This window comes from Lytechinus pictus, chromosome 5 (genome assembly GCF_037042905.1).
Source record: "Lytechinus pictus isolate F3 Inbred chromosome 5, Lp3.0, whole genome shotgun sequence".
NCBI classification, from domain to species: Eukaryota; Metazoa; Echinodermata; class Echinoidea; order Temnopleuroida; family Toxopneustidae; genus Lytechinus; species Lytechinus pictus.
The window spans coordinates 46,454,171-46,583,160 of NC_087249.1; the positions used below are offsets into that span (position 1 = coordinate 46,454,171).

Below are 128,990 nucleotides of genomic sequence, written 5' to 3' on the forward strand. Positions count from 1 at the left end.
TTCTTTTTTTTTTCAAAAGAGAAACTCCTTCACTCTTGCTCTAAATTTATAAATGAATTTTGCTTCCGCGCTGCGCGCGGTTAAATGACAATATTGAAGATCTCCATTGTTTCCCCCACCCTTTCTCTAACTCTGTTTTTCCACCTCAGCTATATGTGTTTCTTGCCAGTTAAAGTTCAAATGTATACATTAGGGCATGGAATTAGAGTAAGGTTAGGCCGAAGTATATGAAGTTATCTTTTTTTAATTGATCGCGCAACTTCTGGTCGGGTCGGTTCCGGGCGGGTAAAATCTTTATATCAATTTCTGCCGTCACCTCCATAAAGTCAACTTCTCCCGCTTTTCAGCTCATTACTAAACAACCATAATTTTGGGGCAAACAGGTTCCTAATTTAAAAAGAGGAAGGTATAAAATTCGTGTCGTATATTAAATAAGAAAGTACAATATTTTTTATCAAATTCTATTAAACCTCATGTCATTTCCCTGCACATTCATCTCCTGTCCTGTTTTGTGCCCTCAGTTTGAAATTTTGAATAACACTTAAGTTTCTTTATAATTCAAAATGAAGCGCTTCAGGATAATTATATCAAGGAAATTAGGCATCCTTTTTATATAATTTCAATAAATCACAGAAGTTTCAACTTTTTGCGCACTATTTTCCTTGTAATGAAGTTCAATAATCTTAGAAAATTAATTGAATTAGAGCCGATGGGGTATTGGAGATATCTGCATTTGATGAAACGTCCGCCCTTTGAAATTTCAGAGTTTCGTTGCTCTGCGCGGGGAGGAATATCTTCCTCCCGGTATATACACTTCTTCTCCTCTGATTTGCGAGTTAAAGATATGCACTGTCGCTACATTGTTTGTAATCAAATCTGATCTTTCCAAGGGAAGTATTCAATAAATGTTTGAGAAAACCCTTTTCTCGGGACCCTTTTCATGGCAAAAAATTGATAAAACGCTTTAGCTTCCGCGCTTCGCGCGGGGTTATTAATTTAATTTCCTCCATTGTATTCCTTTTTTGTGCGTTCACAATCTTTTTTTAAAACAAGGTTCAAATCACAATATAGTCAACTGAATTGGAGCTGATATAGGTACTAGAGACAAGAGAGACGGCTCCTTTTCATTTTAATTTATGAAACACCAAAGCTTCGCGCGGGAGGGGGAAACTCCCCCTGCCTGCACCCACCCCCTAGGGAACGCGCTTCGCGCGCTCTGTAAGTGTTGGCACGCTTCGCGTGCATTTACCGCCCCCTCCAAAATGAAATCCTGGCTACGCGGTTGGGGAGAGGGGGGGCTCTTCAAGAGATGACTTAAGTTTAAGAAATACCAGACAGCATCACATGTCCCTCGGTTGTTCTACATTAGAGGATATCACGGGATGATAGCTGGGGGGATAAAAAGCGGCACAAAAAAAGAGGAATTTTGAATGGTCGATGAAGAGATTGATGTCTGGAAAGACTTTACAGTAAAATGTCAAAACTAATTTTGCTACGTCAGTAGTGCGAGAAATGTTTCCTCATCGTTTGATCCACTGAGATCAGTGGTTTGATCCCATGTCCCTCTATTCGTGATCTGATGCACGTACACATTTTCTTTGGGGTTTATCATTATGGTTGTTTCTGAGAACACCCATCAGAACCCTTTCCTCCCTCGCAACCAATCATGATGTTAAATTATATCGGCGGCGTAGGTAATTGCTTCGCCCGGAAATCAGACTCAACTGAATAAAGTATGTTTTCGTTCTCTTTTACGCTATTCGCGATGCAAAATGTCATTTTGTATATAACTCAAGACATGATTTCTTACTATAATAGTGTCCATGTTGTTAATTAAGATTTCAAAAAGTAATTAGTTACTTGCCTTTGTTCGAGAAGTGGTAAATTTGAATTGCGACTTTCGAGGTCGACCAAGCAGAAATAGGTTTTTATTAATTAGTCGTTATTCCAAGCAAGGTCGTTATTTCCTTACGAGCCAGACGATGTATGCTTGCGGAAGTAAAGTAGCAATGCACTAATGAATATCTTGTTAATCAACTTTTTTATGTAGATTCATGTGGTGATTCGAACACTTTGTCGTGATTTTAATTACTTTAGCCTTCCACCAGTATTACTACCACGGAGATATTACAATTTCCATCACCAACGACCGAACGTTATCCTTAACTAAGCCATTTAATTATTCCACAAGAAGATAAAATGTCAGTTATGGTAACGATTTGAGTTGAAACAAAATATAATAAAGTGATATGATTTGTATATATATATATATAACTCAAAATAGGTGTAAAATGATTCTGGAAGAAAATGGGTACTTGCTAAACAATGAGTAAAATGAGCATTATACTCCTATTCAGATGCCGGGATTTTTTTCCAAGGATAACACTGAATTGTGCATATAACTGTTTTGTGAAAAATAAACGTAACCTTTAATTTGCTTTGTCTTTCTTCTTTTCTTTTTTCTTCTTTTTTATCTAAGTTAATTCAAATCAACATTTTTCTGGGGTGGTTTAAGACGTCATCAGAAACGTGTAAAATTTTCAAATATATCTCTCATGACAAAAAAAATCGCAAAATAATTTTCTTGAATGAATTATGGATAGTGTCATGTCTCCGTTGTGAAATATAATACAGATATACATCAAATATTACTCCACTACAACCTTAATTATTTCTGTCCTGACGACCAAAGAAATGAATTCATTTTACGACACTGTTATTTCACGTAGTAGCCTCTGCGGGTATTTCTGCTTTATTGTGTATTTCATTGCATCGCACTATTTACTGTTTCTTCGTATTTCCTTTAAGCTTCTAAGCAAGCTTCAGGATATAGCAGCAGCCAAGGTGGATACCAGCTTTCTTTTTGTGAATATTCAAACTCAAAGTATGATATCCCGGGAATTATAGAAAGTAACAACTTCAGAAGGAACTCCAGTTGTTCCTGCATCTCAAAAAGATATTGCTTTGCAATGTTTGTAGCTTTCAAGCACTTGGTCAGTCACACAATAAAAAGCGACTACGTATCGAACAAAGCTATATGTGATTAAATCATATTTATATCGCCCTATCTATTGATATGAGTCGCTTTAGGTATATATAGTATGGCTGGGATAGCACACGGCGTCACTATGAATACGGCTGCAGAGATACATGTATATATTATTGAAGAGCTCCTGCGGAGTTGTGTAAGGGAAGAGTGCATCAACTGGACTATTAATATATCTCGTAGGACAATTCACTGATACAAGGTTGAATGAAAAACTTGATCGTTGCCAAGAGCGTGAACGGTCGCACAATGTGTACTCATGTTCGTTTATTATTCACCATGCCCAGGGTGCCCAGTTCAGGCTATGTTCACACCTACCATTTTTTCCTCAATGCCATATGCCAGAACTAATAAGGAACCATATTGAATGTCATGCGATTACACTACTAGAATTCAAAAGTCAAGAGGGAATTCAAGCCAGATGAGCAGCTGTTCGAAAAGTAAAGAACTGATGGATGAAAGTTTGAGGGGAAACGTGTGACAAACAATGAGTAGTTTAGGAATGTTTAAATGTTTTATCATATCTATCATCATTGTCTACGGGGATTTCCTTTGGTGGCGTAGAAGATGTCATAAAGGTAGAGATAACTCTATCATTGGTGCAACTGAACATGCTGAACATTAGGCCAAAAGTTTATAGTTGCTTCTATTTAAAAACACTCGATGCTATCTATGTTGTTATTTATTAACTGCCCTTGGAAGAAGGTACTAAGTTTAAAAAGACAGATACATGACAATGCATTGAAACCATAACAAACATCATATTCTACTGACTTAATTATCTTAGTTTAAAGGCAGCAAAAACTTTCCCGTAGAGTACCGGAAGTGTGACGTCAGTTGCCATGGTGTCATGGCGGACTAGTTCTTAGCAGAGTCGCACATGCCGATCGTCTGTACACATTTTTGCTCGTCTTGAAAATGGAAAATAGGTTGCAAGCGATCATTCCGATATCCGCCATTTTCTCCTATGAGAAACACACGCTTTCATTCCGGGTTCATTTGTTTAGAACCAGGCCGCCATGACACCATGGCAACTGACGTCATCGCTTCGATACTCTATTCCCTGTGCGATTCTTTTCAAACTAGTTAGCCTTTTCCTACTTTATCTCTTTTATCTTCTTTTACAGAAGCTGCAGAATAAATTCATTTATAGCAGTTGTCTATGCTTAGATACTTCTTCAAACTCATTGCTTAATTGGGGGGTTTTGTTTTAGTCGTCTGTTTTTGTGTTCATTTCACGGAACTGGATTGGTGGATTTAAAAGACCTATACTATATTATTAACAATACCTTGTCAGTCGAAAGAGAGATAAAAACGTCAAGCAAAAGTTCGAGATCCATTAATAATCTAGTTCACTTCACAATTTATTCTAAAGAGTCTAAGAGCAATTATTTTTGTTAAAATTTGTCACTAAGGGGTTGTGGCATGTACTTTCAAGGTCAAGTCCCCCCTTAAAAATCTTGATTTTTTTTTTTTACAAGTGCACATGTAGTAGGTCCATGCTCACAGGCATAGTTGCCGCGGCCGGGATCGAACCCCGGACTTTCCATTTATAGTCAGGTGCCTTAGACCACTCTGCCATGGCACCTCCAAAAACTTGATTTGAATCAATAGAGAAAAATCAAACAAGCATAACGCTAAAAATTTCATCAAAATTGGATATGAAATAAGAAAACTACGATAATTAAAATTTCGCTTATTTTTACAAAACCGTATTATGCATAACTAAGTAATATGCAAATAAAAGAGTCGATGATGCCCCTCACTCTCCATTTCTTGTTTTCTTATTGTTTGAACTATACACAACAAAAAAAGTAAGTCCCCCATAAACAAACATCAATAATTTCCGAACCAATGCAAGTTTTTAATATATTTTTACATGAGCGTGTAGGTAATTTTATAAGCTACCCTCTGAGTAAATGTTATGGACGTATTTTACGTCATGCTTCAGTGAGCACCGTCAGAAGGCAAAAATGTTACTTTTCAAAAGTCACAAGCCAAATATCATGACTTTGATTCCATTTTATTGGAACTAATTCCACATTTTCATTATGATAAATAGTCAGAAGGCTTGTAAAAGGTACTTTCTAAAAGACGATAAAACTTTTTGGCAAAATTTCACGGTTGAATAAACACAAGTCCAAATTTGCTATAATTGGAGTTTTTACACATCTCTATCGAGGAAAATGATAAAGTATGATGACAGTTATTTTTGGGAAGAGTATCTTCAACAATATTCATCGTTTCACGGTTCAATGAACATTTATTGAAAACAAAAAATACGACTTTCAAATATCATAGGCAAGTATTGTTTCATTTTGGCAACTGAAAATGACATTTTCTCAACTTTTTCGTTATGTTCATGACCAATTAACATGCTTCAATGATTCAAAGGCGTTTAATTAAACATTCACGCTTGAATGAACATGTGGAATGTGAGTAGCTCTTTTTTACGTTATTGGAAAAATGCAATTTGTGACTATGGATATCTGTCACAAACCTCCTTGCATAGTTCATTTGATTTGATTTGAATGGTTATTGTGGTGTGCGCGCCTTTTGGATAGTGTTACTCTGAAGCCATGTGAAAAGTTTCATGAAATAACTGTTGGCAGAAGTAACAAAAACCGTCCTTGAAACAAACCCTCATTTCATACTTGTTAAAATTTTGACTTCCTCTCTCATAGACTTGTGCACATTATGGGTGCATATGTTTAAGAATAAGTAACCCCTTATTCAATATGGTGAAACTTTTTTTCAAGGCTGTCTTTAGGCAATGTCATTTGGCAGTAATGTTTATCAACCTATGGGCAGAATTCTGTGCAAAAATGAAATCGATTTGTTTATTTATGGATGAGTGAGCACGCATCAAAGTGGGAAATGGGTATTTTCAATGTCACAGACTCATTTTAAAGGGTAATAAAGTGAATATTGGGGGCAAATTCGGTTTCAAATGTGTCTTTATTTGCTGTTGTTTTTATCATCCATCATTTCTATCACCACACACTTTCCTAACTTTTAACATTTTCATGGTTGAGCGAGCACATTCAAAAACTTAGGAATGAATACTCTTTATACTGCATAAATGTATTCTTTTCCTAACAATTTCTAATGATCAGTTTAATCTATGGACAAATCAGTGGTGGATCCAGAATTTTAAAATGGGGAGGGGCCTATAATCGGGAGAACCACCACCATTTTCAAATTTTAACATGATCTAACAAGTTGTAGAGGATACTACCATAAACCCCTATGATGATACGTCACAATACAGGCGCCGCGGAACGGTTTTCAAATTGGGGGGGGGGGCTGACCATGCCAAAAAATCACAATCGTATGGTCATTTTTACATTTTTGTACATGCTTTTGGAAAAAAAGTAGGGCCCCCCCCCCCCCGCTTCTGCGGCCCCTGCAATATTGTGCTCACTCAACCATGAACATACGATATCAACATTGTGTGTGGAGTGGCTAAATGATGGATAATAAAACGGCATTAACACCATAAAATTCACCTAAAACAACTTTTGCCCAACTTTGTATTTGCACAATCTGAAAAACGACTCTTGTGACTTTCAAAAATGGTAATTTTTAATTCAATCTTTAATTACTCATGCATGACTCAACCAATCAATCCCATTTTCCCCCAGGAGTTCCTTAATGAGTGTAGAAAAACACCTACGAAATATCGTATCTCAAAATAATTCCGTTCAAAAGTAACATCAATTTGATTTAGGGGGGACTTACTTTCTTTGTTGTGTATATATAATATTTTTTTCAGATTTGACAATATCGACCAACTTGACTGAACCACAAAGTGTTAAAAGACGGCAATTCCACATGTTCATTAGAAATAAATTAATCTCTAAATTTAAAGGAGCTAATCTGGTGTCTAATGACACTCCTCTCAGTGTGAGATGATGGACTAGTCCTGATGAAGTGAGATTTCGGTCTTTCAAGAGTGGGTTTTCACCTTTTTTGGAGTGAAAGTGTGCAGTTTTTGTCTCGCATGCATAGCAGAGCGAGACTATAGGCGCCGCTTTTCCGACGGCGGCGGCGGCGGCGTCAACAATCAAATCTTAACCTAAGGTTAAGTTTTTGAAATGACATCATAACTTAAAATGTATATGGACCTAGTTCATGAAACTTAGACATAAGGTTAATCAAGTATTACTGAACATCCTGCCCGAGTTTCAGGTCACATGACCAAGGTCAAAGGTCATTTAGGGTCAATGAACTTAGACCATGTTGGGGAAATTATTTTCAAAATCTTAACCGTAGGTTAAGTTTTTGAAATGACATCATAACTTAGAAAGTATATGGACCTAGTTCATGAAACTTGGGCATAAGGTTAATCAAGTATTAGTGAACATCCTGCTCGAGTTTCAGGTCACGTGACCAAGGTCAAAGGTCATTTAGGGTAAATGAACTTTGGTCAAGTTGGGGGTATTTGTTGAATTACTATCATAACTTTGAAAATTTATGGATTAAGTTCATGAAACTTGGACATTAGGTTAATCAAGTACCACTGAATATCCTTTGCGAGTTTCAGGTCACATGACCACGGTCAATGGTCATTTAAGGTCAATGAACTTTGGCTGTGTTGGGGGTATATGTTAAATTACCATCCTAGCTCTGAAAGTTTATGGATCTAGCTCATAAAACTTGGACATAAGAGTAATCAAGTATCACTAAACATCCTGTACGAGTTTCAGGTCACATGACCATGGTCAAAGGTCATTAAAGGTCAATGAACTTCGGCCGTGTTGGGGGTATTTGTTGAATTACCATCCTAACTGTGAAAGTTTATGAATCTAGTTCATAAAACTTGGGATATAAGAGTAATCAAGCATCACTGAACATCCCCTGTGAGTTTCAGGTCACAAAACCAAGTCAAAGGTCAGTTAAGGTCAATAAACTTAGGCCATGTTGGGGTAATTGTTGAAGTGCCATAATAACTTTGAAGGTTTATGGATAGAGTGAATGAAATGTGGACATGGGTGTAGTTGACAGTCTTGAGTCTCCGTTCAAATGTCATTTATGGTCAATGAACGTGGTATTATGTCATTATATGAATGATGTTTTTGTGAATGATTATTTTATAGTAGTTTTCAAAGTTAGCACTGCTGCTATATTAAATTGCGTAATGCAGGCGAGACTGCCAGAGGCGTTCCACTTGTTTTACTCTTTCACTTCAAAAGAGGTGAAAATTCACTCTTGAAAGGCCGAAATCTCACTCCTTCAGGACTGGTCCCTCATTTCACTCTGAGAGGAATGTGATTAGGGACCAGATCAGCTCCTCTGCATTTAGAGAGTAGTGTTCTACATGGCAATGAGAAGAAAATTAATATTCATATTGGATATAATGAAAAGCAAAAGAAATAGTGAGTGGGTGATGTCATCAATCCCCTTATTTGCATACCGACAGGATGTTTTTGTGAAATTAAGCAAAAAATAAATTATCATAATTTTCTTATTTTGCATCCCATTTATATGATATTTTCAGTGTTATCCTTGTTGGATTTTTCACTTTTTATTCAAACCAACTTTTTGTTTGGGTGGAATTCTCCTTTAATAATGTCAAGTAGCCTTTTTCATTGCTTTTATCATGGATTCAATTTGTTATTATGGCACCGTAGATTGAGTGTCATATCATGGCTTCAATTTGTATAATTGTACTGCAGATTGAGTGATATATTTAGATTCTGTCTTTAAATGAATTCAGATACATAGTGTTAAAAAAACTAATTAATCTGATGCATTACAAAAGATCAATGTTGATACTAAGGACGTTCGTGTTGTGCTAAGGATAATGCATCTCTTTCAGGTCTAATACGACTACGACACTTCCATCTCGAATGATGATAAAAGCCTTAAATCACTTTGTAAGGCTTCAAATTTGTTAAATTTCATGTGTAAGGCCTTATCTAACGAAACTAGTGTGTTCTTATGGTATTACTGTAGAAGTTAAGATGGCAAGTGACTACCTCTGACGCCGCAATTGCCTTCCATCCCACGAGACTGCCAAAGGTGATCTCTCAAACCTGTAAAGGTGTGACAAGATCATTGAGAATCTCTTTCTTTAATCTTAAAACCATCTTTAGAGGTGTTTGTATCGGACTCCTTAGATGTGTCTAGTCTATCGTATTAATCTTAATATCATCTTTAGAGAAAGTATCATCCAACCGTTATCTCTTTGACTAATCTGCGTTATCATAGGGAATTGCTATGCACTTTTTTTACCCCAAGGCTGCACCTTTGTGGCACCCCTCTAATGTGTATAGATTATTAGAGTTATCTGTAAAAATCTGTAACCTTCATGACCTTAAAGATCATTTAATATATTGCTGACTTTTCGAAAGAACTTTTGTATCCCGATGCATTTTCCTCTGAATTCAATAGTACTTATATCATCGTATAGCATCGTATGGATGGCGCCGTGATATTTTCGTAGGGGGGGGGGCAAAACGACCATACTGTAGGGTCACATATTTTTTCAATTCAATTCTAGCGGTATATAGTGGCATGGTCCAGACCCCTCTTTGTAATTTTATACATTTCTTAAGCTACGATCATAAAGCTTCGAACGACCGATGCGTTCATACAAATCTCCCTTTTCGAAATTCTGGCGTTCGTAGAGATTCGTAGGTGGGCCAAAGGTTCTAAGAGCCTTCTGAAAAACAACTCTAGACCTTTTAGAAAAACGAAATGATTATCGGTTTAACAAAGTCTCTAGAATTTGCATATTTTTCGTTGAGTTTTTTCTATCGTCAGGCCTACGGTCATATTACAATTTATTTTGTCGCAAGATGTTCGTACATGCAACTCACGAAACTGATGGTGATTTTTTTTTTACCCTATTACTAAGAAAGTATGAATGTTTGTAAGCAAGCAATCAGAGGAACGCCAGCTTAAGGTCCTCTCCGAGGGACCTGGTATTGAGGATTAATGCCTTACCAAAGGGCACTAGCGTACCAAGTGGGAATCGAACCCGGGTCACCGGAATCCGGAACCCCCGCTCTACCGACTGAGCTATCGCGCCTCATCAAAGAAGAAGAAGTCATTCGTAAGATCTTCAAATGACTTCATTTTCCTCTGTGATATACGTGTCATTTGATTGAAAATAAGATGGATTGCATTACAAATAACTGGCAAATGAGGGTGTTGAAGGACTATGGGATAGTCACCCAGACGATAAAGGTGTTTTGATAAGAGCAGAAATGACGAAGAACCTTGCAAAAATTGGATGTGACAAAAATATACATCAAAGAATAAGACAGTCAGGAATCTGGTGAGATAACGTATTTCGTCATGTTTACATAATTACACTATAATGTCGAAATGGCAAGAAATGATACCTCGCAATCTCGTCAAATCGATGGCACTTTAAAGCTTCCGTGTGAAAAAAAATGGGGGTTCTCTAATGCGATTGGCCATTGTACATCAAGAAGGCAGAAGCCATCTTAATCGTGCATTGAGTAATGGTTACTGCTCCCATCTCATTTTAGAGTCACATCAACGAAACTGATTCCTAGCCGACCGATGATGTGCCATTCAAAATAACGTTTTTGTCTCACCTGCATAGCAGAGTGAGACTATAGGCGCCGCTTTTCCGACGGCGGCGGCGACGGCGGCGTCAACACCAAATCTTAACCTGAGGTTAAGTTTTTGAAATGACAGCATAACTTAGAAAGTATATGGACCTAGTTCATGAAAATTGGCCATAAGGTTAATCAAGTATTACTGAACATCCTGCCTGAGTTTCATGTCACATGACCAAGGTCAAAGGTCATTTAGGGTCAATGAACTTAGACCATGTTGGGGGAATCAACATCAAAATCTTAACATAAGGTTAAGTTTTTGAAATGTCATCATAACTTAGAAAATATATGGACCTAGTTCATGAAACTTATACATAAGGTTAATCAAGTATCACTGAACATCCTGCTTGAGTTTCACATCACATGACCAAGGTCAAAGGTCATTTAGGGTCAATGAACTTTGGCCGAATTGGGGGTATCTGTTGAATTACCATCATAACTTTGAAAGTTTATGGATCTGATTCATGAAACTTGGACATAATAGTAATCAAGTATTACTGAACATCCTGTGCATGTTTCAGGTCACATGATCAAGGTCAAAGGTCATTTAGGGTCAATGAACTTTGGCCAAATTGGGGTATTTGTTGAATTGCAGCCATAAATTTGAAAGTGTGTTGGTCTAGTTCATAAAACTTGGACATAATAGTAATCAAGTATCACCGAACATCCTGTGCTAGTTTCAGGTCACATGATCAAGGTCAAAGGTCATGTAAGGTCAAAGAACTTTGGCCACGTTGGGGGTATTTGTTGAATTGCCATCATATCTCTATAAGTGTATTGGTCTAGTTCATAAAACGTGGAAATAAGAGGAACCAAGTATCACTGAACATCTTGTGCGAGTTATAGTAGTTTTCAAAATCAGCACTGCTGCTATATTGAATCGCGTGATGCAGGTGAGACGGCCAGAGGCATTCCACTTGTTATAACTTCGATCGGTCAGGATACGCACAGGTACACCGCAGAAACCCCGGTGTTGAATTAACACAAGCACGAAATCTGACCACGCTAGAGAAGTGCTGAAACGTATGAGGCGCCGAATGTACCAATATTATATAGAACAATTATTTGTTATATAATCATTATTTATTAAATAATAACTATTATTTATATATAATTTACATTTTATTTGTAAATAACTACTATTATATAAAATATCATTTCTAATTATTTATATATAATTCCAAGTAATACTTCATTATTTGTAAATAATAATAGTTCGACATTCCATTATTTATAAATAATGATTATTTGTTTTTCATTATTTATAAATAATGATTATTTGTTTTTCATTATTTATAAATAATGATTATTTGTTTTTCATTATTTATAAATAATGATTATTTGTTTTTCATTATTTATAAATAATGATTATTTGTTTTTCATTATTTATAAATAATGATTATTTGTTTTTCATTATTTACAAATAATGATTATTTGTTTTTCATTATTTATAAATAATGATTATTTGTTTTTCATTATTTATAAATAATTTGTTGAGTTTTCCATTATTTATAAATAATGATTATTTGTTAAATAATGAAAACGTCTACTTCATTATTTATAAATAATTTTTTCGAGTGCACCATTATTCTCATTATTTATAAATAATCATTATTTAATGTTCGAGTTTTCCATTATTTATAAATAAAGATTATTTGTTAAATAATGAAATATCTACTTCATTATTTATAAATAATAATTTTGTTTCAATATCCCATTATTTATAAATAATCATTATTTATAAACAATTTTTACAGTTTGCCATTATATACAAATAATCATTATTTATATACAAATAACCATTATTTATTAAATAATGCCATTATTTATTAAATAATGCCATTATTTATTAAATAATGCCATTATTTATTAAATAATGGAAAACTCGCTATAACATGCAAATGTGGGACCGCCCATGATATGAATATTCATGATGCGATTTCCTTTTTCGTGATTTTTCTTCACAAATTTTTGTCCATTTCCTCTTCATAATGACATTTCTTGAAGCAATTTTCTAGGGATATGGTCTGATTGTAATATTCTTCATTTTCTATATAACTTCGTCTTCGTAGAAATATCAAAAAGTGTAATTTTATACGATTTTTCCTACAGTTCACAATCCCCATAGGCGCGCGTGTACGGTAGGGACAACCGGTGAATCGACGGAGTGCTCTTCATCGAAATACTACGTTGGTTGGTCCCCGGAAGTGGCGGGCGGAATTTAGCCCGAATCCTCGATGGAAGTCGATCAAGTGCATATGAGCTGAGAGAGTGAAATATCAGTGTACTTGTACAGGCCCTTCTACTTTTTATAAATATTTCTTGTTGCTTTTTTTGTTAAGTTAATTTTTCCTGGTGTAGAGATAAGTTTCAGTTCTAATAATGCACTTCAAATACATTTTGGAGTGTCTGTTTGAGGCGTTTGGGGCGATTTCACCCTGGCCCCAAAATGCTCGCAACGACAATACGGGGGCATGATGACCCCTAATTTTTTAAAAACTTATTTTTCTATTGAAAATTATCACAAAATTCACCAAAAGTGTGCACGAAAGCCTTCGTATTTCACTTTTAAAACTCCAAAAAGTGCCCAAATGACAAGCTTGGTCGCTTCGCTGTGTCGCTTTCAACTTGAGAACGTTTACGCGTCTGCTTCCCCCCCCCCCCTCCTCCGAAAGAAATTCTGTATACGGCCATGCTCTAAAGAGCCTGGCACATTGATTTATGTATACTTCATTTTCATTATTTTTATCTCATTATCATCATGGCCTTACGCAGAATTTTTTCCGGGGGGGGGGGGGGGGGCAGGACGCGCGTAAACTTTCTCATAAAAATCTTGAGAAAGCGAAGCGACCAAGCTTGTCATTTGAGCTTGGTCGCGTCGCTGTCTCGCTTTCAAGATTTTTTTGAGAAACTTTACGCGCGTCCTAGCTGCCCCCCCCCCCCCCCCCCCGGTAAAAATTCTGTGTAAGGCCATGATGATAATGTGATAAAAATAATGAAAAGTACATATAAATCAATGTGCCATATGCTCTTTTGAGCATGGCTGTTCACAGAATTTCTTTCGGGGGGTGGGGGCAGACGCGTGTAAACGTTCTCAAGTTGAAAGCGAGACAGCGAAGCGACAAAGCTTGTCATTTGGGCTTGGTCCCGTGGCTGTCTCGCTTTCAAGATTTTTTTGAGAAAGTTTACGCGCGTCATGCTCCGGCCCCGGCCCCCCTGGAAAAAATTCTGCATAAGGCCATGTTGATAATGAGATAAAAATAATGAAAATAAAAGTATACATAAATCAATGTGCCAGGCTCTTTAGAGCATGGCCGTATACAGAATTTCTTTCGGAGGAGGGGGGGGGGGGGAGCAGACGCGTAAACGTTCTCAAGTTGAAAGCGACAAAGCGAAGCGACCAAGCTTGTCATTTGGGCACTTTTCGGAGTTTTAAAAGTGAAATACGAAGGCTTTCGTGCACACTTTTGGTGAATTTTGTGATAATTTTCAATAGAAAAATAAGTTTTTAAAAATTTAGGGGTCATCATGCCCCCGTATTGTCGTTGCGAGCATTTTGGGGCCAGGGTGAAATCGCCCCAAACGCCTCAAACAGACACTCCAAAATGTATTTGAAGTGCATTATTAGAACTGAAACTTATCTCTACACCAGGAAAAATTAACTTAACAAAAAAAGCAACAAGAAATATTTATAAAAAGTAGAAGGGCCTGTACAAGTACACTGATATTTCACTCTCTCAGCTCATATGCACTTGATCGACTTCCATCGAGGATTCGGGCTAAATTCCGCCCGCCACTTCCGGGGACCAACCAACGTAGTATTTCGATGAAGAGCACTCCGTCGATTCACCGGTTGTCCCTACCGTACACGCGCGCCTATGGGGATTGTGAACTGTAGGAGAAATCGTATAAAATTACACTTTTTGATATTTCTACGAAGACGAAGTTATATAGAAAATGAAGAATATTACAATCAGACCATATCCCTAGAAAATTGCTTCAAGAAATGTCATTATGAAGAGGAAATGGACAAAAATTTGTGAAGAAAAATCACGAAAAAGGAAATCGCATCATGAATATTCATATCATGGGCGGTCCCACATTTGCATGTTATAGCGAGTTTTCCATTATTTAATAAATAATGGCATTATTTAATAAATAATGGCATTATTTAATAAATAATGGCATTATTTAATAAATAATGGTTATTTGTATATAAATAATGATTATTTGTATATAATGGCAAACTGTAAAAATTGTTTATAAATAATGATTATTTATAAATAATGGGATATTGAAACAAAATTATTATTTATAAATAATGAAGTAGATATTTCATTATTTAACAAATAATCTTTATTTATAAATAATGGAAAACTCGAACATTAAATAATGATTATTTATAAATAATGAGAATAATGGTGCACTCGAAAAAATTATTTATAAATAATGAAGTAGACGTTTTCATTATTTAACAAATAATCATTATTTATAAATAATGGAAAACTCAACAAATTATTTATAAATAATGAAAAACAAATAATCATTATTTATAAATAATGAAAAACAAATAATCATTATTTGTAAATAATGAAAAACAAATAATCATTATTTATAAATAATGAAAAACAAATAATCATTATTTATAAATAATGAAAAACAAATAATCATTATTTATAAATAATGAAAAACAAATAATCATTATTTATAAATAATGAAAAACAAATAATCATTATTTATAAATAATGAAAAACAAATAATCATTATTTATAAATAATGGAATGTCGAACTATTATTATTTACAAATAATGAAGTATTACTTGGAATTATATATAAATAATTAGAAATGATATTTTATATAATAGTAGTTATTTACAAATAAAATGTAAATTATATATAAATAATAGTTATTATTTAATAAATAATGATTATATAACAAATAATTGTTCTATATAATAATGGTACATTCGGCGCCTCATAGAAACGACACCAGTTGGAATCCCTTGGGGAGGGGGGCAGTCAAATGTATTGCTGTACACACGCGTGGCCAAATTATTTCCAAACACCCCTACACGAGTTTTTCTCTGTGTGCAAAATAACCCCCTAAACAATTTTTTGCGGACTTTATTTACACATTTTGGCCCCTCAACAAGTTGTCGCCAGAATATGACCCCGGGGAAAAAGCTTTCGGAAAAAACATACACTAAACACGTTTGGCTAGTCTTTAAAAAAGCTTTGGAAAAACATACCCTAAATACGTTTGACCCTGCGATTGACCATTGACCAGTCTTTCAAAACTACCCCTTCTTTTGAAAATCGGTGTTTTGGATACCCTTGACGAGTGCACGCGCGGCCCGCGTCCAAAACTGAAAAAACACCCATTTAAACGCGTTTTTTTTTTGGTCACGCGTGTGTACAGCTATAAATTTGACCCCCCCCCCCCCCGGGTTGGAATCAAACAGGGGCCTATTTCATAAAGGTACAGCGTCAGCGTCAAGTCCCAAAACAGCGTCAAATTTAATATTTGACGCTGCAGTGCATTTCATAAAAAGTTGACGCTCCGGGGATATTTTTCATAATGGAAATGATTTTTAAGTTATCGGTTTCAACGTCGAATAACCATTCAGTATTTCAAAATGGATTCAACAATGGCCACGACTTTTTTTTGTTTGAGAAAGTCAGAAACAGAAAAAGAAAGAAAACAATTTATCATTTTTTATGGCCTAGGGCTTTTTTAATTTAGGCCTTAAATTAAACACTTCCACATAATACTATAGATCTACCTTCCTCTATTTTCTCCTACAAGAAAAAAAAATCATCTCCATTTGTCTTTTTTTTTAAGTCTGTCTATAACTTCCCTTTTTTTTCCTTGGCCTGCCCTGGGATGAACTGAAAGATTCGCTGTTTCGGAGGAATTTTTTAACATTTTTTTTTTGGTAGGTAGGACAAAAAAAGTAACAGCATTTCTACTAGAAAGCATTACCTTAATATATTCTTTATTAGCATTATCACAGACATTGCTCTAAATATCTGTTCTCTTGTAAGAGCCCTTTGGGCATGCCTGAGCACAACGTACACAATTCTTAACAATGAAAAACCCTTTACAGTGTCAACTTGACGCTCCCCCATGACCAGCGTCAAATATTTAACCTTATTTGACGCTCCAGTAAAAAGTTGACGCTCCAGTAAAAAGTTTTTTTATGAAATGCGCTGCAGCGTCAAATATTAAATTTGACGCTGCAAGTGAAAATTTGACGCTGTTTTGGGACTTGACGCTGACGCTGTACTTTATGAAACGGGCCCCTGGTTTCCCCCTTGGCATTACTCATTAACCTTTATAGGCACATACAAAGGACTTACTGTCGCAATCTTGTCAAGTCGATGGTACTCACTGTTTATGGGAAATCTGCAATGATGTCCACGATGACACTTATATTTCATATCGCAAATTACTTTGGCATTGACGAGAAGCTTTTAAAGCCAACCAAGTCATAATTTACCACGTTTACGAAGAATGTGACTTGAATACTTTAGGACTCTAAACAAGGGTTTTGACGCGATTTGTCTGGAGGTCAATCGCATAGAATGATTACCAGGGACCCGTTTTATGAAAGCGTCCCAACTCCAGCTCAATGCCATGTTTATGGAAAGCCAAGCTTGGCACTTCGCTGATTGGACGAAATGCAGATGCTAAGGAATGTGCACGAGGAAAGCATATATGTTTTCTTCACAGATAATTATTGACCAGCTTGGCGTTCCATAAAGTTGGCATTGAGCTATGGCGCTTTCATGGAACCGGTCGCTTGCCATGCTGGTACGTCTTCGTGTAACCACGTAGGGTCCATGGTGTAACGGTCCAGGGCCCGTATTCCATAAACGAGATAAGCATGCTTAAGTCAAAAATCTAAGCATTTTGTCTTATTTTCTGTCTAAGATAAAATTCTTAGCCAAAACGCGTATTCCATGAAGAATTGGCTAAGAATTTTGTCTTAGAATTTGGCTAAGAGGTTTTGCGCAACTAAGACAGATATAGGATGAATGGCTAAGTAACTTTTCTTAAAACTGCAGATTCTGTATTTCATAAATACAACATGGCTAAGAATTTAGCCCTAACTTTAAGACAGTTGTGAGCTGTCTTAATTGTTGTAGTTTCAAGGCAATTTCAGCCAACAAAATTTTATAATTTATACCTATATTGCATTTCGAGCTCCTACCTCATTTTTTAAACCGATTTTCATGAAATTTGGAACACACATTAGTCTTAAGGTACGGAGGTGGAAGATTTTTTTTCTTTTTCAGAAATTGTGTTGCCATGGTAACAATATATTATGGCCCAAATTTTGCCGTTTAAAATACTTCATTAGTTTTATACCAATTCTCATGAAAGTTGGCTCACACATTGGATTTGAGGAAAAGATGTGCAAGACACATTTTTGCATGTGTCGGAAAATGTGTTGCCATGGTAACGGTATATTATGGCAAAAATTATGTATAAATCTCGCTGTTCTAACTATTTCTCTAGTTTTTAACCAATTTTCATGAAATGTGGCACAAACATTAGTCTTGATGTGAAAATGTGCAAAACATATTTTATGCCTATATAAAAAAAATTGTGTTGCCATGGTAACAAATAAAATACCAAAAATAAATGAAAATCTTGTGATTGAATTACTTTATCAGTTTTCAACTGGTCTATTCTCCTAAAAATTTGGCATACACATTAGTCTTGAGTTGAAGATGTCTAAGACATATTTTTGCCTGTATCAAAAATCGTGTTGCCATGGTAACAACATATTATTTAACGAAAATAAGGTGAAAATCTTGTAGTTTGAATTCCTTCATCTCTTTTCAACCAATGCTCATGAAATTTGGCACACACATCAGTCTTGAGTTGAAAATGTGCGAGAATGTTTTTGTTTGTATCAGAAATCGTGTTGCCAAGGTAACAACATATCATACGCCAAAATAAGATTAAGACAGTGGTCAATGCTAACTTTTGTTTGGCTACATGTAGCTGTGGGCTTAGTTATCGTTTTTAATTTTAGGGTGGGGGGGGGGGGCCTAGACCTCTAGATCTCAAACTACAGCCCCTAGCTTTAGATGTAAGCCAAAGATCAAGATCCTTCAGTCCTAGAAATAATCAAATGCTATATCCCTAGCTTACTTCCTTTTTCAGGCCTAAAGTTAGATGAATAGATCTAGACTAGCCTACATTTACTATTTTTTAGAACTAGAATCTATATTTTGATAGAGTCTACAAGTCTCTACTCTAGATCTCGACCTATTACTTAGATTGATATAGTTCTACTTTTAGATCTAGATAGGGTCTAACTTTTAGTCTTAGTCATTTAGTCTAGATCTAGGCCAGAGATTCTAGATCAAACAGTAGACTAGTCTGACTAGATCAGCCAACGTTAGGGCTACCGGCTAGGCTAGAAATAGAATCTGGAATGAATAGAAGAAAGCATAGCCATACTAAAAAAGTTAGGCTAGGCCACCTAGATCTTAACTAAATTTTTATATAAATCTAGGCCCCAGTCTAGACTGAGCTGTTGGTCTAGGTTTTACTTTAGGCCTGTTTTGTAGAAACCTAGATCTAAACAAACTCCCCAAAATGTATAAAATAAAACTCCTCCAAACAAACAGATGGACCTAAAAAAGAAGTAGATCTAACTTAGTTAGATCTAACTTTTTACATAGATGTCTAGGTCAGGGTTAGATCTAAGTTTAGGCGTAGTTGGCAAGCAATGCATAGCGATAGGTCTAGCACTGTAGACAGGAATAACCAACGTTTCTGGGGATTTATTTAAAAGTTTCTGACATTTACTGTCATGTCACATTGGTGAGATTAGGGTCTAGGCCAACGTAATGTTAGACTGTCGAGTGTCTTACTCGTAGTTTAGCAGAAAACTCAAAATACAGTCGGAGACTGAAGCTTTTGGTCTAACTCTAACTAAGTCAGATAGTCCTACATGTAAATCTATCCCTGTCCTAAGTAAGGCTAAGCCAGGCTTAGTCCCGAATGTTGTTCTAGGCCTAGACCAATACTATTTAGGTCTAGGCTAGATATATGTACTATATGTAGCTTCAGTCTCAGTTGCTCCACTATGGCATCCCACCGCTTTGTAACAAAGTTACGTTTTGCAGCCTTCATGAAAGTAAAAAAGTCAAAACAATGTTCAATTCTCCTCAAAACAGACGGATATTTTATAGTTCTTGGACCTAGTCTAGATCTAGGCCTAATGTTAGACCCAAGACTAGTCTCAAAAGTTACAAAAGTTTTCCCTTCGGGGCCTAGGTCTACTTAAACTGAAGTTAAAGTAAACTGTCGAGAGGAATATATAGTTTATATTTTGACAAACAAATAACAATACATGAAAAGTAATAAATGGGACTGATACACAAAAAAACTGTGCAAGTCACTCGGTTTGGGATTGAAATGTTTTGGTAATTAGAAAAATATAGATAATTTTAATAAAAAGTTCTTACCATATATGGGTAATAAATGCTCTTCTCTTAGTACAATAGTTGTAATTAGTTTCAATAAAATCCAAAGTTTTAAGAAAAAACAACTTCAGTGACATTTTTGCAAGTTTGTTGCAGTCACCCCTGCAGCAATTTAGTATTGAGAAGGTCGCTGAAGGTCATAGAATTTGAGACCTCGACTTGGCTTAGCCATATCGCCTGACTTGAGACAAATGTCTTAAAGTTTATAGAATATCGTTAGGGAAGATTTCTTAGACAAGCAAAATGCTAAGACAAATTGCTAAGACTTAAGCAAAAAGCTTATCTTGTTTATGGAATACGGGCCCTGATACTCATTACGTAGTTCTTAACTAAGAAGATGGTGTATTATTGTGTACCCCCACTTTGCGACTCCCGTCCGTTGGCTTCGGTAAGACGTCAACATACCCAGGTGTTAAATGGAATCCTGGAATAACTGAAGGCAAATGCCATTCGGACTTGATAGCTCTTACTGCGGTGTAATACTCCTCAGTGAATGATGAAAAGTAGTATCTACCCTCATCATGCGCTGGCAAGACAGTCAGAATCAGATAAATAATTGGGTCCGAATATTTGACTAGTTTTGGATCTCACACTGAATGTTAAAGCTTCTGAGGGGCAATTCTTTCCTTTGAACACTTTACTATGATCTCTTTGTTGAAAAACATGAATAGAAATCAAGTAAGATTTACTTTACTTATGTTCATTTTTTTTCAAAAACAGTATTTTCAAATTGACTTAAAGGACAAGTCCACCCGAACAAAAATATGATTTGAATAAAAAGAGAAAAATCCAACAAGCATAACACTGAAAATTTTATCAAAATCGGATGTAAAATAAGAAAGTTATGACATTTTAAAGTTTCGCTTAATTTCACAAAACAATTATATGCACATCCTGGCTGGTATGCAAATGAGGAGACTATGATGTCATCCACTCAATTTTTCTTTTGTATTTCATTATATGAAATATGAAATATTCAAATTTTCTCCTCATTGTCAAGTGATACAACGATTTATTCCTCACTGAACGTGTAGAATTAGCATTGTTTAATATTATATGGTTCAGTCAAGTTGGTCCTTATTGTCGAATCTATAAATAAATGAAATATTGTATAATTCAAACAATAAAAAACAAAAAAAAAAATAGTGAGTGATAGACATCATCGACCGAGTCACCTAGTTGTGCATATCACTATTTTGTGAAAAAAAGCGAAACTTTTAAATGTCATAACTTTCTTATTTTACATCCGATTTTGAAATTTTCAGCACTATGCTAGTTTGATTTTTCTCTATTTAATCAAGTCAGCATTTTCCTGGGGTGGACTTGACCTTTAAAGGATAATTGAACTGTTTATCGCTTTATGTATACAGATCAGGTTGTCACTCACACCAGAGGATAATCGTAAAAAGGTCTCATAGGACATCATTAGCTGATTGTAATAAGCAATATTGTCATTTCTGTATCCGGGCAACGTAAATCAAGATGGGTTCAGGTGTGATGTATGACCAGTTATTGATAAATTGCTCTGTGCGAGATGAAATATGAAAGCGTGTCCAATCCCGATAGGGGGCCACCGGGGAAGGTGTTTCTATACATGCTAAAGTAGGATAATTTCCTCTTGAACGAGAAAGCCACCCTCTTGCACACTTGGTTTAAATCTTCCCGAATTTTCTCGTGCTGGAATAGGTGCATAAGTGGTATCGTGAAATGAAATCCAAGTATTTTGAATTGTTATCAACAATGATTATTTCCATCCAAGTTGGGATATTATACACGCACCATTACTGAAACGATCTGTGTTGACTGTGTCGTCTTGAGTAAGATATGGATCATTTTAGCATAAATAGCCTACATAATCATAATGCGTGAGTGTTCCTTGGGGTGGAATAAGCTTACTTTCAAATGAAACAAGTATTTGTGTTCTATGTGTGACAAAGCTTCCCCTGATGAGGTCTGCTATGTCTTAATTAGGAGAAACGCCTGCAACCATTAAGCTGTACGAAGCACAGGAATAAAAACGCTTAACACAGTTGTGTTGCTGTTGATTCTTTCCTGCTGGATTTATTACAAGTGTTCACTCGATGAAAAGAAACATGTCACAATACCGTTGTCGAAAATGACAGACTTAGCAGCTCCTATGTCTGCACTCGGCCACGCCCGAGAATCTTCTGCCAAAACTCTTACTTTCCCCTACTTTTATCCTTTTCCAAAATATAAAACAACCGTGTTGGCCATGTGAGAATTTTTCAAAATAAAAATTGTATAAAGAAATACTTAAAGAATTCTGGTTATGTAAAATATATAGAGAGAAATTATTAAGAAAATCCCTTTTCATGTTTTCCCCTTGTCTGGAACTTACACAACCAGACTCTTTTCAGACAGGATCCCTTGACCCTCTGGACATTCGTTTTGAGATGAGAGACCTTTGGGGTCAAGCAAGGGATACCAAGATACAGCAGAAAGTGGAGCCAACATAATGAATGCCAAATGCCATGTGAATAGGGTCATTCTAGCTACTATGGGTAAATTCACATGGAAATTTTAAGACAGGGCATATATTCATTAGTTATTGTTGACATATTACTGAGACATTTATATATCAATGTCACAGACATCCCCATCCTTCTGGAGGTGGGAATTATGGGAGTTTAGGATGAGATATAACTTGTCTCATTATAAACATAGTTCACATCTGAAATTAGGATAAAACAGCGTTACATGTATAATCAAATCAAACCCAGTCTTATTAGTACCACCTACATTACATGACATTTCAAATTATATATATAACAAATGTAATAATCAAGCATGGGATTATGTCCCATATTTACAAATAGTCATCACCAAAGCTAGAGTCTCTCATTATTTGCTGACGAATGTTCAGGAAATGATTGGGTTATTCATTATATTGATCCATTGCACATTCATTTCTTGGTACCTCAGTCCTGTTGGTAGAGTGTAAAAGTCGATCTTCCAGTTCATTTTCCACTCCGTGTTTGTGTATATGCAAGTGTGTGGCCTCACTTAACAAATAACTAGCTCATGGGCACACTATGTAGATTTGGATAGTAATTACTTCATAGAGAAATTGAATCATAATTTATCATAACACAAAACTAATCCTACTTAATGTACAATGTTAATATCATACTACAATCAAGGAGATATCTCCTTGCTACAATACACCTATTTAATTATGTTTAGATACGGGACAATGCATCAGCGGCATTGCCATTTGACTTTCCGCTGCGGTGTTCTACCGTCATCGAGTATGATTGTAGTGCCAAACTCCATCTCATCAGTCTAGCATTTTTGGTTTTGAGCTGTTTTAACCAGCTCAAGGGATCATGATCTGTCTGAACAACAAAATTTCATTTGCATACCAGCCAGGATGTGCATATAACTGTTTTGTGAAATTAAGCGAAACTTTAAAATGTCATAACTTTCTTATTTTACATCCGATTTTGATAAAATTTTCAGTGTTATGCTTGTTGAATTTTTCTCTAATGAAGGCGACAGGGTGATCAATCCCCTGTTCATCCAGTTGGCTGAGCACTGCACCCATAGCCCTATTACTTGCATCCACTTGTACAATAAATGCAGAGTAGTTTGGGCTCCTGAGAATTGGAGCAGAGGTCAATGCCCCCTTTAGTATTTTGAATGCTTCCTCGCATTTCTCGTCCCATCTCACTAATGTTGGTTCTGTTTTCTTGGTTAAGTCAGTGAGTGGAGATGCTATTTTGCTATATTCAGGTATGAATTTGCGATAGTAACCAATCAGTCCCAGAAATACCCTTACATCTGTTTTTGTGGCTGGTCTAGGATATGATACCACAGCTTCAATCTTAGCAGGTTCGGGCCTTACCTTTCCACTTCCAATCACAAAGCCTAAATATAGGACTTCTCTTTCAACAAACTTGCACTTTGATGGTTTGGCTGTTAAGCCTGCCTCACTCAACCTCCTCAACACATCTCTCAAGTGCTCAACATGCTCTTCCCATGTCTCACTAAACACCACTATGTCGTCAATGTATGCCGCCGTATAGGCCTGTGCGCCGCACAGGACCCTGTCCACAAGTCACTGAAAGGTAGCGGGTGCGCCTTTCATTCCAAATGGCATTACAGTAAATTCATAAAGCCCAAAGGGAGTTATGAATGCAGATTTTTTCCGTGCTGCCCCAGTTAATTCGACCTGATGATAGTATCCTTTTGTGAGGTCTAATGTTGACACATATTTTGCATTGCCTAGCCTATCTATTAGTTCCTCTATTTTAGGTATTGGATAGCTGTCGAAAGTCGTTATTTCGTTCAGTTTTCTGTAGTCGACACAGAGACGCATTGATTTGTCCTTCTTAGATATAAGAACAATAGGAGAGGCGTGTGGGGAGTTTGATTCGTGGATTATCCCCATTTCAAGCATTTCATCCAGTTCCCTCTTATCAGAATCCTTAACACTATGAGGAAGAAGGTAAGCTCGCTGACGGACAGGCTTTTCATCATGTTGTAAGATACATGTCCTCCCAGGAATATTACTCAAAGTCCCAGAAAATTCACCTATCAGACCTTTCAGATCGCTAGTCTGCTCTTGGCTTAGATGAGAGGGAAACTCTATTTCTATCTCCTGGTTACCATGGTTACCCTTCTCTGATAATGGAGCCATATCTATGATGGGATCAGTTTCTTCTTCTACTAATCTAGGCTGAGTTCGTTAGCATATTTATATGGAAGACTTGGTGTCGTTTCCTTTACCCCACCTCAACTACATAGTCTACGTCACTCAACTTTTGTACTACCGGGTATGGGCCTTGCCATTTTGCGAGCAGCTTACTGCTGGATGTTGGAAGGAGGATTAACACCTCATTCCCTACCTCAAACGAGCGAGCACGGGCTGCTTTGTCGTACCATTGTTTTTGCCGTGCCTGCGCAGCTGACAATTTTATATGTGCTAACTCGAGATTATTAGCTAAGCCAGTAAGCGCTCTCTCATATTCATAACATATGACAAGATACCATCCCCTTCCTTTATTTCCCCCATCAATGTCTCTCTCAAGACATCAAGTGGTCCCCTAACATGATGACCATAGAGAAGCTCAAAGGGGGAGAAACCGGTTGATTCTTGGGGTACTTCTCTATATGCAAACAGGATATATGGGAGATGTTCATCCCAATCACATTTTCCTTCTCCCATGTATGGTCTAAGCATCCCTTTCAAAGTGGAATTGAATCTTTCTACTAACCCATTGCTTTGGGGATGGTAGGGGCTCGTCCTTATCTTACTTATTCCCAGGCTCTGGCAGACTTGAGTCATGAGCTTTGACATGAAATTTGCTCCCTGGTCAGTGAGTATCTCATGGGGCACTCCTACTCTAGAGAACACCTCTCATCTGCTATCTTGTCTGCATTAGTAGTTCGAAGGGGAATTGCCTCAGGATATCTCGTGGCATAGTCACAAATGACTAGAGTGTACACATTCCCCTTTTTAGTTCTAGGAAGGGGCCCTACGATATCGAGAGCAATTCGCTGGAATGGTTCACCTATCACTGGTACTTGCACCAGAGGAACTTTTCTCCCTTTTCTGCTAGAGGTTTTCTGACAGGGCTCACAAGTTTTTACAAATTCAGACACATCCCGGAATAGTCCAGGCTAGTAATAGTTACGCAGAATCCTATCTTTGGTCTTTTCTACCCATAGATGTCCTGCCATAAGATTATCATGGGCCATACACAAAATTTCTCGCCTGTATTGTTTTGGGACCACTATCTGTCTGAATTCTTGACCACCTTCTTTCTTCCAATAACGACATAGAACTCCCCCATCCCAATAAAAGTGACACCCTTCTTCATCACTTGTAGCGTCAGTGGATAAGGCCTTTTCCCTTACAGATTTGAGTGTATTATCTTCTCGCTGGGCCTTTTCTAATTCCGATTTTGTTAGAGTGAGGAGGCTCAATTTGGGGCTCTCCCTCTCAATATCATCACTACCCCTATTCTCTTCAACTTGCTTAGCCTCCCGTCTCGCCTGCTGCCCCCTCGTAACTACCGTAGCCGGCACCTCATCTAATCATTCAGTTGTGAGCTCGTTACCTAGCAACATGTCAACAGTAAGAGTATCCACTACCCCCACCACAACATCATTAGAGATTGAGTACGGTTCACTTACAATGTGAATGACCGCTAAGGGTACATCTACTTTATTACCTGTCACACCCCTGATTCGAACAGTTCTGCCTACATAAGCTCGCTCATCTACATGCTGTGATCGCACTAACGATTGCGTTGCTCCAGTGTCGCGGAGCAATTTTATTTTCTTACCGTTTACCTTAGCATCACTCATATCAGGCTTATACCTAGGATCTATTTCCTCATCAGCTTGGCATAAATATGCCTTTTCAATACCTCGGTTGGGTGGCCCTGTTCCCTGATTGGTTGGGCGATTAGGGGATATATGTCCCAATCTTCCACACCTATAACATTGCACAGGTTTATCCCTCGCATTTTGTGGTCCTCCCCTGGGCTTCTCCCTTCCAGCCTGGCCTGACATACCACCCACTTGAGAATTATTATTCCCCCTAGTGTCACTTCTGCTGAAACCTCGGTTAGCTATTAAAGCTACGCCGAGTGGAAGTATACTCATCAGCCAGCCCTATTAAATGCCCAAACTCTTTTGCATGGTTATCTAACAACCACAATTTGAGATCAGGTGGGACGTGATCTAGTATGTTTTCTTGTAGGATCATATCTTCCAACTTTCTTACATCTCCTTTAGCTCCTGCCCCCTCTACCCACCTATCAAATGCATCTCGCATCCTTGTGCCATATTCTACAAAGCTCTCATCTGAACGCTTATTTATCCTTCGGAATTCTGTCTATATGCCATAGGCGTCAATTCATACTTAATAAGTATTGCTCTCTTAATAATATCATAATTACCACAATCCTCATCCTCTAATCTAGAATAAGCTTCTCGCGCTTTACCTGTAAGTAGTGGAGCAAGCCTTCCTGCCCACAGCTCTCTTCCCCAGCCATGGAGCTTTGCAACCTTTTCAAAGGTACGCAAAAATGCATCAACATCATCCCCCTCTTTAAGTCTAGGCAGCAATTCTTTTAAATTATCTGGCCTTTGAATATGCACATGTCCCTGCGCAGCATTTTGGGCTATGTGTGCCTCTCGCTCCATTTGTATACGGGCCTTTTCAATATTTTCTTCCTTTTCCAACTCTGCTCGCCTAGTCTCAGCTCTAATCTCAGCTAGACGCATTTCATGTTGCATTCTTTCTCTCTCAACACTCAATCGCATCATTTCTAACTCCTCACTAGTATTTTGAGAACTTATATTCCCTGCCTCTGAACCTGCCATGATATCTACATGTGGTTTCAAAATTTCTATCAATTCAGCTTTATTGAGCCCTTCATGGACTAAACCCAATTCACTGCACTTATCACGCAATTCCGCCACCTTCATTCGTCGCAAGTCACTCATAGTGATTCAATTAACACAATTAAAAGATCCTACTATATTCTCAATCCTATTAAAGGTCCCTAAAAGTAAACTGACCAGGAGAATTCTCCTCTTAAAGCAATTTAACAACCTTAGCTTGCATTCCCGGGGGGGGGCACTTCCATTGACGAGTGGATACCATGCGCGACCATGGGGTCTTGAAAAGCACCCTAAACACGTATTTTCCATATTCTGAAAATGCACCCCTTAACCAGTATTGGCGTGTGAAACCCTACCCTTAACAAGTATTGGAAACAAATACTATTGGCAAGTATTCCCAGAACTGAGCCCCTAAACAAGTACAGCGATGTATTTTCCATAATCTGAAAATGCACCCCTTAACAAATATTGGAAACAAAACGATACTCTTAGCAAGTATTCCCTGAAATGAACCCCTAAACAAGTACAGATAAATTTTATTGTTATGTCACGCGTCCGTCGGTCGTCGGTTTTACCTTTAGACACCATTATTTTGGTTTAGTACGGCCCCACCTTCCACACCTCGCGCAAATCGGACTCTAAACACGTAGTGTTGGGGCAAAAAGGACATCCTTTATAAAAACATTAAGATTTTTTTTTATCATCCCCGCATATTTGACCCTAAACACGTATATTTTTCCGAGCGAAATAGATACCCTTTTTTCATTTTTTTTGTGTTTTTGACACCCTTATCACGTTACGTACGTAACGTGCCCTATCTTGAAAAAGACATCCAGTCTCTATTTAAACTTAGCTCTTGTCTTGGTTGATCACTCCTGTTTGTCTCCACCAGTGATCCGATACCTCTGATCTGCTCCGCTGCTCCAATCCTGCTCCTCCCGGTGTGTGATCGATCTTCAGCCCTCAGTCAATGCCTTCCAGCTCTCAGTCTTACTGATAACCACTGCCACTGTCTGTCACTGTCTCTGTCACCACCTTGGACATTCAGCCTTTCAGCTCACAAAGTATTTGTGGTCGTTATCAGAGTTCTGCCTCAGTCTCACTGCTCAACTCTGTCACCAACTGTTGTTACTAGTTCAATCAATCGTTCAACACCGCTATCAACTGACATCCGTCATCAGTTCTAACTCTGTATAAAGAATTTTTCACTCTGAATTCAACCTTAAAACCGTGTCTTTCACAGGTCAATGTAATGTTTTTTTCGCTTCGATGAACTGGTGCAATATAAAATTACTTCTGGACAATCCCACCGCTGCCACCAAGATGTGACAAAGCTTCCCCTGATGAGGTCTGCTTTGTCTTAATTAGGAGAAACGCCTGTAACCATTAAGCTGTGCGAAGCACAGGAATAAAAACGCTTAACACAGTTGTGTTGCTGTTGATTCTTTCCTGCTGGATTTATTACAAGTGTTCACTCGATGAGAAGAAACATGTCACAATATCGTTGTCGAAAATGACGTACTTAATTAGCAGCTCCTATGTCTGCACTCAGCCACGCCCGAGAATCTTCTGCCAAAACTCTTACTTTCCCCTACTTTTATCCTTTTCCAAAATCTAAAACAACCGTGTTGGCCATGTGAGAATTGTTCGTGTTACATTAAATTGTATAGAGAAATACTTAAAGAATTCTGGTTATGTAAAATATATATAGAGAAATACTTAAGAAAACCCCTTTTCATTTTTTCCCCTTGTCTGGAACTTACACAACCAGACTCTTTCCAGACAGGATCCCTTGACCCTCTGGACATTCGTATTGAGATGAGAGACCTTTGGGGTCAAGCAAGGGATACCAAGATACAGCAGAAAGTGGAGCCAACATAATGAATGCCAAATGCCATGTGAATAGGGTCATTCTAGCTACTATGGGTAAATTCACATGGAAATTTTAAGCCAGGGCATATATTCATTAGTTATTGTTGACATATTACTGAGACATTTATATATCAATGTCACACTATGTTATCGCGACTAGTAACCATAAATACGTTCAAGATATGTAGTCATCTAAGCAAGAAAAATAATCATTTCCATCGTCACCCTATTATAGCAGATGCTTTTTTTTATAAAACCATTTTTTCTTTTAAAATAATGGATCAACTTTCCACTTCTTCTGTGGAAATACTGGATCTGCGTATAGATACTAGAGAACGGTCCAAAACATACAATAGCACACACCATCGAATTAAGGCTTTAGAAACCTTACAAGCATGGTGAGGTACCATTCTGCCATTAGAACATAGATTTGAAAGATTTCGGTCAGTTGTTTAGGACCCACTTCACCAATTCGTTACAACATGATTATAATAATGACAAAAGTCAATCATCAGATTAATTTGGAAGAGCATTGGCTTTTATGCGCACCTTAAATGGGCAATCACTGAACAATATTATGCTGCCCGTCATTAATATAAATGGGTTATTTTGGACCGAATACGGACATTACTTTAGTGACAATTTAGACAGTGGATTTGATATGGATGGGTAACCGAAAAATTTTGGTACGCGGGAAAGTCAAAGTCTTAACAAACGCCGGGATTTTATAGCATCCGCTCTGAAGGACCTGCACCCGGGGGGCCACTTACATTGACGAGTGGATACCATGCGCGACCAAAAAAACACGTAAAAGGGATGTCTTTTTCAAGATAGGGCACGTTACGTACGTAACGTGATAAGGGCGTCAAAAACACAAAAATAATGAAAAAGGGTATCTATTTCGCTAGGAAAGCTACGTGTTTAGGGTCAAATTTGCGGGGATGATAAAACACAATTAAAATGTTTTATAAAGGATGTCCTTTTTTTTACGTACCCCAACACTACGCGTTTAGAGTCCGATTTGCGCGAGGTGTGGAAGCTGGGGCCGTACTAAACCAAATGGTATGTAAATACTGTAAAGGTAAAACCGACGACAGACGGACCCATGACATAAAAATAAGATATCTCCGTACTTGTTTAGGGGTTCATTTCAGGGAATACTTGCCGAGAGTATCGTTTTGTTTCCAATACTTGTTCAGGGTAGGATTTCAGAATATGGAAAATACGTGTTTAGGGTGCTTTTCGAGACCCCTTGGTCGCGCATGGTATCCACTCGTCAATGGAAGTGGCCCCCCCCCCCCCGGGGACCTGCACTAGCTTGGTGTTTCCCGACATATGGTCTCCAGAAATACGGCGGGAAATAATAGTATCCTTGTAAAAAAACGCTTAGATGCAGCTAAAGTAAATCATGTATTCATGTGTGTGCGCAAGTTATATTGTCTTCCATTGCTCTTCTTAGATCCGTTGTCACAAAAGTTATTGTCCGAGGTTCCCTTAAGAGGAAATAGGCCAAAAGGGAATTGCATACCAATGCCATGCATACCGTAGGAGTGCTGTAACTCAATGAATAAGTCTGCTGACTTAGAACCACAAGGTCCGTGGTTCATATGTCACCACGGCAGCACTCAAGTCCTTTGGCAAGGTGTTTGTCTACATTTGCCACTCTCCACCAAGATGCAGTAGACGGTTACCCGATAGGAAGGAATTCCTTGAGTGCCCGAGCTCCCGATCAGGGTATGGCCATGGCCATGCTAAAGTCGGGGTAACAGTATCCAGCCCTTACAATCATTGTAATCAATGGTAGTAGGGGCTATGACTGTTACATATTATGATTGCCTGAATAAAATGTACATAAACCTTATCCATAACTAAACACAAATTCGTTTCTTTGAAAATTACAGCTCTGGCGTACGGATCCTGTAACGCTGAATCGAACCACGGCATCATCAAATGTCAGCCCGGTTTCTTCCCATGTGGAAACCTTACTCATTGCGTGGCCCAGCAGTTTCAGTGTGATGGCATTGAGCACTGTCCAAATGCTGCAGACGAAACGGGTTGCGGTAAGATATAACTCAATTTTCATTAATTTTGTAATGCTTTAGAAGATGCGTCATTGAAAACGAATAATGTATTGAAAGTAACATTCATTATACGAATTATTTTAATATAAATGTAGGATGGTTATAAGATAAATTGCCATTTCCAAGAAGTATTAATCATGTCAATAAGATATATTAAGCTGACTTCAGAGGGATGCCGCACCGTCATGACCGTTGTTACATTAATATAGTCTAGAACAGATCATTGGTAATGTATCAAAATTAATTTTGAACGGCTCAGGAGATATCCATGCTCAGCATCAAAATGCAATCGTTTCATTCTCGGTGCATTTTGATTTGATTAGTTTCCACAAACAAAGTATCATGTCGGCCGTTGCCTAATGCAACTACAAATCAATTGCCATGAATACAGAATCATTCTTTCATACGATGTTTTATACTTTATCTACCGCGAAGTGGCGAAATTAAATAGGGTGGGGGTCATTGGGAAATCCTCTCATCTCTCTTCCCCCTCCCCCTCTCTCTCTTTATATATATATATATATGATATATTGCTGTTGACAAGAGGGAGGGGGTTCCGCGGAACCCATTGACCGCCCCCCCCCCCCCCCCCCCCCCCCCCGTCTACGACCCTGTAAGAGCAGACTCTCTGAATCATTAATTACCTAAAATTATGTAAACCAACATATGGGATAAGAACGTGTCTTCTCCCGGGGAACACGAAATATTTAATATCTTTTATCATCACGTCGATTTATAAACCATAGATTACACAGACGATATTTATCTTCAATTAAGTCTTGGTCGAAACGTTTTCCGGGTGTTCCAGGTATGAGGGAGTTTTCGCGATTGCAAAGGGGGTGGATTCTAGAACATAGTAAATGATTTGAAAATGCCCTTCAAATGGCAATGAACAATTAAGAGGTCTATGTCAAAAATTAGTGACCCAGGACAACAGATCGTCCTGACTTTCGGAGCTGACGAAATTTGAAAACATGTCGTTTGTCCATGCAGAGTCACAGACAACACTGCTGTTTTCATTCACCATTTTTTTGACAAAGACCGCTTTGTCATAATGGGATTTTGACATGTCCAAGAAAGCGTCTGCCTAGTGGTTGCGAAAACTCTACATTTACAAGCCGCCTGAAGAATCGTAAACAGAAGATCAATATGATATTCAGGAATAAGCCATTAGGGGTATACACGTGTCTTAAGTATCGAATTCGAATGTACATGCATCTGTCGGCGAGTCAAGTTTCCAGTGTACAGTCTGAATGAAACGTGTACTCAATGATCGATGATCCCAATGAGAGCCTGATATCGACTCATACACGTGAACAGATGCAATTGTACATTATTAGATTTCATACCAGCATGCCTTGTGGCGTAATTTGGGTGTACTTATAGTTACTAGTTGTGGTCTTAAAATTAGGTGTTTTTGACCACCATAAATAAATCGTTAGTTCTACTGTGTTTTTGCACTCGAATTGGACGGGTAGCCTTGTGTGAGGAGTGCTTGTAGGTGTGGGTGAGTGCGCGTGCGTGCGAGGGTATGTCACAGAGATACGGTCTTATACGTACACTTCGGGAGCTTATGTGTCGTGGTGTGTATGTGTGTGTGTGTTTGGGTTGCGGGCTGATCTGAATAGATATTACGATTTTTAAGTATTGAGGAGGTTTCTCGAGTTCAAGATGAGTACAAAGGAAAAGAGCTGCTGATTTCGAAAAATTGTATTGATTTGAATACAGCTGATCAGGAAGAGTTGAAGGGCAAGGCCAGGGTATCATGACCCCCAGATTGCCATATCATCTGTTTTATAAAGATAACTGTTATTTTGTATCTAAAGTGATTGTGGTTCATTCTAGCTCAATGAGGAAGTTCACCTTTTAATAAAAGCAAACAATAAAAATAAAGTAAGATATTTTCCAAGGTTTTATTAAATTCCAGCAAATAGCAAGACAGTTTCGGGGCTTGTTATTTTTTAATTTGTGGCATTATATGTCACAATAATATTAATGAGAATAATAATCATGATCATAACAATAATTATAACACCAATAATTACAATAGTAATAATAGCATTACCAATAGTAACAAAAACATAATAATGATGATGAGAATGACAGTGATAATAGAGACCATGTATCATAACAATAAAATGAGATAACGGATGTGTATCTTTTATCAGTAATTCACTGGTATATAATATATTTCTTTTACTTTGTATGATTTACAATTTTTATTTTATGAAACAACACTCCATGGAGTAATAATATTAATATATTTATTTATTCATTATTGTTTCCTTTAGCCATTGATGATGGGTGGGTTGCGCAGTTCGACTACCGACATCCGGTTCCTGTCGGGGAATTTGAACCGGTCAACATGGTAAACGCTTGTGGTAAGTCTGTGTATATCATTTAAGATTGATTCAGTCCAATCCAATCCAATCCGACTAATTAAAATCAATGATTTCATCTTATTCATTTATCTGGCTGCAACATTTTATCGTATTTCCGTATTGTATGAATTTGTATCTCGATATGAAAAGTCAGTTGAAGATAAATACCAGTTGTAGTAACGATTACCAAATGAGTTCGAACAGAATCCAATAAAATGGCCACCCGAGTGTTTGTATGTATAAATGACAAAATGTGTGCCAATTGGCTTTAGAAAATAATTGTAATTGCTGAGAAACAAGCAAAATAAGATCGGAATTCAATAAAATGTATGGTATTTTTCCAAGCAATATTAATACACTGTCCCACGTAAGCTTTTTTGTATTAGTTATCATCAGAAATATCGATTTTCAGCTAAGATTTCATGATTTCACAAACATGAGTTGATTTCAATGTATGGTCTACCAGATCTACATGTAGATCTATGATAATATAGTGGGAATTAACCTTGATTTTAAAAGCTTTCTCATGAAATCATTGTTTATTAAAAGAATCCGAGCTGAAAATGATTATGTAAATAAAAAATTAATCAAGCAAAATGCTGAAAAATCATTAAAATCTGATGACAAACAACGAAGTTATTGAATGTTATATAAAATATATTAATATTTTGTGAGCACAGATATATGCACGCCGTCATGACTGCAGTAGGTGGACAAATGATGCCATGTCCCCACTTCCAATTTCAATTATGTTATTATTTGAAATTTAATTATTTCATATTTTTATGCAAATGTGTATGATATGTCTCCCCTGTTACAAAAAGATTTGCATCAACTATCATGGTTATCCTAGACATTGTTGATGAAATTATGTAGATAAGAAACACAACCAGAAATAAAAATTGTTATGGAAGTTCGGTGATGCAACATTTTCTTCTAACTCTAAGAGGAAAAACAACCATGACAATTAATATGCCAGTGCATTAAGGGCTTGTCTCCTTCAAAGTCGATTTAGAATCGATATTAATTTCCGAAACACATCGGAGATTAGTTGAAATCGATAATTATTACTGTCAGCTATTAGTATATAATATTTCACATCTTTATCTAACAATTTTGAAACATCGTTAGATTCGTCCTGTTGGTATTTCGTCAATCTTAAAATCGATTTTAACGTGGATTTTCACGTCTATGCGAGTCGAGAAGATCTCCTTGTGAAGTGATTACATTGATTGTCTGATGTAGAATTGCCTATCTTTTTCATCGCAGCACTGCCGTATTATCCAGAGCTATGCAGATGCAACAAGCTCACACAACTTGATTGCTCAAACCTGAGCTTCACGTTAATTCCGAGTGATATTCCTTCAAATGTCACTAGATTGTACGTATAACATAGCTCGTTGAACTTCAATTCAATCTCGGGAAATTTCATTATATTGCAATTTTATGCTCCTATAAACAATGCTTGAACGTGCTGTGAATCGATTTAAATTGTCTTCATGTGTTTGCCAATGATACAAGACGAACGGCTATCCAAAGTATTTTTTTATATTGAGGAGTATACGTAGCCTTAAATTATTGAATAAAGATATAGAATTACATATATTGATTTAAAGAACTTCATCGAATTCGTTCCGTAAGATGGGTACTACAGATAACTTTCGCATAGGTGGAATACCTTTTCACGCGTGATTGAGTTATGACAAATTGAAAGGTTACGAATATGAAAGTCGATAATTTTATTCCGAAAAGAAAATCATATATCCGGAAGTTAATTTTCGTTCTTTCACAACGTCCACATGGTGGATAAAGCATTTAGTATTAAGCAAAATTTACCAAGGGACGACGTAGCTCTGTTTCTCTCTTTTTTTCTACACGAATGTTTTTTTCCTTAATTTTATTAAACAAAATATACATTTCACTAATCATCTGAATTAATGGCTAGTGGAGTGGCTGATAGTCAAGAAAATCGATTGGTTAGTATGACAATCTGACAGGAAGTCTGTGAAAACATCTGCGGTTTATGACATTAGGTAAATTCGGGCATTTATCTAAAGAAATGTAACTCTGTTATTCCCATGTTTTTTTATCTGATCGGGATTGAAAGTAGACATTTGACGTGTCATTTACTCTTGTAAATTTTGAGAAAAAAAACTGTCCGCGATGTGACCTCTTGGTACTCTCCTTTCGACTGATTTTTACTTAATCGTGCATGAATAACCTAAGAAAATGGCCATTTGATAATTGAAAGTTGTGTTTAATTTACATAACAATTAAAGGGGAATCCAGCCTTGGCCATAAAATGTTGTGTTGGGAAGGAGAAAAATAGATTAAACAGAATGGTGAAAGTTTGAAAGAAATCAGACAAGTATAATAAGAAAGTTATAGCTGCTTTAAAATTGAGATCACTAATACAATGTAGATTTCAAATTGGCAACTGAGTAAGTAAATTACAGCTCTCCCATAGGCCATGTACTTTATTATCAGCGATTTATGGTTTTCTTCTAAGTACCCATTCCCCTGGGGCAGTAACCTGAATATAACCCAGGTAGTATAATGTTTTTTGTCCTCGTGAAAGAAAAATATAATTTGAAATTAAACTTTTTGGAAAAATGACATTTTAGCCATAATATGTATTGGAGTACATGGAAGAATAGTCCTTGCCTTACATCACTATGACATCCCATATGCGGCCAATTTGAAGTCTCCATGGGTATAGTGATTACCAATATATACAACTTTTAAAAATTCATAATTTTCTTGTTTGTCCGATATTGTTCAAACTATCACCTATCAACTGGTCTGATTTTTCTTTCCTTATAAAAAGAAGTTTTTATTTGGGTTGGATTCCCCTTTAATCATGGGTATTTCTCGATTTCGTTTTCTTCTTGGACAATCTAAATGATATCATACATGGTTTTTTTTCTATTCGTTTAAAGGAAATGCCCTATAATTCAAAGTAAATAGAGAAGACAAAGTGGTGTGCAATGAAAGTATTAACTCTTTACTATACGAAGATGCCGGATAAGAAGGCAGAAGCTTATCTCCGACCTAATCGACTGATTATTTCATACTAAACTGTTCCTGTGCATCGAAATTGACTTCATTTGATTAAAGTAAAAATGAGCTTTGATGAAAAGTCTGACTAATAAATCTGTTTCGCTTGTCCTTCAGATTTCTGACGTACAACAACATTGAACGCATTGACAGTGCGTCTTTTTCCCGTTTCCCTTCGTTGGTGTATCTGTAAGTAACTTGAAATAATTGCTTTCTCCACATTAAGGGATCTAGCGTTTTGTTAAGACCAAGGGGGTTCGGATGGTTTGACCATGGACCTGATTTGACCCAATGACGACGTACTGCGTCCTACCCACTGTTCTGCTTGTGGAAGGGGTGTTTGAGTTTGTCTCCTACCCCCTTCTTTTTTTAAGGGAACCCAACGTGTGGGGGTAAACCCCTTGCCCCACCCCTTAAATCTGCCAGTGCTCCATGATGTACTATATATAAACGCGATTTCATGCCACCTGATTACATCTTTAAAGTTGGTAAAAGCACATTGTCCCATAGTCATTCCACAAGAACAACATTGCATTCATCACACACAAATCCCCTCTTTTATCTTTGCATGCTTTTGTTCCTATATTTGTCTTTTTGATGGATAAAACAAAAGCCCATGCCATCTCGTGGCCTTTTTATTCCGAATAAAAATCAAGATTTTGCTGTTATAACCTAATCCTAACTGTAATATTACGTTCTTATTTGTTTCTAGACTCAAAGTCGAATACAAGCTCAAGACAAGTTCTAAATTCTATAATCATTATAATAATGCGTTAGAAAATTGAGCTGCACAGTTTGATATTTTCGGATTATCTTTTTCTTTGAGATATTTCTTTCTCAAATTATATGTCGCTGTCTTTTCCGCTTTTCTTCTTTTGAACTTTGTCGTCTTCTTCTTATCCTTATAGTTTGCTTGTTCCTTTTCTATGTTCTTTATCCCTTTTCTCCGTTTTCCTATTGATTTTCATGCTAAACCTCATATTTCATATTATTTTCCTTCATTTTAGTTCTTCATTGTTTGTTTTTCAATTTACCTTCCTTCTTCTTGCTCTTCTCATCCAATTCTTCTACACTTCTTGAGATTCTCCAATATCTCCTTTTTCTGAATACAGGAATTTAATGGGGAATCAACTGCGTAAAATTCAGGCCAAGTCATTCGAACATCTTCATCATCTTAGCACGCTGTGAGTGTTTCAAAATATTGATTTGAGAGGTTTGATAATGGGGAATCCGCAATCAGGATCAGATTGAAAAACACCTTTGAGAATTCATAACTGTTAAAGATTTTTCTCTATGTGTTCTCCTTCACGATCTTAAATGTGGGTCGGGGTACCTCTTGTCCTACTGCCTATAGAAATGGCTGTGTGATTTTAAGATATAGGCTTTAAAAAATACCAGTTGTGTTAGACCCTAACGATCTAAAAATGAGTTCGAACAGAATCCAATGAAATTACCACCAAAGTGTTTGTATGTATAAATTTTAAAAAAATATGTGCCAAATAGCTCTGGAAAAAAATGCATAATTACTGAGATTGAGCAAAATAAGCACATAATTTCATCATTTGACTTCATTTTTCCATTCCATTTTTCGGAGCAATATTAATACACTGCCCCACATATGTGTTTCTGTGTTAGTGATCATCAGAATTATCGATTTTGAGCTAAGATTTCATGATTTTTACAGAGATATGTTTAAAATAATGTACCAGATCTAGAATGTATGATAATATTTTGACAGTTTACCTTGATTTTAAATAATTGTTAATGAAATAATTGTTTGCTGCATCTACTGTCTTTTACCTTGAAACAAGGAACGTCCAGAAACTATGTTGTCTTGGGCGTTGAAAGGATTGCAGAACATTCACTTAATTCTGAACGATAATTGTGCTAGAGATTTCGGTTCATGTGAACATGTGTGTCGGTGTCAGGGCGGCAGGTTGTTAGCGAAATTAGCGAAAAGGGTGTGTTTGCATGGGCATGTGGGTGGAGGTGAGGGTGTGTACGTGTGTGTGTTTTGGTGTGAGACGGGTGAAAAATGTGGGTGGGCTAGTTTGTGTGTCTGTATGCGGGGGAGGGTATGTGTGAGAGAGAGCTTGGATTTTTGTAAGACTAATTTAAATTCTGGCTTTACTTTTCTTTACCCCAAATTGTATAATTCCCAATGTTGTAGTCGTTGAGGGATGTTAAAATGATAAGAAAGCCACATTCTGTCCCACTATTTTATTTCATTTATCAAGTCAACCACTTTTTTTTTTATTGATTGATTTACAGTAATATGCAGAGAACAATTCAACAAAACAATAAAAGTTTTTTTTTAATGGTTGTAGTCCAAAGAAACATGAGCTTGTAGTCCAAACAAGCAACAACAAGAGCTTCTTCTTGAAACATGGAATAAACTATGCAGGGGCCGCGGAAGCGGGGGGGCTGGGGGGGCTTCAGCCCCCCCCCCCCCCCACTTTTTTCCAAAACCATGTACAAAAACGTAAAAATTATCATATGATTGTGTTTTTATGCATGGTCAGCCCCCCCCCCCCCCCCTACTTTGAAAACCGTTCCGCGGCCCCTGCTATGTGCGAGTTTTTGTGGGTGATTCGCCTTTTTATTAACCAACTTATAAGTATTCAGCGGTTCTTTTACTTTTCAGTTACCTCTCTGAAAACAAGATATCTGTCATCGAGAGAGAGGCATTTTTAGGTCTTCATGGACTCCATTGGTTGTAAGTATTGAATTATCTTTAAATCAATTCTTGTAATTCGATGTATTGAATCCATTGTTTTTGTTCGATAAGTAAATGTTTATAGGAATTAGTAAACCTTCCCCCCCCCCCCGATTGATTGATTAAGCTGAAGTTTATAGGCAACTTGGTGAACAATTTTTTGGCGCTTACAGGGGTGTTGTATTTTTTATTCTGATATCAAATTAATGATTGAGCAAGAAATCATAAAATATATTAACATAATTTTTAAAATACTCTGAAAAGAACGCCATGACCGGTAGACATGGTAGTGGTAAAGACATGCATCATCGAGATTTCCATCAATTATATTTTCGTAATTTGCATACGGATGAATGTTGATTATTTCAATATGATAAATGGTGAGAGAGGCAGAAAATTAGGATCTCCTGGCGTTTGCTAGCATATCGTTTTCTTCGTTTACGCGGGAATAAACAATACGGCCATAATCTATTCAGTGAAAAAAAAATTAAGAATCATTTTATCTGTTGTGCGACGTAAGTTTTTATTAAAATATAAAATAGGACGACTACATCTATTCTTCCAAGATCAAATTCGACTACACGTCAATCTTTCTTCTTATTCGATAGCTATTGATTTTGCGAGCCCCTTGTTTGAATCCATATCCATGAAAATATGCATAAAAGTAAGGAAGAGTTTGTAAGTCAAAGCCCTTTCTTTCTAAACAGTTTCTTACATTCTTGCTGTTCTGAAGCAAATGCTTCGCAGGGTCAAAAAGAGTGTCTTTGCATGAAATAATTTTTAGGTGTTATGAGCATTTTCAGCAAGGGTGATATAGACGACATTAAAATATTTCAATTTCTCACACCTAAAATAAAACTTTTTCAAAATCAGTCCTTGAAAGATTGTATATGTATGTGTAACAAACGAATGCTGAAATATTTTGGTTTAATCAATTTTACAATCATTTGCAAATGTCCATCTCCAAGCTTTCTCATTATTTTTGCATTATTTGTATAATTGGTTCATGTACCCAGCAAAAACATTGTTAACATTTTTTCTTACCACACTGTTAGTAACCTGTGTTATATAAAACTTTTAGCAAGGTTTTTTTTTACTACTTCAAATATATTTCAAAATGTGTTTAATACTTGTGAATTGTATTGTATGAATTTGATTTGAGAGAAAACCACTTAAAAATATCTCTTCACCTATCCCGTCTAGATTTCTAAATGGAAATAAATTAACGAGTCTCCTACCAGGAATTTTCACCGGATTAGAGCGACTATACTGGCTGTGAGTATAATAATAATAATATTAACGTTTTTTATTTACCCAGGGTAGCCGCTTCAGTTAGAAAATTGCTCTACCAGCGGGCCCTTCATAACATATGTTATTATTACTTCTCCAATCTAAATGCTGAGCGCCTAGCAAGAAGGCAGAAGGCCCCATTTTTATCAGTCTTTGGTATGACTGGGCCAGGGATCGAACCCACGACCTCCTGTTCATTAGGCGGACGCTCTACCACTGAGCCGCCGTGCCCTTTTAACATGTTAAGTTCATGGGTTGTTTTACAATTAGGTTATACTTATCTGTGTCACTGCACAAAAATATCGTTTTGTTTTCCCCTAACTTTCCTGTAAAGAAGTGAAATGTTATTTCTTATGCAAGGAGTCATCCACTTTTTTAAGTGGTTTGATCTTTAATGCTGCATGTCTTCTTTACGAAGAGGCACTTTAGGGCAGAAATTAATTTGGAAACTTTAGCACGTGGAATTTCTGATGTGAACGAAGTGAATGGCAATTCAAGTTTCTTGCATGACAAGTCTAACGTGTGTTGTTGTAGACCAAAACGTTATTAATTAAGTGGTGTATAACGACGCGTAAAAATTCCGAAATTGCTGTGGACACGAGTAGAGACATAAATTTTGGCCATACAATGCATGATATGACCATGGAGCTATGAATAGCTCCATGATATGACTAATTGTGAGAAGTAATATAATTTTTTGTTTCGGTTTTTTGTGTTTGTCTTGTAGGTTGCTCTAAACTTGCAAATCGTGCCCAATAACAGTTCGTCGTAGATTTGAGATTACAGTACCCATATTTCTGTTAATTATGTAAAGAATGCCGGATGGTAAAAAAAAACCTTACATCATTATAAGTAGATGTTTGACAGCTATGGAGTTGGTCGAAAAATAATTGTATGCACATACGCCAGAAAAAAGTAGCTGTTCTGGGCTAAATTGAAAGAAAATTTTAGTATTTACAGACATTCATTACGCAATGCTAGTTTGTGATTTGAGCTGATAACCACAAAAATCATGTCATTTTCCGTGTCAAAATGCGATGAAGAGGTAGAATTATCAGTGGATGGGAATCATAAGTGATGTAATTCATTCCCACAATGTGTTCGTTGTAAACAAAAATTATAAATGTGCGTTTGCTTTCGCAAGTGTTTGCCTACATTATTCTGTAGAAGCCTTCAGATTCTTGATTTTCACTATAAATAGCCCTTTAAATTATGCAAGGAAACACCTCCCTCGTGATCTGAATCTTCCCTTCTTCGCAAGTCCCCGTTGATATTCATATCAATATTTGACAATAGGCTGCCATGATCTTTTCACAAAGGAAGAAGTCGGAAAAATAAATGGGAATTCTTGAAACATGAAAATGAAAAATGAAATGCCATACACAGTGGCGTGTGGTGAATTATATAAATCCGCCGAGTGAGCTCCATAAGCCAAGAAGTGTAAATTCACGTGGGAGAAATACAGATTTGCCATGATTACCTGATTAAGATAAGCCACTGTGATATATTTCAAATTTCCATAATTCACGAAGATGGACGATTACTGAGTTACTTATTGTGTAAACATTATGTTAAGGTTTTACTACAAACTTTTATACAACTCGTTAATTTTCCTTTTTTACTCTTCTTTCTCTCTTGTGTTCTTTTTAGCTCATCCGGCCCGAAGGGCCAGATGAGCTTATGCCATGCCACAATTTCAAAATGCTTCTTCTTAGTCATTTCAAGTACGATTTCAATTCTGATAGCACTAGGTGGAGGAATCAAAACTTCTGCACAGGATTTTGAAACTCATTGAATATGCTCATTTATGCGCATTTTTCAAAATTCACACAATTTTTTTTTCCTTCTTTTTTTGTTGACTGATTTTGATTTTTTTTTTGCTTCCATCTGGTAGAGCTTAATAAGGGTCACCAAACTTCTACATAGAACTTTGAAATTTTGACTAGAAAATTATTTGAGCTAATTTAGGCGAAATTTATTCATAAATCATAAAAATGACCTTTATTTGTTGATCAATTTCAATTCTGTTTGCTTTATATGATAGCCTTAGGTGGGGATACATAACTTCTACACATAATTTCGAAACTCATTGAATATGCCAATTTATGCGCATTTTTTCAAAACTCACAAAAAATGCTTATTTTTTTTTTCTTTTGTTCCTACTGAGAGCTACATGAGGTCCACCAAGGTTCTAATTTAGACATTTTGACTAGAAAAATGTTTATTCTAATTTATACGAAATGTATTCATAAATTACAACAATTGCTTCTTCGTCAATTTGTGTCACCAATATAATAAATATATATATATAAGGTGCCGGATGAGCACCACGTCATTAATAATGATAATAATAATAATTGGCATTTGAATAGCGCTTTATCAATCTACAACTGCTCAAAGCGCTTCACAATTATTATTACCCGGTCACTGGATTCATAAGATTTCAAGCAGCCTGTTAGGCGCACACTTGCTAAACCAACCACAATGACGGTTGTTTCCTACACATTCAGAAATTCTGGTTCAATTTTACACCCCTAGGGGTGCACAGGCTTGTCCCTATACGAGTACCCCTAGCGGTGCACACGTACACCCCCAATAGGGATGTACGTTGTGCACCCCTGTTTGACGTGACCATCTGCACCTTAGAGGGTGTACACGTCTACCCCCTTAGGGTGCATAATGTACCCCCACCTAAAATAACACCTAATAACACCTAATACAGGTCTCTAGCGATATGATAATTTTTTGACTTGTGCTGATAGTTGTGATTCAAGTAGCTCTATTTAATGATTCTCCAAAAGTTTACGTAATCAAACGTGTTTTTGAAACAATTATCATCACATAATATTAAATATTTTTTAAAATATTTCACTTCGGTAAAGTGTGGCGTAAGTGCATTGTTATTTCGGATAATCTTCGATCACAAATCAACTTCATCTATACCATACGTCTATCAGCGAGACTGGTGTGGTGCGCGCAAAGAGTACAGGGGTGTACAACAGACACGTAGTCTCGCGTGAGAGCTAACTTGCACCTCGATGGTATTAAGGGGTGTACGCACGTTCAAACTGGAAGACATAGACGTCCAGATAAAATACCCTCACATTTAAGAACGTGCGATAATTGTAATTCAGGAAGGGTTGGGGATGAGTATCACGCGATAATAGAATGTAATGTACACACAACTGAAAGGGTGGTGTTTTTTGACAAAATAGCTGAAATGTATAAACAGTTTAAGAACCTTAGCGATGAAGACAAATTTATATTCATAATGAAACTTGATAATGAAAACATAATTGATAATTTTTGTAAGTTCTTCAAAGCGATTATAGATAAGAGGGGTGAGTTTTAACATCAAGTACATTTTTTCTTTTTTAATTTCATTCAAAATATTTAAAATCCACCAAAGCCACCATTACCAAAGATGTATCTCTAACGTTATACATTTATTTACTTCCTGATTTGTATTCGATAATTATATAACTTATGTATATTGCATTATGATACACCTTCTTTATGTTAAATTTCAATTCGTCATTTCTCTTTGTATATATAGATGTATATCTTTATAATAATTGGAAATCCATGTATTGATGTATTACTGATTTATACGACATACATGTACAGTTATGAATGTTTTTGTTTATGTTATCATTGTATATATGTTAAAACAAAATATTCATGCCATATGAATGAAGTTTGTTAATAAATTCAAATTCATCCCATTTGCACCGGGATTTCTTAGTGTGTACCGGTGCCCAATTAGCACCTGGGTGAGAGTGGCAAATGTGAATTGACGCCTTGCCAAAGGACGCTAGGCCATGGTGGGATTCGAACACACGGCCCTCTGATTACAAGGCGAGAATCAGAACCGCTACACCACGGTGCTTCATTGATGTGCTAATTTTCATATTTTCTTCGAGGGCAGGCTGACCCTTATTAAAAATACCTACCTTTTTCTTGTTTATTCATTTTGTATCTTATTTTCTAATAAATATTTCTTTTAAATCTATACCAGGGACCTTCGGCATAATGAGATTAGAGATCTTAACCACGGTACTGCACTCAAAGATTTACTCTCCGTTGCATGGATGTAAGTCTGTTTTGATTCGTTTGTTTTTTACTTCCGAAAATGAAGTTACAAAAGTTTTGAAAACATGGAGGAAAGATCCTTTTGCTAGGCATGCGTCACATTGTGGAAGAGCCTTCATGAAGACACCAACAACTTGTATTACTCTTTAAAGATATCTTTTTCCAAACCTTTTTATTTACTTCTTTATTCTTATACACCTTGAGTACTCTACAGAGTGCAATTGGCGATTTATAAGTCACATTTTTGTTATCATTATTATTATCATCATCATCATCATCATCATTAGCACCATCATCGTCATCCTCACCATCATTGTCACTATAATTACAACTTATTCTCAATAAGGCACGCATCATTAAATGAGCATTAATGCCTCTAAGGGTGGAGATATATCATTATCTAATATACAATGTATCCAATTATCTGATATACATCATTTACTTAATTGTTTACTGAAGATTTAAAGGGCAAACGAACCAGCGGGTTAAACAGACCAACCTTAAATCCTGAAATACCAAGGTTCTTTACCCATAATGCAATATTATCAGCAGTGTAGTCTTGTGATAAAGGCCCACTTGAATAATAAAACACAAATTCAATACTGCATAAAATTCATATCGCACTAATTATGCTACCACAGAACAACGCAAGTACCAAAACGTGTTTTATACACACAAATGGATTTATTGGCAATTTCTTTGTATATCACACAATTTCAATACTCCATAAAATTCATATCGCACTAATTATGCTACCACAGAACAACGCAAGTACCAAAACGTGTTTTATACACACAAATGGAATTATAGGCAATTTTTTTTTTATATTACTAATAGATATTTAGAAAAGGTATACTCTCAGACTAGGCGTGTGTATAGCACAACTTAATGGGAGACAACACACAGCGTTGGCCAGTTCGCTCCTCCTTTAAAGGTCAAGTCCACCACCTCAGAAAATGTTGATTTGAATCAATAGAGAAAAATCAGACGAGAATAATGTTAAAAATTTCATCAAAAATCGGATTTAAAATAGGAAAGTTATGACATATTAAAGTTTTGCTTCGCTTATTTTTCATAAAAAAACCAGTGACGTGCACAATTCAGTGACATGCAAATGAGACAGTCGATGATGTCCTTCATTCACTATTCCTTTTGTTCTTTTATTGTTTGAATTATACAATATATCGTCTTTTACATATTTGACTATAAGGACCAACTTGACTGAATCATAGAGTATTAAACATTGCTAATTCCACACGTTCAGGGAGGAATTGATCATTGTTTCACTTGACAATGAGGAGAAAAGTAGCATATTTCATATTTCATATAATAAAATTCAAGAGAAATAGTGAGTGGGTGACGTCATCAGTCTCATTTGCATACCGACCAGGATGAGCATATAACTGTTTTGTAAAATTAAGCAAAATTTTACAATGTCATTATACTTTCTTATTTTACATCCGATTTTGATGAAATTTTCAGTGTTATGGTTGTTGGATTTTTATAATTTTATTCAAATCAACTTTTTGTTGGGGAGGACTTGTCCTTTACGTCTGGATGTAATCGTGGGATTTCTACTAAGTGTGTCTCTTTGAATTTTTATCACAGCGACTTTGAAGGAAATGGCATCCAATCAATCGAAGTGGACTCATTTCCGGGAAACACATCTTTAACAGTTCTGTAAGTCCATTTAAAAAAAGCAACTTCGTCTTGAATATAGACTAGTCTAGAAATGAAATGAGGTTATTGGATGAGATGACAGGAGAACTGGTGTAACTAATTACTAACGTAACGGTTCGCTAGATTACGTGCTCTTTGAAAAGAAAATAAATAAAAGGGGGTTCGTGAACATAGGAGCCGTTTTACTGGCTTCTTTAAAATGAACTGTTTCAAGTGATTAATTATTCTAGATAGGAAGATAGGAAATAAGATTGGCCCGGGAGACACGCTTCGAAAATGGGGATGAGTGCTCCTGAGAGAATCGGAATTGAACACGCATGATTAACACAAGCGGATGATTACCATTAGAACGTCAGGGTACAATTGGCTTGGGAATCGTGAAGAAATTACTACCTCATATAAAATACTAATGATAAAGCCAATTTGTATCTAAAAAACAAACAAACAGAGCTTAATTGCCTTAAAAATTCGTCGCCATCGAAAAAGAAGTAGTTATAGTAGTACTATTGATGTAGTAGTAGAAGTAGATGTAATAGTGGTATTAGTAGTAGTAGTAGTAGTAGTAGTAGTAGTAGTAGTAGTAGTAGTAGTAGTAGTAGTAGCAGCAGCAGCAGCAACAGTAATGACAATACGAGTACTATAGTAGTAGTATTGGTAGTGGGAGTAGTAAAGGAGACGAAGAAGTAGTATAGTAGTTTCCACCATCATTTATGGTATTTTGCTTTTTTTCAAATGCATAACTCTGACAAGATCGAAGCAGTCGAGAGTACTTTCTGTTCTTACTTCGTGATTACTAGGTTTTGACGCTTGTGCTTTGTTGTTCATTAATAATATTAATGAACAACAAAACAAAAGCTTTATTTTAATGAATTATGTAATATTAAAAAAGCAGGAAAGAGTGTATTGGATAGGATTCGTGCAATAGTGTTTATCAGATTGATGTGGATTCAATACTTAAACTAAAAAAATGTAAATAATAAGGGGGTATTCTAAAGAACAAAAATTATTTTAATACAAAAACGTGCAATAAGAATAATCACCAATTCAACATTTCTTGCCCATACAGACCCATTGTTTCGGAAGCTTACAATTTTGAATATATATGATTTACATCGCTATTTTGTTGCTTGTTTTATGTATTCTTATTCTAAAAGGGCTTTACCTGATATTTTTAATGATTTTTTCACCCTTAATAGTAGTATAAATATGTATTCAACAAGAAATATCAATAACTTTTATCTGCCAAAATATACATATAATTTTTCTAGAACTGTTATTGGATACGAAGGACCTGTCATCTGGAATGATTTGCCATCTGAAATTAAAACTTGCCCCTCACTAATTACTTTTAAACGTAAATATAAATCATATCTTGCCAATTCACCATCAGTTTTTAAGTAAAATGGAGCCTTTTTTTTTTCTTTGTTTTTTTTTAAATGTTTTTCTTTTGTTTGTTTATGTTGATGTTATAACTGTTTAATCACCATTAATTTGTTTTATTTTAACCAATGTGCGGAACGAAGGGGGATTGGCCTCGATAGGTCTTTGGCCTTTGCCATTCCCCTACATCCACTGCATGTTGGTGCTACTCTTTCTATTTGTAATTATATTGATTTGTTTATGCATTGATTGTTTCTTATTGTTCATATAATATTGTATGTTGTATATTTTTCAATGGATGTGAATAAAGTGAATTGAATTGAACATAAGAGATGGAAAGAAGGAAGAAAGAAAGAAAAGAAAAGATTTAATAAATGAAAGAAAGAAAGAAAGAAAAGAAAAGAAAAGAAAGACAGAGAGAGAGAAAGAAAGAAAGAAAGAAAGAAAGAAAGAAAGAAAGAAAGAAAGAAAGAAAGAAAGAAAGAAAGAAAGAAAGAAAGAAAGAAGAATGAAGGGAAGAAAGAAAGAAAGAAAAAAAGACAGAAAGAAAGAAAAAAGAAAAAACGAAAAAGAAAGAAAGAATGAAGGGAAGGAAGGAAGAAAGAAAGAAAGAAAGAAAGAAAGAAAGAAAGAAAGAAAGAAAGAAAGAAAGAAAGAAAGAAAGAAAAAAGTGAAGAAGGTTCGAATAACGTAGGAATCATTCGACAATATTATTCTGCTATTCATTACAGAGTGCTGAAGAATAATAGCATAAGTTCAATAGAGGAGAACGCCTTCAAGTACCAGGAAACATTAATGGAACTGTAAGTAAATTCATTATTGTTTTATCTGATTTATGTGATATCGGTAATTAGTTTCATAAATTCATTATGTAATTCATTTGAATTGTTAGTGTATATTTTGGTTTGTTTTATATTTTCACAATGCAAAATAAGATCCACATTTGCAAAAAAAAGGGGTTTATATTAGCAGATAAGAATGCATAACATTAATGAGGCGCCGATTATCTAGTTGTCGATTCAATGGCGCACTACACCGACTGTAGCTGCACCTGCCAAAGACGCGTGGTGCATCCATTGACTTAGGTCCATGGTGCAATCAAGGAATATCCTACCGGGTACCCATTCACCTCACCTGGGTTGAGCGCAGCACAATGTGAACCCACTTTCCTCTGATTACGCGTGGTGCATCCATTGACTTAGGTCCATGGTGCAATCAAGGAATATCCTACCGGGTACCCATTCACTTCACCTGGGTTGAGCGCAGCACAATGTGAACCCACTTTCCTCTGATTGAAAGACGAGAGTCGTAACCACTAGACCACGGTAACCCCATAAGTATAAACAAAATATATTTGAAACGCAGATTCCCTTAAATAACAACGAGTTGGACATTGTGGTGGTGCCCTAAATTGATGGCCCATCGCATAACCCCTAACACTACCACATTGTTTTCAACATTGAAACAGAAAGTACTTTTTCAGAGGGAAAGATACAAATTTCAGCCAAAGAAAGGAAGAAATTGTGAAATATATAAATGCATTTAACCCACATGCATCATTAAAATAAGGACATAAGATGACAATATTGTTAGTCCAGGTATATGGATCCTTATTCTTGTCATAGTCTTTTACATGATGGGTGCATACCAAAAATATGTGGATGTGAAAATATCCCAAGAAGTTCGGACTCGGGTAGGGTGAGCCAGCCAACATGGGGCAAGTTGAACCGTGGTAATTTATATGGTGATGTATATATAAAAACAATTAAACCTTAAATAGCCATTTGGATGCAGGCAGAAAGGACAAAATTCACAAGACAGTTGTTTTACTTTTTAGAGGATGTTAGTATTTATAGAGAATTAGCAAGTGAAAAGACTTTTGAATAAAAAATTGTCAAGCTGGTTCTTGCCCCCATAGCTTTTGTACATAGTTTTTGTGGCTCAACTTACCCCCAGAAGATGGATCATCTTACCCCATGGGTGGGGCAAGTTGAGCCATTTGACATCTTTTGTTTCAAAGATGACAGTGCCTTTCAGTGTGAGGGTAGACAGTTTCATATATTCAATCAATTCATTTTATTCAATCATTTAAAAATCAATATACAAACCAAAATATATACAAGTCGTACATGAATGCACAATATAGTTTAAATGATTAGGACGCCCCTAAAAGCAAAAGCTTGATGAGTGGGACAACCAATACATAATATATAAACGTACATAAAAGTAAAAAAAAGTAACAATAATAAATACGAACAATACATATGAAATAAGACGGTATAATTACAAGGGGGTCAGGAAAAGGGTGTTGAAATGAATTATGTGATTAATTGGAATACATAATTACAAGTGAACTTGAGTTTTGTTTTCAATGCAGTAACATTTGTGCTAGAAATTACATTGGAAGGGAGGGAATTCTATATTCGAGGACCAGTGGATTTAAATGAATCAAGGGTTGACTGATTGAATGCTACAGGATAATGGAATTTAGAGTGGGAACGATTTTTGTATTATATTTAAATAGATTTATCATATTAAGGGGTGCTAAGTTGTGATTTACGTAGTACATTGGAATTGCAATTTGAGTCTTATGAATATCGAAAACTGTCAACGTGTTTAATCTAAAATATAATGGGAGTGACGGAGCTAAGTGGGAGTTAGAACAAATATGTAAAGCCTTTTTTTAGTATGTGTATGGGGCACTGGCGTAAATCCCGGGGGGGGGGATGGGGGGATATATCCCCCCCCCCACTTTTCGAGGAGGGGGGGATGGCCTGTACAAACATCCCCCCCACTTTTTACGAAAGAAATGAAAAAAAAAATCACAAGAGATAATTGTTTTATTGGTGAAAATTCTTCCAAAAATACCGCTTAACAAATAAAATAATATTATTGAATCATAAAATGCAAATAAAGAGCCAGTTCACCATTTCCAAACGAAATACTTATGTCCTTATTATAACATTGAAGAGAAACCCCGTTTCTTCCAATTCATCAATGTTGGGGGTCTTTGGGAAGGGATTAAGATGGAATGTCAAAAATTTGTTGAATGTAATCTCTAATAAAACCATTAAACCATCATGTGGTAAAAAAGATAATAATATTGGAGGGGTATTTGCCATATGGACATACAGTGGCGTAACTATGGGGGGCACATCCCCCCCCCCCCCCATCGGCTGACCAAAAAAAACGGGGAAAGGGGGAAAAGGAGAAAAGAGGGAGAAAGGAAGAGAAACGTAGTGGGAAAGAAGAAAATATTATTCATTAGAATGTTATATTATATTATAATTATGTTAAGTTACATTACATAAGAAACATTTTTATCATAACTTTATGAAACATAATTTGCCCAGGGCCTACGTCTTCATTGTTCCTGGTGCTCGCATTGTCTGTTTAACGAGATATATAATCCTGTTGTACTAAAACATCCCGTTTTCAAGTCAATATAAACCAAATATATTTCCTAGCACTTGAGTTATCATTGTTTTATGTAGTGACATATGCTTCTTTTTCATGACTCAAAAGTGATTGCCCCATGTTAAGGTCTTCGTATATATGAAACATTTCCTGTCCGTGATTACGTTCGCATTAGTGGATTGGTGAGATATGTCTGCTCTTCATGAAATCCTAAAATCAGTCCTTAAAATGTCCCTTCTTCTGATCTGAATATCAAAAATTTTCAGCTCGCGCTTCGCGCTCGCACCATTTGGTTAATGAAATATGTATGGTCCTAGTTAATTCCTACAAAGAAACCTTAGAACGCCCCACTTCAGGTCTGAATTATCAGCATAAGTTTTCAGCTCGCGCTCGCATTGTTAAGCGAGACAGGTACCTATCATGATTACATAAATTTGATTATAATGTCCCTTTTTAGGTGTGAAAATAAAAAAAATTCAGCTCGCGCTTCGCGCTCGCATTATTTGATAAGTGAGATACATATCCGTTTAATGACATTGTCCTTATAATGTCTCTATTAGGTCACTCACTCAGTCATTCAAAAATTTTGCTGGTGCCCCCCCCCCCCCCCCATGCCGTGACCCACGGTCGCCACTGTGGACATATCAATGACAATTCCTTGCATATCTAAAAACATGATTGCAAAAAAATGCCAAAATATTTCAGTCATCCCCCCCACCCATCAACACGGATTTACGCCAGTGGTATGGGGTTTAGTTTTGTAGTGCCATAACCTGCCAAAGTGTATTACCATAATAAATATAAGGAAGCAATAAAATATTGTAAAGCATAAGAAAATGTTTTTCTGTAAGATTATTACGTAATTTAGCTAATATACCTATATTTTTAGACATCTTATTACTAACAATAAAGCGGTGTTTATAGTAGGACAATTTGTCATCAAGTACAAATCCTAAGAATTTTACGGAATTTATTATTTTAATGTTACATTTCTTATTTTAATATTGAAGTCAAAAGATACATTGTGGGATAAATGAGGTTTTTGAAAATACATAAAATTTGTTTTGTCCTAATTGACAACGAGTTTGTTTGCATCGAGCCAATCACAAATCTTACATAATTCATCGATTTGTTTTTTCCAGTAAATATATAAAATTGCTATGGGTAGAAATAGTAGTGTCATCATCAAATAAAACATAATTAAAGAATGAAGATGCTGAACATAAATCATTATATAAATAAGGAAAATGAGCGGGCTCAGTATGGAGCCTTGGGGAACATACTGGGCGATAGAATATTGAAAATCATAATTGTTAAATGAAGTGTAGTTTTGTCGATCAATTAGGTAGCTCTGGAACCATTCCCGCACTGCTCCCCTAATACCGTAATGAGATAATTTATACAGTGCGTATCAAAAAAAAGATTACACTTAGAAAAAATCTTGTAAAATTATATACAGTGCGTATCCAAAAAAAGTTTACACTTTGAAAAAGCTCTGGGAATTAAAAAATATACAACATGTGGGTATTTTTTTCACATATAAACTTGGGTTTGGGTCTCATCTATCCAATGAAAGTAAAAGTTTTGACAGAATGTTACACTTGAGTGAGCACTGTCCATTTTTCTAAAGCTCGCAGAAATCTGTTTGCGCAGAAATGCTCGTTTTCACGCTGTGTAAAGGGGAAGGGCGAAATAAAACATTACCCTGCGAAACATTTCTCATACATTTCCCTTGCACTTTTAGTCAATTGAAATAAAACGGATACATTCAAGCATTTTGTAACAATTTTGCCACCCAAAAAATTTAACACTTATTAAGCACAACCTTTACCCTTTTTGTGCCAGCTGGATCTGAGGACATAACTGAATCTGAACAAAAGTTTATATCAGACATCTCAGCATTTTTTCACTAGGTTTTTATCATTTAAAGTGGGTTTACATTTAATTTTTCATTTAATACTTGTTTCTCCACACTTTTCCCAAGCTTGACAATGATTAACAAAATGAAAATCAAGCCTAAGCCATGTCATGTAAATCACAGCTCAGTGTAAAGCAAATATCGTCACGATGGCCTCGGTGTGTGGGGGAGTGGGGTGGGGTGCAATGCACTCTTTGAAGTGTTTTGGGCAAGGAAATAAGTTGATAAAGGTAGAAGATATCTTGAAATTAATTTACTAGCTAAATTCCATGTGTTGTTCATGATTAAGGTCCACTTTTATTCGCATAACTATTTCAAAGTTCTGCGCAAATCATTTTTCACTAGCTTTTCAAAAGTAAGTGGTGCTCACTCAAGCGGAAATATCTTTCGACAGTTATATCGTCATTTGCTTAAATGGTTCTGTACCAATGTTAAAATGTGGAAAAATCTTCAGGATATTACAAATATATGATTTTACAGGATTTTTTCTAAGTGTAAACTTTTTTTTGATACGCACCGTATAGGTCAATTTTAATTCCTTAACGATTTTAATTATTTCTAATTCATTGGTCTGATAAAATACATAGAGGATTGACATGGATTACTTAGGTATTGGCTAAAATGATTCTTGAAATTATGAGCAGATTGTTTTAGTGTATTTGAGGCAATGTTGGAAAAGAAGTTGTTAAATTCATTTACTATATCTTGATTATTACAGATTTTAACATTATTTTTAATAAAATATAAAGGAAAATTTTGTTTAATTTTTCTTACACATTAGGTCGTTTATAATTTGCCAAACCTTTCTAAGATTATTTTTATTCTTGGAATATAAATCACAATAATATTTTTTACGAGCTGATCTTAAGAGCTGATTTAAAATGTTACGATATTTCTTATATTTCATTTCAATTGATTTACTACGTTTTTTGCAAAAAAAATGTTGTGAAGTCGATATTTTTTATTGATACATTTTAACAAGCCATGACTAATCCATGGCTTTTTAGCCGAAATCTGAGTCTTTTTTTGAAGTTTACAATTCACATTATATGCTGAATTGAATACTTCAAGGAAATTATTATATGCATCATCTGCATCACCTAATGATAATAATATGATTCCAGTCAAAAGAGAGTAACATTTTGTTGAGGCTATCAATATTTTCTTTGCTAATGATTCTTTTCTTAAAATTCATATTGAGGTCTGCTTTAGAATAAAACCTTATATTACAGGTAATTGAAAACAATTTGCAAATGGTCAGTTGTATCGTCATGAAATATTCCAGAAAATGCATTCTTTTCTCATATATTCGTAAAAATATTTTCGATTAAAGTTGTCGAGCAATGTGTTATTCTTGTAGGTCGGTTAATCAAGGGTCTGAGGGAATTATTATACATTATATTAAAAAAATCATTGACATTTGCAACTGATGAGCTATTCAACAAATTAATATTCAAGTCACCCATATATATATATATTCTTGTTTTAATTTATAATTTTACTAAGGCATGTATTTACATTGTTATTAAAATCAGCTACATTTGAACTAGGATCACGATAAATAATTCCAATGATTATGTTTTTTTATCACATATATTAATTTCATGAAAGAGAGATTCGCATAGGTTTTGCGCCATCCACTCTTTCTATCACATTCAATGAATCATGAATCAACATGGCTACTCCACCACCTCTTCTTTTTGTTCTGTCACAGTGAAAAAATTATAATTTTCCATATGAAAAAGTTCTTTAGGTAAAAATGTTTCCCAAGAATTAAATTTTAAGGCAAGTTACTTGTTTCTACAATATTATTAGTCATATCAGTCCTAACATGCAAACAGCAAAAAATGGCTCATCTTACCCCGCCTTCCCCTAGATAAATGTAATTCGGTCTGTTGAACATGCTGAAGTAAACGTAAAATGGCTTGACCTAAAGCATTCATAAATTTTCTTTTGAGAACAGGAATAAAACAATTTATAGAACAACAGTGTTTAAAATGCGTTCATGCATTCATGCATTCATGATGCTCAATTCATATAGATATATTTGCATTATTTTTTCCAAGTTTCTCTATTCTTATTAATCCTCTTTGAAAATACTATCATATGGCTATCTTTCCCCCACATTATATTCATGGCCTTGGGAAGCGGGGTGCTTGGGGTGCTGTCTGCGTTATAGGCTACACCATGAAAGGCATTTCGTTTGCATAGTTTCCCATTTCGAAGTTTCCCATAGTGAACTATATTCCATTTTCTTCAAAATCAAGGTATTTCCCACCAAAGAGGGAAATACTGCTTGGGAAAACATGTAATCGTTGGGAAGTACTTAATATGTACATAGAGGTCCAGGAAAATGCAGGAATATGTTTGAGAAACACCTTGTTGAGTTGATATTAACCGGTATTTACTCAGACCAACCCTTATTTCTTATAACTCCTTTCAAACACCCACCATTCTGTCTCTTTTTTTATTTCCAGTGATTTGTCTAACAATGAGATATCGCATCTGCCTTTGGGAGTATTTAATCACCTTCATCAACTTCAAATTCTGTAAGTATGTTAAACAAATCTTGAAACCAATTTGACAGTCGAGTTATCATATCAGTCTGGTGTTCTATTATCACGACGCCATCCCTCCAACGCCCTTACCCCATATTCTTCAAGGATGCTCATGTGAAAATGTATCAAAAAGGTTTCATAACTTTTCTCGAAGACATATTAGAAAAGTCATAACATTTTCTCATATATGTTACGTTTATGATTATCATGATTATGATCATGACCCTTCACTTTGTTTATTGTATCTGTTGCGCCTAAAGTCATAATTTCTTCTGAAAGTGCGCACCAGAAATACTTGCGATTATCACTACCAATGTTATTGTTAATAATACTCTTATCATTACCATATTGTTATATTAATATCATTATCATACTTATTATCGTTGTCGTTGTTGCTTTTGTTGTTATTATTTATATGTGCTTAGCGAATACATGCCGTAGTGGTAGCCAATACAGTTTTAACCAGGTTTTTGCTTAAGGTCATACTCCGTTACGGGTCAAAACGACCCGGAATATTGAAGGTCAAAAGTGGGAATTGTTTCGGCCTACCTGGCCCGGATCTGGGGGGGGGGGGCAGTGGCGTAGCTAGGATTTTTTTCCTGGGGGGTCCTTGCTTTTTCAGGGGGGCACCATTTTTTCCTGTGTCACAAGGGCGGATCCGACTTTCGCCAATAGGGGACGGGGCCCGAAATTATCTTCACCTACATGTATATTTCCCCCGATCAGTCACTTCTTAGTTTTATTCTTATAAAACAACATAAACATGATATAATCTCATAAGCCTTATAAAAAGTGTGAGCGCGAAGCGCGAGCGATTTTTTTTGGTTACTCTCATGTATTTTGTCCTGAAAATTTAATATTCTGGGCAATGTTATGTGTGATCCTGAACACGATTCGTATGTAACTAGATGGTTACTGCGAACGCCAAGCGCGAGCAGAAATTTTTATTAACTGTTCTAGCATTATCGAAAAGGGACCTGTTAAGGACTGCTTACATGCAGTTACCCACGGAGACGGTATATATTTCAATAATGCGAGCGCAAAGCACGATCAAATTTTTTTGACATTCCGACCTAAAAAAATTGTCATTCTAAGCACTTTGTGTATTAATAAATGGGATAGGTATGTAACTAAACAATTGATGCGAGCGCGAAGCTCGAGAGGAAGAAAATTGAGATTTTAGACCTAAAAGTGGGACACCCTATTCATATTTTGTAAATCATAAATAGGATATAGTTAATTGGGTTTCATTAATAATGCGATCGTGAAGCGTGAGCAGACAATTATTGATATTCTGATGTGAAACTGGATAATTTAAGTACTAATATAAAGAACATGCAGGATATCGCGCATGTTTTAGATTTAGACCTAGAATCTGGGCAGTCTGAATACATTTGTTGAATGAAATTTTGGAATACACGTAGACAATAGGAACTTGGCAAATCAAACAATTTGACCACGCAGCGTGAGCTTAAAAATACTGATTATGTAGACTATAAACGGGACATTTTTTAGCTAGAGCACTTAAATTTGTTAATGAAAAAAAATTGATGAAAGCTCGATGTCCGAGCTAAAATATATTTTGTATATTGACTTCAAAACTTGCTCCATATCAGCCTATTAGCAAGATATGAATCTCATCGAACAGGCAATTCTGGCGCGAAGCGCAAGGAAAAGTTTTATATAATAACGAAAGATTTGTGTTTTTTTTGCAAGTCTTCCCTTCACATTATTTCATTCACTCGTCTTCCTCCTCTTATTTTCCTTTTCTTCTGTCTTTCTTCTTCCTTTTTTTTCTTTTCTTCTTTCTCCCTTTTTTCTTTTTTTTTTGCTCTGCCAATTTTTTTCAGGGGGGGCACCTGGGGGGGCACACCAAATATCAGGGGGGGCACGTGCCCCCCCCCCCCCCCAGGCCCCCCCGTAGCTACGCCACTGGGGGGGGGGGTCAGTCTTCAGTCTTGCGCCAAAGTTTTAACGTTGTAGATGATTAATATTGGCAGTCACATTGGTTTTTACCTCCTGTATTTTTTCAGAAATCATTGAAAATGTATAACTCACAAACATGTAGGCAAAAAAAGCGAGAGTGGATGTTATACAATATGTGCTGGGGTGAACCGGTCGCAGTAAATATTTCTTTTTTTACACAAGGCTCGATTAGATTTCATCCCTTCGTAACTTGTGGATCAACGATAATCACTCCTTTAGTTATAACTTGTCACACTAATCATAGTAAGAGATACGGGTTCAAAATCGAGTTACCTTGGTTAATCCCTGGTCGGGATAACGAGCTTACACCACAAGCTTTTACGCTTTGATTAAATAGAACCACTGGTGCGTTTGTGAGGAGTTTGAGGAAGCGCCTCCTCCACCTCCTCCTCCTCCTCCTTCTCAACCCTCAGGAACAAGGCCGTACGGAGCGGGGGGAGGGGGCAGGTATATCCCCCTCCCGTAAATTTGAAAATTTGCTCTCTTTTTTTTTTACAGAAAATATTCATAAAAATATCATCAATAGTGTGTACGAAATCCTTTAAATTCACTTTAGAAAATGCAAAAGCGCCCCCATGACAAGCTCGCTCAATTCGCTCCCTGGAGTTACTTCGAAATTTTTAAAACGTCTTGCCCGCTAAGGGAAGAAAATTTTTGGGTACGGCCATGCTCAAGAAAACACAAAACATTTGATTGATTTCTTTCTACAAAATGAGTGAACTTTCACATTGGTAGTAATGTCAAGAATCGCTCAATTTAAAGTACCTTTGTAATGATTACCCAGGAATGCCAGGATAATTTCACTCAACAGTAAGTGAAAATCACTCTTTTATTTTTTTCCCCTCTCCCTCCAAGGAGTGTACTATTCACTCGATTCTGTTCTTTGAGAATACATATTGAGTGAACGAAAGTGGGCTAGCCGGAATCATTATACTGTATTTTTGTATTTTAAACGTAATGATTATTATGGCCTTTTAAGAATAACTTTTTGACAAAAAGAAAAGGGGAGGAGGGGACGGTTGATTAAAATTTGCTCTCATAGCTAAGACAAAAAAAAAATGATTATGTATCACGCATTTTGGGGGAGGAATTGTGTAATCGTTTCTAAAACTTTAACCCCTTATTATTTGGTTTCACACATAACGCTGCCATAAATAAAGCTCCTTTTTCGCAAGTTAATGCGCTTCATTTATTAAGTGACAGATTAAATCGACTTGATTTAAGAAGGGACGTCCCCCGGCCAGCGCTGACTGATGTCGATTTTAATGAGGGAAAAGTTTTATATCATTACGAAAACCAATACTACGGTCCTCATTGTATCAATACGGACATGGAAACTGTACAATACGAATGACTACGGTCTGTATGATTACAATACGGAAAACAAACTTTACAATACGGATGACGACTTTCCGTATGATTTCACTACGGACACAAAAGGTTTACAATACGAGTGACTACATTCCGTATGATTTCACTACCGACACCAAAGCTTTACAATACATGCGGACACCAAAGTTTTATAATAATGATAATGCGAGTGAGTATGGTCCGAATGGTTTCACTGTGGACACCGGCAAGCTTTAGAATACGACCGACTACGGTCTATGTCACTGTGGAAACCAAAGCATCACAGTACGAATTACTACGGTTCTAATGATTTCACTACGAGCATCAAAGATTTACAGTGTAAATGACTATGAACCTTATGATTTCACTCCGAGCATCAATGCTTTACAGTACGAATGACTAGTCTTTAATATTTCGCCACGAACATCATAGCTTTACAATACGACTAAATACGTTCCACATGATTTCACTACAGACACCAAGGTTTTACAATACGAATTAGTATGATTTCATTATGGAAACAAATACGGACTCGGCAACAAAAAGCTTGTTTATTGATCATGGGGACCATTTCTACGTTTGGTTACATTTACCACTGTGTTCAATCAAGTGTACAGGTGAACTTTACCATCAATTATCATGATTGTCAAGTGTCGCGTTTTGAGGACCCCAAGAAAACTCATAACGTTCCGTTATTTTCCCCCAGCAGGTGTTACGACTCGTCGACTCCCTATTTTTGCATTGTGCTATTTCCACCGTCATCACTACGCGATTATAGGCCTACCTCTTGCCTTTTTATTTCCACAACAAGTGCACTCGGTATGAAATATTATATCTCTTACAGAGCTCTGATTAAACTGGCTGAATGATAAAAGTCAATGAATATTTCATCAGACATAAATCGCCTGGAAAACCACGGATGATAATCGACCGCAAGGGAGGGAGGGTGATATTCTTGCGTATCAGATTGATGATATGTTATGAAGGGGCCTTTATGAAAATGATATTCACCTATTATTGCGCGTCGAGGATGTCAATGACATCGAATGCTTGACAGTAAAGTTCATTTTTCCAAGCAAACACATAAGGAGATATTAACAATAAGATTCGCTCCCACAAAGATGAAAGGACATAACTATACCATCCTCCTCCCCCACCCCACCCCCAATTATTCATTATCGATGAATTTAAAACGAACACAGTAAATCGAATAATCAATTAGACATGTCAAAAATAATTGTGAATTTCAATAATGAATATGATAATAATGGTAATTGACTTCGCATATATAGCTATGTTTAAAAGGGTGATTGTACCAATGAACACTATTGTGCTCACAATGATATGTATGTATATATATATATTTCATTTCATTTGTTTTCCATTTCCAACAATCATTTACGATAAGTTTTGTTACATGCATCTTGATATAATAATTATAATCAATAAAACAAGGAAACTTTATATATATAATAATCAAGATAACCATGTATCAGGTCGGAAACGGAGGAAGCTGCTAAATATATATAAATATATACATATATATATTAGTTAGAACAACGAATAGCCTTAACGAGATAATCCGGGCTGAAGATATTTATATCCAAATAAAAAGAGTAAAATTCGCAGAGCAAAATGCTGAAAATGTCATCAAAATCGGACAACAATTAAGAAAGTTACTGAATAAAATTGTAAAGATATGCATTTTTCTGGTGAAACAATTTTAGCCCGGGGGCCACTTCCATCGACGAGTGGATACCATGCGCGACCATGGGGTCCCGAAAAGCACCCTAAACAGTATTTTTCCATATTCTGAAAATGCACCCCTTAACAAGTAATGGCGTATGAAACCCTACCCTTAACAAGTAATGGAAACAAAACGATACCCTTGGCAAGCATTCTCTGAATTGAACCCCTTAAACAAGTACAACGATATTTTAATTGTTCTATAATCATGTCACGGACTTCGGTCGTCGGTTTTACCTTTACCTACATCATTGGATTTACTACGGCCCAGCTCCCACACCTCGCGCAAATCGGACTCTAAACACGTAGGCCCGTATTCTGAAGTCGGGTTTAACTTAAACTCAGGTTTAAAGTTGTGGTGTAAGTATGGGAAGCCAAAAGTATCAAAAATTTTATTAAGTTGTATGTTTCCTGTGTTTACTGTGCTCTTTCCTGATTCATCGATGGTGAAGACAGTCATCTATTTATACTTCCTAGACAATTATGAATAATTTGAGAGCCAAATGAGCTGAAGTATGATATCTCTACTGTTAGTGATTTATGTAACAATTGGCTGTCCATACTTAAACCACAACTTTAAACCTGAGTTTAAGTTAAACCTGACTTCAGAATACGGGCCGTAGTGTTGACCGTTGGGGCAAAAAGTACATCCTTAATAAAACTTTTTTTAGTCTTTTTTATACCCTCGAAAATTTGACCCTAAACACGTAACTTTCCTAGCGAAATAGATACCCCTTTTTCATTATTTTAGCGTTTTGACGCCCTTTTTACGTTACGTACGTAAGGTGCCCTATCTTGAAAAAGACACCCTTTTTACGTGGTTTTTGGTCGCGCAAGGTATCCACTCGTCAATGCAAGTGCCCTCCCCCCCCCCCCCCCAGAGTTCTAGGCATGTCTTCATGAATATTCATTAGGTGGGCTGATTATGTCATATCCCCACTTTCCTCAAAATTGTTTCATTTTTTTCATAAATGTGTAAATGATGTGTCTCCATTATAACGGAATAAGTTGCAGCAAGAAATAACTGATGCACTTAATTGGTTGTCAATCCAATGGTTTTAGTTCTTGGTCGAATTTTTTTGAAAAAACTAATTTCAAATAATAAAATACAAAAGAACAAGTGGAGATATGACATCATCAGCCCTCCCAATGAATATTCATGAAGACATGCCTAGAACTGTTTCACCGGAATAATGCAAATCTTTAAAATTAAACAATTTCGTTATTTGTTATCAGATTTTGATCAAATTTTCAGCATTTGGCTCTGTGAATTTTACTTTATTTATTGAGATATAAATATCTTCAAGCCCGGAGCATCCCTTTAAATGAATTGATGGGCAAGGACAATGATCATCGTAACTATTTTGTTTTGCTTGTTTTGAAACGCCTAGTGGAGTCTCCAATCTTTCAGGGCACAAAAAATACATCAAATCTATCTGTTGCTAGAGGCTTCAATTGGAATCGAATTGGCCTTCAATTTAATTTGTTGAGGGTTAACCTTCTGGTAAAGTTAAATTGATCACCATCTTCACAAAAGCAATGGTCGAACATAGCGGGTAACCACACATGCCCTGATCAGGCCGGTTGTTGCAAGGTTTAGACAATTTATTAGAAAATTGATATTTCAGAGGAGGTGGAAGTGGTTGTCTAGGAAAACTCTCCTTAAGCAACGATACCCACAATGTTCTTCATCCTCGCTGTCGGGCTTGAAATTTCGAAATAATAGAAGTAAGAAGAATTTCATTTTACTAATCAAAAACAGTATGTAGTGCGATTTGGTAGGGTGCACTGACTTCACAGATGTTTAGCGGCGGATCCCTGATGTTAAAATGGAGGGAGCCGGGTAGTAATGTTGTGTCTGTGGGGATGTGTGTGTGTGTGCGTGTGTGGATGTGGTGATACGATGTGATAAGCTCTTGACTACAAAAAAGCGCATCCTCTCTTCCACAATAGAGGGGCACACGAGGGGTACTAACTGTGTAAAACCTTCAGCCAAGGGGGAAGAGGGGGATCCGCACCCTCTTTCGCTAAATCTGCATCTGCCATAGGGGAATGAATGAATGATTTGACCGGTACCAAGGAGCAGAAGGGCGAGTTCCTGTGAGATTGCTTGATTAATCAGAATATTAATGGGGAATAAAAGAGTGATAACGAACATGATAGATTGAAAGTTGGCCAACTCTTCCTGTATTTTATAAAGTGTTAAAAAATAATAGAGGAGCAAAATACGGAATTCTTTATATGACTTGAAAAACAAATTGGGCCGTCGCCCCTCCCCCCCCCCCCCCCGTCCGAACCCACATTTGATTGGCAAATATTCATTGAAAATTAAAAAACTTATTTATTTTTTGTAATGTGAAAGATTTGAACAAATGATTTTTAGCGCAAAGTATTAGTTGTATGAGATAAGATGCTCTATGTGTATAGTACTGAGGGGTTTATGGATTCAAAGGCATTATGGTGTTGATTGAATACCTGAAAACGGTTAACAGCAAATGTGTAAACTTGGTAAAGCCCGCATCCCACGTGTGTTCATTATAAAAGCCTGACTGATTAAGTAAAAAGGGAACATTTCCCCCGGCAAGTATTTCCATTAGTATGTTAGGTAAGATATACGATTGAACAATGCAGTTGTGACATAATGATGACATATATTAATACTTTAAAATAAGTTCATTTAACGTTCACATTGTGACTTTGCAGGAGGCTTCAAAACAACTCGATGATGTCATTGCCAACAGGCGTTTTTGATGAGCTCCAGAATCTGATCGATTTGTAAGTAGTTCTCTTCTATTGTCACGGATGAAGGACACTTCCTGTATGACTGTGAAATCAGTCGAATTAATTATCATCATCATTGTCCATTGCCAATGTTCTAGTGAACATGGTAGATATAGAATTTCCCGGCGAAATTCAAGCAATTTCCATTTGAATAAAAAGTTTTGGCATTTAAATTAGCGTATCGGTATTGCCGTGCAAATTGTCATTGATATATTTTTAGTTTTGCATAAGATTTAGGATGTTTGTCGAAGGTTTGCGTTTTCTTTTCATTTAATTTAGAAACGAGCCAGTAAGCATTTAAAATTGTAAGTGATTATCGAAGCGTCATTTCTAGCTTTTAAATTAGCGATTTTTTTTTGGGGGGGGGGAGATCATTCAAGTTAAAAATGCAGGGGAATAAATGTTACAAGTGTTTACAAATCTAAGAATGTGCCGAAAAATGCCTGTTTGACGTTGTGATCTAATCTGATATTTCATTTATTCGTTTTCAAGAACAAAGTATATAGGTCTATTCAGAATTTTAGCTAAGAAAGAGAGTAATAAATGTACATTCTGCACAGACATGTATATAGCCATGATAGCATATTGAGTGAGAAAATCTGTGTTACCCTCAACTGCCCCCTTCGCTGTACAGATATGGAATGTAACAAGAATAATTAACATCTTAAGACCGAATTATGATGAATGTAAGTAAGATGAATCAGTAATATATATATAGATGGTAGATATTTTTTTCTTTTCATTTTATATGCTGATGGATTAAATAAGATTAGATAAATTCTTACGTTGAGCATTATAATTGAAAAACATTAATTAATTAATCACCCATTGTATGACAAGAATTCATACGAAAACAACAAAACAAACCAAAATAACAGAAATGATGATAGATGATAGATGATACTTCAAATTCTATGACAAAATTCTATTCCGAACTTTCACAGAGAAGCCATCTAATGCAGTTAGCTATCGTATGTCCAAAAATACTCTCTTGAATCGCGGGACCGTATACCTCCTTGTTGTTTGCCTCCCACATCGGAAGAGTTAGTCTTGTGTGCCATCATGATTACCTCCTAAACTTTTTAATTCGGGATTAATTTAATGGAAGATAACCGTCAAAACAAGCTTAGATCGGAAAATATGGGAAATATTGGAATTGAAAACAAATAACGATAAAGAGAAAAAATACTGCATAATTTACTACAATTTGATTGTCTATAATACTTAAAGGCAGTGGGCATGCGGAGACTCATTTGACATTCTGTATTAAATAATTGGGTAATAGTTATACATTTAAATTGCTTCATTTTCGTAAGTTAGCTCCTGAAGTACTCCAAGGCATTCTCCCAAATCCCATGATGGAATAGTGCTTAGTTGCGAAATAATATTACCAATAATAATGATAAATGTCTATTATACGTCAATACATTTTATTATGCAAAGTATATAAGCCACACCGAGGTTTTTACCTGACTGCTAAGAAAGCACGAATGCCTGTGAGCAAGCAACCAGCGTTGTGGCCCAGTGGATTCGTCTCCGGACTTTGAAACAGAGGGCCGTGGGTTCAAATCCCAGCCATGGCGTAGTTTCCTTCAGCAAGAAATTAATCCACATTGTGCTGCACTCAACCCAGGTGAGGTGAATGGGTATCTGGCAGGAATTTATTCCTTGAAATGCCGAGTGCGTAAAAGCTGCTTGAGCTACAGCCAGGGTAATAATATCCAAGTCCTTTGGAAGCGCATAGAGACGTTATTCATAATGTGTTATGCGCTATACAAGAACTGACTATTATTATTATTATCAAAATATGAAGTGATTAGTAGGATGTCCTGTTTTCACACCTACAGTAGATATCTTGGCGGATCACAACCAGGGCCATTGGAACTAGGGACTGGAGCCCCCTATCCCCCCCCCCCCCCATTTTTTTCCCCAAAGCCGTGCACAAAAAGATTTAAAATGTAACCTGATTATGATTATTATTTTTTAACAAGTGCACACCTAGTCACCAAGAATGCGTAAATCATTTTCATTTATTTATACGCATTTTCATTTATTTGAATGCAGGATAAAAGAGCATCGCCGATTAAATGCCTTGCTCACGGTCATAGGTGCCGCGACCGCGAATCGAACCCCGGACTTTCCATGTACAGTCAGGCGCCTAAGACCATTCGGCCACGGCACCTCCACTTATCTGCATGGTCACCCCTCCTCTCCCCCCACATACACCCCCACACACTTTAAAAAGCGTTCCGCGGTCCCTGACAGTTTCTGGAATCTGATATTTGCTAACCTAGATATATAATGTATATATAATTTCCCCCCAAAAATATAAATAATATTACCAATAATAATAAGTGTTTACTAATCCGTTTCATTATGCAAAGAGTATTAGCCGTTACGTATACCTGATGCATAATATGTGATTAAGTTGGATTTTCTGTTAATTACACACCCAGGGATCTCGGCGGAATCACGATAACTGACATCAATGTGGAAATGTTTGAAGATCTAACGAAATTAGAAAAACTGTGAGTTTTTGTCTTTTATTCACATCACTATAAATTCTGCTTTACCCATTCTTTGTTACCCGTGTCTTCCATTATTCATAACGATATCGTTTCGTATAAACCAACATAATCTACGTATATCTGTTTCTCTTTTATGCACAGTAAAAACGCTGTTGAAAATTTTAAGTACGTCGTTTAAGCCCATCACTCCAACAACTATTGTTTAAACTTTTGTAAACAAGTTGATTAAAAGGTTTAAACAATTACAAAAAAAGTTTAAGCAACTTGTTTTTAGAGTGACAGACTTAAACAATGTCCTTTTTGTCTCACCTGCATAGCAGAGTGAGACTATAGGCGCCGCTTTTCCGACGGCGACGGCGGCGGCGGCGGCGACGGCGACGGCGGCGGCGACGGCGGCGGCGGCGTCAACACCAAATCTTAACCTGAGGTTAAGTTTTTGAAATGACAGCATAACTTAGAAAGTATATGGACCTAGTTCATGAAACTTGGCCATAAGGTTAATCAAGTATTACTGAACATCCTGCCTGAGTTTCATGTCACATGACCAAGGTCAAAGGTCATTTAGGGTCAATGAACTTAGACCATGTTGGGGGAATCAACATCAAAATCTTAACCTAAGGTTAAGTTTTTGAAATGTCATCATAACTTAGAAAATATATGGACCTAGTTCATGAAACTTATACATAAGGTTAATCAAGTATCACTGAACATCCTGCATGAGTTTCACGTCACATGACCAAGGTCAAAGGTCATTTAGGGTCAATGAACTTTGGCCGAATTGGGGGTATCTGTTGAATTACCATCATAACTTTGAAAGTTTATGGATCTGATTCATGAAACTTGGACATAATAGTAATCAAGTATTACTGAACATCCTGTGCAAGTTTCAGGTCACATGATCAAGGTCAAAGGTCATTTAGGGTCAATGAACTTTGGCCAAATTGGGGTATTTGTTGAATTACAGCCATAAATTTGAAAGTGTGTTGGTCTAGTTCATAAAACTTGGACATAATAGTAATCAAGTATCACTAAACATCCTGTGCGAGTTTCAGGTCACATGATCAAGGTCAAAGGTCATGTAAGGTCAAAGAACTTTGGCCACGTTGGGGGTATTTGTTGAATTGCCATCATATCTCTATAAGTGTATTGGTCTAGTTCATAAAACGTGGAAATAAGAGTAACCAAGTATCACTGAACATCTTGTGCGAGTTATAGTAGTTTTCAAAATCAGCACTGCTGCTATATTGAATCGCGTGATGCAGGTGAGACGGCCAGAGGCATTCCACTTGTTTATTGTGATGCGCCTATCTTTTGAAATGATTTTATCAAGAGCTTGCTTGATAATCTTTCATTGCTTTCCAATATGTCAATGTTGTTATTTTGCCACACAATTAAAATGTGTTGGGTAATGTGTTGGGTAATGTATGTTGGTAAAATATATATATGTATATGTATATATATATTCTGGGCAATTGTTATCCAATTGAGCAAATTTATTACCTGACTATTAGTTTTATTACCCAATTTGGGCACATTTTAACCAATAGTCGAGTGGACAGTATGTTGGCCAGGAGTGGTTAAAAGTTTGGTATTTTTTGCCCAACTATGTTAAGAATGTAGGAAGTGATTATTTCCAATCTTATTACATCAAGGTACCAGACAAAATCTTATTTTGAGATATGGACAACACACAACGTAGGGGAAGAATAGGGAAATACAAGACGCTAGATTCTTGATTCTTTATCCTACATTTTCTTTCCGGCTTTAGAATAAGTTAGGAATATTCATAAATATGATAAAGGTATTGGTAACGACTCGAGCAACTCGAGGAAATTGATCTGAATATGCATCATAATGTTCTTGTCAATGGATGGTATACAAATCCCTCTCAAATGAAACAGCAAGTTGTATATTGCTAGTCTTGTATGAATGGAATCTGCAACATGCTCATTTATTGTCTTGTATTTTCAGGTAAGGTGTGGTTTTATTGTCAATCTACTTTTATGAGATATTCTAATGAGAATACTTATGTGGTTGTCCCAATTCACACACGGATGAACAAGGGAAAATGATATTCCGTAATTATTATGATTTCAATTGGTTGCATTTTCAGTGCTTTCGCAAAGTTCGAGTATTGTCGCTACGCCCCTCACGTTCGAACCTGTACCCCTCGATCCGATGGAATCTCGTCGTTTGAAAATCTCCTGAAGAACGTGATTCTACGAGTTTTTGTGTGGACGATAGGTATCATCACAAGCGTGGGTAATCTAGGTGTCTTGGTTAGCCGTGCTTTCATGAAGGCGGAAAATAAAGTACATACGGTGGTCGTCATTAATCTGTGCAGTAAGTTTCCCGGGAGAGGGGGAATGAAAAAATAGCCTCTGACTGAAGCCTCTGAAGAAGCCCCTGTTACACCCACAAATTTAATAATCGCCCACAAATGTAATAACGCCCACAAATGTAATAACACTTTACCCACAAATGTAATAACACTTTATCCACAGATGTAATAATTTTGATCACCCACAAATGTAATAATGACTTTAACCACAAATGTAATAAATTTGAAGGGATTTTTGGCGAATCCGTTCTAAACTGAAATCCTATAGTAATACGTTCATATAGCACAAAAGTGCACAAAAATAAAGAAAGTATAATATAATCCAAAGTCTTTTTTCCAGACCAAGTTGTTAAAAAAAACTATAATATAAGTCCAAAGTCTTTTTTTCGTGACCCGGTTGTTTAAAAAATTATATTATAAGTCCAAAGTCTTTTTCCAAACCCGGTTGTTTAAAAAATTATAATATAAGTTCAGTCTTTTTTCCAGACCCGGTTGTTTAAAAAAAATTATAATATAAGTCCAAAGTCTTTTTTCCAGACCCGGTTGTTTCAATAATTATGATATAAGTTCAAAGTCTTTTTTCCAGACCAAGTTGTTAAAAAACTATAATATAAGTCCAAAGTCTTTTTTTCCAGACCCGGTTGTTTCAAAAATTATAATATAAGTCCAAAGTCTTTTTCCAGACCCGGTTGTTTCAAAAATTATAATATAAGTTCAAAGTCTTTTTTCCAGACCCGGTTGTTTAAAAAAAATTATAATATAAGTCCAAAGTCTTTTTTCCAGACCCGGTTATTTCAAAAATTATAATATAAGTCCAAACTAAGATATGATAATGATATTCCAGTGGAATAAAAATGAGAATTGAGCTTAGTCTTTTTCCGGACCCAGTTAATTAAAACTGGTGGAATTAGCGTCTTTGTTGTTGTTTTCACTTATACGGCGCATATTGTGAATATATGCGCTAAGAGTAAATTGAGAATCAAGCATAGTCTTTTCTCCAGACCCGGTAACTAAAAACTAAAACCCTATAGTAATGTGTTCGTATAGCACAAATGTGCAAACTCTTTTTTCCAGACCCAGTTAATTCAAAAATTATTATAAGTCCAATGTCTTTTTCCAGACCCGGTTGTTTCAAAAATTATACTGTAAGTCCAAACTAAAACAACAAAACAAAGACCTATGGTGTAGTCTTTGCTCCAGTCTCAGTTATTTCAAAATAGGAAATTATGAGAAACAATAAAAACAAACAAACTATATCAACAAAGACCCCACAATATCATTGATGTAGAATAACGTTGTTATTGTTATCTTGAGTTTTAAGGTGCGTATCATTCAGATATGAACATTTACGCCTATGATTAATTTGTCGTTTTCGTGGTATGCGTTATCACAGGGTTTTAATAGTTTAGAAGATGCTGGGGTTAAGTTTTAAGATTAAAGTTTCGCTTAATTTGTATTTTTCAGAGAACTGGGGGTACAGACAACACTCTAAACCCAAGCATTTTAACTGGGCTTAATTTTGAAATTTGGTCTTAGTTTTTTTTTTTTTCAATATTTCTTTATTTTTTAAATAACCTGGTCTATACGAAAGACTAGGCATAATACTCGTGTTATTCCACAGGAATAAGAATATGACAAAGTCTTGTGTTTTTAAGACTGTTTGAATTATTTTTTTAATGACTGGGTCTGGAATACAGACAACGCTCTAAACATGTGCTTTTCTACATGGTCTTAATTTGGAGGATTGTTGGTTCTTAGATTCGTTGTTGGGGTTGGGTTTTATTGCTTTTTTATTCTTGAAATAACTGTGTCTGGAGGAAAGTCTACAATCGATTTTCATGTTATTCCACAGTAATTAGATTATTGGGTATTCGTTTTAGAATATTTGTAAAAACTATCTTTTTTTTCAAATAATAACCAAGTCTGGAGAAAGGATGTTTGCTTTACCCATGCATTATTACAATGTTTTGTAGGGGTCTTAGTATTATTTAAAAAAAACTGGGTGCGGGGTAAATACATATTTTTACACCCAGTAAGGGTGTAACTTTTGAAGATTGGTCTTAGATTTGAACTGTTGAAGTTTCTTAATTCATTTTTTTCTAAATAACCGGGTCTGGAGAAAAGAGTACGTTTTAAAACTCGTGTTATTCCAGAAGAATAAGAATATGATATAGTCTTACATTAGAAGATTTCTTTTTTGTAATTTTTTTTAATGATTAGGTCTGGAATAAAGACAATGCTCTAAACCTCTTTTTAAAACAGGTTCTTAGGTTGAAGGATTGTTTGGTCTTAGATTTGGAATTTTCTTATTATTACTGTTAGCGTTATTTTGAAGAAAAAAGATTACTGGGTCTGGCTGAAAGACTATGCTATATGTCCATGTTATCCAGCATTAATAAGATTATGGGGTCTTTATACTGTTTTTGTTGTTGTTGTATTGTTATTTATAATTTTCGAATAACAGGGTTTGGAGAAAAGACTAAGCTCGATTTTTATTTTTATTCCACTGGAATATCATTATGGTATCGGCTTGTTATAATCACTCGGGTCGCGTTCGCGTTCGAAATCACTCGGGTCGCGTTCGAAATCACTCGGGTTTTTGATTTTTGGCGATTTTTTTTTATTTCGATGCGATTTTTTTTCTAACGGTGTCTTCAATGGGACAAACACGTTGGGGCAAATAAAATGAAATTGAAATTCTAGTTTCGTTTTCAGCCAGCAAATGCCTTAAATAAAATGCATCATCTTAAAGGCGCAAGTGCAATTAAAATGTAATAGAAGTCGCAAGCACGCGCGATGATTCGGAACATGTTATTAAAATGCTGTGGGGAGGTAACGTTTTCAAATCAATTTATTACTATCTTCAGAAATTAACTTTTGATAACCAAGAACAAATATAAAAGAAGCGGGGTCCGCTATCACCACGAGGTTGAAGAGAAGTGTCTATCATCATAAAGGAGGTAAGAGAGTAGTGCAGTGATGTCCGTCGATAATACGACCTTTAAAATTTCACGGCGGCGTCCGCTATCACCACGAGGTTGAAGAGAAGATATCTATCCTCGTAAACATCGTCAGAGATAATACTGCGTCCTTCTCCCTGATTAATGCGACCTCTAAATAGCTAGCACCTCAAAAAAATCTATGTATATATGTTCTGAACGATCACGCACTGTAACTAGATCTACGTCGATATTTTATATCCGATTTTTCCTTCAAGGGGCATGATCGAAGATTGGCAGGTGATCGCGCCGATTGTGGTAAAATCGGGTAAAATCGGGAGCCGATTTTAAAATCGGTTAATTAGAACAGGTACAATTACGATTTTAAAATTTAAAATTAATTTTAAATCGATTTCCAAAATCAATTTTAAAATCGATCTAAGATCAATTTTAGATCAGTTTTAGTATTAGTTTTTAAAAGCCCATTCACATTTTTACTGATGCTGACGAAAAGTTAGTTTGGTTGTCAGAGCGTTATTTGTCCTGCGTCTAAATAACTATGTCCGATCGAAGGACCGTTTTAATTTCGGAAAGGTAGGAGAGACAGAGAGAGAGACTGATCCCCGTTCAGCTCAACGTATACGTTTGGCACGCGAGCACAAAGAAGATCAATTAAGCACATCACCTAATGCAATGTTTCGAGAATTTAGGTAGGGAATTTTTTAGGTCTCCAGTTACTCTCCAGTTACTTAAAACATGATATGGCCATTTTATCTATAAAATAAGACAAATTTTATGAGAAATGGACAATAGTTAAGAGCAGAATTTTAAAACGCCTATCGGAAAGATCGTCCTCAAAGCTCATTACGTATTAGACAGCTGGCAGCCGTCTGTTTCGAGTTTTTTAACATTTTTATTTCTCCTCGTACACAGACGGCTCGCTATGGTGCAACCATCATGACGGGGTTAACAATGCAAAATCCCCCAGACGGCGCTCATCGATTTTTGTCTTTATTTCATAAAAATATATGGAAAGAACTGTATCAAATAAATATTATTATTCCGTTTTGTCCTAAAATGCACCAAAAAAAGAGAAAATAAACTTAAAAGGGGAAAAACAGTAACTAATTGCTTCGGCTGTCGCGCAACTTCACTTCCCCGTTTTATTGGAACTTAATGCATAAACATATGGCCATTGAGTCCCTGTACAGATCGAGCTAGAACTTCGGTCTCTGTATTGGTGAGTGGAGCTAATGGAGTTCAGCGGAACAACGAACATTACAGACTGGAGACCGAAGCTTTTGGTCTAATTACGTATATATGCATTAAACCACGGATGGCTGGCTATGCATACCGCTGAATAAAATACTTTCGGACGAGCTGCAGACTGACTGGCACTGTAACGTGGGATCTAACTCGGCTGGACTCACGTTACCTTGCTCCATGCTACCGATGCACGCCGTGTCCGACCGTGGCCGGGTCCCGCCTTGGGGCCATTGCATGCAGGCATACATGTCCGTACATGGGAATGACGATGTAATATCGATGTGGCAGATATGGCAAGTTCCGACTCGGAGTCCTCGTATAAAAACAGTAGAAGTCTGGATGTATTCTAGGATAGTTGAGCCACATGGCTGATTTGCTTGTTTGTTATGTTAAGCAGTAGGCGAGTGCCTTTTATTTAAGGCACTTGCCGGCTTAAAACGAAACTAGAATTTGAATTTCATTTTATTTTCCCAGCGTGTTTGTCCCATTGAAGACACCGTTAGAAAAAAAAATCGCATCGAAATAAAAAAAAATCGCTAAAAATCCAAAACCCGAGTGATTTCGAACGCGACCCGAGTGATTTCGAACGCGAACGCGACCCGAGTGATTATAACAAGCCATGGTATCTTAGTTTGGACTTATATTATAATTTTTGAATTAACTGGGTCTGGAAAAAAGACTTTGGACTTATGTTGTAATGTTTGAAACAACCGGTCTGGAAAAAGACTGGACTTATATTATAATGTTTGAAGCAACCGGGTCTTGAAAAAAAGACTTAATTTAGACTTATGTCATAAATATTTAATTAACCAGGTCTGGAAAAAAGACTTTGCAGTTTTGTGCTATATGAACGCATTACTATAAGGATTTAGTTTTTAGTTTTAAGTAACCAGGTGTGGAGAAAGACTACGCTTGATTCTCAATTTACTCTTAGCGCATATATTCACAATACGCACCGTGTAAGTTCAAACAACAACAAAGACATTAATTCCATCAGTTTTGATTAACTGGGTCTGGAGAAAAGACTAAGCTCGATTCCCATTTTCATTCCACTGGAATATCATTATCGTATCCTAGTTTGGATTCATTTTTTTATTTTTTTCAATAACCGTGTCTGGAAAAAAAAGACTTTGGACTTATATTATAATTTTTTCAATAACCGTGTCTGGAAAAAAAAGACTTTGGACTTATATCATAATTTTTGAAATAACCGGGTCTGGAAAAAAGACTTTAAATTATATTATAATTTTTGAATTAATCGGGTCTGGAAAAAAAGACTTTGCACTTTTGTGCTATATGAACGCATTACTATAGGATTTTAGTTTAGAACGGATTCGCCAAAAATCCCTTCAAATTTATTACATTTCTGGGTAAAGTCATTATTACATTTGTGGGCGATCAAAAATTATTACATTTGTGGGTAGTGTTATTACATTTGTGGGCGTTATTACATTTGTGGGTGCAACAGCCCCCCCCCCCCTTTTTTTTTTTATTGACTGACTAGAAAACTGTATCAACTGCTATACTTACTAAAACCTTATTCAACGTGTTTAGTTTAACATGTTCAATGTGAAAAGTTGACATAAAATCTTTTTGTATTAATTGTTCCATTTGTTCGTATAAGCACAAGTAGAAAAAAAGTTTTAGTTTTTAGTTGCAGATAGACAAAATAAATCACTATGTGGCTGAAAGAATGCTTGAGTCGTGACATACAGGATACGATTCAAACACTAAAATTACATAGATAGTTTAACATAACATTTTGTTGCTCCTTTATAATTTGCTTCTAAAAAATGTAGGTTGTGAAATGAAAAGTCATTGATAAAGATTTTCTTTTTCTTAAAAAGAAAAGAGATTTAAATCATTTGTTTTACAATCGAAATGTTCACATACAGGTATTTTTTATTAGACTCTAAATATACATGAATATTCTTCATTTTCTAATAGCTGCTGACTTCCTCATGGGTCTGTATCTGCTCATCATTGGCACCCAAGATGTAAAATACCGAAATAAATACAACCAGTATGCGTTGGAGTGGACCAACGGTGTGACGTGCAAGGTTTCTGGTCTTCTCGCCATGATCTCCAGTGAAGTCTCGGTCCTGACACTCATGTTCATATCCCTTGAGCGCTACTTCATCATAGTCTACCCATACAGCTTCCAGAGGATCAAGACAAGAAGGGCGATCATGGTGTTGGCCTGTATATGGTGCTTCGGGACTTTGCTTGCCGTGTTCCCGATGATTCCCGTGGAATACTTCGGGAATTTCTACGGGAGCAACGGTGTGTGTTTCCCGCTGCACCTCCACGATCCCAGAATGCAGGGTTGGGAATACTCAGCCTTCCTCTTTCTGGGAATCAACACAACTACATTTTTCGTCATAGTTGTGTCGTACACAGGTATGTAAGGGTTTATTTTCAATTCGTCTAATGCCAATTCGTCCAATTGCCAACTCGTCTACTATCATTTGGTCTACCATCAGTTCGTCCACTCACCACATGATCAACTTTCATTTAGTCTAATGCCATTCTGTCTAATAACCAGTTGGTCCAATAGCCATTTAGTTCATATACCATTTGGTCTAATTGGACTAAGTGTTAAATTGTACAAAGTGAATAAAAAAAAATGAAATGGATTTAATACCAACTGGTTATGAGACGAAGTGGTCATAGACGAAATGGTGATTAGACGAAGTGATGATTAGACCAAATGGATAATGGACCAAATGGTTGTTAGAAGAAATGTTGATGGACGGAATGGCATTAGACTAAATGAGAGTAGACAATGTGGTGAGTGGACGAGTTGGCAGTAGACGAACTGGCAATTTACCCACATCCTTAGTTAGGGTCACACTTGTGGAGTGTTTCGTAATGGGATCTGTTGGATATTTTCCTACAAAGTACACTTTATTTTAATAAATCCAGAATGTTGGATTCATTTATCTCTCTTCCTTTTTAAGGATTAGCTTTTAAATCTCAAAAGATTTAAATTAATATCGTTTAGCTGTATATTTAATTCCACAAGCTTTCGTTCTAAATCTAACATTCGGCTGGTCGCTACTCACAGCCGATCTGGATGTATTTTTATCCTTTGAATTTAAGGTGTATGTTTTCATATAATGTGCAACATTATGAGCGCTTGATGAATTTTTTTCTAAGAGCTGCACCTTGATCGGCACTCAAGCATCCAAGGATTTTTTTTCTTTCGGATACCCATGTACTACACATGGGTGGAGAGTGGCAAATGTAGATAAATGTCTTATCAAAGGAAGCGCGAGTAACCGGGTCGGAACATTGTGGAGTCCGAAGACGTATGCAGCGAACCACATCGCCACTATATTATCCTTTAGTTACCATAGTAACAGTGCTTCATAGCCAATCAAAATCAAGTAAAGTTGGCACAATTTAGCCAGTGTATGCCGAGGTACAGGGCACACATGAGTATTACAGACCCCCATTCACTCACGTGTTATATCATAGCTCATCAAAAAATCATTAAAAATCAATCCCTCGATAGATTTTGCTTTAATTCACTGACATTAGTCACAATTAACAGTACATTAAGACTTGATATGTTAATCAGGTACTTGCCCAGCTCAATCAAAAGTTAAATGGCCTGAAATAAGACTAAGCATAATTTCGGCCAGTTCATTGCCAGAAAAACCAGAACTGCATTGTGGGTAATAATAATTAAAATGAAATACCAAAATGCAGTCGAGCCTCCCCAAACGCCTTAATTATGAAAGAGTATGAACATAGCATTATCTCTATCGTTTTTCTTTTGATATACAAACATTTGATCTATTTTTAATGAATTATTTTAATCAATAAAGTCATGTGATCTTTACTTACGCCTGTCCGACATGCTTTGCGCGCAGATGAATTACTCTCGTGTGCCCTATACTGAGGGTCAAATTCTCAGTATCTCCTGAAGAGATTGATACATTGCATTCAATACCTAATCTGACTAAACGTGTTAAAAGAAAAGAAAACGTCTCATAAGACACCTCTCACTTTAATGTAAAAATGCAGTGTTCCATTCATATATTTTGTGCGCTTTCTATGGTATTGCAGCTACAAATTCTACTTGCTTGATGTCCATCAATGAGCTAAATATGAATTGTGTGGATTTACAACTTCTTGTTTACATGTTTAATTTTGTTCGAGGTGATTTGTTACCTTTGTATTCGCATAAAAATAAACAAAGTAAATAACAGAAAATTGATAACAAACAAAGAGTGAAAGCATTTCTTTTGCTCATTTCGCCTCTCTTCCTCATTATAACCGTTAATCTGGAGGAAGAAGGGGGGGCAGGGTGCTATAGGCATCAACCCCGCCCTGCTTACAAGCCAGGAGGATGAGGTGTGTACCCCGACTCAGCTCCATCCCCCCCCCCCTTCCTCCCGTAGCTTTCAACGAATTGAATAGTATTCAAGTGCGCAATCGATGATGTATAACATCTGACCGAGACAAGTTTATGTATTTTAATGTTTTGTTCATCTTTCTTTCTCTGCGTGCTCTAAATATTGAAAATAGGAATCCTGATGATAATTAGAAGTTATTTATCATCTTGAAATCCCTACTTATTTCATTTCACACTCTCAAACCAACCAGATCTGATCTCCTATTAGCAGTAGAGAAACTCGAATATTGAATATACATTTGAAAGCGTCATTTCAGCATCGTAAGCGATAAATGCACTAAATGCCGAGTTACGTACTAATCAACTGTTGTCAAACATAACCTATCACTTTGCATAAAACTGTTTGAAGCATTCTCACCACCGATTTCTAGCAGACTACGCCCAGCCATAGCAACGACAGTGTAGAAGTGTACTCGCGCTATAGGGCACACATGAGTATTACAGACCCCCATTCACTCACGTGTTATATCATAGCTCATCAAAAAATCATTAAAAATCAATCCCTCGATAGATTTTGCTTTAATTCACTGACAGTAGTCACAATTAACAGTACATTAAGACTTGATATGTTAATCAGGTACTTGCCCAGCTCAATCAAAAGTTAAATGGCCTGAAATAAGACTAAGCATTATAAAATAATGTTGATCAAGTTTGATACGTAAGGGCGGGACGAGAGTTTTAAACCTGGTTTCACAATTAACTTTTCCCTTTCTGTTCAATTCCGAAGACATCAATATGTTGTGTATCTTCCAGGAAGGAATAATTTGCTTCTAAATTTTAATCAGTTTGTTCTGTGCTATATTATTTCATCCATGTTCCGTAGTTTCATAAGCAGGATAATGGGCCATTCGAGAGTAAAAAAAAAATATCCGTCCATTAGAACATGATTCATTAGTTTAGCTTTCAAATGCTCACGTCATGGACGTAGAGCCATGAAATGTATCTCGGCCAGGTCAAATCATTTTCAGAGAAGCATCTTAATCATGTAAGTCGAGCTAACAAGCTTTTATACATGTCACATTGAATTTTCAATCTTAAGCTTGGAATCCGTCTGTCCTTCCACAGACTCGCATTACACTTTCATAAGCAAGATATAGATTTGTTTAATAAACGAATGGGAATCTGAGACGGAGTAAAGAAATCTTTAAAAATTGGCCTGACAAATTCAATCTTCTTTCGGGCCATTGTTTCAAATTTTTTCTAACATGTTTCTTTTTCCTCCGCTAGAGCGATCACCTGTTGTTCGTTATCCATGAGAAACAATTTTTTTTCCTTCAAATTAATGTTAATAATATTAATAACGAGACTAAATTATAAGCCGACCAAGGCGGTATTGGGGTGTCTCGATGGACCCAAGCAAATGACTCTCCTAAGGCTACGTTAATCACTGACATGATGCCCAAGAAATTAAAGTTTATTGTAAGAAAAGCGTAAAATAATAAAAGTATGGGCGAAGGTTTGCGGAAAATCCATCAAAGAATAAAAAACGTTATTAGAATTTTAATAATTTGATTTGTAACGTCATATGCGAGCAGCTTTAGTACATACAGAATGTAATTTTCTGCTCGTTTATGACGTTACAAATCCAAAAATTCAAATTCTTATAACTTTCTTAATACTTAGTGGATTTTCCTCAAACCTCCACCTATTTTTTATTATTTTTTCTGGTATTTTTACAACAAACTCTTTGTCAGGGTGAACTTGCTCATTAAAAAGCATCCTGTTTTATTCTAAGCTAAAAGAGACTTGTGGAGTTCACGGAGTTCCTATCAGGCCCAACGGGTTCCCATCGATGCCCCCCCCCCCCCCAAAAAAAAAAAAAAAAAAAAAAAAAAAAAAAAAACGCATTATGATTTTGTTCACACTTAGCAAAATAATTCTTAAAATGGAATGCACTCGAAAAAGATAAAATGAAATAAAAAACATTTCACCTCTCCCTCTCTCTCCACCTCTCTCTCCCTTTTCTTTTTACTTTTTATCCCCCCCCCCCGCCCCTCTTTCTCCCCCTTCTCTCTGTCTATCTCTCTTTGAAGCCATGTTTCTTAGCATACGTAGGACAAGAAGGGCAGCAGCACAGTGTGGCGTGAAGGATGACATGGCTTACGCCAAGCGTTTCTTCTTCATCATTCTCACCGATTCATTATGCTGGCTTCCCATCGCAATACTCAAGATTATGTCTCTCTACAACTACATTATTTCAGGTTTGAATCGTTTATTTTAACCCCCCCCCCCCTCCTGAAAAATGAAATAAATGAATAAATAAATAAAATACAATAAAATAGATGATAGTAACAATAATCTAAATTGTAAATATTTCGCGCTTTTTTCATTATGGGCAATTTTACATTAAATGATCAATTTGAATATGGTTATAATAATAATGATTATAATTGCTTATGTAGAGCTTAAGCGATGTACAGTAATGCACATTACCGTGGCTTTACTCAGCAGAGTAGCTGCTGTAACGCTCACGGCGTTTCAAGGAATGAATTCCTGCCAGATACCCATTTACCTCACCTGGGTTGAGTGCAGCACATCGTGTATCACTTTCTTGCTGATGGAAATTATGCCATGGCTTGGATTCGAACCCGCGATCCTATGTTCTAAACCGGAAGCGAAACAGCTGTTTTCAGAGTATTTCTCTTTTCTTGCTTGTATTTTTTTTTTTTTTCTGAAATAAAATGGAATTATTCAGTGCTGTGTAATAACGAGGTTTTTATTCTTGTAAAGGCTCCCCCATAATGATAGGATTGGCGACATATAAATTGATTTTGAAAACCGGCTGATGAATGTTACCTTTGGGTCATTTTCATAAAGTTTTAAGACACCCTGATACTATTTGACGGTTGCACTCATAGTATAAGTAGGTTTAAACTCATGATTATTTGTTGTAATGAATACAAGGATATTCAGTGAGTCTTTATTATTTTTTTATTTTTGAGTGGCAACTTACATAGGCTATAGAAACTGCTTTTGCTCTCCTTACTCGCACTAATGCCATAAGATACGAATTTAAAGATCGTGCTGTTATTAACTTATTTTCAAGAAAAATATATTTTGAATTGAATTTGAATTTCGAAGTTTGAATCATCAAAAGAATTTATCGGAAAAAATTACGGAAAACTTCTCATCCCACATTGGAATTATTTAAATCTTTGTCTGGAAATTCGATTTATTATTGATCCAGGGATTTAGAAATAATGCGCAGAAAATTTGGATTTTAATTGATGCAAATATTTGGCAAGAATCTTATTAATTTTCTGATTTCATTTCATCTCGGGATTACAACTCGGCGACGTGAAACTAATATTCTTTATCAGGGGAACGATAATAGCTCCGTTTTCCTCCACAAGCCCATTTCCGTTTTATATTTTCGAAATAAAATAGTCTAATCACGTTTTTTTTTCGTTTTTTTTTTTCATTTTCCTTGTTGTCTCTCTTTCTCTGTCGACCCCTCTATCTCTCTCTCTCCTCTTTTCTCTCCCCCTCTCCTCTTTTCTCTTCTCTTCTCCCCTCATATCTTCTCGTCTCTTCTCTTCTCCTCTTCCTCTCTTCTCATCTCCTTTCTCTTCTCTCCTCCTCTTCTCTTCTTTTATTTCTCTCCTCTCTTCTCCCCTCCTCTCTTCACTTCTCTTCTCCCCTTCCTCTCTTCTTTTATCTTCCTTTCTCTTCTCATCGATTCTCAGTATACCTATCATTCTCTTACTCATCTCTCGTAATTTTTACTTAGCGCATCCTCTATTTTCATCTCATTTTCTCATTAATGTAAATGTATATTCCTTTATCCACCGCGTTTCTGATTTTCTCTTTATCATGCGAAATGGCAAATGTATTCCATGTACATGCATATATTCATGATCATGTTCATTATGACTCGGGGTACGTCTGTACATGTGTGATATATCTCGAAATACTCAAATGAAACTTAAGAAAGACCCAAGGGGGACTGACTACCTATATTGATATGGATACCTCATCTAAACCTTGGTTATGACTATACTACAGTAGAGGACACGATGCAGCTATAGGCTACATCAAGTTGTAGCTATATAGGCTACATCAAGGTGTAGCTATATTTTTTCTGATGTCTAGTTGGTTAAGCATCCCCATTGTTGGTTGTAACGAAAACAGTGAACTGGGAGAAACAAATCAAAGGCAACAATCACTTCTTTATATTTGAATGTTTCGTTTTCATCGTCATAAACGAGCAGGATGCCCAATTATAAATCATTCCATTGGCCAAAGTCATTCCCACGACTTCCTGGACTCGTTTCATAGATACAATCCTCGAGTTAATAAGCCGTGGCAACTCATGGAAACGATTTATGTGTCATGGAAACGGATTTGCGAAAGAAAAACTATTCATGTCACCTCGGAGGCTTCGATTATATTTATCAGGTTCAGATCAATGCTCAATTCGCTAGTAACTGCATATATGAGCTGAAACGTGCATTGAATTTGAATTTTTCGTGACGTACATAATGATTTTTGTTGATTTTCACAATAATCTTCCTTACCCAACTGCACTCTAATTAAATTGATCATGACCAGTTCATTGAATTAAGTCCTTAGATAATAAGCATGTATCCATTTATTTGGAAGAATTATTATGTACGAGGTGCCACAACTGATTAGCAGCTATGACACAAATAATGATTGTCTTTATATGAATATGTAATTTGGTATAATAAACTTCAACTTTAAATTCATATTTGCATGGTTGGCCTATAAGCATAAGGGGCTTGTGTATGTAGTATAAATATAATTTTATGAATAATAACAATAGTACTAATATGCAACATTTATATAGCGCTTTATACAAAAGTTTCAAAGTGCTGCATACTATTACCACGGTGTTAGCACGGTTACCCTGATCGGGTGTTCGAGCATTCAAGGAATTCTTTCCTATATACTGGGTACCCATTTGCTACACCTGGGTGGAGAGTGGCAAATGCAGAGAACGCCTACCAAAAGGACGCGAGTGCTGCTGTGGGATTGGAACCCTGAACCTTGTGGTTCTAAGTCAGGAGAGCCACAACACCTATATATATATATATATATATATATTTTTTTTTTTTTTAATTATCATTATCTCATTCTAGAAACCCTCTATGGGTGGATCGTAGTGTTCGTCTTGCCGATAAATAGTGCTCTTAATCCGATCCTCTACACAGTCAGTACCACCACCTTCTCAACGTGGTTCATGCGCCAGATGAAAAGGTGCACAGCCAAAAGATCGGAGGGATATATTGATATATCACTAGCGCAGTCCAATGGAAGAGGTATGTAATTATCAGCGATGTAGCCTTATTCTTGTCCCTTCTGAAGTGTTCCAGGTTCTTGCCGCTTGGGTGATCAAACCCCCTCCATGAAAGCTAAGAAAGAGTACTCAGATAGTAAAGAGATCACCACACATTAAAATACCTTTTTTTAATGGTACTACATACATTTTAGTTGGCGATCGACGATATCGTTGTACATGCTAAATCAAAGCACTTATATATGAGTATGATGACCTGAATTTAGAAAGATGATATTTCATCATGTCAAATTGTTCAAAATAAAATATTAGGCCCGTATTCTGAAGTCAGGTTTAAGTTAAAGGACAAGTCCATCCCAACAAAAAGTTGATTTGAATAAAAAGAGAAAAATCCAACAAGCATAACACTAAAAATTTCATCAAAATCGGTTGTAAAATAAGAAAGTTATGACATTTCAAAGTTTCGCTTAATCTCACAAAACAGTTATATGCACATCCAGGTCGGTATGCAAATGAGGAGACTGATGACGTCATCCACTCACTATTTCTTTTGTAGTTTATTATATGAAATATTCTAATTTTCTTCTCATTGTCAAGTTAAACAACGATTAATTCCTCCATGAACATGTGGAATGAGCATTGTTTAATACTATATGGTTCAGTCAAGCTGGTCCTTATTGTCAAATATGTAACAAAATGAAATATTGTATAATTCAAACAATAAAAAACAAAAGAAATAGTGAGTGATGGACATCATCTACTGACTCATTTGTATGTCACTGAGTTGTGCATATCACTGTTTTGTGAAAAATAAGCGAAACTTCAAAATGCCATAACTTTCTTATTTTACATCCGATTTTGATGAAATTTTCAACATTATGCTCGTTCGATTTTTCTCTATTTATTCAAATCAACATTTTTCTGGGGTTGACTTGACTTTTAAAACATCGTCTAACTCTGTGTAAAAACTTTGGAAATCCAAAAATGTCAGAATTTTCCTTATATATATGTTTTTTTTTTTATTGTGCTCTTTCCTAACTCGCGAATGGTGAAGATAGCTATCTTGTGTATCCTCGATAAAAGGGTTGAGAATAGTTTGAGAGAAATATGAGCGGACACATTGAAATTATACTGTTAGAGGTTTACATGTATGTCACTATTGGCAATCTATAGTTAAAACACAACTTTAAACAAAAGTTTGAATTAAACCCGACTTCAGAATACAGGACTTAAAGTTTTGGTTAATCCCCCTGAATATTATTGCGTGTCACTATTCCAATTCATTAACTGATTGTGATTGTGAATGTGTATGCCATAAAACATGATGTGAAAGATATAAAACAAAATAATAGAATGCTTTTGGATAAATTTTACATCGAAATAATACATTTGCACGCGTATATCGTTTTAAAAATTAAAACACTTTTCAGACATTGATTGAGCTAAAAATTTCAGTATATAATTTTTTCTGTGGTATCCTAATGTATATTTTCTAAATTCGTAAGTGTAATTGCAAAATCGTAATTTTTAAAGAAAAAATGTCAATAGAGGGCGCTAGATATGAAAATTTCTAAAATCGAATTTTAACTGTTGGAAAATGGGCACTATACACTTTTGTAAGATTAGAATGTTAGATTAAACTCGCGTAAAATTCACATATATTGACCCTTCACCAATACTTTGAACATATTCAAAGGCGTCCCTTGCAAAAATGACGATATATCACACATCAATTCAAGGGCTATTGAATATATGATAATTATAACTGGACGAGATCACTTCACATCAGCAAATGACAAGTGGCATTTTGTCGGGGGATATAGGCCTATTTTTATACTTTAACATTATTACAAAGTTTCATGAAAATATGTAGCCCATTTGATCAAAGTAACCCGTTCCTGAGGACCGCATCTGTCTTCTTATTACCCCCCCCACACACACACACACACACACACACACACACACACACACGCCCTCCCACACACCCACACAAACATGAACACCTAAAAAAGACCTCACATCACCACAATCCACAATCACGCCTCTGCACGTAAAATATTCAATTTCATTATGATTGTCATAGTTGATTAGAAAAAAGAGAATCGAACACTATTAAGACATATAATACACAGTCATATTTATTCAACCTTGAACGTACTCAATTTTGCATAGAGGCCCTTGCTCCTCTCATTCACAGGTAAAACACGGGGAACTAATACAATACCTTCAATTAGGGGTGGGACACCAAGCAGTGCCTTCTAAATGGAGTATCAGATCATCGCAAGAGGTAGTTTGTTGGCAGATAATGCCTGTGGTTTTTTTTGTCCTGTCTTCTATCTCCTTGTGAAAACCCCATCTTTGTAGTACCTATCTTGGCCCTCATTTCAGAATAATTGTGAATAAATCTTGTTGCAGAAGAAATGGAACGTTGGTCGTGTGTTTTTGTTTAGCATCATGGTCATTCCTTTAATAGCAGGACATGTATGTGTATATTATACGCCATTCTTTTAGAACATTTTTTTAAATTTTGCTCTCCTCCCAACCCCTCCCTCCCCTCGATCGCCTTTGTGAATATATGCGTGTCCCCCTACTCTACCTCCCCCTTTTCTCTCTCTCCCTCTGCCCCCCCCCCCCTCTCTCTCTCTCTCTCTCCTGTGATTTTGTTTCTACAGAACCATCCAGAGACATAACGACCTACTCTGACATCCGGGGAAGCTTGTCCCTGGCGTGTCCGAAGACGACCACTGTTCGATTCTCTGATTCTTCATGCAGCGAAATCTCACCAGCTCTTGTCACCAGTATCTGAACATTGCGAGAGCCTATGGGGTTCTTTTTCTCTTGAAGAATCATTGGCCGGTTATTGCCAATTACTGCATGTCTGTAAGGCATGAAAGGTGTCTCATAATCGTAACGTAGCAGTCACGACATCGTCATCAGGTGCCAACATTTTGGAGGTGTGTTCCTCGACTCTTGACGAATCATTTGCCAATTACTGTTTTTCTGGAGTACATCGTAAAATGGTATCCGCAGAAGCCTTAAGCAGTGATGATTCACCAGCACCTTTCACCTTTTGAAGAATCATTTGCCGATCACTGTCAAGCTGGGGTCCTACGTACGTACCGTCATGTGGTGTCCGCATACCGCCGCCCGCATTAGCCTAGATATTGCAAGGCAGCTATTTAAGAATCATTTGCAATTAAGCTACCCTCTGTAAACATGGAAGACACTGATATCCGCATATGCTTCACGCAGTGATAGATCGATCACCATCTATTGTCACTAATATCTGAACATTAAAGATTTAGTTTTCCTTCGCTCTTGCAGAATCATTTGCCAGTTGTTGCACTTACAACCTACAACATACGTTGACATTGGCAGGTGCCCCCATGAGATGTTATTTTTTTCAGTTCTTGAAGTACCAGAATATTGCAAAATGGGTTCGTGCTCTTTCGATCTACACATTTGGGCATGTTGCAAGGATGATTAACTGCAATAAAGAAGGGCCTGATAAGATCCCATAGCAAGAATGGATATTTTAGGCCTTTCCTTCAAAAAATTATGCTGGGATATTTCAAAGTACATTATACGACATTAATCTCCCTTACAGTTTTTAAAAGAAAAGGCAAATAGAATCTATTTCGATAATTTTAAGACATACCGGTAATGTTTTTATTCTGAGAAAACTAAATGCACATTCATTGCAGCATAACTCGTTTTTGAGAATATCACTATCAATTATGTGTTATCTCTTATGCACTGTACCTTATGAATTGTACCTGTTCAATCAATATCATGTATTATCACCCTGCCTATTGCCAGTGAAGGGGAGTTTGTCCCATCATCACTGACAGAGGACCTGGGTTTATTGTACCTTCTCTATTTGATTATGAAATAAAGATGATTTATGTAGTATATCAAAGACCCAATAGAAATCATACACACAAACTTGTCAGACAGATTTTAACCCACCGTCACTGGGGGAACACTAGGGAGTTTTGGCTCTGCGATGAACGGAGGATTCCAGAACAGTGTGAATGTATTTTCAATATAGATTTTAGCTTTTCATCTCAACACAAGAATACAAAATCGGAAATCGAATTATCTCGACATTTTCAGCTTCTTACTGCAGCCTTCATCAGCGATATGACCCGATTTCACCGAATGCAGTGCTACTGTATTGAGATCAAAATTCGTTGGTTTACTGAGCAGGCCGAGGAAACTTGAGCCTTATCTCAACAAATAGGAACTTGAGTCTTTGAACAATTTGGAGAAAGACTGAAAGAAAAAAAAATCTACAAGCTTACAAAGGTAGGACTGTGGTTATTTGAACATTTTGATTATAACAACAAATGTGAGTCTCTTTTGAATTATTCCAACACTTATAAGAAAGACGGGGAAATTAATCGAGACGAATATCGCAGGTAATATCCAACCACAGGTCTCCCCAAAATCCATAAACCGAGCATACCACTTCTACCCATCGTGAGTACTGTGCCAAGCATCTTGCCTATATTTATCACCTTTAGTGGGCATAGGCGGCGGAAGCAGGGGGACGGGGGGGTCCTGCCCCCCCCCCTAAATTTGAGGTGGGGGCGAACCGCCCCCCCCCCTAAAATGTATGTTCATAACCTTTTTTTTTTTTTTTTGCTTGTCCAATTTTGTACCCGTGTCCATCAAAAAATTTCAGGTGGACCCCCCCCTAAATTGTTTTGCTTCCGCCGCCAACGTTAGTGGGACAGACATGTCACCATGTAACTGACTCCTCATCCTTTGCCGATTACATAAAGAATGGAAGTGTTGAGGAGGTCGATTAACTGAGATCTTGCGACGTTACAGCTCTTTTCATTTCAGTCCCTGTCGACAAGGCGCTGAGGGTCATTGAAACCAAACTTCAGAATGTGAACAGGATACGCTTATCAGTGGATCACAGGCGAACTTTTGGATGTCTGCTTGCGCAGCACTTGTTTCGCTCAAAATGGCCTACCTTCTACTATCCATGATAGCTCCACTGCGATGGGATAACCAATCTCCCCCATTGTTTGCAATCTCTACATGGAACATTTGAGCATCTGAGTCGGCATCGCACCCTCCAGTTTGGTGTTTTCGTTACATCGATGAAACCCATACTAAGCTCAAGAAAGAGTTCTCGAATGAATTTACGGATCATTATTGTGAACTATATTTATCCAGGCATTCAATTCACCACTATAAGTGACGTACGATCATCAACATTTCTTGATATTTTAACGGTTATTCAATCAGATGATAGATTGGATATATACCTGAACTTTACCTCTATTATAATCACCATTTTGAACATAAGCGTGGTATGATCAAGACTCTATTCCATCGTGCAGAAGGGGTAAAAACAAACTCAGATACCGTTTCTGAGAAAAAAGCTTATTACATCAAATAGTCTGATCTCAAATCCTCCGTACGTCGCTAAACGAAAATCTCTTTTATCCGAAACATTCAAAATAATGCATGTCTGGTGATTAGAAACAGTTGCCAATGCGACAGTTTGATTGGTTGAGCCCAAAGATTCTGCTATGTTGCACAAGTTTCCATTACTTTTAACAGAGTTTGGCGACTTTAAATTATCTTAGATTTCCCCTTAAAGACAAGCTGGTATCAATGTTGTTTCTTTCTCCTCCTTTTTAGTAACGTCTGAAACATCTTAAATACACAGATAAGATAGATTCACATCCTATTTTGATTCTAAAGGACCCCGGGACACACAAAAATAATAAGATCGAATCTTTAATAGTGCAAGCCTTTTAGTTTGTTGCGAGAGATTTCTCGGCAACCTATGCAAACAATTGTGATTCAAATTGAACACATGTTGAGATTGTTGTCAATTCCCAATGATTGATTTCACAGTTTAAGATCATTCACAGTTTGAGTCCGATTACAAATGTCACAAATCTTTGTAAGACATGCCCCTTGCACTGCAGTTGCAATGTAACCTGTCGGGCTCCAAAATACTAGAATCCTGAACCGTTATAAACGGTAAAACGTTTGGAATATGCATTATGCAGAAAAAACGGCTTTGTATATATTTATTATCAAATCTTTGAAATACACTGGACCTGCAAAATTATTCTTATTTTCCAAGAGTCGTGAAAAATTGTCCAACAGATGAATTTTATGCCAAAGCGATTTCCATACAAATTTATAACTGACACTAGCAGCCCAATATTGCCTTACGATAACATTCTTTGTCTGTTCTCTAACGCATAATTCATGTGAAAAAGTTGCAGATAATTGTAAACTGTTGTGTTTATAGTATTATACATAAGAAGTCGTATTTTATTAACTGATTGTATTTATTGTGAGAAATTTTTCTCGAATAAAGCGATTTTTTAATTAATACTTCTACGTGTATGTTTAATGAAATTCTTAGAATTAGTATTCAATTGGGGTGGGTTTAGTTAACCCGATATTACCCTCGATCATACTTTTATGGAGTACCATTGTCTAAATCATTCATCAAGAACAATAAATTCTAAAGTACATTATACAGTAAAGAAGAATTATGAAACATGAGCATTCCATAAAAGAAACTTATGGTTTTGCCATGATTAAACCATGGATAGAAAAATGGTTTATTTGATAAAAATCATACATTATGGCGGCCAAGTCGAATAGTGATGCATTTTCATAATTAACATGAATGAATACATGAAATAGAAATACATAACATTGAATAATAGTTATGATATTAAGCGCAAATGTTGTGGAATATGGTATATAACTATGGTTTTAAGGACAATTATTTGTGAACCATGGATTTTTGTATGGTAAACCCATAGTCTTTCTTTCAGAAATTTTATGGTGGACCAAGGAAAGCTATGGATTTCCCATCATAATCATGGTTCCATGGACAATTACCGTTCAACCATCGGGTGACCAAGGTCAAACCATGCTTTGTCAAACCATTGGGGTTTTTTAATACTGCTAAACGAAACTTAGGCCTATTGGCCCGAATTCTCAAAGGTGGTTTTGAAAACCCACGGTTGAATCCGTGGTTTATGCAGATTTCCTGAATTTGGGCCATTAAGTTTGCATGGTAACCAAGGCGAAACCATCTGAACAATGGTACTACCATGCTTTTACAATGGTGAACATGGAAACCCGTGGTATATTTTATAAGGCCTAATAACATGAATAAAGTCATAATGTGGTCACATATAAATGAAAATTCATTCGTCGTATATTGGTCTATAAATAGCGTCATAATCTGGTCATGTAAAATTGCAAATTTACCCGTTGTACCAATAGAAATTGCACTTGAAATTAACTAAATACCAAAACAAAACAAAATTGACTCTTAATTTCTACGTCTGAAGTATCTGTTCCGAAGCGTTCCTCAGTTGAGATATCCATTAATTAGTTTTGTTTCTTGTTCCCTTACCCCTTGTCCTTTCTTTGCCCGGGGCTTGAAACTGCAGCATTGTCCTTGAGCTTGAGTTGGAGGACATTAATTCCCATACCGTCTCCCAGTACCACATCTCCAACTTATTTGTTCGGAAAGTTTACATCATATGGGAGCTGACAATCATTTTAGAAGAAAAAGATAGATGACTCTTTTCGGTGTGGTCTTGGTATGATAGGGGGTTTACGCTTCCACGGCACACGACGCTTTCAAGAACGTAGAAAATGATTGTCAAAATCCCTTCATGACAATGAACAACCAAGAAGTCTTTGTCGAAAATTGGTGAATAAAAGCGACATTTTCGTTCTGGTCTCGGGACAGGCGACATATGTTATGTGCAATTTTTCGTCAGCTCCGAAACTTGCTGTTCCGGTTCACCGAGTTTCGACAAAATAATACATCTTAGCTGTCTATTGTCGTTTGACAGAGTCATTTCCAACACATTTACTGTCTTCTTCATTGCGTCCCCGTTGCAGATATGAAAACTGCCCAGTATCATGGGTTCATTTCCGATTCGTCTAATGTCAATTCGTCCAATTGCCAACTCGTCTACTATCATTTGGTCTACCATCATTTCGTCCACTCACTACATGGTCTACTTTCATTTAGTCTAATGTCATTCCGTCTGATAACCAGTTGGTCCAATAGTCATTTGGTCCATATACCATGTGGTCTAATTAAACTAAAGTTGTAATTGTGCAAAATTAATGAAAATGGGTGTAAGACCAACTAGTTATTAGACGATAATTGTAATAGACGAACTGGTGATTAGACTGGACCAAATGGTTATTGGACCAAATGGCTGTTAGACGAAATGTTGGTGGACGGAATGGCGTTAGACTAAATGAAGGTACACCATGTGGTGAGTGGACGAATTGGTAATTTACCCTATCATGCAGCTAGAAGACATCAGTGTTCTTCAGGTAAACAATCGGTAACGATCTCTTGTGGAGTTGAAAGAGTGTTGCGTTGACAAGTTTTACACTGTCAACTATTTTCTGGTGCATTTCAGGCGTGAAAGGGTCAGCAGTAAGATAAACACGTGTCTGTCTTCCATGGTTGCCAAGCGAGGTGAATGTCGCTAAGGAGGATGGATGTTCTTGAGTTGCACACGTGATTCGTTCATGCTCCACTGTCCGATTCAGAAATGCGACGATCTCCGTCAACACCCGGCGAGTGTCAGATTCGAGTTCTTCGTAAACGACGGGAAGGAGCCTTCTTTTGCTCTGTATCCAATGCATATTCATGGAATTCCAGTTTTTTAATTGCTCATATACAAAGTTTTCCCATCCTATAGAAAAATGAATGATATATTTCAAAACATGTAAAAACGTTTGATTCAGAGATTCTGATAAGGCATATGTTCATATCGTAAATTTTTTATTGTAATGGTCGATGTATTTACTTATAGCATTAAATCTGAAAGTGCGTTCCATGCACTGGTGGAGAGATCAATGGTTCCATGTGTCAAACGTTTACCATGTTTACGGCAGCAGATCGGCAATTATTCATGTGAAAATGACATAAGCAAGGCACGATGACATTATACGGGTATGTTTATTCCATCATAATCAAAATGCATACCTGTATTAAGTTCACTTTTTGAGCAGCCGAACATGACTGTGTATGAGAAGAGTCGAATACAAAATGAAGGTGGGGTACTTTTGACCATCTTCATTGAAATGGGCCTTATGAAATAGGCCTTATGTGCCGTCACTTCATGATAAGTAACTTGTAGATCAACGTCTCATCTACCTAATAATAGAGGTTCAAGTTACTTTACTCTGTACCAGAAACGCCTTGTTGCCACATTTGGGGCTCCAACATGTCCAAAATCATGATATTTTTCAATATGGTTAAAATAATAATAATAAACATTATTTTGTACAGCGCAGCTTTTATATGGATATATTCAGCTGCGCTTATTCAGAGCTCTTTTTACTTATTTCTACACAGCATATTTTCTTAACTAAAGAGATATGTTTTTAATTTTGATTTGAAGAGAGCCAAGGATGGAGAGCTTCTTCATTGAGAGGGGTTGGGTATAGGCTCCAGTAACCTATAGTGCTGTTGCCTCTATTCTAGAAGTATTATATTGATGTTATATATGTCTTACCTTCTGATTTGAAAAACTTAATCGCGTCCACTGGAGACCGGTGCGATTCGAAGATTTGTCTCCGGAAGGCTTCGGCAACGATGGCTTTGAGTGGATTCCGAATGAGCATGATGGCAGCTTCGAAACTGTCTCGGTCATGCCGATGTGTCTTCACGCAGATGATGTTGTTATTTTTGTAGTCTGCGTTTCCTCCTAGGAAAACTGTGTTGTCAAAATTGGAGTAATCACGAAAAGAGTAACTTTGCTACTACAGTATATTGTCATTTTTGAAGACACCATAATCATGATAATTATCCTCAGGAAACGTATTTGCGTCCTCAATATTCCGACGATAAAGTAGTTCGTTGATTTTGAGGACGGAAAGTCCGTATACACAAGAATCCCACACCCACCCCTCGCTTTCACACTGTAAAAACGTTGTTTAAAATTTCAAGCACATTGTTTAAGACCGTCACTCTAACAACTTTTGTTAAAACTTTTTAAACAAGTTGTTTAAAAAGTAAAAAAAAAATACAAAAAAAGTTTAAACAACTTGTTGCTAGAGTGACAGGCTTAAAAGTGTGCTAAAAAATTATACTTTTTAATCAACCGTCAACTGATCAATCTCATTCTATTTCCACAAAAGTCGATCTATGAAAAAAAAAATTGTGTACAATTACATTTCTAAAAATCATAACGTTCAACAATAACAGGAGATGGCGCTTCCTTTTTTTTGGGGGGGGGGGGTGAGTGTATGTAGGAAATCAAAGTTACATACCAACAGGAGGACAGGCAAAAGTGAAAATGACTATTTAAATTATCAAACACGTATATAGCAGCATTATATTTGGCCTACCTTTGCATGAGGAAACAAAATAATTACAAATTACCTTTATTCGATATTGGCAAATTTCTCTCTGCTCTCCAATAAATACTGCCCGTATATAATCCTGTAGCTTTTTCTATCAGTTCTCGCGTCCATGTATTACCGGACCGGGGATACGAAGCTAACGCAACGAGCGGGAGTGAACCTGGGGAGCCAAAATTTATTGACGAGCATCTTGCGTCTGCAAAAATAATAAACATGAATAATGGATTTCATTTTATTAATTTTTGGCATTAATTGTTTCATATGTGGGAAAGTTATATTGAAGATACGTTTGTCAGTAAACCAACTCGAGCTATGAGATTTCATTGACCCCAAAAAATGGAATGCTGTTCCTTCTCAAGAACCATCCGCTCTTGTTTGCAACTCCATCGCTCTTTTCTACATCGACACCCCTTAGATCAGACGGGATTTCGCATGCCGCGCAAAACGTTTTAAAGAGCATAGAAAATATATTTTCAAATGCCCTTCATGACAAAGATGTCTTTGTCGAATTTTGGTAACCGGAACAGTAGTTTCGTCTTAAGTTCAGAGCTGCCCAAAAATAAAAAATATGTAGTTTGTCCAAAGTCGAGGAAGACACTGGTTTTTTTTATTCACCAATTTTCGACAAAGACTTTTTGATAATTGTTCTTTGTCATGAAGGGTATTTGACACTATATTTTCTATTTCCTTGAATTCTTTCTGCGTCGAAGTGCGAAAACTCCTTACTGTGTTTAGTATATTACCTGGAACTGAAGTTCTATAAACAGACATGAATGTTTTTCCACCACAATGATGCAACTTGTCGCCTGCACATTTCAAGTCACAGAGACTGCTGTCGACGTAAGACAGAAATTCTGAAGTTGAAGAAACGTTCGTGCAGTAGCATTCATCCCCATGGCTCAGTGCTGCATACGTAAACACCTGGGAAGAAGGGGGATATCAAATGCGAGTTATTCTTCGTTTCATAATTATCCAATATGGTAAACAGACACGTGCATCCGTTGTTTTATGCATAGGAGGTCTTTCGAGTCAGGCAGACTTCTCTTGGAGGGTTTCCTTGATTTGACCACCCGACCTTATTACGTACACTGCAAAAACTCTGGTGTTGATTTAACACCAGCCCGGAATCTATATATGTCCACACCGGAGAAGTGATCAACAACTGGTGTTTATACAACACCAATTAGTATTAAAACAGCATCGGTTTGATCCAAAACTGGTGTTGTTTCAATACTTCTCTGGTGTGGACATAATATAGATTCCGGGATGGTGTTAAATCAACACCGGAGTTTTTGCCGTGTAGTAACTTCATGATCAGTGGGAAACATCTGCCATGCCGAACCGTGCCACAAAACTAGCACGTTATTTTTTTTCCATTCATTTATTTAAACAAACGTTTGTTTAGTTTCTTTGATTTTCACAAAGATTTTTGTCGACATGAATGTATACACAATCAATTTTCCATGAACTGATATAAATAAGTCTGTATACCAGGTGGGATTTCATAAAGCTGCTCAGCGACGTTACGAAAAACTGGCGATCTTTCTTAGGCCCTAAATCACTAATAATGATTTGGTGCGCAAATTAACTACTACAATGGATCACCAGTCGTTTGTAAATTCAATTGTAACTAAGGAATAATTTTCAAATATATTGCTTGTTCAGAAGCTCCCTATTACAAATTGGTAGTTTACTTTTAACCGACAAAATATTACATCGTAAAAAACTTGAATTTAACAAATATCAGAAAGCAGGATAAAAAAATCATCAAACTTTGTTTCTCCCCGAACTCACCGATTGAATGCAAGAATCGATGCAAGTCTCAATCCTCATTTTGTTACTGACGCCATGCATGACAATAGTGCCTCCCGTCGACGGCTTCTGTTCCCGTCTCCTAACGCATGCGCGATAAAGTCCAGGACTGTCTATCTTGTCCCATGTCAACCATGTTTTATTGAAGGCTGTACATATTAATATCAGAAAAAAATAGCGGAGGTTGATTGTAAATAGGCCTATTAGTAGACCGGCCAAACGTCAAAAAGGGCTCTAAATAAGGATTCGACGGCAAAATTTGTTAATGCTCGGCATCCCAGCTAAAAGTCTTGCTAAAGTACCCAGGAATAGCGTACGGCCGGATGCCAAGCGCTCTTTTGCGTGAAAGTGTCATTTTAGCGTGAAATCTGAAAGAATGTCGAAAATCACGCATTTTTATATTTTGACGGAATAGGTTAAAAATTTTAATTACCATTAATATGCGATCTTTTTTATTTGAATTTTCAAATTATAAGTCTGATAAATATACATTTCAAATTTGAATATTACACTCACATACATAGCGCAGTGAAACATAAAACCGCGATTTCCTCAAAATAAAATTTTGTGAAAACTATCAATAGTTTGACGTTTTTTACACAACTTAAATTCTTCGATTTAAATGCGTTTACCCATTGAATGTATAGTAAATGTCCTAATATTACAAATATTACAAAAAATTTCAATTAAGATGGAAGATATCTCATTTTATGTTATCCGAAAAGGGTTAATGTATATTTTACCAGGTGCGCATTTTGAATTAACAATTGAACATACCGTACATTATGTACATAATTACATGTATAAAGTATACTAAGAGTTTTTATACTTTGGAAGTTTGGATAGCAAAACTTGTCATTTCTTGGCATCCCAGCTTAAAGTCTTGCGGAAATACTGAGGAATAACGTACGGGCGGATGCTAAGTGCACTTTTGTGTGAAAGTATCATTTTCGCGTAAAATCTGAAAGAATGTCGAAAATCACGTATTTTGATATTTTGACGGAATATGTTAGTTTTTTATTACATTCTTTATTTTGATATGCGATCATTCTTATTTGGGGTTAATTATAATAGTCTAATAAATATACATTTCAAATTGGAATATTACACACACATATGGCTATATGGAACACAAATTCGTGATTTACTAAAAATATAAGTTTGTGAAAACTATCAATAGTATAGAATGTTTGTGTTCCGCATCTCAAATTCGTCCATTTTAACGCGTTCATCGAATAAACACATAATAATTGTTGTCGTGTCACATATAGCGAAAAAAATTGAAATAAGATGTAAGATCTATCATTTTACGTGATCCGAAAGAAAACAATGTACATTTACCGGAAGCGCATGTTTTATAAAAACAAACGGCGCATAATACATCTATATTGCACATGATTATATACTATTTATACATACAGTAGGGGAAGGCGGGGTAAGTTGAGCATAGGGGCAAGTTGAGCCACCGCCCCCAGGCCAATAATGAATGAGTCAGACATTATGATGGTGTCATGTATTGATGACCCATTACATAACCATTAACCCCACCACATTATTTTCAACTTTGAAACAAAAAGTATATTTTTAGAGGGAAAAATACAAATTTCAGCCAAAAAAGTAAAAAAGGGTGTGAAATAGATAAGTGTTTTTTACACACACACTTCTTTACATATAATAAAGCATAAGAACAACATTGTCAGTCCAGGTATGGATCTTCATTCTTGTCACAGTCTCTTACATGATGGATACATAAGAAATGTGTGGATGCGAAATTATCGCATTAAGTTCGGACTGGGGTAAGTTGAGCCAGCAAACATGGGGCTAGTTGAGCCATGGTAATTCTTATGGTAATGTAAACAAAAACACAATCAAAACTTAAAAAGCCATCGATATGCAGGCAGAAAAGAGCAAATTCACATGACAGTTCTTTTACTTTTAGAGAATGTTGGTATTTTTAGAGAATTAGCAAGTGAAAAGACTTTAAATAAAAAATTGACATGCTGGTTCTTCCCGCATACATTTTGTACATAGTTTTTGTGGCTCAACTTACCCTCGAAGGTGGCACAACTTACCCCATAGATGGGGCAAGTTGTGCCACTTGACATCGTTTTTTTCAAAGGTCACAACGACTTTCAGTGTGGGGGTAGAAAGTTGTAAATAGGTGAAAAAGATTTCCCAAGAATCATATTTAAAGGCAAGGTACTTATTTCTACAATATTATTAGTCATATCAATTATATCATGCAAAATGCAAAAAGTGTCACAACTTACCCCGCCTTCCCCTACAGTATGTAGATCAGTGCGATGAGGGTTATGTTTACGTTTGTAGATATGCTGCTATGTCTATTGAAGAAACAATATCTTTTTGTGAAAATATGAATAAGTATAATCATAAATGTTTCTTGGTCTCTTGCATTGCAAGTAAATATTTTTACTCAGTTCATTTTACTTGATTATAACAAATCTATGTTTACCTTCAATTTTTGCATTTGCTGTTATCATAGGTCAATGCTCATATATCGTAGTCTGAGACAGATAATACTGTACGTGCACAGGTAAAATTATACATTCAATCTATATTACAATATCTGCGCTGGACTCTAGCGGGGGGGTCACTTACATTGACGAGCAGATACCATGCGCGACCAAAAAAACACGTAAAAATGATGTCTTTTTCAAGATAGGGCACGTTACGTACGTAACGTGAAAAGGGTGTAAAAAACACTAAAATAATGAAAAAAGGGTATCTATTTTCGCTAGGAAAGCTACATGTTAAGGGTCAAATTTGCGAGGGTGTAAAAAATTAAGACTAAAATGTTTTATAAAGGATGTACTTTTGCCCCAAGAGTCAACACTACGTGTTTAGAGTACGATTTGGGCTAGATGTGGGAGGTGGGGCTGTACTACACCCAATGATGTGGGTGAAGCAGAGGCGTCGATCCTGGGGGGGCAGGGGGGCGATCGCCCCACTAATGAAAATATTTGGGGGGGGCAAACATATCGTTTTGCCCCCCCCCCAATAATTCCGCCTGTGCAAAAAATAAAATAAGATTGTAATGTTACACAGATATCAGCAAGCAAGATTGAGATACACAACTATTTCTTTACTTGAAATCATTTAAAATCGTGCTCAAATTGTCCGCTTTTCAGATAGTAATATAAAAAAATTTCAGCTCGCGCTTCGCGCTCGCAACATGTCTGTAGCAAAAACCCATACTTTTCATGATTAAATAGGTGAATGGAATGTCCCGTTTTTAGTTCTAAACCTCAAAATAACTCCCGCTTCGATTTGCAATAATCTTTTGTTGGATATATGTCTTGTTCTTTATTAAAAACGTCGAATAAACTTTTTTTTCAGATCAAAATATCAAAATTTTCAGCTTGCGCTTCGCGCTCGCATCTATTGTTTTTTTAAGATACCCATCTTAATCATTGGTACCAAGCTTTCAGGTCAGAATAAAAAGAAATTTCTACTCGCGCTTTGCGCTCGCATTAATTTGTTGGTGAGATATGTGTTTCTATCTCATGAGTCATATATATATATATTTATATGTATAAATCAATATATATATATATATGTATATATAATATATGTGTGTGAGGGTGTATGTACACACACACACACACGCACACACCCCGGCACGTGTGTGTGTGTGTGTGAGTTTTTTTGTTTTGTGTGATCGAACGCCTTTGGAAAGTTGATTCATGATTTTGCCCCACAAATCTGAAAAATGGATCGACGCCCCTGGCATGCCTGGGGTGAATGTAGGCCGACGACCGTATTTCGATATGGCTGTCGGCTGTGCGAAAAACAAAATCACAGAGCAGGAAGTGGAAAGCGAGTTTCCGATTTCGTTTTCGCTGTCTGCGTTTTTCCAAACAGAATCACGGAGCGGAGAGCGTCTTCTGATTTTTTGATATATAACAAACACAAATATAGAATGAGAAATCAGAAAGAGCCCAAAAGTATTACTGATTTCAATATTTTGTTTTTGATCTACAAAAACGAAATCACAACACGTTTTTCTCGTTGTGATTTCGTTTTTGTGTTTTCAAAGACCGAACCACGAGGCTGATTTCCGTTTTTGCTCTGCGATGATTGGAAAGGAAAAACGAATTATCCATAAGTACCCCGATTCTTAAGCCGTCGCGACGGCTTAAGAATCGGGGTACTAATGGATAATTCGGTCCTCTGGTTGCTTGCTTGCAAGCATTCATGCTTAAATGGGGTAAAAAAAATCACCACCAAATCATGAACATTATCAGTATCTAATTAAACGATTGATGCGAGCCCGAACCGTGAGTTGAAAATTTCGAATTAAAAACGAAGCATTTTAAACATGTATTTCATGGCAGAAAAGGATATATATCTCACTAAACAAAAATATCAGCGTGAAGCGCGAGCTAAAGTTGGGAGAGACTGAGAGCTAAAAATTGGATATGCTCTCACAATTGTTTAATAATTAACTTGATGCGTATTTACCTAAACAATGCGAGCGCGAGGGGCAAGCATTTTCTAACCTGGCAATAGCATGTCTTTTAAACAGATAGCAAGCTGTTTATCTCATTTGTAAAAGAAAATATGCCAGAGCGAAGCTCGGGTTGAAAATTTATTCTCAACATCTTTTTGTAATCCTGAGTAGGGTGCCTATCTCGCTAAACTAAAATAGAAAAAAAAACTCTAATATAGTACAGAATATCTTTGGAACCGATTATTTTGAAAACGGGATATTTTCAGCCCTATGTAATCCTTTCGGGCACTACGCATGACCTTAGTCAGCGAAGGGGGGAGCATGGTCCTGGGAAGCGGGGGTGCTGAAGCACCCCCAAGATTTGACTGGGGGTGCTGCGTGTATTATTCTTCATTTGCAGCACCCCCTGGGATTCTAATATAAATTAATAAATGTAACACAAAAGTTCCCCCTTTCTCGGGACTAAAGTGACCTTCATTTTTTAGTGATTTTTTTTTTTTGCTTGTCAAATTTACATCAGCACCCCCAGTTAAAATATCGTTCCCAGGGCCCTGCCCAACCCCCGTGTATTTTTTGTTTCTCTTGTTCTCTAATCCTATATAGGGACTCTGAGGGCACAATCAGCACAATAGGCACCATCAGCTCAATGAAAGATTCTGAGGTCAAGAACCAGTGACTTCATAGATATTTCTTTATTCGGATCGAATATTTTAACAGAATTGCATAATGCTAGTCCAGGGGCCTGTTGCAGAAAGTGTTGCCTTTAAAAACAACTAAAAATCAACCGCAAGTCACTAACCGTGCATCCCATTGGTTTAAAGTCAATTTCATGTTACTTTGATTAATCACGTTTGATTAAAGATGTCATGCCAATCTTCTTAAATCTTCATTTTTCTTTTAAATTTAAGTATCGGCCCGCAAGTTGTGGGCCGAAAATCTAAAAAAACGAAATAGATAAATAGTGAATGAAGACGTGATTGGGTGCGTACTTTATTCAACGCAATAACGAAACTTTGACTGAGAGGTTTTCTCATGAAATCTGAAAGAAGGCCCATCTCTCTTTGTTTAATGAACAATGTCGCATGAAATTCAAGTCAGTTGTATGAAAAAATGCTAATTTATGATTACATAAATTATATACAATAGGATTTAGTAATTTCACATTATACTCAGTTAAAGTGCCATTGACATGTTTGTGGGACACGCTGTAGTGTACAATGCTTGGTATGATCATGGAGCTACTCCATGTTATGATCATCCTCTTTAAAACCGGCGGTGTAGTTTTAACATTACAAATAATCATCGTTGTGGCCGTATGCTCATAATTGACAACACTCAAAATCTTTATTTTTTACTTTTTATTTACGTATATAGAGTTAACTATTTTCAGCCCGGCGTATGATCGGTGTCAAGTGTTTACAGCATTGGTAATAGTTAAACAGCATTTTAAAAGATATATACTGTAACCTCTGCTTGTCATATTTACATCAGCACCCCCAGTCAAAATATCGATCCCAGGGCCGGGGGGGGGGGGCAGGGGCAGTTGAGGCCAGAAATTTTGTAACTCGTTTTAAGTATGTATATACATGTAATTGTGTTTATATAAGTACGGTATATTCAATTTTACCTTCAAAATGCCCACCCGATAAATTATGCATGTCCCCTTTCGGATAACATACCATGATATATCTTCCACCTTACTTGAAAATTCTTTATATTTGTGACATTAGGACGATTGATATACATGTATATGCATTTAAATCGAAGAATTTAAGTTGTAAAATAAATTCGAATTATTGATAGTTTTCAAAAACTTTTATTTTGAGTATTTAAATGACGATTTTATGTTTCATAGTGCCATTATGTGTGTGTCATATTCCAATTTAAAATGTATATTTATTAGACTTATAATTTGAACTCCAATAAGAATGATCGCATATCAAAGGTAGTCAAAATTTAACATATTCCGTCAAAATATCAAAATGCATGATTTTCGACATTCTTTCAGATTTTACGCTAAAAATGATATTTTCACGCAAAAGTGCACTTAGCATCCGCCCGGACGTTATTCCTCAGTATTTCGGCAAGAAGGAGGGAGTGAACTGTGTGTGGTCTCTCATTGACTGTGTGTTATAGATACATAGTCTTAAAATATACGTTTTCAGATATCTACTAATACTACAGATAATAAATTGAACTGTAATTTTATTTGTATAGAGAAACTAATTTTTTTTGTTTTGAGAGGAAGGGTAATTGTTCTACTATAACTACTGCGGTATAAATGTACTGAGTAGTTAGTTAGCATGTTATCATTCAAGTGGGTCTATATTGCTATACTACACTAGCTTTATGGGTCAGGAAACTGGCCGGGTATGAATAGTTGAGGACTCGAGATGGCGCTATTGGTTCGTATCTGCTTTAAGCTGGGATGCCAAGAAATGGCAAATTTTGCTATTCAAAGTATAAAAACTATTAGTATGTACTTACACATGTAATTATGTACATAATGTACGGTATGTTCAAGTTTTCATTCAAAATGCGCACATTGTAAAATACGCATTGTCTCCTTTCGGATAACATAAAATGAGATATCTTCCATCTTATTTGAAAATTCTTTTAATATTTGTGGCATTAGGACATTTACTATATATTCGATGGATAAAAGAATTTAAATCGAAGAATTTAAGTTGTGTAAAAAACTTCAAACTATTGACAGTTTTCAAAAACTTTTATTTTGAGGAAATCGCGGTTTTATGTTTCATTGTGCCATATTTTGTGTGTGTAATATTCAAATTTGAAATGTTTATTTATGAGACTTGTATTTTGAAGAAGAAAAAAACAAATAAAAAGAATCGCATATCAAAGATAATAAAAAGTGTTAACATATTCCGTCAAAATATCAAAATGCGTGATTTTCGACATTCTTTCAGATTTTACGCTAAAAATGACACTTTCACGCAAAAGTGCGCTTGGCATCCGGCCGTACGCTATTTCTGAGTATTTTTGCAAGACTTTTAGCTGGGATGCCAAGCATTAACAAATGTTGCCGTCCAAAGTATAAAAAATCGTTTTGGCCGGTCTACTATATATCATCACTAGAACAAATGAATCAAAATCAAGATGACACAGCCTCACACACACACACCCTCACACGCCCTCATGCGTTTATGACCGGGGTTTATGATCGGGCGGTATTCTTTGCAGTGATGTAAATTTTGATTTGCGCCAAAGAAAGGCATGACTTCAATGAATGTATCCAGATGTCAACGTCATTATCCTACAAGGGTTGCATTAAAGTCCATTTCAAAACACCTTTTCTATAGTTTACATTATAATTGTGTAATAAACACTTTTTAGTATCAGTTCTCAAGTTAATTTCATTGTGAAGGGATTTTGAGATATGTTTACTAAGTCATGTTTTTTCTTTACTCACACTGTATATTATATATATGTGTGTATATATATATATATGTGTATATATATATATATATATATATATATATATATATATATATATATATATATATATATATATATATATATACATACATACATTAAACTTGAGTGTGTGTATATATATATCGAGAGAGAGAGGGGGAGAGCTATTTCCAAAACGGCTTAGATCAATTTTCATCAAATTTCAGTTATTGCTGCAACTTATTTCATCATAATGGACACACATCATTTACACATGTATGAAAAAATGAAACATATAGGATTTCATGTAATAACATAAGAAAAAAGAAAGTGGGGATGTGACATCATCAGCCCACCTAATGAATATTCATAACGATGTGCATGCATATAACTGTTTTCACAAAATATTGATAAACTGTGAAATTCAATAACCATGGTAATGTGATTATTTGTTATCCGATTTTTATGAAATTTTCAGCATTTTGCTCTCTGAATTTTACTCTAATTATTTAGATATAAATATTTTCAGCCCGGACCATCCCTTTAAACACATTTGCCGCCATATGTATTTATGAAGTAACATATTGAATCATAAATTAAATTACTCCAGTACTGAGACCACGTTATTAACAACTATAAATTTAACGTACATTTATTGTGTTTCAGTAGGTACTCACATGATACGTATTCTTGTTTAGGTGGTGTCTTCCTCTCTCCGTTGATGCCTATAGTTTTACCACCACTTCCAGTAGTGTATCCATGTAATTCATCAGAGGATTGCGAATTACGGCGTCCAAGTGGCTCTGACAGCAGACCAACACGAACATGCCATCCAATTATAAATGAAACGACGATCATCAATATCAATAAGACGTTTTGCGTGCGGAATGGCTTGTTTATCCCAAACGCCATTTCAATGATCCCAAGTATTCTACAGTATGGGGAAAAGTAACGGAGAGAGAAACAAAATCTAATCCCTTTGATATTTGTATTTGCATTTTGCGATAGACATACCGTTTGCCAAATTTAACACTCCTCATTAGGCCTACATAGATCCAGGACAAAATTCACGACATCGCGAATTTTGTCGCCAATGTCGTGATTTTTTTTATTGCTTGAGCGAGCGGTAATCAAACAAGCGCCTGGAAAAACTTACTCATGTTAAGGGAAAGTGGTCGTATTCCAGCCAAACAGCCAATCTGAGGATTTCTCTGGCCAATATGATTTCACGTAACGGATACATAAATAATACGCCCAAAAAAAGAGAGAACAAATTATATGTATCGAATCCCACTGGTTCCAATTTTTTCTGACTTATGATTTCCATTACAGATCGAGCATACCGATCTTCCTAGGAGTAATGTCGAAAATTTGTCAACAAATTATAATTTCCTCCTATTAAAGCCTCTTCATTTACTAAATTGTGTGTAGTTTGAATAGACCCTTCTTTCACAGTTTATTCATAATGCTGAAAACAGTATGAATTAAAACTTTGTTTGATATTGACACCGTGTTGAGTAATTATGAAAGGAAAGATGATCGTTGATATCATAACTCTAGCCATCTGGGGTCCGTTGCAGAAAGAGTTGCGATCAAACGCAACTCAAAAAATCTTGCGCAACTTGATTTTCAGCCAATGAGGCACCCGTATTCGGGACTTGCGCTTGATATTTTGACTTGCGTTTAAACGCAACTCTTTCTGCAACAGACCCCTGGAGTTTTTACTGAATATTTTTTAGAAATGTGCACAGCAAGGAAAAAAGAATTGTATTCTTTGTTAAACACGATGTGTATGTAAAATAAAATTTTGTTGAAAATAATGCCCTTGTTTTCGGTGAAAGGAAAATAAGGTGTTATATTCTTTGTTAAACACTTGGGAATAACAACAGATGTCACTGACTATGCCCGGTAAGCACAATAGTGAGGTGGCAGAGCGAAGTTTCACCCAGCAGTAAGTAGGGAGATCTCCCAAATTTCAACGGGGATGGGTTCGACAACGAGGTAAATCTATATTGAAAATGCAAGTCAGGCAAATCACAATGGACAGCTGAGAGGTCTTTGTCGAAGGTTGGCCGACCGGTACTGCAGATCGTCGTAAGATTCGGACCAGAAGAAAAAATTGCAAACATGTCGTTTGTCCAGAGTCCGGGGCGACACTGCTGTTTTGATTCCCCGATTTTTTTTTGACAAATACTGCTTTGTCATGAAGGCTTTTGACAATAGATTTTATGCGTTCCAGCAGGCGTCTGCGTAATTGTTGCTAAAACTCCCTATTGATTACGAGGATGACGACTGTACATAGAAGTTGGTGCATTATCAGATGTGTATACAGCCCTATTGATGCCGAGGCAAAGATTAAAAAAAGTATCGTTGATGTGCATTTCCATTTCAGTTTAAAGCAAGAATTTCAAGTAAATTTAGTAAAGTTAAAGTATATCATTTCTTATGTCGCCCTGTTGATTTACCAAAAATCATGATTCGTATATATATATATATACAAACATGCATATGTATGTATGTACGTATGTGTGTATGTATGTATGTATATATAACGATATTACATTCCGCGTGTTGGACACAGATAAGAGACAAAGAGGCAATGCATTGCAGTTCCAACAAAGTTTATTTCCAAGTATTCTCCACACTTTCGACGCAAATTTCACGTCTCCGTCAGGAATACAAAGCTCACAGTGACAAGATATTGAAAAAACAATATGAATATCTTGTCACTGTGAGCTTTGTATTCCTGACGAAGACGTGAGATTTGCGTCGAAAATTTGGAGAATCCTTGGAAATAAACTTTTTGGAACTGCAATATATATATATATATAATTGCCCATGAACAGACGTGTTTTTCACGACTGTTTCAGAGACGGATTTTGAATTCTCTTTTTTTTGTCACATCATGGGCACTGACGAAGAGTGTGACTTTACCTTTCATTTTTTAGAACTATGCTCCTTTTAAAATCTACGATCTTATTTCCACGGCATTTACTAAACCTTTTGTGATTACTTTATTCCATATGCCGAAGCAGACTATTTCTATTTTACTAGGTTGAACATCTTTCTGCCTGGAATCCAACTTCTGGCTATAAATACCAATGCCCTAACGTGTTTTTTTACCTCCTGATAGAAAAATTCTTAATCTGTACCTTCTATTTTTCTTTCTCTTTGACGAATAATATATAAACGCCCAGAAGCCAAGTACATAGTTAGCTAGATCCAAACACTCGTACAGTATCACTTTTTTGAAAAAGTGTTCCTCATATTATTTAGATGTATATCCTGAAAAACTCCCTATATGGTGTAGGTCTACGGGATGTGCGCACTTACTAGTACTTAATTGTGGTTTTATTCAAAAGACTTACCGTGCAAATATAAAAATTACAGCGGTTGCATGCTTTAAAAGCGTCCCTTTGAGGTAGCTGCATGAACGACTACTATATTCTTCCCGCTTACACGAACTGCAATATGCATTAATGGACCAATGCTTTTTGTTTTCGCCTGTACGATTTTCGGCATATGGGTAACTTTTCTTAGTCTGTTGGTTAATTATTCTGTTGGCCTGTGACAAAAATGTTTAAGTTTTTGTTAAACTTGCTCTCATTTCTTTATTCCTGCATCAATTGTGTTTACACTTGGTACAAACTTGACCCTTGGGTAATACCACATGTGTATTCATGAGGACAGTGGCGTACCGTGGGTCACGGCATTGGGGGGGCACCAACAAAAATTTGAGTTAATTGAGCGCGCGAAGCGCGCTCAGTTGCCAGGTATACTGACCTAATAGAGACATTTTAAGGATAGGGCCATTAAAGGGATATGTATCTCACTGATCAAATAATGCGAGCGCGAAGCGCGAGCTGAAATTTTTTGATATTCAGACCTAAAAAAGCGACATTATAAGCAAATTTTTGTAATCATGATACGTACCTGTCTCGCTAAACAAACAATGCGAGCGCGAAGCTCGAGCTGAATTTTTTGTATATTATTGACCCCAAACAGGGACGTTTAAAGGATTATATTTTAGGAATCCATTAAGAGTATACATATCTCACCATAGCCATGTAATGCGAGTGTCAAGCGTTTGCTGATTTTGTTACAATTACATCTAAACACATGAAGTACCTGTAGTCATTGTAATCATGATTAACATACGCATATCATTAATCAAATATAGCGAGCGCGAAGCGCGAGCTGAAAATCTAGGAAATTTTGACCTGAAGAGGAGCAATCTAAGGCTTGTTTTTAGGAATTCACTAAGACCAAACGTATTTCACTAGCCAAATGATGCGAGCGCGAAGCAAGAGCTGAAATTTTTTTATATTCAGATCAGAAAAAGGGACATTTTAAGGACTGATTTTAGGAATTCGTAAAGAGCAGACATATCTCACCAATCCACTAAAGCGAACGCAAAAACGGACAGGATGTGTTTATACGTTTTATGAATGTGGGGCAATCACTTAAGTATAATTTTTATGAAAAAGAAGCATATGTCACTACATAAAACAGTAATATCTCGACGAAGTGCGAGGAAATATATTTGGTGTATATTGACTTAAAAACGGAACGTTTTAGTACAACAGGATTATAAATCTTGTTAAACAGAAAATGCAAGCACCAGGAACAAGACATAGGCCCTGAGCAAATTATGTTTCATAAAGTTATGAGAAATGTTTCTTATGTAATACAACATAACATGATTAAAATATAACATAATGAACAAAAAAAAATTCTTTCCCACTACGTTTTTGTTCCTTTCTCCCTCTTTTTCTCCTTTCCCCCGTTTTTTTTTGCCAGCCGATTGGGGGACACGTGCCCCCCATGCCCCAGTAGTTACGCCACTGCATTTGGAGTCTGTTCAAGATGATGTGACTAATCATTTTGGAAAGATATTTCTTGAAACGATACATTTTAATTTCAAAATGCTTCAAAAGTGTATATATGCCATCATCTGCAAAAGTTTAAGACCATCTGAAAGTGTGTATACACGATAATTGTATTTACATTAACAGTTTTATTAAAAAGGTGGCCTGTATTTTATTTGTTGGTGTTCATTCCGTGTTTAATTTGACTGGTTAAAGGGTAAATTCGTTTAAAGAAACTGTCCAATAGCTTGACTGATATTTTTTCTTTGTTTCCTTCTTTTTTCTTTGTGTTCAAAAACATTTTTTACGGGGCAGGGGTGCTTGAGAGCCCTTTTTTTTCTTTATTTGTTTGGTTTTATTTCATTTTGCCTACATCTTCTTAGATAACATAGCCATTAATATGCGGGGGATTTAATCTGACATTTTTATTACATGGGGTGTAAGCCAAGCCAGCACTTTTTAACTTCTGCCATTTTTACCTTTGCATTTTTTTTTTGGCCTCATGTCATTTATGCCTCTCAATTTGTACCTCTGCTATTTTTACTTCTGCCATTTTTGCCTCTGCCAATTTACCTTTTGACATTATTTTTTTACCTGACACCGCGAAATCATGCCCTGAACTTTTTACACTAATCCGACGTGGACTCATTTAAGGCGCATGTGTATGTCTATCTTTAACATGTTTAAGGAATCTCGACTAGCATTGAAGGCAGTTTCCGAAAACTTGTGTGTTGACAGTTTAAACTACCTTTAAGCAGGGCCCTGGGAACGATTTTATTACAGGGGGTGCTGAAAGAAATATTGACAAGCAAAAAAAAGGAAAAAAAGTTTTCACAAAAAATGAAGGTCATTTTATTCCTTAGAAATTTGATAACCCCCCCAAAAAAAATGGTTTCACCACAAAATGAATATCATTTTCATCCCGTGAAATTTGACAAGAAAAAAGAAAGGGTTTATATTTTTTGTATACAAAATGTAGGTCATTTTCGTTACATTTCTCCAATATGCCACACCCACCAGTATTCCAGGGGTGCTGCCATGGAGAATAATACACGCAGCACCCCTCAGGAAAATCTTGGGGTTGCTGAAGCACCCCCGCTTCCTAGGGCCTTTAAAATACCTTTGTCTAAATAAAAAGAGCTACTGCAGGGGATGAAAGAACGTTCGCTTTTGCTGCGTTAACATTGGGAATAATTATGGGGAAACTATGTGGAGGTAAAATACAAATCAGTTGACGAGGGCGGAATGCCATCGTTGCCTGTCTTCTTCGTTCTCAGCTGGCGCGGTTAGAGACTAAAAATTTTGGCTTTTAATGGGAGCTTGAGAAATTGTTGACGTTAATTGATTACATGGCCTATCGTTGGCAGCTTATGTGTACGGGGGAGACTATAATGATCTGACCAATGAGCCCCCGCGCCCCTGGCCCAAAAATGTTTTGAATATTACGCGAGGGAGCGTCAGGTAGCGATCGAGAAAAAAAATCACATAGTATAAATGGTTGAGAATGTTTTTCTTAACCATTTATCTACATGTATAATACCCATCAGGCCCTTATTTTTGTGTTATCCATGTAGATGAAGGCATGTGATTTCACTTCACGATAAGGGGGGACAAAGATGTTTTTCCTTCCGGGTGTTTTGTTTATACGGGAGTGAACCAACTGAACGAGCGAAAAAAAAACTACTTTCAACTAAGAGCGATATTTTCAAATTTCAGACACCTTTGAATATAATATAAGGATTAAATGAATTTGGCAGCGAATGGATGTTTTCTGTACCAACCCCCTTTAATGGACCTGGGATAACATTCTCGAAGTGAAACGATAGCATTTGGAGCAATTGGAACTTCCAAATAAATGTAAATCTACAACATCTTTAAATTCCTGATTGTGATACTCAACATGGAGATCAGTGGCGTAACAGGCGGGGGGCAGGCTGCCCCCTGGCGGATTTTACCGGGAAAACAAAAAAAATTGAACGGGGAAAAAAATGGAAAACGAAAGGAAAGCGGGAAAAGGAACGAAAGAAGAACATGTGAGAAAGAACAAATCATTCCGGAATAGGCCTACCAATACACGAGCATGATTAGTAAGAAAGGGAAATGAATTAAAAGATGAAAAAATGGCAGACAAAAATCAGGAAATGAAGGTAGAATGTATAATGAACTAAAAGCTTATTTGAAAGATGAAGAAAAGGGACAAGAAAAAAAATAGAATTAACTTGATAACACGACCGGGCTGCCGAGGATTGAAAATGAAGAACGGAAAGAAAGATGGACTGCATAATAATATTATGTTATAAGCTTGCTAAATATTTATTCAATAACGGTGGCAATCAGGACAAAAAAAGTCCTTAGCCAAAGCCAAGGCTTGAAATATCCTCCTGTTGTACGTTATACGTCCCGACCTACATTAGGTAAAGCTTTAAGCAAGGTTTCCACTTTGGCGAGTTGGAGTTGCGAGTCATACGCGAGCTGTGCGAGCTCTAACTCGCCTTAGCTCGCACAAGCCCGCGTGAAATTTACATTTTTTCCTGGAATTTGCTTGAGTGACAAACGACTCAACATCGAGTTCACTACGCTCGCTGTACGAGTGAACCGAGCGCGAAACGAGTCAGGCCGAGCTTATTATGAGTTGCGGTGACCTTTATACGACTTAAAGCGAGCTCTGAACGAGTTATAAAGATTTTGTTACGAGTGATAAGAGTTTCATACGACCAAGGGGCGGGATATGCATATTTTTGGCACTCAAAGATGGATGCCGGCGGCGGCGGCGTCAACACCAAATCTTAACCGAAGGTTAAGTTTTTGAAATGGCATCATAACTTAGAAAGTATATGGACCTAGTTCATGAAACTTGACCATAAGGTTTATCAAGCATTACTAAACATCCTTCTCGAGTTTCAGGTCACAAGACCAAGGTCAGAGGTCATTTATGGTCAATGAACTTAGACCATGTTTAGGGAATCAACATCAAAATCTTAACCTACGGTTAAGTTTTTGAAATGTCATCATAACTTAGAAAATATATGAACCTAGTTCATGAAACGTGGACATAAGGTTATTAAAGTATATAAACATCCTGCTTGAGTTTTAAGTCACATGACTAAGGTCAAAGGTCAATTAGGGTCAATGGACTTTGGCCAATTGGGGGTATTTGTTAAATTAACATTATAACTTTGAAAGTTTATGAATCTGATTCATGAAACTTGAACATAAGAGTAATCAGGAATCACTAAATATCATGTGCGGATATCAGGTCACATGTCCAAGGTCAAAGGCCAATGAACTTTAGTGATGTTCGGGTGATCTGTTGAATTACCATCATAACTTTGAAAGTTTATAGATCTGATTCATGAATCTTGGATATAAGAGTAATCAAGTATTCCGGAACATCCTGTGCAAGTTTCGGGTCACATGACGAAGGTCAAAGGTCATTTAAGGTCAATGAACTTTGGCCTTGTTGGGGATATTTGTTGAATTACCATCATAACTTTGAAAGATTATGAATATGATTCATCAATTTGGATATTAGAGTGGTCAAGTATCACCGAACATCTCATGCCAGTTTCAGGTCACATGACCAAAGTCAAAGGTCATTTAAGGTTATTGAACTTTGGCCATCTTGGAGATTAATACTATATTGCTGTCATGACTTTCAAAGTTTAGATACAGTTGATAAAATGTGGATATAGGGGTAATCTAGTATCACTGACAAGTCTTAGGTCACATGATAAAGGTCAAATGTCATTTATTGTCAATGAACGTAGTATTGTATCATTGTATGAATGGTGTTTTTGTGAATAATTATTTTATAGTAGTTTTCAGAGTCAGCACTGCTTCTACAGTGCGTATCAAAAAAAAACGGGACAGATTTGTTAATCGGTGCTCTAAGGTCTTGTCTTTCAAATGCTATTAAAAAAAATAGTTTTGTTCATGCTTGAGCGAACACGGGACGTTTTTGTTGGGGGTTCAAAAAGAGGCTTGCGCCAGAATTGCAGAATATGAGTAATATGATGATCGGACTTCTTGCTAATTAGGAGACTTCCTCTTAACCTTTTCATTATCTTTGCCATAATTTTCAAATCATGCGGTCAAAATTCATTTTCAGATCTATTTATTTGATTGAATTATTCTGTTATTTCTTTTTAATATGCTCTCTGTTAGCTTTGAATATTCCTTCTTCAAGCTAAAATTATTTCTTTCAACCGAATTATGGGAGAGCATGGATTTTTTTATTCAAATCCTTTCATTATGTGCTACAAAGATTATGGTGCCTTTTGAACAAAGCCACACAGATGGGTGGGCGCTCGGGGGTTGCTCCCCCCCTCAATTAAAAAAATCATGACCAAAAAAAAGTGGACAGGAAATAAAAGGAAAGATAGAAAGTAAAATATGATATTATTTGCTGAATATTATGTCAAAATCTATCACAAAATTTGATATTGTAATTAAAAAAGTGGGAATATTTGCGTGCTCATTTCGCTCGCTCACAACTTTTTAATACATTTTACCCGATCTGCCATATCTAGCTCCTTCAAAATTGACTCAATACACCATTGCCATTGAAAGACATGAATCCCTTCCTGTGTTTCCTGTCAAGCAATTAAACTTGGTCAACGAATTAATGACCTATTGAAAAATAGATTCATGTCTTTTAAAGGTACATAACACAATTTGTTTCACATAATAAAACGATTTGAATAATCACAAGTTTTCCCAATTAATAATTCAAATCTTCTTGCTTGAGTTATCAAAAAAAATCTTCTTTTCTCAGTTACTTATGAAGAAAAATTAAAAGGTAAGAGAAGTTTAAATGAAAAAAACAAAATAATTCAATTAAATAAATAACTTTGTAAATGAAATTTGACAACATAATTCGAAAATTGTGGCACAGATAATGAAAAGGTCAAGAGGAAGTCTCCTGATTAGCAAGAAGTCTGATCATTGTATTACACATATTCTGCAATTCTGGCGCAAGCCTCTTTTTGAACCCCCAACAAAAACGTCCCGTGTTCGGTCAAGCATGAATAAAATTTATTTTTTTAAATTGCATTTCAAAGATAAGACCTTAGAGCATCTATTAACACCAAAATATAGACATCATTATTTGAAACTAAAATTTTATAGACTTTTCAAATCTGTCCCGTTTTTTTTATACGCACTGTATATTGGATAGCGTGATGCAGGTGAGACTGCCAGAGGCGCTCCACTTGGATCTTGTCTAGTTTGATGTCTTGTTCTTTTACCTTGGCTCTGCTCGTCATTGACCTCCTCTTTCGTTTCAATTTTCTCTTCCTGCACTTCTTCTACCCTTGTTTGAATGTCATCTTCTTTCGCTGTTTCCCTACCTGAATGGCCACAACTCTTGGATCTTTTGGATCGAGGCATATTTCTCTCCTTATTTGTTGAAAGTTGTAATAATGCAGTGGCAACAGCCTTTTTAAAAGTACGTGTACATTGCGTGGGTCAGTTAAAATGTGCTCTCACTTTAAAATGAACTCCTCAAAAAAAGTTTGGAAATCCGACTTTAATCAAAACTCCCTCCTCGGTTTTAGTAAATATCAATTGGTATTAATATCAATGAATAGATCATTTAATTTTCTTTAAAATGATACCCTACATGATATGATTATGGTTCACATGGAGGTGCAGTGCCTTGAAATGTGGGGCAAGGTCAAAATTCAAAATTAAGTTGCAAAGTGACACAATATTGAAAGTCACTGTTCCTTTTTCCGTGGTGATGAGTGAGTTTTTTAGCGGTTTCTTTTGAGTTTGACCGGTAATCCCGCCTCGGTTTTAGTAAATATCAATGTTAAATTAATATCAATGAATAGATTATTTAATCTTCTTTAAAGTGATACTTTCCATGATATGTATTTGGCTCAAATGGAGGTGCAGTGCCTTAAATGTGAAAATTTGCAAAATGACACAATATTGAAAGTCACTGTTCTTTTCTTCCATGATGATGAGTGAGATTCTCAGCAATTGTTTTCATGCACCTTAACATCAACATTCAAATGGAATCAAACACACCTCTGCACAAGCAAACACACAACAAACAAACATAAACCACAACAAAACATTATGAAATGAAAAAGCAGGGGTTTGATTTGAATGGATTTTCATCTTTATTGACACAGACAAAAAAATCATGTTCTGTATTGACCCTGATTACTTCTGCTCGTTTTGCAGCTTTTTACTTCAGACCTCATCCAACACTTATTAATTTTGCTCTTTTTTGATGGCATGATCATAACAAGCATGGGATCATTTTAAAGAGAATCAAATGATCTTTTGAAAGATATCAAATATGCATTGTGTAAAATTTGGAGTCAGGATAAATTAATGGCCAAACTCAGATTTCCAAACTTTTTTGCTCGTTTTGCAACTTTTCAATTCAGACTTTATCCAACACTTTTGAATCCTGCTCTTTTCGTGATGGCATGATCATAACAAGCATGGTACCATTGTAAAGAAAATTGAATGACCTTTTAAATGATGTTTAATATGCAATGTGTAAATTTTGGAGTTGGGAGAAATTAATGGCCAATTTCAGATTTCCAAACTTTGTTGAGGGGTTTATATGTGGGGAAAATATAGATCACTGGACATTTATCATTCAGCTGGCATGCCTCTGAGCTATTGCAACGCACTCGGAATAAACTCATACGAAACTCGCTGTAACTCGGGGTGCTCGATCTAAAGTCGCGCTGGACTCGTAAAACGATCGCAATGCTCGTATATCACTCTTGAAAACTCGGAACGCACTCGCGTATACTCAGATGTGGCGAGTTATTACGAGTTATTGTGAGTTTATTTCGAGCTTCTTACGAGTTATTGCGAGTACTGCGAGTATATAACGAGTTTAGGTGAGTTCAGCACGAGTTACAGCGAGTTAGCAAAATTTTTGAACATGTTCAAAAATTTTGAAACAGCTCACGACTTCAAGGAGAGTTGTCCCGAGCTTGAACGAGCTCCGCCGAGCCATGCCGAGTTGTCGCGAGTTATCCCGAGTTTCATGGTGAGCTTTATGCGAGTTATCGCGAGTACCTCATTTTGGCAACTCGCTATAACTCGCCATAACTCGCGATGTTAACTCGCCAAAGTGGAAACCTTGCTTTACGCTGGCAAAAGTTACCGTTAAAAAGTCTCTCAGTAATGTTTACTTTGGCTAAATCTCCAAAGCTACCAGGGGCTCTGCCCCAGATCCCACACATCAGTATATAGGGGCTCTTCATCATTCTGTAACCTTCAAAGGGCTCAAAGAAATAGGAGGCAACGTGATGAAAATAATGAATGGAAAACAATGAAATATGTTATTTGGTGAATATCATGGAAAAATCTATCACATAATTAGAATTTTATTTCAAAATTTAAGGCCAAATGTTTTTTTCGGCTCGCTTCGCTCGCTGGCGACTTTTTACAATATATATATATATATATTTTTAAACAAGTGCACACCAAGTTACCAACAATGCATATAGCATTTCCATTTATTTGAAAGAAGGATAAAAGAGCATTGTACATTACATGCCTTGCTCACGGGCATAGGTGCCGCGGCCGGTGATCGAACCCCGGACTTTTTATGTATAGCCAGGCGCAATAGACCAATCGGCCACGGCACCTCCACTTTCCCACATTGCTATGTTGTGCCCCCCCCAAAAAAAAAAAATAAATAAATAAATAAAAATAAAAACCAGGGGCCGCGGAACGGTTTTCAAAGTTGGGGGCTGAGCCAAAAGTGGGGGCTGACCATGCAAAAAATCACAATCATAATATGGTCAATCTTACGTTTTTGTACATGGTGTTGGAAAAAAGGGGGGGCTGAAGTCCCCCTCCCCTCCAGCCCCCCCCCCCCCGCTTCCGCGGCCCCCGAAACCACCTTTTTTTTTTGAAAATCAGTGTTTTTACGGTCAAAATCTCTAAATTTTGAGAATATCGCTCTAAAAACGACTGGAGAGAGTAACTGCACAAACCCATGGCCTGATAACCAGTCCAGCCCCCCCCCCTAATCTTAAATGCCCTCATCTTCAGGCCTATAACACCCATGATGCATTTTAGAGATGCATTTTGTAAGTGTGATTTTTTTTGCTCGGTCGCTACGTTCCCTCGCATAATAGATAAATATTTTCATATAGGGGGGACTATAGCTGCTTGCTACCCACAATAGGCCATTTTCATTGTATTGAATAAACCATTAACATTTCTCAAGCCCCCACCCCCCCCCCCCAAAAAAAAAAAAAAGAAGTCTAGAACCGCGCCTGATTGGGCCATTTTAAGCATTTTTTCAGCAAAATGAGAGGGGTATATCGTCCCCCCCCCCCCTTCCTCTTCCCCAGGCCTGGCCTCCCCCTCCCAATGCGATCTCATATGCCGCGCCCATGCCAATGAATGAAAGCGGGTGCGTACACCAAGCTAGCAGCAGGCGCCCCTGATACCAGAAACAGCTGGGCGCGAGGGAAAACAAAACGCCAAGTTGTAGTGCCGCAGAAGTAGGCACTTGCATTTTCATTTGGTGGAATGAAATAAAAAGTTTAAATAAGAAATTAAATTTGAATAAAATTCATATTTTTATAATTAAAATAATATAATGGAATATTGTTTTAGATTCTTCTCATCTCGATTAATACTTTTTTATGCTATCTTTACCATGAATCAATATTTTGACATATCAGATAAGCCATTGAATACCCTACGCAAAAATTGGTACGATCCAAAACTAGCGCTCATGCATATTTATTAGGGCGGCAGCTCAGCGGGGTAATTCAAATGTAAAGAATGCGTGTAATATGTCTGTATGCTGGATATTGCCATTGAAATACATGTCTGTTTTTACCTTTTTACCTAATCAATTGGAATTCTTGGAAGATTCCTGGCATAGCACTTCATTCAAGGGTGTTCGACCACACCCTTGGTATTTTTAATTGGCTCTCATTCGATTGGAAAGAAGGTATTTAGTAATTTACGGACTGCATCGTCATCGTGAAACCGTTGTTTCGCATAACTGCACGTTAATTTCAGCGGGAGTGCAGTAGACAAGCCAGCTTTGGCACACGGGGTGAAAGCCAACGACATCATCGGTCACTGACAGTGGCTTGCTGCAACTGCTTGAGAGAGACAAAAAACCAGGCCAAGACGTTCCAGCTTGCTTTAGATTTTCTATGACCTGTGAATTTAGACACTGAAAACTATGGCTTTCTCAATCGGTAGTTCAAACAGTGACATCATGACAAACATGGCACAAGGAGGGCAGCAGTTTGGAGGAAGGAAAACAAAGCGAGATGACATTGCAAGCAGAAACGGACCCCAGGCATGCAAAAGGGCGGCATTGGGCACAATAACGAACATTTCATCGACAAGAGTACAACCTGCTCGAGCTGCCAAACAATTTAGGGTAAGCATGCCATGGACTTGGGCCAGGCATTTCCTACCATGCCTACTGAGCCAGTCTTACTCTTAAACATGTGACATGTGTAGAACTAGAAGTAGAAAAATTAAAATGTGATCAAACGTATAAGTATAACTCTAAGAAAAAAAAGTTGTGACAAGTTCAAGAAATTTAATTTTAAAGCATGATGTAAAGTAAGATTTAATCTAGACGGCTGGCAGCCGTATGTTTCGAGGAGTTTATTATTATTAACATTTTTTTTATTTTTTATTTCTCCTCGTACACAGACGGCTTGCAATCGTGCAGCCGCCATTAGGGGGTTAACAATGCAAAATCCCCCCGACGGGCTTATCAATTTTTTTTCTTTATTTCATAAAAATTTATTTAAAAATGGACCAAAATAAGAATATTATTCCGTTTTGGCCTGAAATGCACCAAAACGGGAAAAAATAAACTTAAAACTTTGGCCGTTTTGGGAAAAACGGCGACTTACTGCGGCTGCCAGGCAACTCCCACTTCCCTGGTTTATCCCACTCACACGTACCGTATTGCGAGGTTAGTATTAGTATATGGGTTTATCCGAACTTTATTCATAAACATATGGCCATTGAGTCCCTGTACAGATCGAGTTAAAATTTCGGTCTCTGTAATTGGTGAGTAGAGCCAACGGAGTTCAGCGGAACAACCCATATAACACTACAGAGACCGAAGCTTTTGGTCTAGATTTAATCTAGTCTTTGAAAATTTCGATGGGATGTTTATAGTAGAGACCTGTATTTGACATAGGTCTAGCTGTGTGAGAAATTTTGGTGCAAATTTTACTTCAATAGCAGAACTGAAGGGGCCAGCTTAGGAATTGTCAGATAATTAGGAAGTTTGGTGAGGATTTACTGTTTCTGCTTGTGCTGGCATTGATGAAAATCAAACAAATGCAGATCTATATAAAGCTGATTGGAATTTCAGTGATTTCAACACCCCTCCCCCCCCCCCCCCCCCCATCCAGCATGTTCCATTTTCAGACATGTCAAATGCATACATGTAGATTAGAATCAATAGACTTAAAAATAATTTTTTATTTATGGTAAATTCATTCAGGTTTCTGGGGAGAACTCATTCCCTGTGTTTCAAGATGAGAATGCACACTCAAGGTTACAACAGGGCAAATCATTCGGCATTCCGTCTGCCGCTTCAGCACCAGCCTTTTCCATTCATGTGGACACAACATCGTCGTACGTCCAACCTCCAACGACGTCAACGTCCTGCAAGAGCACAGACAAAGAAAACGAACATCTACTGTTGGACACTGCTCTGTCACTCCCAGTACCCCCTCAAGCCCAAAGAATTCCTCTTAGAAGTTCAGGTCCTGATGTAGACGATAACAATGTCAGTCTCATTGAAGAGACATCGTCAGGTAAGGCGGGCAAAAGTGACACTGAGTGATTTGATGTGCTTTTCGGGCCTACATGTAAGATTAGAAACTGCATTGCCATGGTAGCGGCATACGCGGGGGTATTAATCACCTTGCTTTAGTGATACTTCTAGTGTAATCACTCTAGGCGACACCCCAATACTTACCCGTGCTAATAAACTGGGACTCCACTCACGCGCGTTTGGGCCTCCCTAGCTTAGAACTAAGCACTAATATCACCTTAAAAACTAAATCTACAAGGTATGTATAATTTATTTACAAATTTAATAATGTTTAATCGGTACTCACCGGTTCTTTTGTTGCATTTCCAGACCATTTCTCACAATTCTTCGTAAATATTTGCGGCAAATTTTGTCGCCATAGACAGCTTAGCGTCCATCTTTATTGATAAATGGAGCGCCCTTTACGATAGTTGTTAATGCCGCGGAGAAATCGTTAGGCATTTTGGCCTGTGTTCAAGGCGTTCTTTCTGTTTTATTTTTTATATTGAAGATTGTGCATTTGTTGAATAGCGCCGTCTACGTCAGGTATGAGATCGAGTGTATAAATACACTCTTCCAAAATAATTATGATTCCGACCTGGCGCTGTTTAACTTCAATCTCTTTCACCTAAATTAGCGATGAATGCTAGCATTATAAAATATATATTATTAACGTCTGACGAAAAGAATAACCAACCGATCAGCTGACGAGAACGCGAATCACGTGATCTTCATATCAGCTTCGATCGCGAGTCAGAAGAGAAGAGCAGCTGCCCAGAAAATCAGGAAAAAGCCGTGAAAATGTAAGTTCCCCTTCATTTCTTTCATTTTTTGTTGTTGCTAACGATGCATTTACACTATAAAATTATAATTTAAATAAGAGAAAGGAATTATAGCTTGTACTTGTGATATAATGTTTAAATATCCTGTTCTCAGAGATTTCTAACCAAAAATACTACTGATGTCGCCTATGAGGTCCATACATGTAATGTTGGACCTCATTGGTACTAGGAGTGAGTGTAATGTCATGTGGAGGGGAGACGATCATGATTTCAAAAAAAAAGAAAAACAAATGAGCTTGTTTCAGGTATCCGAGACATAAAGATGTGCTGCCCAAACCCCCCCCCCCCCCAAAAAAAAAAAAAAAAAAAACTTATATCCAAACAGGTGATTAGATTTTTTGTTAAATTAAATATCTGGGCAAACTAAATTGAGTTTACAAAATTGATCTATTTCAAATAATTGACAGCCCAAGACCAATTTTACAATGTAATGTAAAAGTAAAACCTACACACCGCCGACACCCAAAAGGCAAGCACTGAACTTGAAATTGCAAAACAAATTGTAAGAACAGAAACAGGGATTTAAAATGGACCAATACAGAAACTTTTTTTTTTTTCATGTGGTTGGACTGTTTTGCACTTTTTTTTCTGAATGGATATTTTTTAAAGGAATACACGTACCATAATAGCTGTAAAACCTGCCAATCCTATCATGATTGAGATTTCTACATGGAGATTTTAACTCTGCTTCTTCGATTCTCTTAATTTGATAAATTGTCTATAATCTTCCCATTATAGAGTATTCACCCATGCTTCTGGATACATCCCTGGACGCAAAGTGCATATCGCCTCAGACACTGGTAGCTGAACGTGACTTATCCTTGGGAGAACCGGAGTATTCAGAAGAGATCTATCAGTACTTGAAGACGGCAGAGGTAAGTCGGTTAGGGGTATGGCAATGGCAAGCTGGCAAGGGAAAGCACAGATCAAATGCAAAGAGAAAGTCCCATATCTTGAATGATGAAATCAGCCAACAATACTATTGTATTTTTCTTTTAATGTGCTTTTCTCATGCCTTAGAGTAGTAGTGAAGAAAGTACTTTAGTTATCCCTAGACAGTTGTGAATTACCCGGTTGCCAAACTAGTTCCACTGCTGTATAATTTTTCACATTTTCATTTATCTGTACTCGCAGCTGAAGCACAGACCAAAGCATGGATATATGAGGAAACAACCGGACATCACGAACAACATGCGATGTATTCTGGTCGACTGGTTGGTCGAGGTATCCGAAGAATACCGTCTTCACAACCAGACTCTTTACCTAGCCACAGCGTTCATCGATAGGTTCCTATCGCAGATGAGCGTACTGAGGGCGAAGCTCCAACTCGTTGGCACTGCAAGCATGTTTGTAGCATCGTAAGTCACAAATTATTGTGTGGGGTTGTTAAATCCTTCCTGTTTTTCAAGATGAGTTGCCTTCTGTTGTCTTTCCCTTTACACAATCACCCAGCAGAGGAAATATATAGGGGTGCATAATTGCTCATTGTACAAAAAGTAGCCCTGTACAGCTGGCCCTGCCGAAGTCTTAGGACTACATTACACAACAATATGTTTGACTTGGGGGGGGGGGGTTAATACGTTTTCCATATTCTGGTCTGAAAAAGTAATTCGAGTTGGTTTATTATTTGACTTACATGTACGGAAACGAAGGTCGGCTTATGCAGACTTTACTGTACTTTAGTCTGAGATTCAATTATCTTGGCATTATACATGTTAATGTAAGTGGATAACCGGGGGGGGGGGGGGGGGCAGTCAGTGGCATAGAATGGAAACATTTACCTTTCATAAGCCAACAAATTGTGACAGCACCTAGTGTCGATTAAGAGTGTTTTGTGATAAGTCACCCACACATGGAAGTGTATTAAACACCCGATAATAAAAAAAGTAAGAATGCAATTCAATAGTCATCATGCAGACATTTATTTGGATGGGACCCAAATTGACAGAAGTTGTGTACAATCCATCTCTTTCAGTAAATACGAAGAGATCTACCCTCCAGATGTGAAGGAGTTTGTCTACATCACCGATGACACCTACTCCATCAAGCAGGTCCTGCGTATGGAGCATCTGATCCTCAAGGTCTTATCGTTCGATCTCGCTGCACCGACAATCAACTGCTTCTTGCCAAGATTTCTCAAGGCAGCGCAGGCCAACTCAAAGACAGAACATCTCACACAGGTATCCATGCTTAGCCAGGCCCCCAGAATTCCCTGAAAGGCCCCTGGAATTTCCTTGAGAGCCTTGGAAAACTAGAAATGGTCCGTGAAACTCCCAAGTTGCCATGGGATCCAATGTAAAATGTACTAAATGTACCAAATTTTTGGCTGGTGTGTTAAAAAAGTCACCCCAGATATTTTTTGCATTAATTTTGTCTGTCCTTTGCAAGATACCTAATTTATTGTGTGGTGGTGAGGGGAGGGGGGTGGCCTTACAAATCACTGGTAATATGAAACCCCAAAATGTGAGCCCAGCATTTTAAGAAAGGTCAGATTTTCTCATCTTATTCAAGTTTGGGATATGATGCTATAAATCTCAGACATCTTACTAAAAAACTATAAATGTGATCATGATTGAGCAACTTTCGTGGCTTGCTGTATACCAACAGTTCTTAATAATAGCTTCAATCAGCCCTCTGGCCCTTGTGAAATATTTCTTTGACAACTTGGCGGGATGAAATACTTTAGAGCAGCAGGCATCTTGAAAATGTTATGCCTTTCAAAATTTGGAATAGGCAATCATTGTGAATCTGATGGGTGTTTCATAAAGTGGTTTGTAAGTTGTGTGTAGACTTTCCAAATAATTGGTGACCCTATCTTGTGCTAAATGATTTCCCCCAGATTTCCATTAGTTCACGAGATATAAAGGTCAATAGTTTTTAAAATCGCTCGTAAGTTAGAAACAAACTGGACTTGGCGGAATGGTGACCGATGTTTCTCTTGCGGTAATGAAAGAGTTTCGCTGGGTTACCAATCCTGGCTTGAAAGTGAAGAAAAGTCTGTTGCAATCTTTGAAAGGAGAAAAAATGATTTGCAAGCAGTACAAAAATGATGTGATCACCATCATGAAAAGATCTGTTAATGACTTAAATGCCTTTACACAACATGTACGTTTGGGGTGTTTTTCAGGGGGTAGAGTATTAGAATTGAATTCCTTGCTTCTTTATAATTGAATGGTATTTATTTCTTTTACTTCCATGACAGTACCTTGCCGAGTTGACTTTGCAAGAGTATGACTTCATCAAGTATGTCCCGTCAATGATCGCTGCTTCAGCTGTTTGCCTTGCCAACCACACAGTCAACAATGAAGGATGGGTATGTATTGTCTGCGGGGGCCCATTGCAGAAAAGGCCGAGTTTAAACGCAATTCATAAAATCAATTGCAAGTCCCTGATACTTGCATTCCATTGGTTGAAAATAAATTTGCGTTTCATTGTTTAATCGCAACTCGTTCTGCAACTGACCTCATATTTCTTTTGAGCTCCCAAGAAAGGCAAAGGGTGATTCCAGTTAGTCTTTGTGTCCAGACAATGAAAAATATGCAAAATTTGCCATCCTTAAGGTACTATGTAGGAAAGTACACAACAAATAAGAGGATTTCCTTTCTTTAATTAACATGATTCTTGGTAAAGTGAGGTTGGCAGTTCTGGAATCATGAAATCAAGTGAACATTGAAATATCACAACTGTCCAATTTTACATCCAACTTTCAGATTTTCAGCATTTTTCGATATTCATCTATTCAAATAAATTTTAGTTGGAGTGATTTTGCTTTTAAATTTATGCAACACTTTCTGTGAAACCAGCCCCATGTATTTTGCAAAACAAGTGTACCTTACAGAAGTCAAATTTTTCCTGAGTTCCTCTTTGATGAAATACTCTAATATTTTTTATTTATTTATGGTTGAGGTCTTTTCATTATCTCGATTAAAATGATTGAATTCATCTTCTTTCTTCATCAGACCGCAACGATGGCACACTACACTGATTACCAGCTTGCTGACATCTATCCCTGTCTACAAGACCTTCATCAGCTATTCATCAAGGCACCAACCATGGATCAGCAAGCCGTCAGGGAAAAATACAAGTCACAAAAGTGAGTTTCTTGGCCTGTTGGTTGGGATTCTCTATGCAATGGTTTAGGTATTACCTTGGTTTATAAAGACAAACCTCGTCCATGTTTTTCAATTTTTCCATGTCCATTATCTGCAAGTACATGTACAAGTAACTTGGCGAATTCCATAGCCCTAATGTCCATCGTCAAGGGCAGACAAAAACTTGTTTGGGTTGAGACTTGGGGATGGGGCTACCTTTCTCAACATACGGCCTAACTTGGCAGAATTGAATAAGCTTAAATACACATGTGTAGCAATGAATGGGGATTTCTCAGGGCCCTTTATAATATTCCAGGGTTCCTTTTAGCATTTCAGGGGCTAAGTTGCCTCAGACCGCCATGTAATTTTGTCTCCACCATTATAATAATGGTGGCTACTTATATTGTGCATGGGTCCACCATTCGGTGCTCGTAGCTCTTCAAGAAAAATAAATATACACAGAAACAATAATTGAAATGAAATTAAAAAAAGAATGGATATTTGGATTACCCTGAATAAAACACACGATTAAACTGTTAATGGGAGAGGAAAAGACAAGTTTTCTGTCGATGAAATATGGCGTCTTTAGGGGAAAGCCACAATGTAATTCCGTCTTAGCAGGATTGACTTGGTAATTCTGTTATTTCTTACTTTATATTATTGAACATCAGGTACAGCGGAGTTTCTGCGACACCAGTACCCACTACTCTCCCCACTCTATGATAATGGACTCGCAGTGTGCCCTGGAAAAGGGACAAACGGAAGATATATCGAGATGAGATCGTTTGGACATTATCTGTCATGTCTCGGGGACCAGACTCCCTTTGAAAAGGATTCCTTAGCGTCAAAGGAACAGTCCAATGAAGAGGACAGTACTAGTTGGGTCCTTTGAGAAAATCCTGTGATTGGTTACAGTGACCATGTTCATTGACCTGTCTATCCAGTCGTTCTGCATTTGAAATCCTCTAAGCTATCGGATGTGATCAACATTTTATATTTTTAATACAGGTGTGATTTCCAAAGTTTAATTGTTACGCACCTTTTTAACCTTTAACCCAAAGTTGTGTGTGCAATCTATCCCCTATGACATAACTTTTTATCTGTTTATTTCAAAAAGGAAAAATCAATCAATCAAAATTACCATCATATAAAGAAAAAAAAACTGATAAATTCCTAATTATTTTGTGATCATTCCAAATTTATTTTAAGTATAATATTTTTAAAATGATCAGCAATTATTACTGAAACTTGTGGGATTTTAAATGTTTTTAAAATTTTGTGTAATGGTAATGGTAATCTTACAAAGAGTTATGATTGATTGCAATTTTCGCTACAAAGGTTTAGATCAATATAGCAATGAAGTGTGACGTCATCAAGTTTTTTTTTGTATTTCACCTTTTATGATACCATATTGTGGTTGAGCATGACAAAATGCCTCCACCAAATTTGGTGGGAATCGGTCCATGGGGCCCCAAGATGTGACCTCATGAATACATAATTAGCCCCATTGAAATCAATGTATTCATGGGGTCGTATCTTGGAGCCCCATGGACCAATTCCTATCAAATTTGGGTTGTGGAGGATTTTCACCATGCCCTGCTGCAGAGTTATTGTCTAAAAAAACATTGAAATTCAAACAACAAAATGTGACGTCATACTTCGGTACTCTGTTGTGAGTTTAATTTGAATCTTTTCGCAACTATCTGTAAGATGGGCCATGATAACTATAAAGAGAATCCCTTTTTCAAAATGGTTCCTAGGACTGTATTGGTATTAAAAAGGATATTGTGCTGTCAGTCTTTTATTAAGATTTCAAGGGTGGAAGGATGTAGTATTGGGAGGGGGAATATTTCAGATAATAATTTGCCTCTCGATTTGAATCATTAGTGCTACCATTAACAAGCAAGATAAACAATCAACAATAGTACACATTTTTGTTTTTATTTGATCTATGTCCCACCAATTTGGTCTACATGTTCACATTTTAGATTGGAGAAAATTCAATATCTTTCATTTTATTTAAATTTACCCTGAAATTCTCTATTTAAAGGAGGGGGGTTCAATGCTAAATTGCTATGTACATATTTTTTCATGAACTGGATTTATTTTACAAAATGAAGGGAGGCTTTATCTTTATACAAAAACATGACTGGAAGGACGAAGCAATCGAAACGTAAATTCTATCTGTATCTGCTTTCCTCTATTCTTTCAGTCATACTTTTTGAAGCTCCCTATCTTCCTACGACATGTTTGTATAATTTGACTTTGTCAAGGATTACTTTTTATTTCCCACACCCTATCATATATGAAAGTACCAAATTTGTGTATTATGTAAGGTCACAATAACAGTAACATGATGTATAAAATCATATTCTTTTATAAATCAACAGCAAAAAGTTTTTTTATACTTTGAAAAGAAAGGAAAATGAGGACAACCTCGTTTCAAGATGGAAATTTTATTACTTGCGACTGTTTTCAAAGTTTTGACTCAAGTGTAATTTCTCTTGCAGAGGAAAAGAACCATAGATGGGGGAGAAGTCGCTCATGTTACCCACCAATAAGGATTTAAATGCTTTTTAGTACACCCATGGTTTATATAGATTTTATGCATTATGGTATTTAAGCATGCTTAATTGAAGAAAGGGTCCACCCATTCAAAAACCTTTGTAAATTAGGGGCTTTACGGTAAGTGTTCACATTGTCCAGCCAACTCGCTTGACTTGCAACGTAGCAGAGTTTATCACTTGTTTTTATTGAGGTGACAGTTCTTAATGACATTTTGATTTAATAGATGTGATGTATTATTCAAATACCTTAAGGGGCCATTCCACTCTGTCGATCTTGCTTTGATTTAGCAAACCTGCATATCTGGCAGGATCAGGAGAAAACAAACCTTTTTAACTCCTCACAATGCTTTTGCTATGCTCCTTCCAATATCAACAGATCCTATCCCAACCTCCACTGATCTGCTGATGGATCAGGGTTTCAGATCATGGTACATGTAGTGGAACCGACCCTTTAGAAAACTGAAGGTCCAGACTAAGCTCTTTTAAAACCTATGGAGCAAGAAGATGGTTAGATTTACTATAAAGCAGTTGTGCTTTGCAACGCTGTTTAAGTATTGTTGGTGCTTTTGAATTATTGATACAGGCTCGTTTTTTAAATAGCCTGCGGAGTTAAAAAAAGAAATTAGACATGTAAATTTTTAAAATTCATTCTGATTCATCAGCCTGAAAGAAACAGAATATTTATCATTGCTGCTCAGCTATTTATAGCTTTAATTAATATTCAGTAGGGGACTGAAAAATATGCTATGAACCAAATTACAGCAACAACAAATTGAATAGCACCTTTTAAATCATAAATTTATTCATGTTCAAAGAGGAACATGTATATAGCTGAACATTTGAGAAAGTGAGGATGATGGTGGTTCCAGTATTTGAAAAAATGGTGCAACCGATTGAACAAATTTTATTTGTAAATAATTGTATATATCTGAAAAAAAAATAGAAAGGTATTGTGTTCTATATACGTCACTTTCTTGGATGTACAGTTGTACATATTCTAACATGTTTAACATTCTTAAATGACAAGGGTTGTGATTTTTCGTTTTAAGAAAATCACTGCCATCATGAAAGAAAGGGGATTTTTACAAACATTTGAACTTTTATAGTATATACATATACAATTTAGAAATTGAAACAATACGTTTTGAGCAAAAAGTGTTTTTCTGTGACATTTTTAAACTAAAAATCGAAGCTAGAATTCAATTTTGCTACATATGCAAGTGATGGGATGTATTAAATGATGCATCAAATTCAAATCATACAAGAGTACATGCATCACATGATTTTTTTAAGATTGTTATTGAACAGTACTGAAACATTTTGGTGGTATGTACCCCTTCCATTAAATTCATACGGATGACAAATTACGCCAAATCTTAAAGAATAACGAACAGCTTTCAAAACAATTGTGGTTTGGAAACAAAATGTGATTTTCTAACAGATATTAAGAAAAATGCATTTTTAACATTTTAAATGATTTGTGATGTATGTGTTTTTAAAAGCCGTAATTGATTTGCATACTTGAAACCTGAATTTTATGTGTGAATTTTAAGGTAACAAAGAAAAAAAAAATAACAAATTGAAAATAAATGTAGTAAGATAATCTAAGATCAGGCTTTCAAAACAGTTATGGTGGCTTCACTGGCTTGTAAGAAGTTGCATCTCAAAATTTCAATGATCATGACTTCATGTTGCATATTACAATTCATTTGCATATCATACCATGTCTTTTAATGAATGAATAAAAAAAAGAGAAACACTTATTAAAACATCATTCCTCAATATCTAGTCTTCTGTTGCAATTTATTTATGTCACGTTTGTTTTGTTATGTCTGTAATGTAAATCCAGTGTATTCCACTTCGTGACTCTGTTTTACAAAGAAAATCCCATGCATGAATCCCCTTTTTTGTGTATTTTATGAAAAATTATCTTCAAATTTTGTCCGAGAATATAAACAAAGTGGATTGACAACTGCTGTATCTGTTAAGATTATTGTTGCAACTTATTTTTTCTACAAGGGGTGGATCCAGAATTTTCCAAGGGGGGGCACATTTTCCCAAGGAAAATTTGACAAGCAAAAAAAGTCCTAACTTTGGTTTGAACAATATATTCCAATAAAAAAATATGCTGTGACTTTCAAAAGGGGGGCACACTTGTGTAAAAATTGCATATTTAAATTAAAAATTTTGATTATGGCTCTCAAGTGGGGGGGGGCACAGGTGGGATGTGCCCCTCCCACCTTGGATCTGCCACTCAGCCCACACATTGCATATTCATGATGGCGTGTGTATAAATCATGATCTCAAAATATTGATAAAACTTTAGAATTAACAGCTTCGCTATTTTCAGATTTTGATGAAATTTCCAGCATTTTGCTCTGAATTTTCTCCTATTTAAATTACATATTATTTTCAGCAAGAGTTCTCCTTTGACGCCAAACAGATCTTTTCAAGTCTTGCTCATGTTTACTATTCTAATTAACTGTTAGATTGTTATCCTAAATCACAACGGAGAGGATATAAACTGAAAATATGATTTTGTAGAATGTGATGTTACCCTTTTTTCATAAACAGAAAAAAGACCCCAAAAATCAACCAAAAAGAGGATTCAATATTTCAATATCTGACAATTTGTTAAAATATGAAATAGACTGCCTTGCCTGAATTGCAATTTCTATTCCACTTGCTGTTTTTTGTTTTTTTTTCCCTTTTGTCCCTTCTCGAGATCCTTCATATGAGAGTGCCAGTCCCCTCAGGCAGAGTATTATCGATAAGAAATTTTTAAGAGGTACTCAAGGCTGAAAATAATGATTTGAACAGAAAGAAAATAAAAACACTGAAAATTTGATCAAAATCTGACATTTCAAAGATTGCATTATTCTGGTGGAACAGTTTAAGAAATGTCTTCATGAATATTCAATGAGCAAACTGATGATGTCACATCCCCACTTGTTTTTTTGTATTTCATAGGTTTATTTAAAAAAAAATTATAAGAACTTAAAAAAAAAGTGGATTGACAACTGATTTAGTGCATTAGAGTATTGATTGTTGCAACTTAATCCATTATAAGGGAAACATATCATTCACACATGTATGAAAAAATGAAACAATTATGATTTCATTTATAGCATTTAAA

The 128,990-nt window shown here is 36.4% G+C and overlaps 3 protein-coding genes across 3 annotated transcripts; 2 read left to right on the forward strand and 1 right to left on the reverse strand.

Moving 5' to 3' along the window:
* The first annotated feature begins 31,315 nt into the window (after positions 1-31,315).
* Positions 31,316-86,865, forward strand: LOC129261226 (relaxin receptor 1-like). The gene is made up of 18 exons (XM_054899286.2): positions 31,316-31,457; positions 33,770-33,859; positions 35,129-35,240; positions 37,034-37,105; positions 38,029-38,100; positions 39,561-39,632; positions 40,836-40,907; positions 44,941-45,015; positions 46,623-46,694; positions 48,806-48,877; positions 55,887-55,958; positions 63,753-63,824; positions 66,287-66,358; positions 68,472-68,701; positions 74,852-75,304; positions 79,361-79,528; positions 82,430-82,609; positions 85,260-86,865. The coding sequence occupies exons 2-18, from the start codon at positions 33,844-33,846 to the stop codon at positions 85,391-85,393; spliced, it is 2,016 nt and encodes a 671-aa protein (XP_054755261.2). The 5' UTR covers positions 31,316-31,457; positions 33,770-33,843; the 3' UTR covers positions 85,394-86,865.
* Positions 86,866-87,233: 368 nt separating this feature from the next.
* On the reverse strand, positions 87,234-106,148 carry LOC129261347 (sialate:O-sulfotransferase 2-like). Its single transcript, XM_064099098.1, has 7 exons — positions 106,057-106,148; positions 103,366-103,619; positions 94,783-94,949; positions 93,732-93,909; positions 93,008-93,184; positions 92,139-92,339; positions 87,234-91,313 (listed from the first exon to the last, which is right to left on the reverse strand). Exons 2-7 carry the CDS (start codon positions 103,598-103,600, stop codon positions 90,922-90,924), a joined length of 1,350 nt encoding a protein of 449 aa, XP_063955168.1. The 5' UTR covers positions 103,601-103,619; positions 106,057-106,148; the 3' UTR covers positions 87,234-90,921.
* A 10,160-nt stretch (positions 106,149-116,308) lies between these two features.
* Positions 116,309-127,636, forward strand: LOC129261218 (G2/mitotic-specific cyclin-A-like). The gene is made up of 8 exons (XM_064099099.1): positions 116,309-116,950; positions 118,040-118,355; positions 119,935-120,071; positions 120,331-120,554; positions 121,172-121,376; positions 122,399-122,509; positions 123,156-123,289; positions 123,959-127,636. Exons 1-8 carry the CDS (start codon positions 116,747-116,749, stop codon positions 124,008-124,010), a joined length of 1,383 nt encoding a protein of 460 aa, XP_063955169.1. The 5' UTR covers positions 116,309-116,746; the 3' UTR covers positions 124,011-127,636.
* The last annotated feature ends 1,354 nt before the right edge of the window (positions 127,637-128,990 follow it).

Excerpts from the sequence above, each read along its gene's own strand:
- LOC129261226 (XM_054899286.2), top strand. Across the intron at positions 40,908-44,940 it reads TTAGAGCGACTATACTGGCT|GGACCTTCGGCATAATGAGA; the intron begins GTGAGTATAATA and ends AATCTATACCAG. Across the intron at positions 48,878-55,886 it reads CAGGAAACATTAATGGAACT|TGATTTGTCTAACAATGAGA; the intron begins GTAAGTAAATTC and ends TTTTATTTCCAG.
- LOC129261347 (XM_064099098.1), bottom strand. The coding sequence starts at position 103,600 with ATGGCGTTTGGGATAAACAAGCCATTCCGCACGCAAAACGTCTTATTG. Across the intron at positions 93,185-93,731 it reads TTATAGAACTTCAGTTCCAG|ACGCAAGATGCTCGTCAATA; the intron begins GTAATATACTAA and ends TTATTTTTGCAG. Across the intron at positions 91,314-92,138 it reads TAAGTTTTTCAAATCAGAAG|GATGGGAAAACTTTGTATAT; the intron begins GTAAGACATATA and ends ATTTTTCTATAG.
- LOC129261218 (XM_064099099.1), top strand. The coding sequence starts at position 116,747 with ATGGCTTTCTCAATCGGTAGTTCAAACAGTGACATCATGACAAACATG. Across the intron at positions 122,510-123,155 it reads CAGTCAACAATGAAGGATGG|ACCGCAACGATGGCACACTA; the intron begins GTATGTATTGTC and ends TTTCTTCATCAG. Across the intron at positions 123,290-123,958 it reads GAAAAATACAAGTCACAAAA|GTACAGCGGAGTTTCTGCGA; the intron begins GTGAGTTTCTTG and ends ATTGAACATCAG.